Source organism: Lacerta agilis, chromosome 2 (genome assembly GCF_009819535.1).
Source record: "Lacerta agilis isolate rLacAgi1 chromosome 2, rLacAgi1.pri, whole genome shotgun sequence".
In the NCBI taxonomy this organism is placed as follows: Eukaryota; Metazoa; Chordata; class Lepidosauria; order Squamata; family Lacertidae; genus Lacerta; species Lacerta agilis.
The window spans coordinates 13524418-13668596 of record NC_046313.1 but is presented as its reverse complement, the minus strand read 5'-3'; the positions used below and the strand labels follow the sequence as shown (position 1 = coordinate 13668596).

Genomic DNA, 144179 nt, shown 5'->3' with positions numbered 1-144179 from the left:
GAAATGCCAACTTCTCCCTGCTCAAATAGAGCAGCTCCAGCTGTTCTAAAATGAATCAGCTCAGAACCTGTTGTGCACAAATCTGCTGGTGGCTGCTGTCCAACCCTTAGCAGCTGGCCAGAGTTACATGTCTCAAATTTTCTCCTTCCCCACCAGCAATATTCAGTGGTGGGCTGTATTTTCGTGCAGACAGCAGGCACAAAGGTAGTGAGAAGTATGGTGGTTGTAGTCAGCACCAGCAAGATGCTCTCTGTGATAGATGGGTGGGTGTCCCCCTCCCCTATTGATAGATTCCCTTTAGTATAAGAAATATGATAGGCTGTCACCAGACAAGAAGAACCTGCTAACACGCCTTAGGCTGTCCAGCTGTGTCGGAAGTTTCTGGGTGCTACTGCCAAGGACCCTCCCTTCAGTCCAGCTGCAGGAAGATAAACAGGTGAAACTCGAAAAATTAGAATATTGTGGAAAGGTTCATTTCTTTCAGTAATTCAACTTAAAAGGTGAAACTAATGTATGAGATACACTCATGACATGCAAAGTGAGCTATGTCAAGCCTTTATTTGTTATAATTGTGATGATTATGGCGTACAGCTGGTGAGAACCCCAAATTAACAATTTCAACTTTGGGGTTTTCATCAGCTGCGCGCCAGAATCATCACAATTATAACAAACAAAGGCTTGACATATCTCACTTTGCATGTCATGAGTCTATCTCATATATTAAACTCCAGTAGCTAATGAAAACAATTGCTTACACAAATGGACTTTTCCACGATATTCTAATTTTTCGAGTTTCACCTGTAAGGCGCAGAGCTGTGGGTTTGCTTTCTCAAAGCTGAGAAGATGCAGGACCTCCTGAAATATCCTTAGAAGATGCTCTGAGTGGTAGCTTAACAATCGTGCATCCTTAGCACATAAGGAAGATTTTACCAATGAAACTGAGTATCCAAGCAGACAAAGTCCTCTTCAGTCCAGACCCTGACATCCTGGGACTTGTAGCTCACTCCTCACAAAGCTACAGTTCCCAGCACTCTAAGCAACCTACCCACCCCAGGATTCTTTGGGGGGACGGACGATGACTTTGCCAGCCATTCCAGAACCTGGCAAATGTCTCGTGACAGTATCAAAACCCAACTGCTGTTTGCTGAGCTGCCTTTTTGCAATTTAACTCGACTCTGCTTATTGGATATTGGATGTGAACTTCATAGGTTTTCAGTCCCAGCTGTACCCCATATCTGGGCCAGACCCTTTCCTTATAAAGACTGCTGCCTAAAAATGTATCAGTGGTGGACTTCCTGAGAACTGTCTTTTTCAAGATGCTCCATGTGGCACCATTGATCGGTATCAGGATATATGGCTCATCACAACCCCACTAAGTCTTTGAACAAGCTGATATCTGGCTTTTCATCTGCCACCTCAAAAAATTGCTCCATATTGAAAATATTATGGGATTTGCAGGGCAACCCTGTGCAGGTTGACTGTTTAGTAAGTCCTATTGGAATTTCATGGAGCTTACTCCTACGAAAGTGTGCAGAGGACTGCAGCCTTTATGGTACTTTAACAACCACCGAAACGTTATATTAGCTTTGAAGCTCAATCTGCAAGAAAGATCGTTGAATGCAACTGTCTGACTCCGGGGCATGCATCCTGATTTATTTATTTTGGGGCACAAAGTTTGCGGGGAGGTTAGATGACACCAGCTACTGATTGAGCATTCATTCCGATTAGTTTGTGGAGACGTTCTACCACCTTTCCCATCCTTTTCTGATTAATCCCTTCTTGCGAAAAGTCCAATTTAGGGAGGGAATGACGCAGCTGAGAAAGACCCTTGCTAACACCAAGCTGGTGGTGTCGCCACTGCAATCACACCTTCTGCGCTGCAAGGTTGCGAGGCGTGCCCACCCCGGCTGATAAAAAAACACCAAACCTCACCTAAAGTGATTTGACCTGCAAAGGATAAGATTTAAAACACCCCAGCAGGGGCGTAGCAAACCTCTTCGCCACCCAGGGCGGCGTGCGCGGAGGCACCCCCCTGGGGGGCGGGGCGCCGTGACGTCACGACGCACACATCACGGCGGGCTGGGCAGAGCTGCAGTGCAGAGGCGAGGGGTGGGCCAGAGAGGGAGGGGTGTCAATCCTCCTCGCTGGCCCGCCCCTCACCTGAAAAAAGCGCTTAAAAAACAATCGTGCTTTTTTAAAGGGCTTTTTTCAGCACTCTGCTCCTCACCTCCCCGCCGCCGAGCCAGCAGGAAAGCAGGTGCCAGCGGCAGGCCAAGGGAGGAGTGGATCGTGGGGGCGGGGCCCCCATCCCAAGTGTCATCCCCCAGGGTGGTACCCACGGCGGCCCATCCCCCTCGATCCGCCCCTGCACCCCAGTGAAGTAGAATCAGCCAAACCTTTCATTCTAATAGAGTTCTCCTGTTTCCTAGGAAAGGGGTGAACATTTCGATCTCCTGCAATTATCTGTTTCTTCTCCTTATTTGGGCTCCTTGGTTAAGCTAGAAGGTGGAATCATCCATGCGGTCGTTGTTTTAATCCGGTTTGAAGTCGTTTTTGGAAGGGAACCCCAGCCTACCTTCCTCTCCGTGCCCACGTTGTTACATTCCCCTCTTTTTACTCTTCCTTTCTCCCTCGCATCCTTTGAAATCCCAGCACAATTACGCAAGCCACTTTGGTGCTCCAGTCTGCTGTCTTTTGATTTCCCTGTCTTCACTCAATTCCCACGGGGAAATCGCAGCAGGTCAATGTGTAACCACCACTGTTAGAAACTGAGGTATGAAAGCTAGGAGCTAAATGGCACCTTAGACCTAGGTTCTGCGTGCAACAACAGAATGTCTCGGCGCGCTTTTTTAATAACAAGAATACAAAGCTGAAAATGAATGAACTGCATCTAAAATACTATGCTCATTTTTCACATGGTCTGGTCCTTTCTCTTCCCAACCTCCTAATATTCTTAAGAGGGTCTCTTCTCCAGTCTTCAGAGAGTTGCTGTTAGTGGGGAGGCAGAAAAAGGCCCTCATTTCCTTCCACTCTGCAGTTTTAAGCTGAAATCTTAGGCACGGTACTGGGCCCAGAGCTCAGAAACTGCCTGCGATAATGAAATTTCCTGTTGCAAAATGCGCCTGGGATGATGGCTGTTTCAAACACTGGTAACCACATGTTTGCATTGACACAGTAAATGTCTCTAGCAAGCATTGGAACGATACAGCTTTACTCTGGTCTAAACCTGTCTTCTTATTGAAGAATTGTTCTTTTGAATTTCTGACATGTGGACAGAGCACACTGTTCATCTGCAAGAGCAGAAGCACTGTATTCCTGCAATCACAGCATCTTAAGGCCTGTAAATGGGATGCAGGTGGTGCTGTGGGTTAAACCACAGAGCCTAGGGCTTGCTGATCAGAAGGTCAGCGGTTCGAATCCCCGCGATGGGGTGAGCTCCCATTGCTCGGTCCCAGCTCTTGCCCAGGGGCGGAGCAAGGGGGTGTAGGGGCGGGCCGCCCAGGCACTGCCCTGGGGGGGTCACACTTGGGGTGGGCCCCACCCCCGCAATCGGCGCAGCAACTTTGTGCTGCTGTTCGCGCACTGCAGCCTTAAAACTTGCCACACGGAAGGGGTGCCGGTTGCTTGTGCCCGCCATCTTGGGTGGACGGCGCATGTCCGCACATGCGCCGTCCACCCGGGATGCTGCGCGTGCGTCGTGACGTCACTCCCCGCCCCCAGGGGAGTGCCGCCGCGTTTGCTGCCCCTGTCGGCAAAGCAGCTCCCTACGCCACTGCTCCTGCCCACCTAGCAGTTCGAAAGCACGTCAAAGTGCAAGTAGATAAATAGGTACCACTCCGGCGGGAAGGTAAACGATGTCTCCGTGTGCTGGTCTGGTTTGCCAGAAGCGGCTTAGTCATGCTGGCCACTTGACCCGGAGGCTGTACGCCGGCTCCCTTGGCCATTAGCGTGAGATGAGCGCCGCAACCCCAGAGTCGGACACGACTGGACCTAATGGTCAGGGGTCCCTTTACCTTTAAGGCCTGTAAATAACTTGGGAGATCAGCTAGCTCAGTTGTTACTACCACCCACCCCCAAAGCAGGTTGTTGCAGTCACCGAATGACCTCACCGGGGATCTTCTTTCATCTTAATGCGCCTTTAAGTACATGTGCCCTTATTTGCAGACCAACGAAGAAAGATACAAAGATGCATGAAGCAAGGATGCCCAGAGCTGCAAAGTGAAACACAGACACGGCCAAATAATACACACAAAGTATGTGTGCGCACGCACCCATGCAGACTTGTTTAAACAATCCTTTAGCTAGATAATAACCCCTTGACTCGGAACTGCTTTTACACATTTAGACGGAGTCATATCTGAGCTGAAAGCAACTCACTAACCCCTGACCCAACCAGGAGTTCTTGAGTCTCCTCTCCATCATCCTGGGATAATGAGCACCAAAAATAAAAACAATGGCCGTGTTGCTATCACAGGGCAGAGCTTCCAGTCTAACAAAGCAACATATAAAGACTTGTAAAAGACCAGGAACATGACACATAGGATCCATGAAAAACAACAACATGTGGTTGGCCTCACCCATGTAATTGCTTAATCTGCACATGCTTCCGGTAGCATTGCACTATGGAGGAACAGTTTCCAGGCTGCTGAGTGCTGTAGTAGTAGTAGTAGTAATAATAATAATAATAATAATAATAATAATAATAATAATAATAATAATAATAATAATTTATTGTTTATTATTTATACCCCACCCATCTGGCTGGGTTTCCCCAGCCACTCTGGGCGGCTCCCAACAGAATATTAAAAACACGATAAAACATCAAACATTAAAAACTTCCCTAAACAGGGCTGCCTTCCGATCTCTTCTTAAAGTGAGATAGTTGTTTATTTCCTTGACATCTGATGGGAGGGTGTTCCACAGGGCGGGCGCCACTATCAAGAAGACCCTCTACCTGGTTCCCTGTAACCTCACTTCTTGCAGGGAGGGAACTGCCAGAAGGCCTTCGGAGGTGGACCTCAGTGTCCAGGCTGGATGATGGGGGTGCAGACGCTCCTTCAGGGCTTTAAAGGTCAGCACCAACACTTTGAATCGTGCTCAGAAACATATTGGGAGCCGATGTAGGTCTTTCAGGACTGGTGTTATATGGTCTCGGTGGCCACTTCCAGTCACCGGTCTAGCTGCCGCATTCTGGATTAGTTGTAGTTTCCAGGTCACCTTCAAAGGTAGACCTACGTAGAACGCATTGCAGTAGTCCAAGCAGGAGATAACTAGAGCATGCACCACTTTGGTGAGACAGTCTGTGGGCAGGTAGGGTCTCAGCCTGCGTACCAGATGGAGCTGGTAGACAGCTGTCCTGGACACAGAACTGACCTGCACCTCCCTAGACAGCTGTGAGTCCAAAATGAGTCCCAGGCTGCACACCTGGTCCTTCCGGGGCACAGTTACCCCATTCAGGACCAGGGAGTCCTCCACACCTGCCCGCCCCCTGTCCCTCAAAAACAGTACTTCTGTCTTGTCAGGAATCAACTCAATCTGTTAGCCACCATCCATCCTCCAACAGCTTCCACGCACTCACACAGGACATTCACTGCTGCAACCAGAGGCCAGATGCGACTAAGTTGTTGCACTAGCAGAAGCCAGTGCAATGAATACCCACTAGTGCAGGGGGCCTTCCCCTATCTCTCCTCCCCCATGCCCTCCCCATATCTGCTCAAGAGGGGTGGCAGGGCCCCCGGTACAGTGCATGAGAGGAGGGAATCTTGTTCCATTTGGCAAGCAGAAACGCTTGTGACCACCACTGAAAGGTAAAATAAGAAACTACCTTGGCAGGCCACCATATGGAGAATAATAGAATCATAGAGTTGGAAGAGACCACAAGGGCCATCCAGTCCAACCCCCTGCCAAGCAGGAAACACCATCAAAGCATTCCTGACAGATGGCTGTCAAGCCTCTGCTTAAAGACCTCCAAAGAAGGAGACTCCACCACACTCCTTGGCAGCAAATTCCACTGCGGAACAGCTCTCACTGTCAGGAAGTTCTTCCTAATGTTTAGGTGGAATCTTCTTTCTTGTAGTTTGAATCCATTGCCCCGTGTCCACTTCTCTGGAGCAGCAGAAAACAACCTTTCTCCCTCCTCTATATGACATCCTTTTATATATTTGAACATGGCTATCATATCACCCCTTTACCTTCTCTTCTCCAGGCTAAACATACCCAGCTCCCTCAGCCGTTCCTCATAAGGCATCGTTTCCAGGCCTTTGACCATTTTGGTTGCCCTCCTCTGGACACGTTCCAGCTTGTCAGTATCCTTCTTGAACTTGGAGAGATGGACAGCTGAAGGATGCGGGTGGCGCTGTGGTCTAAACCACTGAGCCTCTTCGGCTTGCCGATCAGAAGGTTGGCGATTCGAATCCCTGCGACGGAGTGAGCTCCTATTGCTCTGTCCCAGCTCCTGCCAACCTAGCAGTTCAAAAGCACACCAACGCAAGTAGATAAATAGGCACGCGCTGCGGCGGGAAGGTAAGCGGCGTTTCCATGCGCTCTGATTTCCATCAGGGTGTCCCGTTGCGCCAGAAGCATTTTAGTCCTGCTAGACACATGACCTGGAAAGCTATCTGTGAACAAACGCCGGCTCCCTCAGCCCAAAAGCATAAAAAGGGTCATATAAACATATGTGGTGGACGTGTCCTCTTATTTGTAAGTATTGGAATGATATATACGAAGAACTTAAAAAATTGACAAAATGTTCATTCAGAAAAAGACCAGAAATGTTCTTATTAAGTATCTTGCCAGAAGAAATAAAGAAAAAAGAAAGAGTATTATGTATGTATGGAGTAACAGCGGCAAGAGTTCTAATAGCTAGAAATTGGAAAAACCAAAATGTACCAACCATGACAGATTGGCAAAACCTAATGTTAGAATATTTACAATTAGCTAAGACAGCTGGAAAAATAAGAGGACAAACGAAACAAACTGTGTGGAAAGAATGGAGTTTATTTAAAGAATACCTAGAGAGTAATGGCATAAGCGGAATCCTAAAGGCAGATATTGACTGAACCTGGATATAGATGAAAAGAAATAAGAGGAAGAAAAATTTGTGAAATAATTGATATACATAACTGTACAATATACAAATGTAATAATATAAAATGCAAAGAGGATAATTGGAAGTTTAAGTATGTGTGAATGTAATAGAAATTAGGTGTATATATTCTAGAAGATGTCAAATGTATGTGAGGTATATGTAAGTGTGTTTATGATTTTAACCAATAAAGAATTATTTATAATAATAAAAAGCAGCGATGAGCGCCGCAACCCCATAGTAGCCTTTGACTGGACTTAACCGCCTAGGGGTCCTTTACCTTTTACCTTACCACTACATTATGGTGACCGCACACAACACAAACCCATGCTTACATTTGCACATGGCGGCAGGCACACTCTTTCCTGCATGCATGCTTTGCCCTGTTCACAACTTGCAGCCATGTTTCTCAGGAGGCCAAGTGGTTTAAGCACAGCCAGGGAGGCGGATTGAGGGTCCAAACTTTGAGCCAGGGAGATGCTGCCTAGTGAATTATGCATGAGGCCAGAAAGCTTTTATCTGTGCGGACAAAGGCCTGTAGCCAGCCAGCTGGGCTTTCTGCCGTACCTGTAGCTTCCTCCCGCTTGCACTTTATCTCCATTCCCAGCTTGTAATTCAGCCCAAATATCAGAGAAGGCCGGGAGATTAATTTTCTCGGTTTGCAAGGCAAAGAGGTAGAGTCGATGTGTGTGTATGCAGGCACCACACTCACTCTGGACTCCCAACCGCTTAATCTGCAGATGAGGCCTGAAGAATGTGTTGGGGAGCATTTAATTTTATATATATATATATATATATATATATATATATATATATATATATATATATATATCTGATTCAATGGGGGGCGGGAATCAAAGACAATTTCTTGGTTCGGGAGGCGGCTATCACGATGTGTGTATATGTGTAACTGCACATGAATAAATGCACGGAGCGTAACTAAACTGACATGTGAATTAGTGCATGTATGCACATGGATATAATGCATATGCATTTTTGGTTATTAATGCATTGCAATGGCTTTCTGCTTACTATTTTTCTCATGCCTGGGTGCCTGCTCATGCCAATTTCATATTAGAACCGCCTAACCTACTGTTAGGATTACCAACTTTTAATTAGTCCCTGCTTCTGTGCATTAGTCCCTGCTTCTGTGCATCTTGTTATGCAGATATTGGCACCTGCTGATTTCTGCAGATTAAACAATTGGGGGACAGGGACCATAGCATGGAGACCGTGGAACGGTTTGCCTCGGGAGGTGGTGGACTCTCCTTCCTTGGAGGTTTTAAAGCGGTGGTTGAATGGGCATCTGTCATAGATGCTTTAGCTGAGATTCCTGCATTGCAGGGGGTTGGACTAGATGAGCCTTGGAGGCCCCTTCCAAATCTACAATTCTATGATTCCATGCTTCTAAGGCACAGGAACAAACCAGGCAGTTTTATTCTCCGCCAGTTGGCAACCTTATTAAAAACCTTTGCCTTTTGCAGTAACCCTCGCCAGTTTGTAGTCATCATATCCACCTTTCCGAGGCCCTGGCAATTCCACACGTACACATCTGCAATAACCACACTCAGCTGCACGTAAATATACATCTGTACTCAGAGATCAGCGGTTGCACTAGCGAGATATGGAAGAGCCTAAGCTAATGTGGTCAGTTGGCAGCGGTTGGCGCTGTGGGTTAAACCACAGAGCCTAGGGCTTGCTGATCGGAAGGTCGGCAGTGCGACGGGGTGAGCTCCCGTTGCTCGATCCCTGCTCCTGCCAACCTAGCAGTTCAAAAGCATGAAGTGCAAGTAGATAAATAGGTACCGCTCTGGTGGGAAGGTAAACAGCGTTTCCGTGCGCTGCTCTGGTTTGCCAGAAGCGGCTTAGTCATGCTGGCCACATGACCCAGAAGCTGTACGCCGGCTCCCTCGGCCAGTAATGCGAGATGAGCAATGCAACCCCAGAGTCGGACACGACTGGACCTAATGGTCAGGGGTCCCCTTTACCTTTACCTATCCATGCTGCATTTTGTGGAGACTTCACACTTGTGTGCGCGCATGCACACACCACAGGCTGTCCTTGTTCATTAGCACTGATATAACTGTGTATCAGGCTCATACCTTTCCCAGCTGAGCCCGATCTGTTTCAGAAACATTTGCAACATCGAAAGCTCCAAGTCATAATTAGTAATTTATGCAGCTTCTAATCAACGTGGAATGTGAATTTCTAATCCTCCTGGCTTTGTGTCAAGGGAAGGCAGGCTTCTTTCGGAGCTGAGCTTCCCAGGAACAGCAGTGCAGGCTTCGGCGACGGGACAGTGCGCATGGCTGCAGGCACTAGGAATCTGTTGGGGGTGTATGAGCAGAGCCAGGCATGTGCCAAGTTGCAGGCTGGCACACAGACACGCAGAAGGGGCATGTGGTTGGGGATTTGAATGCAAGGTGTGCCAGCTGAGGAGATTCATGCCTTCAGGAGACCTACATGCACGAGACCTGGTTCCTGACAGACCTCTAAAGTGCTTTGGGGTTGTTGTTGTATTAAACCCATGGCAAGAAGTTGGAATTGTGTACGGTTGTCCGCATGGCACCATCTCTTGTGAGCGCAATGCAGTATCATGTTGCAGACTCAAATGTATGGTCTCATAGCATCCACTGCCTCCCGGGGCCTATCAAAGAACTTTGGCAACGGAGGCAGAAAAGTCAAATGAGACCTACTGTGCCCACCAAGGTTTGGTGTATATCTGGTTTTCCCTGTATCTTTGTGTCACAGCAAAGCATAACTGTTACAGACACTCAGGTTTTGCACCTCGGTGAACCAAATTATTTACGACAACAACAACACTGCCATGGAAGGCTTAGGGCCAAATGAGAAGTGGCATTTATCACAAAGCTGCGCACACACTGCACATTTCAAGTGCGTCCCGCTCCGCAGAAAATCTGGGAATTGTGGTGGGTTAAGGCCGCTGGGACTTTAAGCTAAACTACAGGTCCTAGGATTCTTGGGTGTGTTGCAGGAGGTTATACAACGTTGTTAAATGTGCTTTGAGTGGGCTTTCAATGTATGGTGTTTATGGAGCCATTGTTTGGTCTTGCGCGGTTCCTTTTTCTCTCCCGAACAGACGTTGCAGGCGGAGCGCGTGTTTAAGCCGGATAGGGACCACAGCATGGAGCTTTAACCCCTTGTTTCACTCCCACCTGCTTTGTGGTCCTGATCCGAGTCCACGCATGCACTTCTGCTCTTCTCAGTGGTAAGAAACCGTGGCCAACAATCAATTCTTCCCACCCGCTTAACTTGTGCAAACCTTGTCATAGGACGTCATAACGACAAGTTCCCTTTTTTTTTGGAAAAGTTTTACTGAAATTTTTCACGACACAATAAAAAGGACAAACTAATCTACAAAGAATAACAACAAGAGGGATACTAGGAGAAAAGAGAGGAGATAGAAAACTTAAAAAATTGTCTCTTGCCGCTATATTTTAATTTTTATCCCATACAGAATAAAGGGAGCTTTCCCAGCTCTCACCTGGGAGAATTCCTCATTTCTCACAGCATCTCACCCTGTGAAATCCCCTCTTCCCCCACCTCTCACACAGGGTCCTATCCTTCACTTTCATCTGCTTGCAGTTCTTACCCAAATTTCTATTCCATACCCTCCAACATTTCTCCGATGATGATAGGGACACCCTATCCAATAATAATAATTTTACTATTTATACTCCTCCCACCCGACTGCGTTGCTCCAACCGCTCTGGGCAGCTTCCAACATATATAAAAACATAATAAAACATCAAACTTAAAAAAAAACCACCTTCCCTATACAGGACTGCCTTCAGATGGTTGGGGGGGTTGGATAACTCCACACCCTCCAACATTTCTCCAATGAAAATAGGGACGTCCTAAGGAAAAGTGGGACATTCCAGGATCAAATCAGAAACTGGGACAGTGTGCTGTAGTGGTTAAGAGTGGTAGACTCGTAATCTGGGGAACCGGGTTCGTGTCTCCGCTCCTCCACATGCAGCTGCTGGGTCACCTTGGGCTAGTCACACTTCTCTGAAGTCTCTCAGCCCCACTCACCTCACAGAGTGTTTGTTGTGGGGGAGGAAGGGAAAGGAGATTGTTAGCCGCTTTGAGACTCCCTAGGGTAGTGATAAAGCGGGATATCAAATCCAAACTCTTCTTCTTCTTCTTCTTCCTTGGAAGGTCTGCTATTGGAAGAAACTATGGCCAACAATAAATTCTGCCCCTGCTTAACCCTCTCGCCCAAACTAAGGCTCTATCACAGGACGTCATAACATGTTGTCCAGGTTGCCAAAAGACACAGAAAAGCTAGCCCTGAATCAGGCCAACACACACAAACTGTTGCGTGAATCTACCCTGTTAAAGAAGGGGTTACTTGGAATGTAGGTCTGGTTTGTAATTTCCCTCTGAGGGTAAGATTGTTTTGTGCAATGAAAAACCCCGCCCCAAGTTTCCTTTTGCCTTCTGATGAGCTCTTCCACCCCCCACCCCCCACTAGGCTCAGACTCGCCATGCCTACATAATGGCAGCAGAATCTAAACACCCTCTCTGTACAGGTATATAAATCAGCTCAGCGAGACAACTGGGAACCAACCCCCAGGGTACCTCTGATAAGCCCAATTGCTAAAACTTCCCACAGATGAGAAGCAGCCTTTGATCTCTCTGAAGTTACCTCATCCCTTACGCAGGCTGTTTGTCAGGAGGCAAAGGAAAAGATAATGGAATGGATGCAAACGGACAAAGAGCGCAGGAGACACAGCCTCACCTGCATAAAGAAACGCTCTGCCATTTTACCTGTGGCCGGACCTGGCTGCTGCTGCTGCTGTGACCTGATTAAACCTAACACAACACAGATGGGCACAGGGTCATATCCCCATTGGGGCAAACGGGATCTTCCCTAGGACAGGGAACGGGACCCTGGGACCCTTCAGATGCTCTTGGATTACAGATCTCATAATGCCTGACCATTGGCCCTGCAGGCTGGGGGTGATGGGAGTTGAGAGCAAAGCAATAGGGTCCCAACGTTTGCTGTACGGGAGCCTCTAGGGGCCAAAACGCAGCCAGGTGCAAATCAACTTCACTGGGGCGATGAAAATGTAAAGGACCCGTGGACAGTTAGTTAAGTCCAGTCAGAGACGACTATGGGTTTGCGGCGCTCATCACTGCTTTCAGGCTGAGGGAGCCGGCGTTTGTACACAGATAGCTTTCCAGGTCATGTGGCCAGCAAGACTAAAATGCTTCTGGTGCAATGGGACACCGTGACAGAAACCGGAGAGCACGGAAATGCCGTTTAGCTTCCCGCTGCAGAGGTACCTATTTATCTACTTGCACTGGCATGCTTTCGAAATGCTAGGTTGGCAGAAGCTGGGATAGAGCAACGGGAGCTCACCCCGTCGCGGGGATTTGAACCGCCGACCCTCTGATCGGCAAACACAAGAGGCTCAGTCATTTAGACCACAGCGCCACCTGCGTCCCACTTGCGAGGCGATACAGTTGGCTCAAAGGGCCAGAGCCCCAAGTTCATATATCCAATTGTGGGGGGGGGGGGGAATTGAGAGGTTACACAGAGAGAAAGTGGCTGGCCCAAGGTCAGTCATGAGCTTCATAGCTGGTGGGATTTTAAACCCCAAACCCTAGATCAGGCACAGGGAACCTTTAGCCCACCTGATGTGGTTGGACTACAACTCCCATCAGCCATGACTATTGACCATGTTGGCCAGGGTTGATTGAAGTAACATCTGGCAGACCAAAGGTTCCTAACCCTGGTTTATTCCAACAACTCACCAAGGTTTTTTTAGTTCTTTCCTGCAACCTGTTTAACTGGAGATGTTGAATGAACTTGGGACTTTAGGATACAAACAATGTGCTCTATCACTAACCTATGGCTCATCTTGCCAGAGGTGAAATTTGGTCAATGGGCCACCCAAGTCTTGCCACTGAAGATCTGGCCCAAATTTGCACCGGTTGGCTCCAGTGAAGCCTATGGCCTTCTCAATGAGTGTAAGAAAGCCAGACCCCGACTATAGTAATTTCCATTTCTAATTTTTTTCTGGCCGCCACTGAATTGCAGTACCACACAATTTACCATGTGGGGGTGGGAGGGTGTCAGAAGAAGCATCTAGGAACAACTAATTAGCAAATATAAATGGGTGATGTAAGGTGGAGCCAATCAAGCATTATGGGGGTGATGGGCTAATGGGTAGGAGGAGGGTTTTCTTTGACAGATATTTAATGCTGTAAAGGAAAACATAATCCTCAGCCACCCAGGTGGTGATTCATTTTTTAAAAAAAACAGAGAGAGAGACTAAAAATAAGTTTGATACAACAGTAGCTCATCTGTTCTCCAGTTGGCTAGAGCACGTGATCAAAAAACAGATAGTGTCAGTGTCTGTTACAATCTGAATTGCACATGGGACACCATTGATTTAGCTCGCATGATTGAGAACCAAGTTCAGTGTGAATAATGTACAAATGATGCAGACAAGTAGTCGGGGGATCGGCATGTTGGATTCTGTGGCTAGAAAACAAGAATCTCCAAAGATGGAAGGTGCCGTTGCCAATCAGGAGAGATCTGCTTCTCTCTTGAACCGCAAGTACATAATGTGCTCAGTTTCTAGTGTTAAGCCAAGGCTTAACTAGCTCGGTGGCAGAACATCCCTGGCATCTCCAGGTAAGGCTGCATCTGAAAACGTTGGGCCTGCCTTTTTAGGAGACCTATCCCCATGCTTGATGGATATTCCCCCTTTCTACTCTGCACAGACAAGTCCACCACCTCTCGTGGGAGTCTGTCCCATGGTTGAACAGCTCTTGCTGTCAGAAAGCTCTTCCTGATGTTTAGTTGGAGTCTCCTTTCTTGTAACTCGAATCCGTTGGTTTGAGGCCTATCCTCCGGAGCACGAGAAAGGAAGTCTGCTCCATCTTCCAGCCCTTTAGATATTTCAAGATAGGTATCATATCTCCTCTTAGGGTGTATCTACACACAAGAAAACCCCCACTATAAATAAGTCAGAAATTAGATCGTTAGAGCAAAAGGGGGGGAAACCCTATGTAAAATCACCCAGAAAAGTTTTCTGCTCTGCAGCGCCATCTGGTGTCACAGTGTTATAACGCATATAAAACGTTTTTTCTTTACTAATGTAGCTGAGTCCCCAGTCTCCTTTTCTCCAGGCTAACATACCCAACTCTCTCAACCTTTCCACATAAGGCATGGTTTCCAGAGGATGTCCTTGTATAACCGGTATGTATAGTATTCTACATTTGGCTCGTTTGCTTTCCAGTGGGCTTCAGAAGCAGGCTTGCCAGCTCTTCCCATTTGGCAGAGAGACACTAGCTGTTAAGGCTAATGACCTTCCCTTCTGCTTTCACTGTTGTTTCCTAAGCAACGTTATTGCCAATTAAGCTAAATTGCCCCCAAGGTTGAGCTAGGCTTACTAGATCAAAGCAAAAAAAGAGAGACAAAAAACACCCAGTCCAGTTTGCTAACAAGCACTTCAGCTAGTTCTCATTTTAAGATTCCTAAAAACTAATTCTATGGGGAAGAGTCATGACTCAGCGATACAGCAAATGCTTTGCATGCAGAAAGTCCTAGGTTTAATCCTGCCATTCACAGTCAGAAGAATCAGGTAACAGGCTATGTTAGGGGTCCCCAAACTAAGGCCCGGGGGCCGGATGCGGCCCAATTGCCTTCTAAATGCGGCCCATGGATGGTCCAGGAATCAGCGTGTTTTTACATGAGTGGAATGTGTCCTTTTATTTAAAATGCATCTCTGGGTTATTTGTGGGACCTGCCTGGTGTTTTTTACAGGAGTAGAATGTGTCCTTTTATTTAAAATGCATCTCTGGGTTATTTGTGGGGCCTGCCTGGTGTTTTTACATGAGTAGAATGTGTGCTTTTATTTAAAATGCATCTCTGGGTTATTTGTGGGGCATAGGAATTCATTCATTCATTCTTTTTTTCCAAAATATAGTCCGGCCCCCCACAAGGTCTGAGGGACAGTGGACCGGCCCCCCTGCTGAAAAAGTTTGCTGACCCCTGGGCAATGTGAATATACTGTACAGGTGCTGGATCATTGCAGCCAGTCAAAATAGTCAATACTAGTCAAATTTCGCCACTATCCTGACCTGGTATGTTTCCACGCCATGGGCGTAGACAAGGAGGGGGGCAGGGAGGGGCAGATCCCCCCCCCAAAAATAAAAAAAATACATAGCTAACTGAGGTTCTAACCCCCCCCCCGACAAAAATCCTGGCTACACCCATTTTCCAGGTGCACCAACTCTAAGAGGAAGAGGGGTCATTAGCCCCCTCAATACTCCTTAGCAGGGGGCTCGGCCCCCCGAATATTGAGGAGACAGAGGAGGCTGAACCACCAAGCCAAGTGCAGCTCAGCATCAATGGCAGTCTCTTCCTGAGTGTGTGAGAGGAGGAGCCCAAGCCATTGATACTGGGCAGTGCTGGGCAAGAGCTCCTCCTTAGACACGCCTCCTCCCAAAGACATGTGTGTGTGATGTCACAGGTGCGCGACACACATTGCACATAGGACGTCACTCAGATGCTGTGCCGCTGGACCTCCACCAATCTTTGGTCCAAGGCAGGGCCTCTGTACATTTCTGTTTCCCTCATTTTTGAGCTCTTAAAGGTAAAGGGACCCCTGACCATCAGGTCCAGTCGTGTCCGACTCTGGGGTTGCGGCGCTCATCTCGCTCTATAGGCCGAGGGAGCCGGCGTTTGTCCGCAGTCAGCTTCCGGGTCATGTGGCCAGCATGACGAAGCCGCTTCTGGCGAACCAGAGCAACGCACAGAAACACCGTTTACCTTCCCTCTGGAGCGGTCCCTATTTATCTACGTGCACTTTGACGTGCTTTCGAACTGCTAGGTTGGCACGAGCTGGGACCGAGCAACGGGAGCTCACCCCGTGGCAGGGATTCAAACCGCCGACCTTCTGATCAGCAAGCCCTAGACTCTGTGGTTTAACCCACAGCGCCACCTGGGTCCCTTTTTGAGCTCTTAGCTGATACTTAAGAGCTCTCGAGCTCCTCAGGTTTAGCAAAGCTTATTTAGAAAGCTGCTTTATACCGAGTCAGCGCACTAGTCCATCTTGATCTGACTGCCATTGGCTCTCCAGGTTTCCAGTCCAATGACATCCCTAGCCTTACCTGGAGATGTTGGGGATTGGAGTAGGAACCTTCTGCATGCAAGGGAGTGGGTGGCGCTGTGGTCTAAACCATGGAGCTTCTTGGGCCTGCCAATCAGAAGGTCGGCGGTTCAAATCCCCGTAACGGAGAGAGCTCCCATTGCTTTGTCCCAGCTCCTGCCAACCTAGCAGTTCGAAAGCACACCAGTGCAAGAAGATAAATAGGTACCACTGTGGCAGGAAGGTAAATGGCGTTTCTGGCTTCCGTCACACAGTGTCCCGTTGCGACAGAAGCGGTTTAGTCCTGCTGGCCACATGACCTAGAAAGCTGTCTGTGGACAAACACCAGCTCCCTCAGCCAGTAAAGCGAGATGAGCGCCGCAACCCCATGGTCGCCTTTGACTGGACTTAACCGTCCAGGGGTCCTTTACCTTTACCTTGCATGCAAGACATCTGCTCTACTGCTAAGCTATGGCCCTTTTTTAATGAGCTGCTCCTATTAAGACTTAATAAAATTGCAAGCGCCAAGAGAACTAGCTCTAGTTCCTACGTTTATTGTTCTAGCCCAAGGCCATGACAAACCTTCAGCAACAGTATCAACAAAACAGTGGTTGTCGGCATCCAGAACAATATAGAACATCCATACAAGCCAACATCCGTGATGTGAAAGAAAATACCAGAGGCACCAACAAGCTTAAATCTAGCTTGATTTCAGATTAAACCTCCAAATTTATAGTGATGTTACTTAACTTCTTTTTCCTGACCTCCTCCCCCAGCCAGTGTATAGAGGGCCACTCCATGCGTTACAAAGCTATCATTGTCATTCAGGAGAAACCGACCCATTTATGCAAGAGTGTGCCTGCTTGCTTGTGTGAACAAGGGTTTCAGAAAGTGATCTCTGGGGTCTTTATCTGATGGGCAGGCTAACAGTTAATGGGTGGTGTCTTCCATCTGGAACTGCTCATATTGCTCCTCTACCTAATCAAAGAACGAACCTAGGAATTACAACGCAGAACAACAACATTTCAGGCCACAGTTAAGTGCTGAAACATGGACCACCTTACCTTCCAATTTTAGGGAAATATGTTCATTTATCTACAAGAATGCATGAAATAAAAGCATGCAAATAAAAAAAAAATTCTGCCCTGATTTTACTGGCTTTGTAGTAATTATGGATGTGGTTGGGAAAGGGTTTGGGAACTCTGCGATTGGAGAGGGGTGCCAAATCTTCCGAAGATTTTCATAGGTTGGCATATCTATAGATTTTGGCCGGTCGTCCCACCGAAAAACCTGCCTGCCCACCAAACTTGCAGTCCTGACGTCCATTTTTTTAAAAAAACATAGGTGTCGTTGCCCAACACCGAGACCAACGTGTCACCCCCAATATCGTATTGACCGGTGATGGCCCGTTGCCATGGCAGTCGCTGTCAAGAACCTGAACTGGCCAGAAGGCTAACCGCTCTGTCTGAAGCATCATTCAGAGGCCCAGTGGATTCAGTTTTTGTGCTAAGTGAGGTGGGCTCTGGGAAAGCATTAGCGAGAGAGGGAGGCGAGAGGCTCCCAGCCCTTTGGGGACGGGAAACAAGCAGGCTCTGCAGCTTTACTCACGCTTTGTTTTTTTGATCTCGCAAGTAACATTTCAGCCTCTCGCTGTTCAGCTCGCTGGAGCCGGCACAGGGCTGTGGGGGCCCCAGGAGGGCCGCGAATCAAATATTCCTTCTCTACTCTGGCAGCGATATTGCCAATGACAGCAAATGCATTGCTCTAATCTTTTCCCATTTTACTCATCTGCTACAGGATCTGACCTCCCTTAACAGCTTTGAAGGCTGCGCCAAGCAGAGGCGGCGGCAGCAGGGCTGGCTGAGAACAGAGGCCCAGGAACAGCTGCCACCGCATGGAGGAGAACAAGGATTCCCTTAGCAACACCCCAGCCTTGTGGCTCTAGGTTTTCTGCTCAATGAGTTAAATTTGTGCTCATTTAAATGGCTGAACTCACATAGCCATTTGGCCACTGGTCAGCTCCATCTGGCCGCAATAGTTTTCTTCTTTTTTATCTAGTCCATAAAAGCCTGGAGTTTTGCGGGATGTCTGACTCCGTGTCGCGGCAGCCATGTCTTCCTTTTATCAGAAGCACCCTTCCCCAAACCTAGTCTCTAGACACTCTGTAAGGTAAAGGTAAAGGGACCCCTGACCATTAGGTCCAGTCGTGTCCGACTCTGGGGTTGCGGCGCTCATCTCGCTTTACTGGCCGAGGGAGCCGGTGTACAGCTTCCGGGTCATGTGGCCAGCATGAATAAGCCGCTTCTGGCGAACCAGAGCAGCGCACGGAAACGCCGTTTACCTTCCCGCCGGAGCGGTACCTATTTATCTACTTGCACTTTGACGTGCTTTTGAACTGCTAGGTTGGCAGGAGCTGGGACCCAGCAACAGGAGCTCACCCCATCACGGGGATTCGAACCGCCGACCTTCTGATCGGCAAGCCCAAGAGGCTCAATGGTTTAGACCACAGCGCCACCCGCACCCCGTGTCTGTATAGTGTAGAGACTATGCAGAGCTAGACGAACCAATGACATTATTCAGTATAAGGCAGCTTCCTAAATTCCCATGTATGATGAACCCTGCTGCCCCAAGTTCCTGCTGCCCCTCATTAGATGCCCCCCAAATGTCATGTTGTGGCAGCTTTAGATCATTATTTCTCAGCCACATATATAACGGGGGGCATCATATAACTGTTATGTGAACCTTCCCTAAGTGGCAGTGGATGTATGTCTCCCCCACAGAACTAGATCACTCAGCCCAGTGGCATGCCCCCCCCCCGATTAAGAGCCCATTGAAAGTGGATCCACGCCATGTACTGAAGAGGAATTGTGATGTTTTCCCCATATGTCTTCTTTGCAACTCAGTCTACACACACACACAGAGAGAGAGAGAGAGAGAGAGAGGAGAACAAGTAGATCTTAGAGCTTATAAGAGCACTGTCAAATGCTAAGTAATTATATATGAAAAATAAGTGAATGACAAAACTGAGGGAGATGTAAAACCGTGTAGCTAAACGTTTGGGCTTCTGCCTTCTTCGTGTTACTGAGAGAGGCAGAAGCCAAAATGTTTCAACTAAGCATTTTTTTTTTTTTTTTAAAAAGAAATGTCTTTGTTTCGTGATTATATCTATATCTATATTCATGCTAGGAAACAGGTCTCTTCAGGGACAGATGGGCAAATGAATGCATATGGAAATATGAGAGGTAGGATACCATATTGAATGGAGCTTTTTTGAAATGGAGAACATATTGGAAGTGGTGGCTGTTACCCGTTGCCACTTTGCATGATGTCATGCATTCAGATTTTCTTCCTTCGCGCTCCTGTTCTAATGGGTGATCTCTCTCGCATAGCCCAGAAAGCGACAGAAAGTCTTATGCGCTGATTTCAGAAAGCCTAGATTAATTCATTGAATACAAGCATGTGGCAGCATTCTGGCTGGGGTTGCCAACTGTTTCCTGGCAGGGCTCCCGAGCCTATAACTGCTGCCTAATAAGCACAGATTCAGCAGATGAAGCATGCTTCCTATCGTTTCATCTCTGTACTGGCTTCACCTGCTAAATTTGTGCCTGGCAGGCACCTCTGATGTACAAACGCTATTGTGATAGAACTTAGGAATTGCATGCAGTAAATATTCAACAAAAGCTTCCCACTGAGGAAGCTCAGGTCTACCTTTCAGACATGCAGGAGGGAGAGAGAGAGAGAGAGAGACCTGGAGGTAAGGTGATATCTGAAGACTGAATGAAGAACTATAGAATTATACAAATCATACCACTTCCAGCTTAGGTAGGGACGCTTGGAGGGCCTGTGTCTCCTTTGATAAGCCATAGTAGACCAAATCGTAAGTGGATTTTGCTCCAGAATTCTTCAGCATCTTTGTCAAAAGAAAGGAGGACGTTGTCTATTCTTTTCTCAGTCCGAAGCAGGCCCGGTCAGGGTCCTGGAGAGTCCCCAGCCACATCCAGCTTTCGAGGCTCCATATCAGTGGGGGCTGATGCCCCCTGGAGCCATAGGGATTTCTAGGATGTCATGGGGCCATTGCCAATGAGATCACAGGGATGTGGCTAAGTTCTGGTTTTCTCCCCGTCCTCCTCCCTTGCAAAGATACATAAGCACTGCAAAATAAAAATAAAAAATCCTTCCAGTAGCACCTTGGAGACCAACTAAGTTTGTTATTGGTATGAGTTTCCATGTGCATGCACACTTCTTCAGATACCAGATGTTATCTGAAGAAGTGTGCATGCACACAAAAGCTCATACTAATAACAAACTTAAAGGTAAAGGTAAAGGGACCCCTAACCATTAGGTCCAGTGGTGTCCGACTCTAGGGTTGCGGCGCTCATCTCACGTTAATGGCCGAGGGAGCCGGCGTACAGCTTCCGGGTCATGTGGCCAGCATGACTAAGCCGCTTCTGGTGAACCAGAGCAGCACACGGAAACGCCGTTCACCTTCCCGCCAGAGCGGTCCCTATTTATCTACTTGCACTTTGACTTGCTTTCGAACTGCTAGGTGGGCAGGAGCTGGGACCAAGCCACGGGAGCTCTGGTCAGCAAGCCCTAGGCTCTGTGGTTTAACGCACAGTGCCACCCGCATCCCTTAATAACAAACTTAGCTCGTCTCTAAGGTGCTACTGGAAGGATTTTTTTTTTAAATTTCGTTTCGGCTACGGCAGACCAACACGGCTACCTACCTGTAACTAGAACTAAACACTGCAGTTTTACAAATACTTTGGATCTACTTTGAACCCTACATGCTCTGCCCAATGAGGATTTAAGCCCCATTGGCTTGGAAGAGGTGTGGAAAAAATGAGTGGCACACTTGTCATCTTACCATCCTTTGCTACATTGCACCTGCTGTTTACCAAGCACCGTGCCATAAAGCAAGGATGCGGAACCTGTTGCCCTCCAGACGTTGTCAAGCTCCCATCAACTCCAGTCAGCATTGCCAATCTGGAGACTATGCAGAGTGGCCATGTTTGGTCCAAGTCTGCTTTCAGTACAAATAAACCGAAGAAGGGAGAGCAGGACACCTGGCCACAGTCTTCCCCACAGCGAGAGATGTATTGAATTTCTATTTAAATCACAGCAGTCATTTCTAAATGTGCCTCTTTACATATCCATTTGCACATGCTAATTTTGTGAAAATTGGTGCGGTCTCTTAACTCCTTTCCGGTGATGGTCTCCCGGGTTGTTGTTTTTTTGCCACTCCAGGGGGCTCCGTCACCCCTAAATAAAATATTTGAGGGATTTGGGGGCCCCCAAAGTGGACGGCCATTGCCATTGCTTTTTTCCCCTTAAAAATGTTTAGGGGTACTCTAATTTTCACTCAAGAAAACCACCATTTTATAGTTCAAATCAGGGAAAAATAAATACAGTAAATGGACAAAACTACAAAGATTCACAAAATGTTTAGGGGTATGTGTATCCCTGTGTCCCCCCTGAAAAAAAGCACTGGGCATTGCCATTCAAATGGTGTGTGTGTGTGCACCGTGTCATGTGATCAATTATGCAGTACAAGGCTTACTTGGGCCTTCCAATATTTTATTCAAGTTGGCACCCCTGGCAGAGAACCTGTTACAACTCTAGAGTCATATTGCTTCATGGGTGACCGTAAGGGGAGTTGGGGGGCACATGTTATGGGTGGGCGTGGCCAGAGGCAAAAGTGGGTGGAGCAACGGACTCTTCGTTTTACAATGGTACCTTGGGTTAAGAACTTAATTGGTTCTGGAGCAGTGCTGTCAAGTATCCCGTTTCCCCTGGGATTCTCCCTTATTTTAAGCAGTTTCCCGCTGCTCTGCCTTATTTTTTATTTCCCTTAAATTTCCCGTTTTTAATGGAAGCAGCTCCTCCCCTGCTGGCCAGGGACTAGGTGGGAAGACCTCGCCTACTTGGAGAGAAAAGCCTCAGCCCTCAAAGCAAGTGGGAGCCGTTTCCCGTGCTTACAGGGGGGTGTATTCCTCCCCCTGCATCAGCCCCTATCCGTTGCCGCCGAGCCCCTCAGCCGGCCAATAGGGTTAGCTGGTGGACGGAGCCTGGCTGCCTTTGAGCAGCTGCTGCTTCCTGTCCTGTTTTGATGGGATCAGACAAGAAGATGATGGGGTTCCATCGCGCGGAGCACATGGCTGCCCTCCTCTTTGCTGGCTGCCCTCCTCTTTGCTCCGCTCCGAGCCCGAGCCCGCTTGGAGTTTACATTGTTGCTCCGCCCACTTTTGCTTCTGGCTCCGCCCACCACTGACATGTGACTGTCCCCGGGATAGGTGAGACTGCTGATCCCTTATTTTCAAATCCGAAACTTGACAGCTATGTTCTGGAGGTCCGTTCTTAACCTGAAACTGTTCTTAACCTGAAGCACCACTTTAGCTAATGGGGCCTCCCACTGCCACTGCGCCGCCAGAGCACGATTTCTGTTCTTATCCTGAAGCAAAGTTCTTAACCTGAAGCATTATTTCTGGGTTAGCGGAGTTCTTAACCTGAAGCGTCTGTAACCCGAGGTACCACTGTAGTTCAACAGTGGCAGGCACCATCCTGGCTTGGCCCTCCTGACTGTGGAAGAAAGGCTTGGGATGATTTTTAAAAATGAAATCTTCATCGAGGAATTCAGTTAATAAGGTGCCATTATGCCACATTTCAATAAATTATGGATACCGTTTGTATGTGGCTTAAGAGCTATGTTAATCAGCTAGATAATGATCTCCCATTTATACAGCTCCTTTCCGTGAATAAGGAACCCAAAGTGCTTAAGACAGGATATAGATAGGCATCTCTTCACCTGACTCTGAAATCCAAGTCCCTGTGGGGCGAGAGGAAGCAGCTATTCTCCAGAGGAAGAATGAAAGCATCGCCTTGCATTGGCAGAAGGGACTCCCAGGCCTGCCCAAAACACATTTCCTAGACTGGAACGGGGCCAGGACGTGGCCGCCGGCACCCTTGCTCTTTTGCAGAGAGACTGGGTGGCCGTGAGTGGTTTAGTGACCCTGCGAAATGGGTGTCCTGGCTTGACATTTTTCGCAGTCAAAAAGGCATCGCCTCTGGCGTTGCCAATTCCTCCCCGCTCCTCGCAGGATGCTGGGGCACTGGAGTGACTTCTGACACGGAATCATCATCCCTTCCAAAGCTGGTAAAACAGTGGTCCCTTAGCACTGCTTTAGGACACAGTGAGCCAGCAACGAGTGAACTGGAAGAGAGCTTCCTCATTCCTCCCAGAGGCAGCTTTTTAAAGGCACAGGTTCACACGCAAATGTCTACGGTTGTGTTCAGCGGAGGCTGATCCACCCAGGCAGATTGGGCACTGTTCCACCAGCCTTCTGCCAGCCCATGTTTGTCTGGCCTTCCCATTCATTCATTCATTCATTCCACACCTTCTCCTTCAAGGAGCTCAAAGTGGCATACATTTAATCCCCACAACAACCATGTGAGGAAGGCTAGGCTGAGAGACAGTGACTGGCGTCAGGTCACCCAGCGAGCTTCATATATATATAATAATAATTTTGCTAGCCCAAAAATGGAAAACATCGGAACTACCAACAATCGAAGAGTGGAGAGTAAAGCTATTAGAATATATAGAATTAGCCAAAATGACAGGAAGGATGAGAGACCAAAGTGACCAAAAGGTTATAGGAGATGGGAGTAAATTTAAACCATTGTAAAAATATGATAACACCAACAGGATTTGATAAAATACTTGCAGTGTGATAATATAGCTATTCCTAAAATTAAAACAAAGTATGTAAAATATTGGAAATGGGAGAAAAACAAAGCGTAAGAATGAAGAGAAGCAAAAAAACCAAAGTCGGAGGGGAGGGAAGTCACAATACTCGGCGGAGTATAAGTATAGATAGGGACAAAAATAACGACAAAGAAATGTATTATGTTCATAATCTTTTATTTCTGTTTATCTCTTTTTTTTGGAAAATTCTGTATGATTGTAATGTTGAAAAAGCATAATAAAAATACTTGAAAATAATAATAATAATAATTTCCCTTTTCTTTTTTATAATTTTCTTTATCCTTCCTGATGCTCTAACAATTACACCACAGTGGCTTCCTCATATCCAGCCCTCCTTAGCTGCAGTGTTTATGAAAAAAAATATTTATAGGCCTCCCCCCACCTCTGTATTGATACCAGCACTTCCATGCGGTCCCTGGAAGGTTCACCCTCGAAGGGTTTCTACAACAGCAAGGAGATGCGGGTGGCGCTGTGGTCTAAGCCGCTGAGCCTCTTGGGCTTGCCGATCGTAAGGTCGGCAGTTTGAATCCCTGCGACGGGGTGAGCTCCCGTCGCTCTGTCCTGCTAACCTAGCCATTCAAAAGCATACTAGTGTGAGTGGATAAACAGGTGCTGCTGCAGTGGGAAGGTAAACGCACTGGCGGAGGAAGAGGGGGGCGGGGGAAGCGCACCACCCCTGGCAACGTAATCCTGGTGGGGTTCCATCACGGCCGACCCCCCCACCCGCCCTGGGTGCCCCGCCCCCACAGGCGGTGCACCACGCCCCCAGGACACGCGCCATGCCCCCAGGACGGGCACCAGCCCTGCCACGCCTGCTCTCCACGCCTGCTCTTCAGATGTCAAGAAGATGAACAACTATGCAACACTTTGGAAGACATCTGAAAGCATCCATGTATGGGGAAGCTTTTAAATGTGCAATGTTTCATTAATGTTTTTATACATGTTGGAAGCTGCCCAGAGTGGCTGGGGCAACCCGGTCAAATGGGTGGGGTACAAATAAATTGTTGCTGTGTGATAGGGAGGTTTCAGATGTGGTTTTAAAAAATGGTAAAGGACCTCTGGGCGGTTAAGTCCAGTCAAAGGTGACTATGGGGTTGCGGCGCTCATCTCTCGTTCTCCAGAAAAATAGCACTGGTGAGATTTTCTCAACGGCAACCCTAAAAGCAGGGAGGAGAACTGCAGTGCTGAAGCAAACAGGCTTATCTTTCCAAATAAATGGCTTTCTAAGTACACCTAGCTGTAGTGCCCATGCTATTTTCTTCAAAGGCAGATAGTGGAAGATCTTTATGAGCTTTATGTTGCTCTATCTTGTGTATCAGTACCGGCTGAGAAATAAATAATAAAAGAATCACTGCTGATTTGCCCCACAATTGTCAGGCTTGGGGAGTCTGTGCTGATGGCTCTCCAGCTGTTGCCACTGGCTGCAGGCTGCCTGTGATGTCACAAAAGGACGTGGTGGCTGAAGAGGAAAAAGGCCCTCCCCTTGTGATGTCACTGAAATCTCCAGATCCTTAAATCTGCAGATCTGGGATGCTCCTGACCCAGCATCCCTAACTTTCGTTAGTGTCAATGTGGGACTGAAACGTCCCTCTTACGAGGCAAGAGAAGGAAGCTGCCTCAGGTAGCAGATACAGGGTGGCGTTAAGGGCAGCAGACTGGGCAATGGGCAGATGTGGCCCAGGAGCACATCCCTGTGGGGCTATTTCCTGTGCACGCCCACCTGAAATTAATGAGAAAGCAGCCCTTCCATTCCTATTTGTTGGTAAAGGTAAAGGGAAACCTGACCATTAGGTCCAGTCACAGATGACTCTGGGGTTGTGGCACTCATCTCGCTTTACTGGCCAAGGGTACAGCTTCCGGGTCTTGTAGCCAGCATGACTAAGCCGCTTCTGGCGAAACCAACGCAGCTCATGGAAACGCCGTTTACCTTCCCACTGGAGCAGTACCTATTTATCTACTTGCACTTTGACGTGCTTTCGAACTGATAGGTTGGCAGGAGCAGGGACTGAGCAACGGGAGCTCACCCCGTCATGGGGATTCGAACCGCCGACCTTCTGATCAGCAAGCCACAGTGCCACCCGCGTTGGTACTGGCAGAGAATTTCCCAGGGATTTGCACTCCATGCTAATTCATGGAACGTGTGTGCATGAATGCATGTGTGTGTGTGTGTGTGTGTGTGTGTGCATGTGCACACCCCATTGTATTCTCCAGTCATTCCCACACAATACAAATTAAAGTTACTTGCGTACACACAATACCTCTAAGGCACATTTAGGTGAAGGACCCCTGGATGGTTAAGTCCAGTCAAGGGCGGCTATGGGGTTGCGGCGCTCATCTCGCTTTCAGGCCGAGGGAGCCGACATTTGTCCATAGACAGCTTTCCAGGTGATGTGGCCAGCATGACTAAACCACTTCTGGCGCAACTGATCACCGTGACGGAAGCCAGAGCGCACGGAAATGCCGTTTACCTTCCCGCCACAGCAGTGCCTACTTATCTACTTGCACTGGTGTGCTTTCGAACGGCTAGGTTGGCAGGAGCTGGGACAGAGCAACGGGAGCTCGCCCCGTCGCGGGGATCCAACCGCCGACCTTCCAATCGGCAAGCCCAAGGGGCTCAGTGGTTTAGACCACAGCGCCACCCGCGTCCTGCACATTTAAAGCACCCACCCACAGCCAAGAATCATGGGAACTATATTTCTTGGAGGCTCCAGAGGCTGTCAGGCAGGAGGCCGTAAAGAAGATGACAGACTTGCACGGGAGTCTGTATATTGCTTCTACAGGGCCAAATACTTGCCCTGCTGCACCCAAAAAGAAAAAAGGGCTGGCAAAAAAAAATTTGATTTAGAGGAAGAAGGGGAAGGACCCAGCAGTGGTAGATGATGAATCGAAAGCAGAAGAAGAGCTAAAGGAGTATATGGCTATGCCAAGAGTGGACATTGATGGATGCTCTCTGACGTGGTGGAAGGCACACGAGGCTTCCTTTCTGATGTTGAAGGTGCTGTTCCAGGACTGTTAGCTATGCGAGGGGAGAGCTACAGTTTCCAGGATTCCTGGTGGAGGGGAAGCTTTTGAAGATATGATGTCAATGCAACATTCATACCATAGCTGTCAAGTTTCGGATTTGAAAATAAGGGATCAGCAGTCTCACCTATCCCGGGGACAGTCACATGTCAGTGGTGGGCGGAGCCGCAATGTAAACTCCAAGCGGGCTCGGAGCGGAGCAAAGAGGAAGGCAGCCATGTGCTCTGTGCGATGGAGCCCCATCGTCTTCTTGTCTGATCCCATCAAAACAGGACAGGAAGCAGCAGCTGCTCAAAGGCAGCCAGGCTCCACCCACCAGCTAACCCTATTGGCCGGCTGACGGGCTCGGCAGCAACAGATAGGGGGTGATGCAGGGGGTGGAATACACCCCCCTGTAAGCACGGGAAACGGCTCCCACTTGCTTTGAGGGCTGAGGCTTTTCTCTCCAAGTAGGCGAGGTCTTCCCACCCAGTCCCTGGCCAGCAGGGGAGGAGCTGCTTCCATTAAAAACGGGAAATTTAAGGGAAATAAAAAATAAGGGAGAGCAGAAGGGAAACTGCTTGAAATAAGGGAGAATCCCGGGGAAAACGGGATACTTGACAGCACTGATTCATACCGCTTAAACAGTCATGGCCTCCCCCCAGATAATTCTAGTATGTTAAGGGTTTTGGGAATTGTAAATCTGCGGAGGGTCTCTCGGCACAAATTTCAATTCCTAGGATTCTTGGGTGGGTGAGTGGGGGAGCCCTCATGGCTGTTCAAAGTGGCGTAAGAGTGCTTTGCGTATATGGTGCGGATGCGACCCGAGTCTTAAGCACTGACACAGCCTATTGCAGCAGCAAGGAAGCAACTTGCTCCCATTGCTGCATAAAAATAATTATCTGCACAGTCTGAGTCACTGGCAATTTTCTCTGGAGCACCATCACTGCCCTGGGCTTTAGGATTTTCAATATCTTGTATGGAAGAACGGCTCCCCGATGCATTCTCTTGCATCGTGGCAGCACTTCTTCTTTCGCTGAATGTCTCCCTCTCCCAAATGCAGGCTTTGCCCGACTTACATAAGCTTAGATCCTCGGTGGCTGTAAAACTCCAAAATAGCTGGCACAGGGACTGGAAAGGGATGGGGTGAAGACAAGGGACTCACTATTAAACAGATTATTTCCCCAATAGTAATAGTTTGGTTTTAAATGCAGAGAGACCCATGGACTCGGTTTGATTTTAAAGCCACACATTTAAATTTCAAGAAGCCCCGCTATTGCTTCGTTTGCCACATTCAGAAATAAAAAGCGCAGAACTGCCTGTCAAAAGGCTTGTTTTGAGATCAATGCGGGGGGGGGACCCCATTGTCTTCCTTGCAGAAAGCTTCCCTTCTCTCCTGGCTCAGAATCTCTCCTCTCCACTGTTGATAAATCCTTTTGCTCTTTGAAATGAGACACCAAATTTCACATTCCATGCTCCCCGCCACCCCCGGTTTCCCTCGCAGAGAGTGCGCACGCCAGCTTAGCGCCACAGGAACGATTCCAGATTCTGAGCTCGGAATAAGGCCGTGAGTTCTTTAAACAGCAAAATTCCCTCCTTGGGCAGGATTGTTTAATGCTAGGCTGGTCAAGACCCTAACAAAACACGCTGCAGGGTACAGTCCTGGCAGAGAGATGATGCCGGCACGATCTCTACTCCAGAAACGCTCCACGGTTCATCCCAAAGGCTTACAGCGCCACCCGATGGAGTACAGGGGAATGAGCGAATACTTGCAAGAAAAGGACCAGGAAAACTCTAAAGCTCATATGGACTGAATGCAGGATATTTCTTCATAGCTGATGAGGCTCTCTTGAACCACTATGCACAGCTTTCTTTTAAAATACTGCATTGAGAAAGAGTTGCAGGCCCTCAATCTTGTTTCTTCATGATTAAACTCAGGCATGTATAGCTACTTCCTAAAATTTATGATAACTGAACAGATTGCATGTTCATAGAATCATAGAATTGTAGTGTTGGAGGGGACAACAAAGGTCATCTAGTCCAACCCCTGAAATGCGGGAATCTTTTGCCCAACATGGGGCTTGAACCAATGACCCTGAGGTTAAGAGTCTCATGCTCTACCCACTGAGCTAAAGGTATCTACTTGAGCTGCCAACTTCTTACTTTGCCCCCTAGTTCACTTCCGGTGTGAAGAGGCAACCCATCTATATTTGGCTTCAATGACAGATGGTACACCTCTGCTCAGTCCCCACCTTCCCCCTTAAACAACTCGCCACTGCCAGATAAAGGGAAGGATTTCCCCTTACAAAGCTCCTCCTTTATAAATAACCTTCCTGGGATGTCTGGAAGCTCCCCAAGGCAGTGCAAGCTTTCAGGCATGAGGGTGGTAAAATAAGAGAAACGGTACCAAGTTTTTGAAACAAGTTCTGGAGAGTGGAATTTGACATAGTGCTAAGCAGGGTATGGGACGCGGGTGGCGCTGTGGTCTAAACCACAGAGCCTAGGGCTTGCCGACCGGAAGGTCGGAGGTTCAAATCCCCGCGATGGGGTGAGCTCCTGTTGCTCGGTCCCTGCTCCTGCTAACCTAACAGTTCAAAGCACATCAAAGTACAAGTAGATAAATAGGTACCACTCCGGCGGGAAGGTAAACGGCGTTTCCCTGTGCTGCTGTGGTTCGCCAGAAGTGGCTTAGTCATGCGGGCCACATGACCCGGAAGCTGTACGCCGGCTCCCTTGGCCAATAAAGCAAGATGAGCACCGCAACCCCAGAGTCATCCGTAACTGGACCTAACAGTCAGGGGTCCCTTTACCTTTAAGCAGGGTATGAATGCATGGAATCAGGGTCCACTCTTGTAGTGAGGCGTTCCCCTCCCCCTGTGCCCCCTAAACCTGTTTGGGGGCTCCACCCACCATCCAGAGCAGATTTAGGGGTGATGTATGATTGAAGAGGGTATGTCTGGATCTCAGATTTCTACCTGACACCACACCTTTTCTATGACATACCTGCAATGTCTTGATGCTGCTGTGTGAAATGTATTGTGGGAAGTCACGGGAACTTTTAAAAATACATGTAAGCTTTGTTCTGAGCTTCTTCTTTGTTTTTCTTGGAGGTGGTTGCAACAAGGATAAACGATCAGGCTTCCTAGCTGCTGTTTTGCTTCAGTTTTCTTGGCTGTGGTCTTTTGCTTGTACCTAACTGACCCTTGAACCCAAAGGGCTAGAGTCGCTGGCAATGCTTTCAGTAGTGTACCCCAAGATTTTGTCCTTAACAGGGGAGACATGAGGGGTGTGTGGGATGTAAACAGAGAGCAGTCAAACCCAACACTGCTAGAGTGGACATGAAGGTAACTCAGTCCTCCAGGCTTAACTTCCTGTTTACCTGGACTGAGTTACAGGAACCAGAAGTAGGTGTGGTCTTACCTGGGAACAATATCCCAGGTTCATTCACCATTTTGTCTCCATCTGTTCAAGAAGTAACAAGGATGTTGTCCTTGGCTCCCAACCAGGAGAACAAAGGAAGCTACTTTTCCCTATGGAAGTAGCAACCACATGTAAATACTTTTTACTAAGCAAGCCTGCCATTCTTAGAAACGTTGTGTAACTCAGGAAGTAATGTGAATAAACTCTTTTTATTCATCTAAGATACATTGTGTCGTGTGCAGTCTTTTAAGAGGGATAAAGGGAAAATATACTGTATACCAGGAACATATATATTATAGAGGCTTTAGCAAGCCTGTGCAAGCGCGTCTGCTGTGTGTGTTTTAAAAGGGCATGAAACTCTGCTAAGTTTGGAGCTTGTTAACTCAAGCTGGGATGAGATATATAAAATAATATATCATCATCCACACTCCTAAGCATTCCCACAGGGAGGAGATAGGAGAAAGTCCGGTAGCGCGAGCAGACCTCATTCCATGTGCGCAACCAACTTAGTTGACTCTCACTTTCAGTTTACTAAAAAGAGAAAGAACAGCGTTTGAGAGCAATATGTGCAAAAACAACAACAACACCCCTTATGTTCCACGTGGAATAAAAGTGAGGAAACAAAATAAATTAAAATGCATCCACTCTTCCCGTACTACCTCTTGATATAAATTCTCTTTGTCATTCATACGATTCTCCCGTCAGGTTACAGGTTCAAGGCGGTTCGGAGCATTTAATTTTCCCACCCTGAGAGGATGGATTTGCCCTACAGCACATACCTATGAAATCTTTACTATTCGAGCCTCAGGTTACAGCTAGTTAACCCTACAATCCCCAATGAACGAACTGGTCAAAATATGCACCCCAAATAATACAAGCAGTTCATTTAAAGAAAGCCTGGAAAGATATGTATTACCATAAAATACACGAGCCGACCAGGGCAGTCCAGTCGAATTCCTTCACAAAGTTCCTTTCCGAGTCTTTACTCTTCCTTCTTCTTCCCAGCACATCTTGCCCAAGGCTCTCTTTTCCTGTCACCTCACACCCAGGTACGCTGCCAACCTTCCAACCCCCCCCCCCCAAATCTCTGTTCACACCTCAGGGCAAGGGGGAAGGCCAGTTCTCTTGCACTGCCAATGGCTCTCAACGGCCCTGTATTATTTCTTAATGGCCCAAGCCTGGCCAGGTCCTTTTGCATAATACCGTTTATTAATTTCTAGGGTTTATGAAGGTTCCCCCCAAATCTATAACACCATGGTTTTAAAGAAAGGGGGATGGTGTGACAACTGGTGTCAGGTTGACGCCAGGCCTGTTTGCTTACATGCTGGCCTCCTTCATCATCATCTGCTCTTTGGCAGTCCTTGGAGTCTCCTCTCAGGATACAGGTTACAGATCAAGCCCCAAGGTCCAGCTCTATGTGTGCCACTGGCCAGGGGCATACCCATAGAGGCTAGTGGTGTGGGGCGCCGGGGCGGCAAGTTCTGGAGGGCACCAGGGAAGAGGCGGAGGCTGGATGTGGCACCTCCTGGCATCAGCTTGTCGCCCTCGCCCACCTCCGCCATGCCACACCGAAGCAGCGCCGTGCCCGGAGCCTCCCTCTGCCGTGGCCACCACGGCACGAAGCGGCCAGCTGAGCCAGGAGGCACCGCGGCCAGCCTCTGCCTCTTCCCCGCCAGAGGAGCCGCCCTCCAGCTGCTGCCCGCCTCCTCCAGCCCGGCCAGCAGCACTATCCTCCCTAAAAAATAGATCTGGGAAATGGAGGGGAGGGTTGCCGGAGGGAGCTTTGCACCACGGCGCTGGATATGCTTAAGACGGCCCTGCCACCGGCCATTGTATTCCTGCAACTTACTCTGCCTTTAGTGTTCAGGCCTTCCTGGGTAAAAGGGAGAACTTTTGGAGGGGGAAAGGTCGTAGCTCAGGGGCAAAGCATCTGCTTTGCATGCGGAATGTCCCAGGTTCTGTCCCCAGCATCTTCCGGTGGGGTTGGGAGAGAACCCTGTCAATGCACACAGCACTGAGCAAGACAGGCTGATGGGTCTGACTTATTGTTTCCTTGAATGCTTATGAAGCAAGGCATTGGAGACTATTCAAAATGGCAGGGGTAGATACTTCCTCGGCACCTTCTGAGAATGGGCACATGGGTGTTGGTTGAAGCCAGCAATTGGCCTTTAATGGGGCTGCGGAGACGCAGTCAAACATTTTACGGCTGGCAAAATATGAGCAAGGCACTCCCTCTGGTAATCGCCGGAATCATCAAATTAGCATAAATTCTATTAACAGTTTCCCAGACGAGACTTTCGGAGGCCTGGTCCCCTTGACGCAAACAAAAGGGAAGATAATTGCTTTACAATAAAAGGAATGGCAAAAGGGCCAGTGATCTGAACTTGCTGTTTAATTCTTTCCTTCTTTGAAACCACATTGTGCATGAAAGGACTTTCTGATTCCCTCTGTTCTTGTCGTGTGAAATCAATTGCGCTGCCGCCGGCCATTAGACGGCAGGCCCCCCTTTTTTATTATTTCAACAAAGCCTTTGTGGAGCAGTGGGAGGAAATGTGTGTTGAGGGAACCAGAGTAATAGGAACAGAAACAGCACAGAGAGAACCCTTGATCCCTGCTTACCGTGCTAGAGGACAGGAAGATGTTCTGGGAGGATATATTTTGCAGGATTTCTCCCTTTCCTAGCATGAATCCTAAAAAGACCTAGGTTAAACCGTCATTAGCAAATGAATGCCTATTTCCATCCCTGCATGGTTGCAGAGATACAGTTGAAGATGGGCTCGCAACATTTTCTGGGGCTCTCGGTGCCGAACAAATTCCCCGTTCTTTTTCCAAACTGCGAGCAGCTCGTCATTCATTGCTATCTTTCTGTGAAGTGACCTTTGATTGCTATAGAAAGCTGTTGGTGCCATTTGACAAATGTCTTTTCTCTCTCTCCGTTTGTTCCTTCTTCTTCTTTTTTTAACCTTGTACCCTAACTCTGGTATTTTTGTGGCCCAAGAGGACTTCTTTTAAGTCAAGGTCACAACCCTTTGCATCCCTCAAGTTCTTCCTGAGAGCAGTGGAGGAGAGGGAGGCAGGGATGAAGGACCACTTGTTACAAAGCTGGGGCAAAGATATCATCTTCTGGGGGCATAGCTGTCAACCCTCCCTGCTGTTTCCCAATGCTATAATAAGGGAATTTCCCGCAAAAAAGGGAAAGGTTAACAGCTATGCCTGGGGGTGCTATTGGCCAGTCTCTCCTTGCCACAGAGTTGTTGTTGTTGTTCAGTCGTTCAGTCGTGTCCGACTCTTCGTGACCCCATGGACCAGAGCACGCCAGGCACGCCTATCCTTCACTGCCTCCCGCAGTTTGGCCAAACTCATGTTAGTAGCTTCGAGAACACTGTCCAACCATCTCATCCTCTGTCGTCCCCTTCTCCTTGTGCCCTCCATCTTTCCCAACATCAGGGTCTTTTCCAGGGAGTCTTCTCTTCTCATGAGGTGGCCAAAGTACTGGAGCCTCAACTTCAGGATCTGTCCTTCTAGTGAGCACTCAGGGCCGATTTCCTTGAAAATGGATAGGTTTGATCTTCTTGCAGTCCATGGGACTCTCAAGAGAGAGTCCCATGCCACAGAGAGACCCACCCAAATCGGCTAAACAGAGGAAGAGGTGGATTACCTTAGCATGATTAAGAATGCTAAGGGTTAGAATAATAGAACTGTTAGAATTGGAAGGGACCCTGAGGGTCATCAAGTCCAATCCCCTGCAATCCAGGAATCCCAACACACGGTCTCCCATCCGACCATACTGGACCCTGCTTAGCTTTGCAAATGTGCTAGCAGTTTTATTGCTGCACCGCTAGGAAGGACTCCTTTTACTTTGAACGATTCCAGAAGGATCGGCCCACAATGTCACAAAATTGTGAGCAATCCACCAGGGGAGGAGGGAATGGACCAAAATGTGCATATTGGTCAAAATTCCATCTTTCATGATTATGGGGGGCGTGTCATGAAGAGCGCCTTCACTTCGGAATTTAGCTCCGTACCACTGCTGGATGGTGCAAAGGGATCACTTTAAATGCTTTAACATCTCCGTCCTGCATCTTCAGGCTCCCCTCATACATCTGCCCACCTGCTTCTGTTTTTCCCTGGTTTCCTTCGCCTTGCTGCTGCCTATGCACAACAGCAATTTGGAAGCAGAATCACTTCAGAACCGCGCTGGTAAAATGCTCTGCTTAGGCAGCTGCCTGGATATTGTTCTGGAATGTTATTATGGTAGTAACTCAAAGTGCTTCTCTGGTGGGGGGGGGGGAAGGGAGTGAAAATACCTAAAATGATTGGCATTCATACTTGAAACGAAAATTTCCTTTGAAAGCGAAGGTTCCTGGAGAACCATGTTGCATGGGCTGGCTGGCCATCTTTGTCCCAGGCACCCTTCCGATAGGTTCTTTTGGGAAATGATCAGTACCATCATATAATGCAGAAGTTCCCAAACTTATTTGGCCTACAGTCCCCTTTTCAGAAAAAAGATTAATACTCATCACCCCCCCCTGAAATCTACTTCTTTAAGCAAACAAACAGATAGATGCAGTAACAATTTTGAGTTTTTTATGTATCTATATTTCTTCCTTTGTTCTACAACACAGTAAAGGAAGATGCCGTTGTAAATAGGCAGGCAAGCCGCGATCCACTTCCCAGGCCTGGGTGAAGCCAAAAAGGTTTCACCAAGCCCAGGAAAACCCCTCGCTTCCAGCATGATCACTGGATCCAGGAGAGGCATTGTCGGCGTCCTGCAACAGCGCATGACCCGGCGGCGGTAAGCGTCATTACATGAAACTTGTACCAACAGTTTATCAAAATTGTCTTCTCTTCTTTCATTTTGCTTCCACTGCCCCCTTATTTTATTCAATGCCCCCAAATTGCATCCACGGCTACTACTAGCCCCCTGGAACATTCCAGCGTCCCCCAGGGGATGGTATCGCCCACTTTGGGAAATACTTATATAATGCATCCTAAACTTCTCCCCATCATTCGCTATAGTGGGCTGCAGGTAAATGGTGTTTCTGTGCGCTGTGGCACTCATCACGGTGTTCCGTTGCGCCAGAAGCGGCTTAGTCCTGCTGGCTACATGACCCGGAAAGCTGTCTGTGGACAAACGCCGGCTCCCTCGGCCTGAAAAGCGAGATGAGCGCTGCACCCCATAGTCGCCTTTGACTGGACTTAACCCGTCCAGGGGTACTTTACCTTTACCTAACCATAGTGGGCTGCAATTTCTGAAGGGAAAAGTCCTGTTGCACTCAGATTGTGCTTTGGGGCTTCCTGTAGGCATCTGGTCAACTGCTTTGAGAACAGGATGCTGGACTAGATTGGGCCAATAGCCTGATCCAGCAGCCTCTTAAGTTCAATGTCCTACCATGCTATAAACATTTAGCTTTTCTGAAAAAGTTTATTTAGTTCCGAGGGCTGTGAGCTTCCTCTCTCCAGCACCCTTCTACATGTAAGGTTATATGCACTGGCCGGATAGCTCAGTTGGTTAGAGTATGGTGCTGATAATGCCAAGGTTTCAAGTTCGATCCCTATATGGGACAGCGGCATATTCCTGCATTGCAGAGGGGTTAGACTCAATGATCCTCAGGGTCCCCTCCAACTCTACAATTACCGTATATGATATGATTCCTTTCCACAACAAGAATACTGCCTCCATTCATGATGTAGGAATAGAATATCACATCATCATTGCTTGATCAGGACTAGCATGAGCATCATCAGGCAAAAAATGCTATATGGGTTTTTAAAAATTATTCTGGGAAGGCTTCTAGGCATTCCACCTAACCCATTAAAAATAGTGCCACACTAAATGGTAGGAAAATACAGGGGGAAACTGTCATTTTGATGGGCAAATCCAGCACTTTCCAGTATGGCACAACTAACTATCAAACTAACATCAAACTATGAGGCTGAAGAGATGACCTTGTGATTTAAGATTCATGTGCTTTATTTTCTGTAAAGCAAAATTGCATTGAAGTCCAGTGGACATGTCTTCCTCCTCTTTGTCTACTTCTGCTAAATGCCTCTAATCAAAATTAAATTAACTGGTTCCAAGAGCTGCTGGATAACACAAGAATCCTTTGTTGCTTCTGTACTTTCTCCATCCTGTGACTATGCCATTCAAAAGCCCTTTGCTGTGATCAACAATTGACAAAATACCGTTCTATTTTCTAAGCTGGGGCACTTGAGGGGGGGGGGTGAGATATGAGGAGGCGGGATCTTTGAGAGACAAAGAAAGCTTTATAAAATGGCGAGAAATGTAAGTGGGAGAGATGCTACCAATCCACTTGTAAGGACCTTGAGCCAAATAACTGCACATGTTCTCTATTCTTGTGGACAGCATCCACCTCTCAAACTGCTGCAAAATTTCTCAGCAAGAAATTACTGAAGGTGAAACCAGGAAACTTATCAGGATGCTTCCAGACGTGAGCAATTAGCAACAGCCACTCATTGTTGTAGGCTGGAAGGAGAATAACAACTCTGCTTCCAAACTTCTGGAATTCAAATGCCATTCTACAGCCAAGGAGATGGTCCCCTTTTCTTCAGTCCCATATACTGTTTCAGGATTTACGATCTCCCCCTCTCACACCAAGAGACGGCAGGCTGGCGGTTTTATAACGCTCAGATTTATTGGTATTTACACAGTAGCTCAGTGCGAGCACACAGTTCAGTCTTCTGCACTTGGTGGGTCAGTTGAGCCCTCTGGAGGGCGGTCCCTTTTCCAACAGGAAATACGCCATCGGCTGCTCTTCCTTTTGCGGACTTGATGCCAAGCCTGAACTCTGCCCAACCTCCTAGAATGGGGGGACTCCAGAGCAGATAGTCCAGTTTGCCCTTCCTCCTCTGAGAGCGAGTCTGAAAACTGAGGCCCCTCTGTCTGCCTCACGCTGTCCTGTGAATTTACGACTTGCATTCCAGGACTGGAGAGGCTCGCTTCACTCTTTGCATGTGAAGAAAGCAAACCTCCATCTATTTCTGCCTGCCACTCCCCTTGGGTCCTCGGAGCCCTCGCTGTCACTCTGGGAAGGAACGTTCCTGACGTACTGTTGGAGGCAATTTTCATTGGGACCATGGTATGCAAGGATAGCGTTAAATATACCCCCCCCCCCGGTGCACCATTGCAATCCTGATCATGAGCTTCCCCACTCCCCACAGCAATGTGGGAAAGAGAGAAATTGATTTAAGGCAATGTTATTTGGAAATTATCGTGTTAATTCCTAGAGTGGAGTGAAGGACCATAGAGGAGGAGATGGTGCAAACCCAACAGAACAGTTGTTGGAGATTCATTCCCCGTGCAGTCATGGGTTTATTGTTTATCACGTGACTGGGTATGTGTTTTGATTCCACAGAGTGGGAAGTTACGTAGACAGGATGTTTGTCTTGCTGTGTTCCCTTAAGTGGGACTATTGTCCATTGTTCTTTCTCTTTGCTGTCTGACGCTAGAGAGAGGGAGCCATGTTGAAGTGCTCCGACTGTGTATATATGTAATAAAGTAGGTTAGTCAACATGCTGAGTTGCTGTGGTCTGTTACCAATATGAACAGGGAAAGTGCTATTGAGGTTTTGAAGGGCTGCCGATCATTAAAGACTTTCTGTTAACAGGGACAATCCATGTTATTGCTCGATAAGCACGGGGGGGGGGAGACTTGTAAGAAATTAATTGACCCTTGAATAGAGTCTCTTAGTTGCTCCAATTTCAGTTCCTGTTTCGCAGGAGGAGGCTTTATTTACTGGTTTTACTCTCATTTTTAAAAAAATAAAAATAGTAATATTGCACTATTTTATTATAAAAATGGAAAAAAGTGAGGAAAATCAGTATTTAAAAGACCCTTCACAGTAGGAAGCGATACTGATATCCAGGCCTGTTCAGGGGACAACCAATAGGCTATTATTCAGAAATCACCCAGCCGCATTTCTCAAGAAGCAATAAAGCTGAGTGAACCTGCAAGTAGGAAATTCTCAGCTATCATTGCTGAGAGCCTTCGCCGAACAGGATTTACATGTGAATAAATATTATAAGAGGATCATGATAACGGGAAAAGGCATTGATGGATAGTGCTGTATAAGTGATTGTCTAAAATCTCTATTTTCGTTCTGTTTCCCGCTGGTTGAAGAAAAGCAAGGTCTGTGTTGCGGCAAAGAAACAATTGTGTTGGGGCAACTAAATCCTATGCTCTCTTACCTGTGAGTAGGCTCCATTGACCACAGTGGAAATTGCACATAAACGACTTGACTTAGTCATTCAAGCATTTCTCTCCCCCTTTATGGCTGGCAATGTCTATCCTTCAATTTGCGCTCAGGACTTAATAGATTAAAACACATCCTCATTTTACGGTTATGTGAGCTTTCTTTGAGTACTGTATTTCTTGGAATGTGTTTGTTTTATTAGCATTGTACTCACTGATACTGTTCCATGTCTCTGATGGGAACCACGAGACAGAGGAGGGAGCCCTAGATTTGGGATTTAAGAATGGAATGGATGGGACATTTATGCAAAACTGTGCCCCAAATCAAAGAGGGTGGGGCATGAAAAAGGAAACCCCAGGAGGGATCTTTCTTCTGAAGTGCATCTCTTTAATAAACTGTTTCATTTACATTCTAAAGGGTTCCCAGGGAGCAGTTTTATCGAGTGGATAAAATAACAGTATATAGTGATGGAAAATAATGCATCAGATTATCCAGCTGTTTGCTCATTTTGCTTCTCTCTCTCCCCCCCACCCACTTTCGAAAAGCCCCCCCGAGCACCGAGCTTCTGTGCCTCAGTTGTTGACTTAGTCTGTGTCCCTTTCTAATTAGTTTTCTCCCAATAAAGTTGCTTTTAAGACAAAGACGTAGAATGTGTCTATAAAGAAAAACCCATAAACTAATCAAGCTGTTTCCCTTACAAACTACAAAGAGGTATTTGCATTTTTTTTATTTCTGGTTTAAACTGTTGGCAAGGAGCGCCAATACCGCAGAGGAGGGAAATCATAAACGTTTACCTAAATATCCACCCGCCGTGATGCCTATAAAAGCGTGGAGTTTTGGACTAACCAACAGATTGGCTGACTGACCTTTCGCAAGTGGCTTTATCCATATCTCTCTCCCTGTCGCTCTGACAGCTCCCATCTGCAACATGGCACTAATCCACTCTGTCCTAATCTAAATGTCTGCCAGTCTGTCTGTTCTAATCCTTTTTAACCTGGATTAATCAATCAGTTTTGCTGGGGCTATTTGTTCCACGTGGCATTTTCCTCGTTCTGTCCAAGTAATGATTAGGGACACTTAGGTTCTTCGCACATGTTTCAGACAGTCCTCTAAAGCCGAAGAATATAAAGGTGTGGCCTTTAGCAGCAGTACATATTTTATCTTTTTTTATAAAAAAATTAAATTAAAAATACAGTAAAATGGCTACATACAAATTCAATAAAACAGAACACAAATCACAAAGCAATGTGTAGCGTAAGAACTGCTATCGTACATACAGTGGTACCTTGGTTCTCAAAGCCTTGTTTCCCAAATGCCGAAAACCCGGAAGTGTTCGTGTTTTGGAACGTTTTTCGGAAGCCGAACGTCCGATTCGGCTGTCGGCTATTGTTTCCGGGGTGCCTGCATCAGTCAGAAGCTGCGCCTTGGTTTTCAAACATTTCGGAAGTCAAATGGACTTCCAGAATGAATTAAGTTTGGTGCTTTTGTTTTTGCTATTTATTTTGCATTTTTGTGGCTTTTTTGGTTAATTTGTTTTTGTGACTATCTGAAACCTAGTTCAGCCACTGATTGACTGTGTGACTGCGGAAATGGATAAAAGCCCCCCATCCAAACAATTACTATCATCAGTGCAGGTAAGGATTTTTTTTAAAAAATTTTTTTATCATCTACAATACTGTCTTATTTATTTTATAGTACAGTACATTGATTATTGGGACGTGGGTGGCGCTGTGGGCTAAACCACAGAGCCTAGGGTTTGCTGATCAGAAGGTCGGCGGTTCGAATCCCCACAACAGTGTGAGCTCCCGTTGCTCAGTCCCTGCTCCTGCCAACCTAGCAGTTCGAAAGCACACCAAAAAGTGCAAGTAGATAAACAGGTACCGCTCCGGCAGGAAAGTAAACGGTGTTTCCGTGCGCTGCTCTGGTTTGCCAGAAGCAGCTTAGTCATGCTGGCCACATGACCCGGAAGCTGTCTATGGACGAACGCTGGCTCCCTTGGTCAGTAAAGCGAGATGAGCACCGTGACCCCGGAGTCGTCCGCGACTGGACCTATTGGTCAGGGGTCTCTTTACCTTTTACATTGATTACTGCTTTCATTTTATGGATCAACAGTCTCGTTAGATAGTAAAATTCATGTTAAATTGCTGTTTTGGGGGTTGCTTTTAAAAGTCTGGAACGGATTAATCCGTTTTGCATTGCACGCCTGGGTTTTGGAAAGCTTTGGTTTTGGAACGGACTTCCAGAACGGATTAAGTTTCAGAACCAAGGTTCCACTGTATTTGAAAACCGCACTGCAAAGGCGCTCACGTATTCATTTGAGATAAACTGCAGTACTAAACAAAAGAAGCTTCAAAGATCTTAAAAAAAGACTTTTTTAAAAAAGGTGTGAAGTTTGAAGAAATGCATGCTGTTATATTTTAATGAGTTATTTGCACTAGTAATGTCAAGGCTGGACGCTGCCATTAGGCTGGAGGATGCAGGGTGCCTGAGGCTGCAGCAATAGTGAGGTACCATTCAAGCACAGCCAGCTGTCAATTATTTAGTTTATTATTACACTCTCTATCTTGGGTGGGAGACACCATGTGGCTTTTCCGCCTTAGGCACCAACATTTCTTGGTCTGATTGTGAAGTTGTTGTTGTTGGTTCTTTCTTTTTTAAAAAAAGAAAAGGCGGATACTGACAGCCAGTTATATTTTCCGCCCCGGAGCAGGAGAGAAAAGGGGAAGTCAGGCTGCCTGAGTTGCTAAATACGTACTTACTCCTAAAAGTGGGCTCAACCCATGACTGGGTGTGTGCGCTCTGAACTCTCTCTAAAGCAACAACAACTTCTTTACATCTCTCTTCGCTCTGTGAAACCTCAAGATCAAATCCCTCTGCAAAGCGTAGCTGCTGTTACTAGTGGTTCTGAACCTACTCAGCACAACTACGTCAGCATCCAGGGTTGAAATTTCACGACGAGAAAAACTGTAGATTTCAGGGGCTTTAAAAATACGTATATTACTAACGGGGAAAGGGTGGTGCTGTGGGTTAAACCACAGAGCCTAGGGCTTGCTGATCAGAAGGTCGGCGGTTCAAATCCCTGCGATGGGGTGAACTCCCGTTGCTCGGTCCCAGCTCCTGCCAACCTAGCAGTTCGAAAGCACATCAAAAGTGCAAGTAGTTAAATAGGTACCGCTCCGGCGGGAAGGTAAACGGCGTTTCCGTGCGCTGCTCTGGTTCGCCAGAAGCGGCTTTGTCATGCTGGCCACATGACCCAGAAGCTGTACGCCGGCTCCTTTGCCCAGTATCATGAAATGAATGCCGCAACCCGAGTCGGACACGACTGGACCTAATGGTCAGGGGTCCCTTTACCTTTACCTTTACCTTACTTACACAGCAGTCCAATGATAGAGAAATAGTCGCCCACCTCCTGCCCTAGGCAATTGGAAGGCATATTTGAACTGCATTGGCCATCGTTACTTTGAGTCATAGATGGATGCATTCATTTGTTTAATTAGGTCATTAGATCAGGTGATTAGATCAGCACTGTTCTCCCTAGTTGCTTTCAAAACTGTGCAATCCAGGGCTCTAAGTCATGGGGTAGGGACACAGCCTGTAAGTACAGAGCAGGCTCTTGACATATGGGTGGTTCGGGGGGTGCAGGCCCTTTCAGGATTGTGTCATCAGGCATGCCCTGATCGCTTCCTCCACAGGATAATGGTGGCATGGAGGACAACACTTGCAGGCAGCTAATAAGAAGCAGAGAAACATAGAATTCTATAGTTGGAAGGGGCCCCAAGGATCATCTAGTCCAATCCCCTCAAATGCAGGAATATGCAGTTGTCCCATATAAGGGGATCAAACCTGCAACCTTGGCATTATTAGCATCACACTCAAATCAGCTGAGCTAAAGAAAGGGCTATCCTGGCAGAGGGAACTGAGCAGACCATACTGCTGTTTGCAGAGCACATATTACCCTTCCAGGACAGCGGATGGTGCTGCATCATCCCACACTTCCCAGTGCATTTTCCCTTTCTTGCAAAAAAAAAAAAAAAAAAATAAGCCTGATCATTCGGCAAAGCAGGTTTGCCTTGCAAGACACCCCCCTCCCAAAAAATCAGCTGTTACTATATGATTGAGGGCCTTTTCAGACGGGTGGGCTATTTCTGCAGATGTATCGTGTAACACATCACTGATACACTAATAGTGCACGAGTTTTATACTGGACTATCCAAGCGAGATGTGCGCTGCAACCCCAGAGTCGTCCGCGACTGGACCTAACGGAAAGGGGTCCCTTTACCTTTATCCGGGCATGATTTCACTTTTTCAGTTGTTCTGCAATGCTTCCCCAATGTTTTGGGATCAATGCCACCTGGAGGGGCAGTCTTGTGCCACAGGGCAACAAAAGCAGGAGTGTGTGGGGTGGGAAGCCTGGAATCTTTGTAGTGGGATGAGTTACAGGATTTCAGCAGGAAGCTATGATCAGAAACAAAGCAGCATGACTACCACCGCCACCCAAGTTCTGCTAGCGAAAACAGTGTTTAAAGTGGGATTGCGTATAACTGCCCGGATACCATCACGATACCATAATAACCGGTTGCCTCAGCTTGGCTAAGGAGCACAAAGGGGTGCTGGAGCTGCGATGAAGATGAGGAGGGGTAGCAGAAGCAGATGGGGTGGTGGTGGCAGCAGTGCAGTCTCTTGCGCTGGCTTTGTACATGATCTTTAGCCTCACATCTTGCGCTCACACCTAGACTGTACGTTTCAGACTGCTGCTGATGCGAGGGCTGACTGCTACATCACATTTCATTGCTTGTTCAAATGCATCCTGCTTCATGCTGTGACTTCTCCTCCTCCCAAGCCCTGTATAGCGTGGAAATGAGTGTCTTCCTTCATGCAAACTCCTGGATGCAATCTCCAGGTGGCTTGTACGTGCTACAGCACTTGAACACCCTCCACAAACTGCCTTGGTGTTGTTCTGCCAGCTCATAATTTAAGTGCCGGCATATATTTTAGAATCCCGCTCTCAAAGCTCATTGCTGTTTCTGTTTTCCTGCTATGCTTCTTGTGATATCTGTAAGACACTTGCATATATGAGCTTAGTTAAAAAAGCGGTAAACAGATCTCAAGGCTGTGGGGGTTTTCTCTTGAAAAGGGAGCAAGACACTGTTCTCTGACTACAGTGGTGCAATCCAAATAACACCCTGTTGCAACAGTAAGGTCACATTCATGTGGAAAGCAGAGACTTGGCTATCCAAAACTTGCAACCCAAGGATTATGGAATATGTAGGTAAGGTGGAGCTGGGGAAATCCTTTGTTGAGAAGAATGCCTACTTTATCCGCTCATCACTCCCCAATCTCCCTACAGTGAAAGGATGGTGAAAACTTGTTTTCCGTCATTCAGTCTTCATCCTATCTTTTATCCTGGAAAGCCTGACAAAGAGCGTAGCTGGAATATTTATGGCATGCTATCACAATGCAATTCCCATCCCCTACCCTTTTCTGCAGTGATTGTACTTGGTTAGAAAGATGCAAGAGAGAAAAGTGGCCTTGACACCAATCTCCATCAATTGTCATCTCTGACGTCATGACACAGACCTGGAGATGCTCTACAATGAGGGCTACAGGGCAAAAGCACTAGAAGTGAAACTTTAAAATAGAACTAGGATGTATTCAATACTGGCTTTTTTCTATTTGGGAACAAGATGGCTTTCTGGATTTAATGCAAACCCACAGTGCTCTCTTTTATATTGCTGTTTTGTGACATGCTTATTGGGGTGTTTCTTGTTCTCCTTATAGCATCGTGCAAGAAACCAGAGCAACTGCTGAAATAAGCTTTAACGGTCCAATTTCTAGTAGCAATGATTAGCCTTGAACAGAATGGGCAAAATAAATGGTTCCGATGCCCCACAGCTCCAGGCTCAGTTATTTCTAGGTTCTCATTGGCAAATTTCTCACCAGTTTACCTATTACATGTCCCTGATCATACACATGTGATAGGTAAGGAAATAAAATACATATGCAAAGCATGAGTTGCTACTTTGGGGTGGATCAAGAATGCTTGTGTTCCTTTAATGGTACTGCTGCAGAATTTGAATTTTTCATTGTTTTCTAGTAAGGGTGCGTTCAGATGGTGGTGTTATCTCACAAATTTGTCATCTGGATCTGACTTTTCTGTGTACAGTGGTACCTCGCCTTATGAATTACTCGACATACGAATTTTTCGACTTACGAATGAAAAAAGTGCCTGCACGCCTGCGAATTTTTCGACATCCGAAGGACATCCGTTGGCGGTTTTAGATGGGGTTTACTCGACTTACGAATTTTAGATGTGGTTTACTCGAATTACGATTTTTTCCGAATTTTTCGTTTCCAATGCATTCCTATGGGAAAATCACTTTTTTGACTTATGAATTTTTCGACCTACGAATGTGCATTCGGAACGGATTAAATTCATAAGTCAAGGTACCACAGTATGCAGATTAAATGTAATGTTTTTCATAGCTATACCACTGATTCTCACCCATATCTCAGTCCTTTGTGACATGTTTTGGTGCTGTGTGTTCTAGACCTCCCCCCAGCCTCTAGGAACGTTTATATATAATATAGCAGGGTTAAACATTTCCTTATTTAAGTTTACACAGCAGCAAGTGGATTGCTGACTCGTTTGAGTCTTTTTAAATAATTATGTCTTCTACCTTCCTGCCTTCTTGGTTGTTAATCCCTTTTGTCCCTCTTAAAAGAAAAATACACATGAATCTGAATGATAACAATATAAACTAGTTTACTGTCAGATTCATTGAGTACATACTTAGGTTTCAAAAGATATAAACTATATATTAGATATTAGTGAGTCCTAAAAAGACTCCATCAGAGCATTTACTACTTAACACTTCTATCAGCAGCAGCCTAACCGACCAATGGACCAAACTGACTGTCACATAGAGGCAGTTAGTCCTCTCTTAGAATGTTGGATTTCACTGACATATCCCACAGCCTCTACTACCCAATTAGCTTCTGGGCTCAATTCAAAGTGTTGGTTTTGACCTATAATGCCTTGAAAGGCTCAGGACCGCAATAACTCAAGGACCTTCCCAAACTCTGCATTCATCCTCTGAGGCCCTTCTGTGTGTGTCTCCTCCACATGAGGTCCGGAGGGTGGCAACATGAGAACAGGCCTTTTCTGTAGTGGCTCCGTGGAATAGGCAAGATGGCGGCTTAGGAGGAACAGCCCCACGCTGCTCCCTGATGTTACAGATAAGCTATAGCCTAATACTGCTTGTTTTATTTGGCCTCTATGTCTTTTTATGTCTTTCCCAAACGTCTTTAGCGTTTGAATAGTTTTAGTTGACTCCGATCCCAGTTTAGCCGAGTGATTTATTACCTTTTATCTGAGAGATTTACTACTTTTTACTCACCGGAATTTGACCATTGGAGGCCTCCCTATCGGAACGAAATACTCCACCAAGTGTAACTACAAAGAGGGGAGAGCTCTACCCGGGACTTTTATTAATAATTGCATTGGAGGACGCCTTACGCTGCGGGGGAGAATCAAAGTATAGCCTTTTAGGTAATTTAAGATGGCCACTTAGGCCAGATAGGTTTTCGCTGCTCCCCCCCCCCCAACGTTCTCTTTGCTGTGGTCGAAGCAAGGATTCACCCTCGTTTACTTCCCTCTGTTCTTGGCTGCCAGTCTGTGAACTGTAGGAAATCCTGATAAGCTGTTAGAATACAGCCACTTTTATAAACAAACAAGGAGCTTTGGGAAGTTTATTAGATAAAGAGAAGAGGGATAACCTGCATAGTAGGGCCCGACGGTGCTATTCATATATCTTACGGTGATGGTGCTCACCAGACAGAAATGTAAAGACCTGGGGATTTCCCCAACACAGAGAGTAGTGGCTCCGTTTGTGGAATGCAGGGAGGTTTGCCTTCTTTATGTATTTTTAGGCATCAAGCAAAAATGTTCTTCTTCAACCAGGCCTTGGGCTGATTAAGATTCTACAGTCTTTTAAAGGTGTCTGTGGGAAGGGGGGTATTGTTTTGCTGTTTTGTTTTAATTACAGTGGTACCTCGACTTAGGAGCGGCTCGGCTTCTGCATTTTTCGACTTCCGAATGACCCCTGGAAGCGAAAAAATGGCCACCGCTTCCGAAATTTTCGACTTCCAAAGTGAAAGCAGCAGCACGATACCTCATCTTACGAAGATTTTAATGCGCTTTTTTCGACATACAATTTTTTTCCCCGTTCCGAGATGGCGGCTTCAACTTGCGAAGATTCCGACTTACGAGCGCGCCTTCGGAATGGATTAACTTCGTAAGTCGAGGCACCACTGTATTTACTTGTTTCTATCCTTTATTTTATTCTGTGAAATTCCCTGAGATCTTACGATGGTGGTGTGTTTGTGTGTGTGTGTGTGTGTGTGTGTGTGTATATATATATATATATATATATATATACACACACCTCTTCCTACTCTGAGCAGGTGCATAGGTATTTATAAACATTTAACCTTAAAAAATCCTACATAACTTATAATAATAATATTTAAGGTCAGCAAATGTTAGCTGTCCTTAGTAATGATGTTTCACAACAGGTCCAATGAAGACATGCTTTGGGGGTGGGGGCGGAGGGAGACAACATCCATTTCCATTTGTTTTTTAATACTAATACAGAGTTCTTTTGCAATACTGATTTTTTTTTAAGATACTGAAATTATCATACAGAGAAATTGCGCAAGACCCATATAAAGTTCCAAAGTATGTACTCCGCATGTGCTGAGGCTTTGAATGAATGGCTCCTCTCACCTGAAATTGCACTGTGTGCATACAAATGACACACATGACAAGCTGTTCACCCCCACAAAAATAAAAGTGATAACAAGTTTCCACTGCAGATGCATAAAGGATTACCGGTATTTTCACTTAATGGATTTTCCAGGGTAAGAGAAAATCCGGATTTAATGTAAAAAGTAGAGGCTCGCATTTTGATGACGACAGCCTCCTGCAGATGGTGCAAAAACATGTGTGCAAAAGCAGCACCAATTCCATAATAAACCTCCATCTGGAAGCACCTTAATTCAGCTCAGAGGCTACGGTACAAAACCCCTGCAGGGTGCTGTTTTTCTATCACAAAATCCTTCCTGATTGTCTCCTTCCCCTACCAAAACTGCTTGGCCTATTGTTTTCCTAAGCAACCATTATGTCTGGATATCCACCTACAACTTTGAAAACGTATGTAATATAATATTATTGTATTACATATATAATATTATTGTAATAATTCCTATATGCGACAAAGAATGTTTGCATCCCCTTGTGGTACCTTCGTAAGAAAAGGCCCAAGGGCTGGGTGCAAATTTGAGGCCCCTCTTTTCTTCTCAGTTGGAATGTACTGCTTCTCAGTGGCAATGTAACCCCATCCATGTGTCATGGGGGGGAGGGGCAAAGAAAAGGCCATGTCCATTATAAATCTTGGGTAGATACTCGTTCCATCTGTGCCCCAGTTATGCTACAACAAAGCCTTTTCCCACTCCTATTCCTTATTAAACACCAATTATTGCCGTTAACATCCCCATTATTCATTTTTATGCACCTGGTGTTTTGTGAGCATATCTGCAATGAATGCCAGACATGTTTAACCAGAATATTTTGGGACTATAGTTTGTGTGGGGTGTGTGTGTGTAGTAAGGAGGTACTGTGCACTGCAGTTTCAACTACACAAAATGTTTCAAAATTTCAATGGATTAAGAAATGAATGAAAGCAGATGGATAGAACAAAAGGTGAAATTAAAGCAGGCAGTTTTACAGACACTAACATTACTGAGCTCTAGGACTATGATTAGCTCATTACTGTGAGCAGTAGGGAGTGGTAAAAAGCTGTCATAACCACTCTTCTCTTGATAAGAAACCTACATCTTTCTTTCTTTCTTTTTAAATCATGGAACTGTGGACTAATAAAAATAATATCTCCTCTCAGTCTCCTTTCTTCCAGACTAAACATGCCCAGCTCCTTCAACCGCTTCTCATAAGGCTTGGTTTCCAGACCCTTGATCATCTTGGCTGCCCTCCTCTGCACATGTTCCAGAAGTACAAAAACTCTTGCGGGTGGGTGGGAACTCGAGCACATCCCAATGAGGTGCTGAGTAGCCACAAAATGCAGACTCACTGTTGAGAAGATTGAAACAAAAGGGGTAATGAGAACCACCTCACTGTTTGGACAGGCCATTTTTTAAACTCACACTGAGGAGCTCCTCATTGGTCCTGTTGCTGTGCTGGTGGCTTAAGTGTGTTATCCAAACTTGGGCTTGTGAATTGTCTCTGCCAGACAAACCATGAGCCCTAAACCCAAGAACAAACCTTGGTTACAAACCATGAGCCCAGGTTCGGATGACATGCTAAGCCCAAACCATGTGTGCTTTGTTTATATGTGCTATATTTTGCTTTTTAAAAAGAATTATGGGTTATTTTTGAAAATGAAAACACATATATGGATAATTTATTTTCTTTTAGTTTGCCCTATAATTCCAAATCCCTTTAAATTGCTCAAATTGTTACGCAATTGGGCATATTTTTTATACCCCACATTGATCAATTAAATTATTATTATTTTCTTGTGAACCACCCTGAGATCTTTAGAGCAGGCATGTCCAACTGGTCGATTGTGATCTACCAGTCAATTGTGGGGCGTCCCTAGTTGATCGCATGACCCTCATTGATTGCCCCCCCCCCAGAATAGCAAGAAGCAAAAAAAGGCTCAACAACTTTGGGTCTTCCTCCCCACAACCTTGGTCAATCCAGTGGGCAGACCACTTCCAGTCTTTTTATAGTGGGAGTAGATCAGTCTCTTGGGAGTTGGACATGCCTGCTTTAGATGAAGGGCAGTATATAAATATAAATATAATAATAATAATGGCTTAGCTCACAGCAGTACAGCAGGAGTGCCGTGTCCACAATCAATGTTTGGCTTACCATTACTTGTGAACCAGGTTTATGCGCTTCAACATTTTGCTTAACATCCAGTATGATGAATTCTGGAGCTTGCTCACTATTTGGGGACCTTTTGGCTGGTCCTCTAAAGGTAATGTGGATTTTGAAACACACACACGGTGCTTTCCCCCCCTTAAAAATATTTAGGGGTACTCTCATTTTCCTACTCATATTGAAATACTGCCCCTCAGTGAGGCAGTTAGATTCACAAAATGTTTACGAGTATGCGTCCCCCTGCATCCCCCCCCCCAGAAAAAAGCACTGTGTATATATATATATATATATGTGTGTGTATATATATATATATATATATATGTGTGTGTGTGTGTTAATCCATCACCACCCCCGCAGTTATTACCGTCAATGCGCATGAGTCCAAGCTGGGAAACCCTATTTTAATTTAGGAGTGGGGATAAAATTGCACGTCGTCCCTGCCCTCCTCTAATATAAAAGAGAAAACTCAGCCTCTTCAGCAATGAGGAATTTAAAAAATGTCCACTAGAAGCAAATATAAAAGCAGCGCTATGCAAACCACAACAAAGGGATTCCTTGTCGCTTGCCTTCAATGTTAACCTCCTACCCTTTTCCCGCCTCATGGGCTTGATTTGTCCTGCATGAATGGAATAGGAACTACAGAAGGTGGGAATTGGCCTGAGGTAAGACGGCTATCACAAGAACACCGCCTACCTAATTGGGCCGTGTGGGCGCTTAATAGAAGTGAGCAGGGCGGGGCCGGGAGGAAACAGCCCTTGCCCTTGAGAAAGAAGGCGCCGCGAGCGTCCCGCTCCAGACCGATAGGTCGAACACACGGTGCGTCAGGGAGCGGACGCGGTGTCGTCACGCTCAGCCTCGCGGTGCCAGTACGGCGCAGCCAATCGGGATCGGGAGAGGCGTCAGGCTGGCGCGATTCAAACTGGGAGGCGGTTGCGAACGGCCGCGCGAAGCCGTTGGGTGCCTGGAGAGCGCCTGTCTCTGCGGGCTGAGGGAACAACGCGCGCCGGTTCCGCGAGGGCAGAAGGGCATTTCCTCTCACGCGTACACCGGCAGGTAATGGGGGTGGGTGGATAGGGTTTTCTCTGGTCCCAGGCCGTCGGGGCTCTTAGGGGACTCTTGGCGTGGAGCGAACATCTGACAGAAAAGGAGTGAAGTGGCTGGAAAGAGCGGGGCGTGCGTCCTGTAAATAACTGCAATAGCATTATTAATATTATTAATATTATTGCAATATTATCATCTGCTATTATTATTATTAATAATAAATTGCGTAGTTACGAATATAACTAGCTATTGTGGGGCGAGAATGTGGAAGTTTCCAAATTTCTCCCTTCCAAGTGAACTTGCGTCATATATTTTACTTATTCATTTATTTTATTTATTCCCCCCACCCCCATGAAACCTTCCCGCCGTAGAAAGTATTGCCAAAGGCTGGTTTTTGGAAGAAGAAGAAAAAAATGATTTCCCACCCACTCTTTGTCAGCCCCATTCACTTCTGAGGAATGGTGATGGGAGGCGAGGCTTGATGAAGGTTTCTAGCTTGGTGATTTCTAAAGCACCTGAAAGCTTGTGCATCTTGATCTAAATCCCCAAAATGTATTTTATATAGTTAAGTTTTTACCTTTCTCTTCTGTACATTTTATTTTATTGCTGTGGCTGGTGGCTGATGCAAATAAAGTTTATTCTGATTCTTGCGCATCATTTTGTGACTGTTTCTGGTTTGCTTCGCAAGGGTATTGCCCTAATAGGGATTTTGTAATTCCTCTTAATGGGCTGACACCTCTACCTTTATTTTTTCCTTAATGTCTGTATGAGTTACTAATAGAAATGGTAGAAGTGTCAAATAGTAAGGTTTTTCTTTTATTTATACAGTGCTGTTATGGTGTTTTGTACTCTGCAGTGGGCTTCCCTGCCTTGAGGAACTTGCGGTCTAGAGTTTTACACAAGGAGGCAACAAGAAGTGTCAGGCCTGTTCTCAGTAGGAAATGGGATCTTAAGGACAGTACTGAAAGTCTTGGAGAAGAAAATGATGGATTTCGGGGGAGGAATTTAAAGGAAATGAGGGAATTGGAAACACAAAAACCCCTGTGTTATTCATCTTGAGTTCCATGATGAAACAAAGGAAAGAAATGTACAAAATAAACATTAATAAGATAATATGGGAGGAATCTGCAGGCGTTGGGAACAGGTAGGGAGAAAGGGCAGAATCCTTTTAGGAAACAGAAGACATTCAGTACCTTCAGATTGTGGCAATGGATGAGCAAAGATCATAGGCAGGTATGTTTTAGGACCTGAAGGCTGAAAGATAGGCCACCCATAGGTTTGAAGGTATAGATAAACCAGTGAGTATTTGCTGGATACAAGAGTAAACAGGAGGTCAGTGTAAGGAAAGGCACCACGTGAATCTTGAGTAATGAGGTGGATTTGGTTCCAGAGTGACAGTGGGCATTCAAAGAGGAGATTGTTATAGCCATAGCTGGAAGTGCATGAATTAAAAGTTTTTGCTGACAGTTTAGGGCCAGATTTTTGCAAAATTGTCTTTGGAGAAATGACCTTGATAGACAGAATAGCTGAGGGCAGAGAAGAAAATTTTTGATGGACCCCAATGGAGTAGAGGAAAGCTGAGGAAGATCTTCCCTATGTGAAAAGGTGGAGTGAGCAATAAGGTCAGGGCAGAGTTGCAAGAACCAAGAGCATAAAGGTTATTGAGAAAGATCAACTACCAGTATATAAATTGTAGCAGTGCACTCCAGGACAAAGAGAAGTACTGTAGAGGCGTTTTTATTTGGTAGCAGAATAATCACTGGCCATTTTGATGAGGGCAGAAGTCAGATTGTATGTGTGCGTTAAGATGAGTAGGAAGGTTGAGTCGGCAGGAATAAGTGGTGTGCTTCAGGAGTTCTGAGGAAAGCACAGAAGAGAAACCAGGCACTGGTTGGGGATGGCATAATGGGTCAAGGGATTCTTTGCCACAAGATGTACTAATGGCTGCCAGGTTGGATGACTTTAAAAGACGATTAGATAAATTCATGAAGCATAAGGCTGTCTGTCAGTGGCTACTAGCTACACTGGCAATGTTCTTCCTCCACTAATAGAGACATTATGGCTTGGAATACCAATTTCTGCCCTTGGTGGTTCTTTGGCCTGATCCAGCTGAGCTCTCTTTATATTGTTATGTCTTTCTTTTTTCCAGACCGGTGAAAATAGTGGCATATTTGAATGCAGTACAGAAGGAGCCAGTGGAGAATTATAAGTTGATTAGGTGGTGGAGAGGAGGGATAATGACAAGGCAGTGACAACCAGAAGTTGAAATGGGATAGGATCAAGGCTAGTCAACTTGCCAAATATGGGCTGGAATGCATCTCATTCCTGCATGATAAGAACTCCTTCCCTTCCTCTTTTTGCTAAAGTCGTTGCCCTGAGGACAGCAGTCCTGCTTGCAATTATTCCTTCAATAATCTGATAACACCTGCTTCTTTTCTGTGTCTCAGGGAGATTGATTCTTTAAGGCCTTCTCATGCTACTGTCTGAGCCTCCAGGGTGCAGGAATCCAGGAGCGCAGGTATCATGTTGCCTTCTAATAGGTTCCTCTTGTATGATTGTGAAACTTTATGACAGTGGCCACACTTGGTCTTAAGTATGGTTTATAGCCAGTGTTATTAGTTTGTGCATGAGCTGCCTGTTGGTGAAAGCAGCTTGAGCAATTTCTCCCCAGTCCAGGAGCAGCAAAGGCTTAACGTTGCATCCAAACTAGCGCTTGTGGCTGTTTCTCCCAAACATACCACATTTGGGAATTTAGGTGTGTTCTTTGGTTCTCCAATCATGGTCAATTAAGCTGATTTGCTTATGTTGCATCTGAAATTGGCCGTTGTAATGTTGCTGTCATGTTATATTGTTTATATGCCACCTTTCAGCCAAAAGATACTTACAAAGACAATAATGCAAATACAAACAATAGAATGGTACAAATTCAAAACATTTCAACAGTGTTAAAAAGCAAATACATCCATGTTCCTGCCCAAAAGGTAAATAACATTCCTTACAAACATGTTAAGAGCAGGCAAAAATACTTAAGCAGCATCTTTGCCTTATGAGTGTCCCAGGCAGGGGTGGGGGTGGGGCAAGGCACTCTGTCCCCTGTAGCAATGCCTGCCATGCAACATCTCTGCTATATGGGTATCTATATTACAGTCTGGAATAGATCTTATTGATACTCAACTGACAACATTTGGCTACTGGCTAATGAATTAAAATGATTTATAGGCAGCTTCCTATAAAAGAACGTGTTTTACCAACTAAAATTCCATTATTGTTATTATTAAATTGAACCACTCTTCAGCAGCACATCCTAGGGTGGTTTACAACCTAAAATTCAGAATGCTCTCCTTTGCAATCGGCTGTATTTCCCCTTCCCACCTGTCTCCACCCCTACCCCACCAATGGTCTTTCAGGATTCCATGACCATGGAGCATGCTTAGCTGCCACTGGGCTATTTTAGTGCGCCCCCCCCCCACTGCTTAGGGGGTGTTAAGAGATTCTCTCCCTTATTTCTGCAGAGCTCAGATTGTTGTCTGTTTATGACCAAATTCTAATTTAAACTCATTGGTCTATGTGACCTCACTGAGCTGTAGAATTTCTGAATCTGTGCATTCCTGAAGATGTCTGTGACTTGGAAGAGGTTGAAATGGAGTCAGCCACTCAACATATGGGAATTGCCTACAACTAATCCTGTACAAGACTGAGCAGCTAGCTTTGACCCACAGTAAGAACATCTATGATTTGCTGCTTTTTCTTGTGCCTTATCTGTGACCTTTCTGAAAACATGGCATTTACAAAGCTTTCATGGATTTGCAGAAGAAAGATGTTCTGTTGAGTAACCTTGGATGTGTGGTGCCTGTCAAAAATGCCTTTCCATTCTCATTTCTCTGCAAAATATACAAGTAGACACTAGCAAGTTTTGATTGTTAAAGCAGCTTCCATTTACCCCAAGGCAACAGCTATGGCTCCTTGTCAGCAGGGCTTATTGCAAGAATTTTGTCTACATTCCTGCAATTTCCACACACACCAGCCCTCATCTAAGCTAGTAGCCATCAAATACCACAAATCCTCATTTGAGCAAACCTTGTAGTCATCAGCACCCATTTAAATGAATATCTTTAGCTATTGCCTTTACTCTAGGCTTTCATACAACTAATTTCTCACTTGTCACAATAATCACATTTTTGTTCCTGTTTGCGTGCTGTAATACTGAAAGCTTCAGCCAGTTGTACAAATGCATTTCTCTCATTGGTTCAGATTTATAGCTGGGAGAGAGAAGTTCATATCTGGATTTTCTTAGTCTGGCGTTTTGAGTAGTTCTTCATCAGCATTACATTCACCATAGTCAGACTTACAATGATATAAGGAGCGCAGGGTTACTTCAGCCTGCAGATTTGGAGAGCCATTAATGGTGGTAATTTTGTCTGGAGTGGCAGAAATGGAAGAGGGAAAGGAATAAGGTGATAAAAAGACAACAGGCAATTTCTTCCAGGGGGGAAAATGTGACACAGGCATAGAGATTGCTAGCCTTTTTGGCCCATGATCACATACTCATGCTAGTTGTTTCTTTTTGCCCCTCTCCTAGATCAATCAATCTCTTCTGTCTTGGAAAGACCAAATAAAGGGAGTGAGACAGAAAGCACCCACACATATTCTTTTCCAAGGGTTCTGGGTAAAAGTCAGATTCAGCAGAATTAAAATAAAAATGCTTGAATTTGCATGTGAAGTGTAGTTTGTTAAGGGCGCTCAGAATTGTAGCTCTGAGTGGGGTAAACTACAGTTTCTGGGTTTCTATGGGGGAATTCATGTGCTTTAAGTGTGGTATGGACATGCCAGTGTTAGAAATGGATAGAAAAGCTAGGATACAAGTGGTTTCTGGGACCTGAATTGTGGGTGCCAAAACAGAATTGTGGGTGCCAAAACATATTGTGACACACAGCTTGGAAAGCTCTGCTCTACTCTTTATTATTAATCTCCTTAACATATTGTCCATCCTTAACATATACTTCAAGGCTTCTAAGCACCTACATTCCCATAATCCTTGAGTGTCAACCAGGTGCAAAAAATGGCACCCAGACCTCTTGAGGTGCTTGCAAATGGAGAATCTTTAGGCACAAAATGCGTCTGGAGCCCTGCTAATTTCGAACCCTGGGATGTGCCCTCTCTCCTTTCTGATTCCTGTGACATCCCCCTTTCTTCAATCTACCTGGTCATTCCATGTTCATCCTTCCAGTCTCCCAAATCACACCTCTTTCTCTTCTTCCTTAGTCACTCAGTTTTCTGTTCAGCTACTTAGCTGCTAAACTGAGTCTCAATAGCACAAAAGAGCTGAAACGAAGTGAGAAGGAATGCTGCTTCTCCAACTTGCATCAATTCTATGTACTTTTCAAGGATTGGGGTGTGGGGAAGGTAGCCACCCTTCCACCTCTTGCTGAAAGGTGCAGCAAGCAAGGTTGGAATTACTCTGGTTTTGCCCTCAAGGTGACCCCAGAATTAAGTTTTCTTGAGACACCTTAAAACCCCCATCTAATCCTTGGGAAGATCTTACAATTTATTTCCTAATGGTGAGGTATATAGAAGGGTAATGTATAAACATCAACTGTAAGTCTGAGAGTTTTTCTTATTGCATAGCACTAGCTATGTGGTACCGGTATGTGATTAGAGACTTGGAAGCATTCATCTATAATGGAAAAAAATAAATGTGGCATTTTGTTTGAGTGGGGCAGAGAGGCAACATTCTTTCAAAAACCTGTTCTTCCTGCAGAGATGAAAACAGGGCTGTTTCTACTTTCCCTTTTGTGCTTTCCATAATTTATATTTCAGCTGCTGGCATAAATTGCTAAGATACCAATATTTAGACTCTTGATAAAATAGCTGGCATTCCTGTATGCAGCCTACTAGAGAGGCTAGCCTTTACTGATGGTTCAAGTGGAATCTGTTACATGTGATTGTGAATACCGGTAACAGACTTAAACTTTTCCCCATTGTAACATTTGAAAGGTTCTTGGGCCTGGTTCATATGCGCTAAAATACTCCATGTCAGGTGGCTACAGCTACATTGAGAAATAAGTGATACATGACCCAGTAGTGTTATATTGTTGCACATCACCCCAATCTCCAAGCAGTGCAAGATTCCAGCTGCTAGTGCTAAATATCCCAAGTTTGTAGCTTGAAGTTGTTTTACTTTTATTAGGTTGAAACAGAAGCTCTTCGGTTAGGTGTGGCCTGTGATTCTGAGCATCATGCAGAGAAGTTAACGTAATGTGTTAAGTAGTACAGTAGTTTGAAGTTGGCTTGTTTCAACAAACCCTAGTTAAGATTAAGTACAGTACTTTGGCCAACTCATGAGAAGAGAAGACTCCCTGGAAAAGACCCTGATGTTGGGAAAGATGGAGGGCACAAGGAGAAGGGGACGACAGAGGATGAGATGGTTGGACAGTGTTCTCGAAGCGACTGGCATGAGTTTGGCCAAACTGCGGGAGGCAGTGGAGGATAGGGGTGCCTGGCGTGCTCTGGTCCATGGGGTCACGAAGACTCGGACACGACTGAACAACAACAACAGTTTGTCTAGGTTTGGGTAATGCAGCAAGATGTGGTTAATAAATAATGGAAGCAAAGGCTTTGGCATTTCTTGTGGCTCTGTCAGAGGGAGCATGTAAACCCAGAGGGATTCTAGGCTTGTTTTTTGTAACAATAAACTGTGGTGTGACATTATGTTCGGGGTGGATTTGAGTCAAATCAAATCGATTTAAATCCTTTTTTTACAGAAAGGTTCAACCTTGCTGGCATCCTCTTAATATTGACAACCGGCGGAAGGTTTCATTTTTGGAATAATAATTTTTACAGTTATATCAAAAATTGCTGATTTGGTTATACCATTAGAAATACATAGACAGATAATTATGAAATTATTGTGAGGTTTAATAAGTTAACTGTTTATATTTGGACAATTTTTCTTCTGTACTTTATTGGAAGGAGAAAAATAACCATTTCCTTAATAACAATTTAAACAATTTATTTCACTAAAACAATAACATTATAGCATATGGATCCAAGTTTGTTAACTGATGTGGTTAAACAATTTTTAAAATAATAAAAAAAAAACCTTAGACTGAGTTTTAGCACACATGAAAAACTTAAAACAAATCCTTATTTCCTGATGAATAGCCTTTGGACTAGAATGTAACTTAAATAGAAAATTATCTTTAGAAAGATTTTTCCTCCAAAAGCAATTTATTTTAAAAATCCGATTTATTTATTTTTTAAAATAAAAAAAATCTGATTATTTATTTTTTAATCATTGGTTTTTATCCATCCTGATTATGTCTGAACCTAGTGCAGTGACGGACCCAAGTTCATCTAGTTAGCTTCATAGCTGAGATCTGGATCTCCTCAATTCTAATCTTAACAGCCACTGCACCGGCTTATTTATTGAACTCTGGAGCTGTCAGAAATCACAACTTGTTCTGCAGTCTAACAGTCTATGTTATATACAGTGGTACCTCGGTTTACGAACTTAATCCGTTCAAGAAGTCCATTCTTAAACCGAGATGTGCTTTCCCTTTTGAGGCCTCCCACGGCCGGTGCCCTTCCACCGTTCGGATTCCATTCTTAGACCGAAGTAAAGTTCGCAAACCAGGACACTACTTCCGGTTTTGCGGAGTTCGTAAACCGAATCATTCTTAAACCAGACTGTTCTTAAACCGAGGTACCACTGTACTGTACTGTGAATTCAATGGCTTTCTTTTAAGCAGTGTTAGAAATTAGCCAGGTGCATTTTGCTACTGGCATAGGTCTGATTGTGACTGCATAGAGATTTCTGGGTGCCAGGTTGGCGACCACGGTTTTAAAACCTCTGTCATAGTTCATAGTAAATACCGTTTCCACTGTGCTTGTTTCTTCTTCTTTCATACAGGAACAAGTGAGTTGTAAGAGCAAGCTACAGTCAAGCAATGTAGTTGAGATCACAGAATTGTAGCATTGGATCTGACCCTCAAGGGTCATCTAATCTGACCCCCTGGTGAATAGACATTTTGTTGAGGCGAATGTAACCTAGATTTAAGGTGCCATATGGCACCCAGCTTATATATCTGAGTTTTTAACTCTGCTTTTAAGAGTATTGCTGGAAGCATGTGGGGAGTGAAGATGTGGGGGCAGGGGCATGGCCAGAAGTTTCTATAGAAACCTCATTCCATTCAGCCTTTAGAACATCTGAAATCTTACAAGCTGAACAGCTACTGTAGCATGCTTGCTCAGTCAGGATGCTATTTGTATTTTGCACTTAAAACATTTTTCTGTAGCCTTCTTGCTGTGAAGGTGGTGTTTTGTCTGCAGCAGATGCCAGCAGTATGGCACAATGCATGTGTTGGCCTCTACTTGGTGATAATTTATTAGCCATAGTTCCCATACACATTTTCAGCAGCTACATGGATTGAAGAAGCAATTTCCGCACTGCTGAACTAGCAATTTCTCCTTTAATCACTGCTATGATGTCACAGGCTCTGCTGCTTGAAAAATGAGCTGACCATGTCATGGATTTTAAAAGCACCTTGAAACGGGAACAGTAGCTTGCAAAAATGATTTTTTAATCCCGAGCCTGTCCAGAGATCTCACCAAAATACACCTTTTATATTTGTTAAACATTTCACTAATTTTAGGCTTCACTTGAAACATTTCTAATCCTCCAGTTTGTTTTGACAGAAAAATCCTGATTTGTATTCCAGCCCATTGTGAATTTCAAAGCATCCAGTTTAAATTATTAAGTCAAATTTTCTGTTTTGTAATTCATATATTTTCTGAACAAGCACTCGTGTTAACTAGTTGTTTGGGCAGTTGAAAACATTGCTCTTCAGCTAGGCAGTCATTTAATACTAAAAAGGAATATACCTGGAAAAATATGGATATGCAGCAGAAATGCATTTTGCATATAGACTCAACTGCTTTCACAATTATTCCATTTCTCTTAGCAGTGGATTTCTGTTTGGCTCCCTCTGGACTCATGCCAACCAGCTATTTAAAGATTAAGCCCAGGATCCAAAGACTCATGAAAATTGTGCCATGAGCCTGAGGAGGTTAGGATGTCTTAAAAGTAAGGGGGATTTCTTGGGAGTCCAAAATGGGGGTGGGGGGCAAACCATAGGCACATTGCTCAATGTGTGAGCAAAAGCAAGTCTTTAGATCCTGGTCTTAATGCCTAGAATGTTCCAAAAGCAAGGAATGATCATGAGTGGTAAAGCACATTTTCTATACTGTGTAGATTCGTAAAAGTAATAAATGTTTTTAGCTTTCCATAAGATTAATACACATAATTTGTTGTCATCCTTAAAATGCTTAACTTGCTGTATTTTTCTGTGTATAAGACGCCCCCTATTTTTGGGCACTCATAATTAAAATGGGGGAAGATTGCCCCCGTGTATAAAACTACCTCCCCCTTTAAAACATTTCTTTTAGTGAAAAACAAACCCATGTCTTATGGACGGAAAAATACAGTAATTTCGGATATTATCTCCAATATTAAATTAAAGGCTGTTTTTTATGTGACTCTTAGAGTGTTGTGAGTTCAGTTATAAGATATTAGGTTGGGGTTCCGCTGGTGTAATGGGACTTTCATTTCATCTCTTCACCCTGCAAGCCCCCCCCCCCAATCTGCTCCAGGGGGTACCTCAACCCCCTGGAGCTGATTGTGAAATTCTTTGCATGTGCATGCATGGAAGCCTGTAGTGCCAGCAGAGCTGCAGTGCTGGATATGGTCCGTTGAAAGTTAGACTTCCTTAAATGTTTGTATTTATGTTTCACTTTAAACCAGTGATACTTAATTTTTTAAAACTGCACCCAAACCTGAGTTCTCTTCCTTCAGATCCTTCCTCTAAACTCACATTTTTCTTATGCCTTTGACTTGGTTATTAAACAAAGGGCAGTATTCAGCTCAATTGTTGAGTACATGATGTATGAATGATGCTTCTGGGCCGTGGGGGCTGGACTTGGAGGGGGATTTTTTGGAAATGTGTTTTTAAGGACAGGCAGCCCTTTGTTTGGGGTTCTTCTAACCTACTCACCTGTGTGAGGAAGGGGATCCTGTTGCAACAAAACAATAAAGATCAAGCTTACTAGCTGCTTTGCTTCTAATTACTCTCTGGTTGGCCTTTGTTTTTTACTCCTACCGATGGAGAACCTGCAAAGGACTTTACAAGGGCTCTTGTGTACCCCATAAGGGAATATGGGCAGATTTTTTCTTATAACAATACTATTAATTTCCAACTAACACAAAGTACATAACCTCCAACATTTCTCCAAATAAAATAGACACATTCTAAGGAAAAGCTGGACTTCCTGGGATTAAATCAGAAACTGGGATAGCTTCTGTAAATCTGGTTCTGTCCCTGGAAAATAAGTGTCTCACATTGGGGTTGCAGATGAGAAGGGATGTTGATGTCTTACAGCAAAAGACAGCATCTATAATGTGTTGATTATTAAATTGCAGACTTAATCTTGCTGGTAAGAATTGCTGTGTCTGGCAGAAGAAAGGGAATAACAAACCAATTTCTGAATTATTTCAGTTTCTAGGCACAAAGATGGAGACCCCAATGCTGAATTTACGGAATATCTTTGACCAACTTATACGCCAAGGAGAAATCCTAAATGAAGGCAATGAATTACGTAAGTTGTCATCTTTGTAGATGTGCAAGTGAGAATGCAGAAATCTATAACCTATTTGTAGCCTTTTTTGCCATTATTCAAGGAGTCTCTTGGATGACTTGGTTGGAGTGAGATTTTTAAATTTTCTTAGAGCAGCCAGTTAATATGTTAAATTACACTGGAAGCTTGATTGGGATAATGCCTTGCTTCTGTAGAAGACTGATATGCATACCAGCTAGTGAGTTTTGTAGAATGTGGTTTCTAGGCAACCAGGCAGAATGTGTGGTTAAAACATTACAGTTCCAGTAGTTACCTTATTTTATCTGTTGCCTTAGGGATGTGATGTTACATTGCCATGTACTATTGCAGGTCTCAAAGAGCCCAAGGGAAGTCTAGTGCTGTGTCACAGAGCAATGACATCTGTAAATAATAGTGGTGGAGGGGGCATTGGCTGGAGGCAGGTTTGTCCAATCTTCTATAGAAGATTGTAGCTTTGCAGGATGGAACATTTATATTCCCTTTAGGGCAGTGTTAAGCAGCTAAAGGAAATTGGCTTTTTCCTTTTAAATCAATATTTGTATAATTATCTAGCTGAATAGAGTTTCTGGCCCAGACATCTATAATACCAATCTACATCTACTGAAGCATATTACAGCAGTTACATTTAAATTTTGCTTTTGAACGTCTTTCTGCTGTGCTAATCTGTGACCATAAAATAATCTGTTCCCAAGTTAATTATAGCTGCCGTTCTATCCTTGGGTATGACAACCGTCAGAAAGTTCATATATTTATTTAAGTTGCCTTAGCCACCACATGTGTGGGACGCGGGTGGCGCTGTGGGTTAAACCCACAGAGCCTAGGGCTTGCTGGTCAGAAGGTCAGTGGTTCAAATCCCCGCAACGGGGTGAGCTCCCATTCCTCTGTCCCAGCTCCTGCCCACCTAGCAGTTTGAAAGCACGTCAAAGTGCAAGTAGATAAATAGGGACCGCTCCGGCGGGAAGATAAACGGTGTTTCTGTGCGCTGCTCTGGTTCTCCAGAAGCGTCTTTGTCATGCTGGCCACATGACCCGGAAGCTGTACGCCGGCTCCCTCAGCCAGTAACGCGAGATGAGCGCCGCAACCCCAGAGTCGGACACGACTGGACCTAATGGTCAGGGGTCCCTTTACTTTTACCTAGCCACATGTGTATCTTCAAAGACACTATGTCTTCAGTTGTTCTTAACAAGTTAGCTTACTGAGTAGCCCAATATAAATCTTTTTATCTTGATAAAGGGGGAAACTGGCTTGATTTGTGATTATAGCTCTCTTGTGACACCATATTTTGTATGTTTACTCAAAAGGGAGTCTCAGTGTGTGTAAGTTGGGAGATTCTGTGCCTACAATCTCTCTGTTCCGAATAATACCAGCAGCCCTGTTTTGTAAAATAGAAATGATAAGACTTGAAGGGATATTTGAGGAAATGCAAGAAAATAGTCCTTTATAAATGAATTCCAATGTGTATGTCCTTCATAGAGTTTATACAGCTAGCCAAGAACTTCGAAGAGTTCAGGAGAAAGTGGCAGAAAATGGATCATGAGGTGGCCAGGTACAAAGACCTGCTGATGAAAACAGAAACGGAACGTAGTGCCCTGGATGTGAAGCTGAAACACGCCCGAAATCAAGTGGATGTGGAGATTAAGCGAAGACAGCGAGCTGAAGCCGATTGTGAAAAACTGGTGCGTATAACATTTCCTCACTTAGTCTTAATGAAGTAGAGTGACAGGCTTAGAGTGCAGGCCTATCCAAGTCTACTTAGAAGTAAGTCCTATTGCATTCAGTGGGGCTTCCCCCCAGGTGAGTAAGGTTAGGATTTTAACCATAGAACAAAACATAAAAGCCTTGACTGGGCATCATCTAGCCCAGCATCCTGTTTTCAATAGTGTCTAACTGATTACCTCTGAAAAAACTATCAGCACATATTTTTATATGTCCCAAGCACAGAGTGTTCAGATACATACTTCTACTGAACATGAATTTATTTCCAGGAAAAAAGCATAGGGGTTTTCTAGACACGGTGTATAGTGCAACAAATGCCCAGTTGCTGGTCACCTCTGTGATACCTTGTTCCAAGGAAGTGCTTCTACTTCCAGGATATTGCAGGTTTTTCCCAGCATGCCAACACAGCTTGTGAAAATGCGATTCTTTTCTCTGCTGGTAAGGTCATTCAGTTTGGAGTGATGGGATGGCTTGAGTGCTACAGGTTGCTATTTGTTAGAACTCCAAATATTACAGATGACAAATAATGCAACTCCCCATTGTATATGCCATATTGTATATCCAGTGCTCAGCCTGTAAAAGAGTGGACTACTATGGCAGCTGAAATGTGACTAGTTTCAAGAAAACAGAAGCCACTTACCAGCTTCGCTATGGTCAAGTGGGCCTACATAGGTGGTACTGAAACTTGAGTGTCAGTTGTGCAGGGGCTCCCCATCCATACAGTCTATGGATTGGGGCTTGTAAAACTAGACCGCAACAGCAAACATGATAGGGCAGACAGGCAAGTCATTACAGTGGTAACTCGGTTCACGAACTTAATCCATTCCGGAAGTCCATTATTAAACCGAAACTGTTCTTAAACCAAGGCGCGCTTTCCCTAATGAGGCCTCCCACCACCGGTGCCCTTCAACCATTCGGATTCTGTTCTTAGACCAAGGTAAAGTTCTCAAACACTATTTCCGGTTTTGTGGAGTTTGTAAACCAAATAGTTCATAAACCAGACTGTTCTTAAACCGAGGTACTTGAAGGTAGTCACTTGCACTCCCTGTTGCTCCATGTTTTCAGTCCTCTGTGCACTTGGCTTGTATTAGGCAAAATTTAGCCAAGCCTGCGCATAGCTCAGGCAGGAAGGAAGAAGCCAATTCCCCATGAATTCTAGTGCTACCTAAGTACTTGAGCGTTCTAGGTACTCCAGGGCTCAGAGGGCAAGAGTTCTTGAAGTTTGGGAAGAGGGAAAAAGCCACTGGTTCCTCACTATCTTTCCTGTCTTGTGTGGAGGACATCTACCGAGTGGGAAATGAGAAAGAGAGTTTGCCTCTGCCTCAGCATAGAGTAGCTGGATTTGCCTGCTTGGTTTACTGCTGGAGAATGCATGCACTGTGACAGAGGCATCATCCAATACTACAACTCCGGAAACGGGGAAGATAGGGCCCTGTTCTTGGCTGCCTTATTGTTGTCCTTCATTTACGTAGGGCTGCATTATAAAGGCTACATGCAAATCTCTTTATCAGCCTTCTAACCTGAGTCAGCAGTATTTAACCTTTGGTTAAATCCATCATGGTGCATTTAGGACTGTCTCACAAGAGTGGTGCATACTCTGGTTATCTTCCACTTGGACTACTGCAATGCGCTCTAAGTAGGGCTACCTTTGAAGGTGACCCGGAAACTATAAATCCAGAATGCGGCAGCTAGATTGGTGACTGGGAGTAGCCGCTGAGACCACATAACACCGGTCTTGAAAGACCTACATTGGCTCCCAGCACATTTCCGAGCACAATTCAAAGTGTTGGTGCTGACTGTTAAAGCCCTAAGCAGCCTCAGCCCAATATACCTGAAGGAGCATCTCCACCCCCATCATTCAGCCTGGACACTGAGGTCCAGCGCCTGAGGGCCTTAGGGAAGTTTTTAATGACTGATGTTATAATGTATTTTTAATATTTTGTTGGAAGCTTCCCAGAGTGGCTTGGGAAACCCAGCCAGATGGGTGGGGTATAAATAATAATAATAATAATTATTATTATTATTACAGTGAGAAAGATTCTTTACTCCATCCCTTGGCAGATCAGAATTGTTCATTCTTGGCCTCTTGCAGGTAGTCCCTTCTCCTGCTTGCAAAAAGAAGTTCAATATGGTGAAAACTATTGTTATTTGCAAATAGAATTGGGCAAATTGCTTTATGGCTCAAAGAAATCTATTTGGAGTACCTTATCTTTTTACATTGGGTAGCAATTTGATCTAGCTAAATCTTTGTGCTGCTGCTTTAAACTAAGCTGATTTGAGAGACAGGTGCAGATCTCTTTATAGATATTAATATGTTGGTAGTGTAGCAGCCTTCTTCAGGAGGCTTTGTGTATTATGGACTGTCATGTAAATGCAAAGCAATGCTATTTTTGATGTTTCCTTACTTGCAGGAGCGACAGATCCAGCTGATCAAAGAACTGCTTATGTCTGATTCTTCGGGGAGTATTCAGCTGAGTGAAGAACAGAAATCAGCACTGGCCTTCCTAAACAGGCCTCATACTTCTATTGGAGGGAATAAAAGGTCAGCTGCTGAGATATTACCTTGCTGTAGGGTGGCCCTTTGGTGGGCTGGGTTGTAAAGAAGATAGATGTGACAACCTGATTTTATTTCGCTGGGGCTAGGACATGTTTTCCAGACCCCTGGAAACCTACAGAACAATCTAAACCCTCGACCCCTCATGCTAGAGGGAACTTGGATGGAGTGGAAGTGTTTCTCTGCAAGCCCTACGGAGCTCCACTGTCAGGGTACACCATGGTGTTGCTCTTTAGAGTAAGAGTCCTCTTACGCTAAAGATTACTTTATTGTGCATAACTATTTACAGTGCAGAGCTAGCTAAAAACATGACCGCTCAGTCACTTGCAGAATCCAGAAGTGCCCCTCTCCTGTTTTCCGCCCAGCACCAAAGCCTTAGCACCCTGAAACGACATCTTCTGTGTCCCCTGACCCCCCGATGCTGTGCTGGCATCGGAAGCTGCATCTCCCCCTCTGATCGCCGCTGGCTGGCGTTGCTGGGTCTCTGCCCAGCATCCCTGACCCTCGACTCCTCCTCCTCTTCTGCGGGAGAATGCTCTGGCAATAGGCTTTGAGAGGAGTCAGATGACAGCAGTGGCTGGGGCTCCCTGTACCTGAGCAAGACCTCCTCTCGAGGAGGTTTCCTACCCTGATCCTCCCCACTAGCAGGATCACCTTCCCCGCGAGGAGTACTCCCGCCCGGGCTCTCCTCGCGAGGAGAAGGCAAATCCCTGACATCCACTGTTAGCAGGAAAACCACGCCAGTATAGAGCAACTCAATGTGTGCCCACCCAAACATTGGTTAGAGGCCACTATCTCTTCCAACAGCAGGCAGAGGAAATCCCAGTAGTGGCAGTGGACCCTGCTGCCATCACACGGCAGTAGTGGCCCGTGTCCAAGCCTCCTCATTGTGCTGGCCTGGGAGTAGGCACAGTAAAAAGCCATTCCTTTTGCCGTGGCCTTTGTGGGCACTGGGACTGGGAGTGTGGCTCTGGCTGCAAGCTGGGAGTTAGGATTTGGCCTTAGACTTGTTCACACAGAAGAAAATAATTTTAAGACCTCCCTTGTTTAGTCCTAACACAATTTGTTCAATGCACTCACAAATTGTGTTAGGAGGACTAAACAGATGTTATCTTAAAACGACCATCTTCTGTCTAAACAAGTCTAAAGCCAAATCCTAACTTAATTGCATCTAAAACGTCTGTATAGAAGTCTCTGAAAAGGTAAGAACCACACCTGTTGCTTCTCTCGTCTTGGCCACCACTGGCATGTGGCCCTTAGTAGGTTGCCCACAAAGGAATGTGGCCCTTGGACTTAAAGTGTTTTGCCATCCTTGGCTTAGAAGCTACTTTTCAGAATACCAGGGCTCTGCAAATTGTTCCAGGAAACACTGTTTCTTGGCAGAGAATACTTCTGTGTGCGTGTGCACACGCTTGTGTGTGTGTGCATTTAGTATTGTTTCAGGTTGTAGCTATAGTCCTACTTGTTAAAAGTTTTTTTCTGTGATGTAGCAATGCTAAGCTGAATGTCAATAATTCTGTCTCTACATAATTAACCTAAAGTTCAGCAATACCTCTTTCAGCAACTGACCTAGTTCTAAACAGCAGTCATATTTCTTGTCTGGCAAAGGTTATTTATCTGAATCCAGTAGATATTGAAAGGGCTCTTATTTCTTTTTGGTACTATTAAGCATATATTTATGCTCTGTGCTTCAGTAAATGAAATTTAATACTTCAGAACTGCAAGGAATTGCAGAGGAAGACACTGATTTATAACAGCACTTAAACCAATATTTATATATTAAAGTTGTATGATTTTGCTGAGAATGTTGAGATGCAGCCAATTAGGCCCTCATATCTAAACAGTGGATGGCGCTGTGGGTTAAACCACAGAGCCTAGGGCTTGCCGATCAGAAGGTCGGCGGTTTGAATCCCTGCTCCTGTTGCTCAGTCCCTGCTCCTGCCAACCTAGCAGTTTGGAAGCACGTCAAAGTGCAAGTAGATAAATAGGTACCACTCCAGCGGGAAGGTAAACGGCGTTTCCTTGTGCTGCTCTGGTTCACCAGAAGCTGCTTAGTCATGCTGACCACATGACCTGGAAGCTGTACGCCGGCTCCCTCAGCCAATAAAGCGAGATGAGTGCTGCAAGCCCAGAGTTGTCCGCGACTAGACCTAATGGTCAGGGGTCCCTTTACTTTTATCTAAACAGAAAAGGACTATATAGGAAAAGGTAGAAGACATCAGACATGCTTACCTTAATTATAGAATGATAAAATAATGTAATGTAATTTGAACATTCCTCATTACGCAGATTCAAACGATAGTCCAGGAGATTAGAAAAAATCCTGAATTTCAATACTACTTGTATTAAGCTTCCCTACTTGTCTGTGTTTATAAACTTATGCACTATGTGCATTCTTTGATAGACGCGACCGTTATTCTTCTTTTTCTGCAGCAGCAGATAAAGAGACATTTCTGACCAGAGCAAATGATGCCTTGAAGATACAGGTTTTTAAATAACTTGTTCTTCTGGTGAAGGGTTGGAGTGATAGGGGTCATAAACGAAGCGGAATAGTGGAGAGGGAAAGGCATAAGCATGGAAAAACGGGCAAGGGAATGAGTAATACCAATAATTGGCAGCCATGTAGCACATCAATAAAACCATTCGAAAGCTCTGGTTTAATTTCTGAACTTTCAGTAGAGATCCACAAGTTGCTAAGAGAATTTATCTCTGATTTATAAGGGTGGGAGAATAAGAATCATATTTTCTTTTCCTTTTTTAACTGTAAGCTGGGATTCTCAGAATTGAAAATTATTCACCAGATGCATCAGTTTCATGTATGAGCATGGGTTGTGTACAGCTCTGCATACTAAAAGAATCCAAAGTCTTCAAATAGAATGGATTACACCAATAACCACATTCTTCTTTCTATTGCAATCTCCTTCCAGGAGCCTGTTTTTTTTATTATTCTTTCGCAAAGATTAAGGGACTGGAGGGGAAGAAAGGATATGGCAATTAGAGACCCCTGTGCTGTTAAACACTTCTAAGCCCCACTGATTTGTATAGGAGAGTATTAAGAGACAAGCTTAACTTTCTCCATTGAAACCAATGAGATTTAGATGTGCTTATCTCTAGCTGTTTATATTCTTTGCTGCTTATAAAAATAAAAATGTGCAACTCTTAGTATACTAATTTATTATATGCCAGATATTATACCCTATGTTTGTATATAGGGATGCAGGTGGCATTGTGGTCTAAACCACTGAGTCTCTTGGGCTTGCTGATCAGAAGATCGGCAGTTTGAAACCACGCGACAGGGTGAACTCCCGTTGCTCTGTCCCAGCTCCTGCCAACTTAGCACTTCGAAAGCACGCCAGTGCAAGTAGATAAATAAGTACTGAGGTGGCAGGAAGGTAAATGGCGTTTCTGTGCACTCTGGCTTCCATCACAATGTCCTGTTGCACCAGAAGTGGTTTATTCATGATGGCCACATGACTCGGAAAGCTGTCGGTGGACAAACACCAACTCCCTTGGCCTCAAAAGCGAGATGAGCACTGCAACCCCATAGTCACCTTTGACTGGGCTTAACCGTCCTGGGGGTCCTTTACCCTTTACCTGTGTTTGTGTAGCAAAGTTTCATATGTATTGATTACATATAATTAGGAATGTGCCAAGCTAGACTTCTTTCAGAGTCTGCCTGCTTTCAGATGCCTTGACCAAGGGTGTTATCTGGAAGAAAGTTACTTTCATATGTGTGATTTTTACAAATTTTTCTTCTTGTATTTAGATTATCTACAATAGATGAATCTGGTTCAATTTTATCAGACATCAGTTTTGACAAGACCGATGAATCGCTGGTAATGTTACCATGATCTGCCTTTCCTTGTGCTCTCCTTGAATGATGTAGAAATAGGACTGTGTGTAAAGAGAAGTGTGCTGATCATGTGAACTGTCTTTGTCTGTACTTCTGTATTAACCTTTTGCTCCTAGACTCCTAGATTCCATTCAGTGCTATACCAAATAGTTTTGCGGTCTAGCAGGTCATAAGATTCATAGATTTAGTAACATAAATTGAGGATAAAACCAAACAAACAGCACACATAAATTTACTGCCTTCATAATGCCAATCAGATTCTTCTTGTATCTTCAGGAATGGGATTCCACAGTGGTAAAGACTGTCAAACTGAAGAAAAGAGAGAAAAGGGTATGTACTTTTCCCTTTACTGACTTGTAATGGTCTAATGCAAAGTGGGGTGTGTGTGTGTGTTCACACAGGTTTTAATTCTCCATTGGTATCCATATGCATATTCACTACTTCACTTAGTCTTGGTATCAAATGGCAATAGTTACAAATGGTCAAACTGGCAAATATTTTCTAAACTCCTTGAGTGTGAACTTTTAAAGTGTACATCAATATACATACGCAATAATTTGTCCCTTTTTTAAACACACATGATGGATAGATTTCCTAGTCAAGTGTGTGCTTCTCTTATGTCAGCAATACAAACACCCTTTCCAGGCATAATCTAGAGAGCCACTTAAATTTCAAGATATATTCCGTCTGAGCTGCTTGTTTCAAACCTGGAATTTTCTTTTGAAATGCTTTAATGCCTTGTACAAGGGCTTTGAGATCAAGTAGGACAGATCTGAAGACAGTTTCATGACATCAAAGATAGAAGTTACAATTTCCGTCTCATTTTGTTTGCAGGATAGCACAGCTGAAACTTTGAGTTCTGTTTCATATATACTAACTGGGGGTGGGGGTGGAATCCTAAAGCAGAGTGTGTCTTTTCTTCCTCCCTTCCCATTCAATTCTCTTCACTTTCATCTGGTTACTAGGTGAGATATGCATGAAGTGTATCTTCTCAGCATATCTCAAGCAGGAAAGGGCACTTCAGAAAAGTTTACTTCAAATTCTACGCAGATCAAGAATATCGCATCTCTTGTAAATACAAATATGTGACATCATTTAGTGTCTTGAGTACTCCAATAGAATGCATTTTCTGCTTTCTCAGAATTTTTGTAGTGTTTTGACCCAAACATGGTATTGCATTTTTTTCTTTACAGCGCTCATCCAGACAGTTTATTGAAGGCCCACCAGGTCCTTTAAAGAAAACTCGTTCCATTGGTTCTACCGTGGACCAGGTATGCAACTTTGCATAGTTTATACAACCTTCCTTTTGACAGAAGTGCCTGTGGATTTTGGGATAGGTGGAGTGGTGCTTAGTATTATACATTACTTGAGGACATAACATGTACCACCCAGAGTGCAATTTAAATGATATGATTGCTTCTCCATACCCAAAATGAAAGGTGGAGAAATGCTGTTGACCCTGATCAGGGGGCAAATCTCCAACTCTGTGCTATAGTACAAATTCATTGCACAGTGGGGATGATCAGCACAATTGGCATCTCAACATCTACACAGAGTGTATCAAATATTGTGTGGGTCAACACCTACTTTTTATGAACTCACGGTTCAAGTCTTAATATAGAGCCCTATCTGATGTTGCAGCTATTTGGCTGTATTCATTGTCATTTATTGTATTGTATCCTGTTTTCCCTGCAGAAAAGCTCTGAGTGGCTTATGTGGTGTTCTGAATAGTTTCCCAGACAATAGTCCACACTCGCTTAACATCAGAATAGTGCAGCATTGTGCGCTCCCAGATAGATCATTCAGTGGATCTACCTTTCGATGGCACACTTTGTGAATGACTTATGTATTCTGTTCTTTGAAAACCCTATAAATGATAAAAGATCAGATGCAAGAAGGTTGCTCGTCAAGATGCCAGTCGTATGTAGGAGTCATCCATGCACTACCATGCCTGGGCATATTTTAATTTTATCTGGTTGGAGCAGGATATAGCAGTAATATAAAGTGTCCAACTACAACCTAGCGACCATCTTCTCAATTTCACTGTGGATGCCTTTCTTTTGAAGCCAAGATTTTCGTATGCCGAGTAGGTGCTCAAGGCCGCACCATTAACATGGACAACAGGTTTCATATGCTTGGGAGGAGAGAGATTCTTGTATATGACCCTTAGGTGCATTTTGCACCTGTTAATCTCTTGGCTGTCTCATTTCAGGGAAATGAATCAATAGTTGCAAAAACGACTCTCACAGTGCCTAATGATGGAGGCCCAATTGAAGCAATCGCCACTATTGAAACTGTACCTTGCTATATTCCAAACCGCAGAAAGGCAGGTAAGTGCCTGCTTTCAGATTATTACTTGCATTTCAAATTTAATACTGTGACTTCTCTGTAACCACGGCCATTAATCCATTTTGCAGCCAAAAGGTTGCTGATACAAGAGAGAGTCATTTTCTGTGACTAAGCACTGCAGGGGATACTGTTGGCTGCCGAAGTTCAACAGGAAATGGCAGCACATATTTGAATTATGTTTTAAATCTGTTATGAATAAACTAAGAGCATACTTTCCTCTGTCACTCTTATAGTTTTATTCCATTTGGTATTTTATAATTTAGAGGAGGGAAAAACACTCCTGAAACATTTTATCTGTTCTGCTTAAATCCATCCCACACATCTGTTTCTATTTCTACTGTAAGAAGGATTAAGGAGGTACACTGAAAGCTGACTGCCAAATATCCCTCCCTCTCAAGCCTGAGCTTCTGTGATGGGAAAAGGATCTAAATGTAACCCTTGTGTGTGTTTAAAGTGAAATCGTCATTATTTTAATACGAAAAATAGGAAAGATGAGACAATTGGATGTCTTGAAACTTCTTTCTAGTTGCATTAGCTTGCAACTAGAGTAGTGGTAGCTTTTGTGAGAAATGGTATATTCACCCGCTTCTAAATTGGGGGTCCCTATTCTCCCCCTGAAACCTATTTCAAAGGCAGAATCTGTAAAATGACTTTGACTTGTCTCCTCCCAAGCCATTCTACAACCTTGGAACAGTGATTCAAGCCTGGGAAGCAAGAAGCAGGAAAACAAATCTGAAACAGATGGATCTAGCACTCCTGGGAGCACTGGGATGAGGCTACATGAATTTGTATCAAAAACGGTGAGCAAGCAGGCAATGGTCAGCCTGTGTGAATTCCTCTTTTGTTATTTTGAGCAGGTTTATTAGTGCTGGGCAGGATACCAGTTTGTGGACCCTTTTCAAAGTGTTGTCTTTGTCTTTTTCAAAGCCCTAAATATTTTGAGCCCAGAATACTTGACAAAACACCTCTTTAGATGTAAACCTCTCCCCTTCTCCCTGGGGTTCCTGGGAATCTGAGTGCCAAAATCTTTTGAGTTAAGCAGGACATCAACGTTGGTACCCTTTAGCACAATGCAAACATATTTAATCAATTGTTGCTGTAATCTTTTAAGATACCAAACATACAGTGAAATCATGGCTTAGCTTACTGAGCCCAGCCCAGGGATGCATGTTTAGGGAGACATTAGCAAATTCTGTTTGACATTTCGTAAGCAGAGTGGAGAAACTGTTTTAAATATGGCTTGCTCACGAAGCCTGCAATTGCAATGAGACTATTGTGTTGTGCAAAGTAGCCCCTTTGCTGCTGCATCATAACTGCCAGTGCACCCACTTACCTGCCCAGAGTGGCTCATATGTCAAGCTCACTGAGTCAGAAGTTGCATTCAAAGCCTTCTTGTTCATGAAGGCATTTAACTGACTGACTCATGTTGCTGCTGTGGTTTGCGCTTGCTATTCTTAACCGGGATGATATTAGGTTTTTTTAGATTGACTTTTATGTCTGTTTTGGTGATTAGCAGTTTTGAGAGCCTCTCTAGCTGACTGGTGGGATAAAAAAAATATTCAAATGAATAAACTACTGATTTGGATAAGGTTCTTTATTTGGACTAAATATATTTCAGTGCTTATTTCAGATCAAGCTGTTCCTTACATGTGTAGTCTCTCTCCAGGTTATTAAACCCGAGTCGTGTGTTCCATGTGGCAAGCGGATAAAGTTTGGGAAAGTGTCCTTGAAGTGCAGAGACTGTCGGGTAGTGACACACCCAGAATGTCGAGATCGCTGCCCCTTGCCCTGCATCCCTACCTTGGCAGGAACCCCTGTCAGAATTGGAGAGGTATGCTTCCGTATGTGCAGCATCTTCAATGGCCTACAACTGAAAAGTTTTCTGTTGGATCTAAAGAACAATTTTTTAAAAATATATATATTTATTGTCACTTCTCACACAAAGAGTATCCCAAAGTGACTTGCATTATAAAAGGCATTAAAGCTCTATGTAAAATAACCATAAAACTAAATACTTAAACACCCTTCTCCAAGAACATTTTAAAACTTACTGTTAGTGAACCGTCAGTTCCCAGTGGGGCGGTGCAGGGGCTGTGGAAATACAGAGAGCCCCAGCGCCGCAGGGACAGCAGCAACACCTCCAGTGGGGAAAGCAAGACGTCCTTTAGCAGGGAGGAGATAAAGGAAGCTAGTCAGGCGAGGAGGGGGCTTGAGTATGCTGCAGAGCCCCTGCGCTCACCTAGCTAGGCTCGCAGAGAGGAAAGCACGACGCTTCCGTCACCCCAGTTGTGTAGAGGGGTGAAACGCAAAGAGGGGAGGAGGAGGTTTGGGGTGCCAGAGTTCTTTTGCTAGGGAATCTGGGACTGACTTCCGGAATCTGGGACTGACTAAGCAGGTCATGGATTTTGGAACTCTGCACTGTACATATTTGCACTATTAAACTTGTAAATAGAAGGAACGGAGTCCTGCCTTGTTACTCACGAGAAACCACCACCCGAACCTCACACTTACAAATCTTTCTCAACCTATTGAAAGAATACATAATTCACCATCCACCCCATTAACAGTCAAAAGCCTGGCTAAACAGAAGTACAGTCAAACCTCGGTTGTCGAACGTAATCCATTCCGGAAGACCGTTCGACTGCCAAAATGTTTGACAATGAAAGCGGAAGCCTCGGCATTTACTTCCGGGTTTTTGGCGTCCAGGAGCTGAAACGAACGATGATGGGGGTGTTCGGGAACAGAGGTTTGACTGTATTTTAACTTGGCGCCTAAAGACAAAGATGATCCTCAGGGTCCCTTCCAACTCTACGATTCTATGATGGTGCTAGGCTTACTTTGCTGAGAAAGTCACTGCTGAGAATACTTGTTTTTTATGTTGCCACCCTCTGCAACTCCCTTGGAGGGACACAGAGAAGGGCTCTGATGGCGAATGCAGTGTCCGAGTAGATTCAGATGGGGAGATGTGGACCTCTAGGTGTTGGGCTCCATGACTGCATAATGAATGAGATTTAAGTGAGTGAAACACGGTGTGTAGCACAGCTGTGAAAATACCTTTGCGGTGCATTATGCTGAAAGCAGTTCTAAGAACATTTGCTTTACAAAGGCTGTTTGAAATGACACATCTGCGTACTGAACTTTTCAGTACAGTGGTAACTTGGATCCCAAATGCCCTGGAACTCGAACGTTTTCGCTCCTGAACACCACAAATCTGGAAGTGATTGTTCCGGTTTGCGAATGTTATTTTGGAATCCGAACATCCGATGGGGCTTCTGATTGGCTGCAGGAGCTTCCTGCAGCCAATTGGAAGTCGTGCTTTGGTTTTTGAACATTTTGGAAGTCGAACAGACTTCCAGAACGGATTCCATTTGACTTCCAAGTTACGACTGTAGTTGATATAGAATAGGTATGTTTTCTGGCCAGTGATTTAAAGAAAGTCTTAAGCTGTATGGTTCCTATTAGTATCCTTAGGATTATGTTCAAACATAAGGTTTCCGTGCTGCTTAGGGGTGCTTGTACCTGGCCAGATGTAAAGTGAAAGATGAGCAGAACAAAATTAACTGCTAACAACGTTTACCACCTTTTCCCTAAGGGAACCAGGAGTTAACAACTGCTCAGTTAGATCTTATCATTTTTTTATTCTTGCCTAGGGTTTTTCAGAAAGGTCTTGGGGATGTTATCTTTAGATTATGCAATTTTAAGTAATGTAGAAAAGAGAATGTGATGTCTCTGTGGTAGAATCTTTGTTATACCTGTGTTATTAACAAGCACACATCCTTCACACCAGCCAGAAAATGTATGAAGTTTTTCCAAGCATTTGTAGTGTCTCCACCACTAATGATTTCACAGGTTTATACTCATATCTCTTCATATTTGTACTATGATCTATAACAGAATTCGATAATAGGATTTACACTTGAGATTTTGATTGTGGTACTTGGTTGCAAAAATCAGTTTAAAGCAATTTTGCTCCCTATTTTCCTGGAGTGCAGTTATGAGCTGTTTTTCATCAAGGATTCTGTAGGTAGGTTATGGTCAAATTGTCTGTTGGAAGACCTGAAACCTGTGCCTTTGTCCTCTTAAAATATCTTTCTTTTGTGAGACTTCTAGGGAGTCGGGTATGGATGGAAAATCACTGTGTTCCTCTTTTTCAGGGAGCTCTAATGGATTTTGTATCTCTGACGCCTCCCATGATCCCCTCCATCATAGTTCACTGTGTGAATGAGATTGAGCAGCGAGGGCTGCATGAGGTAAGCACATGAAATGTGTGCATCTTGTTTATGCTATTTGGAATGAAGAGAATTATATACTGTCTGCCCTTAGGGGCCCTATGAGAGTCTGCGGCCATTGAAATAAAAAAAAAAATGCTTGTGCTGTTATTAAGATCATACCCATAAGCACTAGGAGGTGGGGTCCACCAAAGCTAGAAACTTTGAACATAGGTTAACATACTGTTCTTTCAACAGACAGGCCTCTACCGAATTTCTGGTTGTGATCGTACAGTGAAAGATTTGAAGGAAAAGTTCCTTCGAGGGAAGACTGTGCCCCTGCTTAGCAAGGTGGAAGATATCCATGCTGTGTGTGGTCTCCTTAAAGACTTCCTCCGCAACCTGAAAGAGCCTCTCCTCACCTTCCGTCTCAACAGGGCTTTTATGGAGGCAGCAGGTAAGAATTATGGCTGTCCCAAGTGATATGGACATTTCTTCAATGGGCAAGCTTACAAAACACTGGCTCCCTGTCTTTCATCATATGTAGTCATCCCCTATCACAAGGAAGATAACTACCGTATTTTTCGGTCCAAAAGATGCTCCGGACCATGAGACGCACCTCATTTTTAAAGGGGGAAAACCAGAAAAAATGTTTTTTCTGGTTTTCCTCTAAAAGGCTGGGAGGGGGAGCAAAGGAGGCTCACCCCTTCTCCCCGGCTCTCTTTAAAAAAAAGTGGGGATAAGCCGCTCTGAAGGGGCGCCACGCACCCCTTCAGACAACTCATCCCCGCTTGCTTTGAAGGGAGCTGGGGACAAGGGGTGACCGTTCACCCCTTCTCCCCGGCTCCCTTTAAAAAACGGGGATAAGCCAGCTCCCTTCAAAGCAAGCGGGATGAGCACAGCACGTGGGGTGCTGGAGAAAGCAGCAGCATCCCCGCTGCTTTCTCCACCGCCCCGTGCCCAGCCGCCGATCCCAAAAGCCTGCTTTTGAGATCGGCACACAGGGCGAGGGGTGGAGAATGCAGCGGGGATGCTGCTTTCTCTACCCTGTCGCCGATCCCAAAAGCAGCAGCATCCCCGGTACTTTCTCCATCACCCCGCGCCCGGCACCAGTCGGTGGCAGGGAGGTGGTGGAGAAAATAGAGGGGATGCTGCTTTCTCCACCACTCCGCGCCCTGCCGCCGATCCCACCCGCCTGCTTTTGGGATCGGCGGGTGGCGCAGAGGATGTAGCAACATCTCCGCTGCCACCTCCCACCGAACTCGGCGGGGAGGTGGGGGGAGGCAGCGGGGAGCGAAGAGGATGTTGCAGTATCCTCCTGCACCTCTGTTCGCAGAACGGAGGTGCGGGAAGGATCCAGCAACATCTCCGCTGCCCCCTCCCGCCAAACGCGGCGGGGATGGCGGGTGGCAGCGGGAGCTAAGCCTTCGCTCCATAAGGCGCACTAACATTTTCCCTTCCTTTTTAGGAAGGAAAAAGTGTGTCTTATGGAGCGAAAAATACGGTGCTGTATTTGATTCTCTGTTGTTTTACCGGGGACAAACAGAAATATATTTTATAGCTGATATTGATGGTTGGGTAGTGGAACTCTTAGAACTGGCTTTTTGAGAGTGAGTAACAGGCACTTGGGACGTGGGTGGCGCTGTGGATTAAACCACAGAGCCTAGGGCTTGCTGATCAGAAGGTCGGCGGTTCGAATCCCCGCGATGGTGTGAGCTCCTGTTGCTCGGTCCCACCTCCTGCCAACCTAGCAGTTTGAAATCACGTCAAAGTGCAAGTAGATAAATAGGTACCGCTCTGGCGGGAAGATGAACAGCGTTTCCGTGCGTTGCTCTGGTTTGTCATGCTGCCACATGACCCGGAAGCTGTACGCTGGCTCCCTCAGCCAGTAACACGAGATGAGCGCTGCAACCTCAGAGTCGGACACGACTGGACCTAATGGTCAGTGGTCCCTTTACCTTTACCTAACAGGCACAAATGAATTATTTGCCCAAATGTAATGCCGATCTAGACTTATTTGATTACAGTATTTCCCCCAAACAGCAACTGCTGTGACCTGGTACTTTTCACTCCTAGCCTAGCTGACACAAACATCCTCCTACACACCACTTCCCATCTCTTGTTTCTCTTTCCTTCTGTTTTTTGATAACCTCCTACTTGTCTGACTAAAAATCCAGTAGGAAAACCTCCTACTTGTCTGACTGAAAATCTGTTTTAAATAACAGGCCCTTAAGACAATAACAATAAGGACATAATTACACTATTAGAAGCCTCTTTTCTTACCAATGGTGTTATGTCACCCAAAGGGATGATACCCATTTTTCAAAGAAGCTCTTCCCTCTCATTTTAGTGTGCTAATTCTTCTCCATTTGTTTCACTTTTTATTGTGTGTAATGAAAAACCTTAATACAATACTAATAGGAAAGCAATAGACTATGTTGCAGGGAGCACTTTTATATCCGCTCTGTTGCAAGCTACCTTTTTTAAAAAATTCCCCAACAGAAACCCCAGTATTGCAGCAAGTCTTCAAATATAAGTTGATGGGTTCATTTGGCTCCTAGCACAGTTCAGCGCACATAAACTAGGCTGGACCTATGCGTGCTACCCTCATTGGGATAGTGTCATAGAGTAGTTTGACTCCCCTAATAATTTCCCCATGCATCATGTTGAGCACTAGGCGACACATAGCAGATAGGTTTTTCTGTCTCATTTGTCTTTGTTCTGTAGATGTTACAGTAGTCAGGAAAATTCCAGTTGAGTTGTCTATTTCAATAAATCTTCCCTTTCCCAATATTGAGATGGGACATTCTACTGATTTGATAGTGATGGTCACTCCTGTTGCTTTGTAGCTCCATCAGGCGCACCTGACCATAAGACGCACCTAGTTTTTTGAGGGGGAAAGGGGGAAAGCCCCCCTTTTTGAGGATCAGTTCAAAGTTGTGCATCTTCTTTTGGAAGAAGAAAAGCCCCATTTGCAAAAGGAGCAGCTCAAAGTTGTGCTGCTGCTTTTGCAAAGGAGAAAAGACCCATTTGCAAAAGGAGCAGCTCAAAGCCCTTTCTAGAGTTTCCAGACAGATAATCTAATCAGCCAGTTACATGTTGCTGATCAGCTGTAAAGCGGCAGCCTTTCAACACCCCCTTCTCTCTCTGTAAAAGAAAAAGCTCAATCTTCTTTTAGTCCCTGGGCCAGCTCCAGGGACCATGCATTCGCTCCATAAGACGCACAGACATTGCCCCTTACTTTTTAGGAGGGAAAAAGTGTGTCTTATGGAGCGAAAAATACAGTAATAACACATGAGGCACAACACAACTTGTGTCCTGTCTCTTAATGAAACCCTATTGATATGTTGAAAGCAGTCATAGAAATGCTATTTGTTTTGTTTTGTTTAAAGAAATAGCTGATGAAGACAATAGTGTGGCAGCCATGTATCAAACAGTTGGGGAGCTCCCGCAGGCTAACCGAGACACTCTGGCTTTCCTTATGATACACCTCCAGAGGTGAGTCCACTTGGGATACAGATTCTGGAAGAGTTGGTGTGGAAAAAATGGAATAATTCTGTTGGCGTGGGGGAATGAGTTAAAAAATGACCAATGGGCTTATGAACCAAGAAGAATGGCAGGCATGCTTTACACAAATGCTCTGTCTGTTTGTCTAGAGTGGCTCAATCTCCAGATACAAAAATGGATGTCTCCAACTTGTCCAAGGTCTTTGGACCTACAATTGTTGGTCATGCTGTGCCAGATCCCGAACCCATGACACTACTGCAGGATACAAAAAGGCAACCCAAGGTAGGTCAGCAGTGTAAATTGGGGCAGAATGTGAACTTTTGGCTGCCAAAATATATCGATTGCACTGCTGGTATTTGTCTATGCTATTCTGAAAGAGGGGTGAGTCACATTGCCAGTGTGCTTCTGTAGGTGGTGGAGCGGCTGATCTGCTTGCCTGTGGAATATTGGAGTCAGTTCATGATGGTGGAACAGGAAAACATTGAACCAGCACATATCATTGAAAACTCAAATGCCTACTCCACACCCTGCACACCAGATGTTAAAGGTAATCATGCCCTATTTAATGGCTACCCATTGGGAATTAAAAGAAAAGAGGTCCTTTCAACAAACAACCTAGGCTTTCCATTTCTTAGTGCCAGATATTGGTTTTAATAATTATTCAGGCTGTTGTGCTAATATTACCTTTTGACCATTTAACTCCTGCCTTAACAATCCCCTTTCCTTCAGTTCATTCTTGGTCATCCCTGCAGTGCTAAAACTTGAGGATGCCTCATCCTAAATGCATATTCTTGGAGCAAAAAGCTGCAGTGTGTAATTAGATATGCCTCAGAATGTGATGCTCCTGCCAGAAATGGCAACTCCATGTTGAATTCAGTCTCCTCTTGCCTGCAACATACTGTAAGGGGAAATGGCGTTTTGGCGCATTCTGGCTTCTGTCACTGTGTCCCGTTGCACCAGAAGCAGTTTAATCCTGCTGGCCACATGACCCAGAAAGCTGTCTGGTGGACAAACACTGGCTCCCTCAGCCTGAAAAGCGAGATCACTGGACTTAATTGTCCAGGGGTCCTTTACCTTACCTTTTTTTACCTTACCTTTAAGGGAAATGCATAGCAGCATCATATTGTGCTTTTCCCTGTCTGCTGGCAGCCAGTGCTGAGGAGCGGGTCCCAAAACCATCACATTATGCATTTCTGTTGCAGTGCATTGTAGGGGTGGCCAACGTGGGGCTTTCCAGATGTTGTTTGGCTACAACTCTCATCCCTGACAGTTGACCATATGGATGTGAGTTGGAGTCCAATATATGAAAGGCTGGCCGTGCATTAAACAGAGCAGGGTTTGACATAGGGTTGCTGTTTCCAGAGACAACACTCTTCTTTTACATTCTGGGACTGTGTTTGATTAGGAGAACTGGTTACGCTACTTGAATCTCCAGAAACTATGCTTCATTGTTGCAAAAGCTGAAATTCTTGGGGAGAAAATCGCATAGCATTGGTGGGCTGTTGGGGACATACAGTATTTCTTAGTGGCAGCCTGAATAGTAGGGTGGTATACCTTGTGCCTCATTCTTTTCAACTCAGAAGAGGGTGATTTCACCCCCTCATGAACTAGGCAATAGCAACCAGAATGAGAAATGCTACCTCTTAAAATTGTTTATTATTAGTTCCTTCAGACTGTTCACAAATACGTCTCTAAGGCTGAAAATACTTTATCTGAGATAAGATACTGCTGATTAAGAATGCTAATTACGGTGCTATGTTTGTGTCTTCTTGCTTCAAAGTGAGCATGTTGGGACCACTCACCACTCCAGAGCAACAAATGGTAAAGACCCCTTCAAGCAGTTCGCTCTCCCAGAGGGTCAGGTCTACATTCAGCAAAAACACACCCAAGTAAGTTGGGCCGTTGCTTCCTTGGCCTTGCAGACAAAGCATTTTCCTCCCATGTTAGAAAGGGCTCCAAGACTCTAGCAGTGTCATTGTAGCCATCAGTTTAGCTCGGCAATAGACAGAAAGTATTGTTGCTGAGGAGTGCAGTAGCTTGTTTTAAGCAGATGACGGGGTGATCTGGAATCGGGCAAAACAAGCTGGCGATGAGTAAAACAAAGTGAATAGTTGATCCATGTCTAGAGTGTAATGTTCTGAAAGAACCACCACTTGCCTTCAAGCAAAATTGACTGCAGTGCTTGAGGCTGCTCATAAGGGAGCGATGGTATTTGGCTTGGGTATGGGTCTTGAACATAAGGTGGGGTACTACAGCTGCTCTCCTGTGCATCTGCCTCTAGCTAGTTTTGCTGTAGCTAGGAAAAGGCAAAGTAGCCCAGTTGCTAGGGAACTGCAATTCACAATCCCATTTGTTCCAGCTTTATCAAAGTGGCCAGCCTGGAGGTACTGTATTTTTTGCTCCATAAGACGCTTCCTCCTAAAAAGTAAGGGGGAATGTCTGTGCGTCTTATGGAGCGAATGCATGGTCCCTGGAGCCGAATTGCCTAGGGGCCAAAAGCAGATTGTGCTCTTTCTTTTACAAAGAGAGAAGGGGGTGTTGAAAGGAAGCCGCTGAACAGCTGTTCAACAAGTGATCGGGAGAGAGATAAGGCTCCCTTTCCAGCCCCGCCCCCTTGCCCAGGCCTCCATTGTTGAATGCAGAGGGAGGCTGTTTGTTTCCCTAGCACCATGTGACTGGCTGATTCGATTATCTGTCTGGAAACTGTAGAAATGGCTGTAGGACTAGAAGCTGCAGAACTGTGAGTTGAACCCCATAAAAACGGGCTTTTCCTCTTTGAAAAAGAAGCTGCACCACTTTCAGCTGATCCTCAAAAAAGCAGGGCTTTTCCCTTTGCAAAAAAAGCTGCACCACTTTCAGCTGATCCTCAAAAAAGCAGGGCTTTTCCTTTTGCAAAAAAAGCTGCACCACTTTCAGCTGATCCTCAAAAAAACAGGGCTTTCCCCCCTTTCCTCCTCTAAAAACTAGGTGCGTCTTAGGGAACGAAAAATACGGTAATCATGACTCCTGGAGACAGCTGCATACCCCCCAAAATGTTGGCAACATCAATTGGGTGGGGTTGGTGTGAGAAGGCAATATATGTAAAGAAGATTTTTACTTGTACTAATCTTGTCTTGGGCTGTATCTGCTCAAGTACTTTGAAAATCTGTGGAATTTCCATTGGGCATTTTCAGCATTAATGGCATATGAGTTATTAAGTGCTCAAGAAAAGTGAAAATGTGGGTGCAGAAATAGTCATTGTTCACTCAAACATGCTCATCCACCAAAGCAAATGCTAGGACACTGAAAACCATTTCATGCTGAGTCTTTCCCTTTCTTTCCCCCTAGATTTGCAAGCAAAAGCAAATCTGCAACAAGCATTGGACGCCAGGGTAACTTTTTTGCCTCTCCAATGCTGAAATGAAGCATGGTTCTATACTGAATATCATCCTGCGGTCCGATTATGAACAGCTGCAATAAAACCGAAATTGTTCCTTCGCTTGTTCCCAACAACATTGCGTACTAGGATCAACTGTATACCATTTTCAGTTAGAGACTTTTTTATTCTGCAGTGTATAGTATCTATTGCCATATTACATTTATGAGAAATAACTAGCAAACCCCTATATAAATAGGGAAACTGCAAAAAGTTCTTTTTTAAATGTTTTCTGTAGCTCGGACATTTATCTCCACCTGTTCAAAGCACCCCATTATTGTTTCAGTTGTGCATTGTGGTTGGAAATGATATATTTTTTGCACCAGCAGTAATCTTCCTTGTTTCAAAGAACAGCTGTAATCCTTGGGGGAATGAGTGTTGTTCATACGAACTTTCCCGGTTAGTCTCTCTTTATTGAAACCAATGACTTTTAAGTGAGTAAACTCAGAAGTCATGTGAAAAATGGAAAAAACCCAGTGTTCCATAGTGCATACTTGAGGTTCTGCCTTGTGCACCAAAGGAGGGCACAGAGTAAACATCAGGATCTTAATCAAGCATCTTAATCTTCACCTGCAACCTTTCAGAAACCTGGCTTGGATTATTTTAACTGCCTAGATTGCTGGTAAAAGCATGTGTTAAGTGTGGAAACGTTTTGGTCATGTTGTAGCCATAGCAGTCTGGTTTTACCCTTGTATTTATTTTTTGTAAAATCCTGGGCTTTTAGCAGGGTATTTAATGGATAGAAGATGAATGTGTTGTTTGTTTGTGAGATGCAATGGAAGACTCAACCAATTTAGTCCTTCCCACAAAGGTTTGTTTTACCAATACTTGTAAACACATCACTGATTTTGCAAGAGTATCTTATTTTGTGTTGTGGCCCATCAAAAAAAGTTAAATTGTATTTTAACACGACCCATATTGTTTTGCGGTTTATTGAATTGTATTTCCATAAAGTGTGTCAATTTTCAGGTTAATGTTTGCAATGCTCAGTGTCGCCCCCAAATGCAGCAGTGTTGCCAGCCCATCAGATTAATAGTTTTGAACTTTCCTGTTTGCACATAACATTTTAACCATGGTTTAGCACTAGCAAAGCGCCCCAGAAAAACTGGGGGCTCCTGTGCTCCTCCTCCTGGGTGGGCAGGACAAAGACTTTGCTAGCATTTACTTTCATTTTCCAGAATCATGGCTTGTTGCATATGATTGTAGCAGGTAATAAATTCTGTTCTGTTTCTAAACAAATAAACTTCAAGCCATGGGTTTTGAAGCTGGCTTGTTTAACTAACCAGTTTGTTTTAAACCACAATTTCTGGCTTGTATGTAACAAGCCATGATTCTTTAAAAGAGAATGTAAACACCATCAAAGTCCTTCTGGCTTTATGACATAAGCACTAAACTAAACCATGGTTTAGCATTATGTCAACCAACCTATTGATTCTCGATGGCCATTGTCATCGTACCATGTTCAGAGCACTGGAAGATGGGAATAAATGGAAAGAACACCTGCAATTCTTGTATCTCATTGAAAAAGGCTTGATTAGGAAAACCACATTTTTCCAGCCTATGTTTGTTGCTGTTCAGTGCAAACTGTCCTTTATCATTAAAACAACTGTAGACAAGTCACTTGAGTTAATGCAGTTATTTTTTTGTTATGTGGAACCCTCTCAATAACTAGAAATATTAAAACTCCTAGATCATCTTGCTCTGTTTCTGGAATGACATGTTGAACTAAGGTTAACTTATAAGCTACATTCCCCAATCTTTACTTATAGTGTTCTCTGCTTCCTATAACAGATGGATATCTGCTCTGTGTTCTGTTGCTCAGAATGTTAATGGAAGTGGAACGCATTTTTAAGCCCTCAACATTTAAACCAAAGAACAAGGATCAACAGGAAGCTGGCAGAAATAAATGGCCTGTTTTTGCAATAAAAGGGGGGGGGAATAGTCCCCATAGGATATGCTGTTGGACATTTACTAATTTGCTCAAATATTGCCTAGAGTTTGGGTGGGTGAGAGATCCAGGTTTGTAGGTTAACTCCAAATTAGACTAAAGAATCACCAAAATTGATCCCTTGAAACTAGGCACAAGGGCAACAGAAGGAGAGATCACATTCAGTAGAAGTGCAAAGTAATGCGTGTATAGCCAGAAACCTTGAACTTCTCATACAAATGCATTCTCCTTGGTAGTTATAGTTATTTTGAGGTTAACGGTAGAAAACAACTACAGTGGTACCCTGCTAGACGAAAAACTCGCTAGACGAACGGCATTCGCTAGCGGAAGGCTGCCCCGCAAGATGAAAAAGTCAATGGGGCTGCCTCGCAAGACAATTTTTTTTTTTGGCGTGAAAACCTCCACGCAGCATTGCCGCTTCGCTAGACAAAAAATTCGCTCTACGAAGACACTCGTAGAACGAATTATTTTCGTCTAGCGGGGCACCACTGTATGCTGTAGCAGGGGAAAGGTGATAGAAAAAAGTAAAGAAATAGTATGTTGCAACCACAGTTAAAAATAACTAGGAATATTCATCTCCCACACAAACACTGTATCCTGGGCGGTAGAAAAGTGCAACTAAAATGACGGGGTTCAAGGCACTTTTGCAACAAAGCTCAGATTTCTTGAGTACAAACAGGATAGAAGAGACAGCAAAGAGGTATATGTTAAATAAGAACTTCTGGCACTTCAAATGGGCTTGAATTACAGTTTCGGGTCAATCATAGTTTACTTCTTAGATGTAGCTTATGAAATTTATTGCCACAAAATATGGAGATAGACAGTAACATTTTAAAAATAGGTTTATGAAGGGAAGAATTACCAAGTGCTATAAGTTCCTATTGATAAATTCAGTCCTGATCAGAGGAAATAAACTGCCCATGCTTATGTCACTGCTTGAATTTCACAGGCTATGGTTGGAGACTTGATGCTAGACTCAATAGAAATTTGGTCTGGTCTAAATTTTTATTGCTGGCGGTCCTGCTTTCTAGTGCCACCTTGTGTGCAGTAAGAGCAGATAGCATATTTAGGGAAGAATGTTAAACAGAACCAAAACCCAGCAGCAATGAAAACAAATCCAGTTTCTTCCAATCCTTCCTCCGACAATATTTTACCCTCTTCAGTTAATTGCACTAGTTTAGAGCCCTTTGGGGACGTGGGTGGCACTGTGGTCTAAACCACTGAGCCTAGGGCTTGCCGATCAGAAGGTCAGCAGTTCGAATCCCCGCGACGGGGTGAGCTCCTGTTGCTCAGTCCCTGCTCCTGCCCACCTAGCAGTTCAAAAGCACGTCAAAGTGCAAGTAGATAAATAGGTACAACTCTGGCGGGAAGGTAAATGGCATTTCCGTGTGCTGCTCTGGTTCGCCAGAAGCGGCTTAGTCATGCTGGCCACATGACCCAGAAGCTGTCTGCGGACAAACGCCGACTCCCTCGGCCTATAGAGCAAGATGAGTGCGGAACCCCAGAGTTGTCTGCGACTAGACCTAATGGTCAGGGGTACCTTTACCTTTACCTAGAGCCCTTTTAAAATGGGGGGGGGGAGTACTGGGTTGTTGTTTTTATTTCATATATTTTGTGGTTTTATATTTTGATTTTCATTTTGAACTGCCTCGAGACCTCCAGGTATAGGGCAGTATATAAATCATAATAATAATATAGCAAGGACTGTATACTAAAATGTAGCAAGGCTGAGTGAGAAGCAACAAGTCTTTACTCAAAATTTACAGTCTGAAGAGACTGCTGCAAAAGAATTTCTATCTAAAAGCATGCCCTGCCTGTCAGAATACAGATTTCAAGGGGTAGAGGGCAATACCTAATACTCTATAGTTGCTGGAACAAACTCTAATTACCTGCAGTACAGCTTTATCAAAGCCGGAGGTTTTATAAGGGTGGCTTTACATAAAAATACAAAAGGGAATGTTGACTTTTCTACAAAGTTGGGACACGGGCAGAATGGCTCTGCCATAGCTGGTGTGTTATCTGCTGCTAACCCAGCTTTGGCAGGTTATATTCATACTTCCTTCTACAAAAGGTGAACTTACTAGCTATGATCTCTTTTCTCCGTACACTGGATTATTGGGATTAACGCCTCAGGCAGCTAGGCAAGGGGCACCCACTTACCAAGAAGAGAGCAAAGCCTTCCAGCTACTTTATGTAATTGAAGCTAAAAGACCAGCACTGCCTTCTAATCTCAGATTAAGTGTTTCACGCCAGACATTTCTGTTCCGGGGCAACAAGGGAAATGCTACTGATGTAACGATAACTAACCGACTACTCTGCGTGCTGAAACACTGGCACTTGTTCCCTGAGGAAGGGCGCATATGAAGTAACTGCTCCAAGGGGTAGCGTTAACAGTGGCCCCCTTAGCAATTTGAGCCCTCAAATTATTGGATTACAGTTCCCATCATCCCCAACTACAGACCATGCTGGTGGGAACTGGGACTCCAACATCTGGAAGGCCAGATGTTAAGCCACCCAGGTCAGTGGCTGCCTCTGCATGACAAGCGATTTGCGTATACCACCTTACAGCACAAGTTGTGGAGCTTTTACCACATAAAACACAGGCTTTGGTTAAGCCAGTGGTTTTCAACCAGTGTGCCGTGGCATCCTGGGGTGTCTAGAATGATTGTCGGGCACCATGGGCCTCTGTCCCTCTTTCCATCCCTCCCTCCTCTGATGCCCTCTTGCGTCTCTGCCTCCCAAAGGCTTGCGCAGCTGCTTGTTGCAGCGGTCGTGGCTACAAGCTCCCCATGCAAATTGTACCTTTGGGGCTGGTCAGGGGGTGCTGGTTGCCAGGAGCTGAGGTGGCCTCGAAGTAAGCAAGCAAGTGGGTTATGGAGCCCAGCCATACAGATGCCACACTGGTCTTTCTGGGAGCTGAGTGCCCAGCGCCAAAGGGGAGCCTTTCCTCTGTGCAGGCCTGGTAGTGCCCACAGGTGCCTCTCAAGGTGTGTTAAGTTGTCGGCTTCATGTTCACCTTTGGCCAGTCTCTTGGGCTGCTAAGGCTGGGAGCATCCTCTTCCCAGGCCCCTGGGCATGAGGAGGAACATTTCTGGGACGGGGGGCAGCTCAGAGACCAGGAGCGGCTGAGGGAACACTCCAGAAGGGAGTGTGTTTGAAAAGGGGTGAGGGGCTGCCAGCTCTGCAGGCAAGGGGTGACACAACTGGGCTCCTGCAGCTCGGAGCACGTTTCCCCACAGGGGAGCCTTAAAAAGAATCTCGAGGGAGCCGTGGACTCGGAAAGGTTGAAAATACCTGGTTTAAGCCATTGCAAAAGAACAGCCTGGGAGCTAAACACAAGTGCCACGGCTGTGTACAATTTAAAATGGTCTCCGTGCTACAGCTGTTTTGTGTTCAATGTCCCAAAGAGGTGGCTGGCATTTCTCTGATCACTTCAAGCTGATAGGCCACAGCACGGGAGTCTTCTGCAAGTAAGCCTGAAAGGCGGCCTCTTTCCCCCATCTCTTCATGGCTGCTTTTTCGAGGATTGGAACGCCACTGATAAAACTGAGCAAGAACCACACCAGCAGCGGCGAGGTGACGCTGAAGTATTGCCAGCCACATAGTACTGGGGTGGCTGACACAAAGAGTCCTGTCCACAGCAAGATCTCGCCCAGGTAGTTGGGGTGACGACTGTAAGCCCATAGGCCGCTCTGGATAAACTTCCCCTAGGGAGATTTTAAAATAAAAAGTGTATCAGTGTTTGAAAAGGAAAAGGTTCTGATCTTTGCCTGGTCCTCAGACCCATTCGGCACAAAGAGTCCTTGAGAAAGAGTACTTTGCAGAATGCTGCTTTTATTCTTAAAAATAGTCTTCTCTAACCACGACCAACAGCTTTTACACACATCAACACTACCAGCTTTCACTAACCAACTAACCCACACCACACACAATCAATGACCACTCTATATACAGGTGAAACTCGAAAAATTAGAATATTGTGGAAAAGTCCATTTATGTAAGCAATTGATTTCATTAGCTACTGGAGTTTAATATATGAGATAGACTCATGACATGCAAAGCGAGATATGTCAAGCCTTTGCTTGTTATAATTGTGAAGATTATGGCGCACAGCTGATGAAAACCCCAAAGTTGAGATTGTTAATTTGGGGTTCTCATCAGCTGTACGCCATAATCATCACAATTCTAACAAATAAAGGCTTGACATATCTCGCTTTGCATGTCATGAGTATCTCATACATTAGTTTCACCTTTTAAGTTGAATTACTGAAAGAAATGAACCTTTCCACGATATTCTAATTTTTCGAGTATCACCCGTATACAGACATATATAGGTGAAAGGTTGCATGAGTCATGCAGGCTTTGTCGATTCATTGTAGGCCGCTGACTCAGTTCCTTTTGTATTAAAGAAATCGGCTACTTTTTAGCCGTGACAAAGTGTAAGTTTTATTGTGCAGCGTAATTACATAGCTGGTTCCAATTACAAAAGAAATTCACTACAGTGGTACCTCAGGTTACAGACGCTTCAGGTTACAGACTCCGCTAACCCAGAAATAGTACCTCTATTAAGAAGAACTTTGCTTCAGGATGAGAACAGAAATCGCGCGGTGGTGGCAACGGGAGGCCCCATTAACTAAAGTGGTACCTCAGGTTAAGAACGAACCTCCAGAACGAATTAAGATCTTAACCAGAGGTACCACTGTAGTTGAATGTATGTGCAGAATTCAGTTGGCTTATCCAAATCAATACCAGTGAATACCCACATACTAAGCAGGATCTCTTTTCCTGCCCAGCTACCTTCAGCAACTAATATGCACTGCCAGTTCCAAAGCTAGCATCCCTATTAGCAGGATTGCTGTTATCACTAAGCGCCAATCTCCCTATGCTTGATTAAGATTTCCAAAGCAAGATTCTGCCTAATGAAGTGTCCTTTTTTGTGAGAACATAGCTTTTCCTAATTGGACTCTTAGACATCATACATTAAGGAAAAGGTATTTCAGTATAGAGATACAAGTATGTTGTCTCTTAGCCCAAGCTTTAATTGGGTGGCTCTGCAAGCTATTATTACTGTAAGAACAGTAAAGAAGTTGGAACCATGTCTACCTTTAGATTTATTTCCCTCTTGTTTGGTCTATGTCTTTGATTCTTGCTTTACCAGAAAAGCTAGCTTTTGATCAGTTTAAGTGCTTCAAACTAATAAAACCATGTAACATCTAGGTAAACTAGCAAATCATGTTACATCACCAGTTAAGTTTTACATCTAGTCTCTGTTATGCATGTGAGGTCAATTCCTCCATCCACAATCAAGTCTTGGATGGCAGAGGTCTTGCGAATCATTGAGCTGGCATTGCACAACAGCACCTTAAGGTCATGTGGGGCACCGTTGTTGACACCTGTATCCTGGTCAGGACCAGATCCGCAGACAGGGATAGTCTTCAGAGAACGACTAAACATGTCTCCTCAGTAATGATATGGTCTGGTCCTAGTGTACAAACTCCTCCTGCCTGTGAGCAGAGATCCCGTGTAACGTTGCATCTCTCCCTATGGAACCTACCCCAACCATTCTGTTGGATTTTCCACCCATGTCTTACCTACGATCCCTCATGAGTGGGGCTACCACCTTAGGAGAGTAATAGCCATTATGGGTTCCTTCCAGTAGCACCTTAGAGACCAACTAAGTTTGTTCTTGGTATGAGCTTTTGTGTGCATGCACACTTCTTCAGATACATGCACACGAAAGCTCATACCAAGAACAAACTTAGTTGGTCTCTAAGGTGCTACTGGAAGGAATTTTTTATTTTGTTTTGTTTTGACTATGGCAGACCAACACGGCTACCTACCTGTAGCCATTATGGGGTAAGTGTTACAATCCACTCAGCTAAGCAGATTAATGACAATACTCTGCTTCCGGGTCATGTGGCCAGCATGACAAAGCCGCTTCTGGCGAACCAGAGCAGCGCACGGAAACGGCGTTTACCTTCCCGCCAGAGTGGTACCTATTTATCTACTTGCACTTTTGACGTGCTTTCGAACTGCTAGGTGGGCAGGAGCTGGGACCAAGCAATGGGAGCTCACCTCATCGTGGGGATTTGAACCACCGACCTTCTGATCAGCAAGCCCTAGGCTCTGTGGTTTAACCCACAGCGCCACCCGCATCCCCACTGGGGTGGGGTGGCATTTGCTCACAAATACCTTATACAGTGGAACCCCGGGTTACACACGCAACTTGAACGCACATAAAAAACCCTAAAAAACCTGGAAGTCGTGCAATTTGAGCGCTTCTGTGCATGCACGAAGTGCGCAGAAGCATTCTGCACATCCGGTGGTCACGGGTGCTCCGGAAAACACTTCTGGGGTGTGGGAGTGCGTATCTCGAATGTATGCAACACGGAGCGTATGCAACATGAGGTATGACTACCAGCATTGTCTTTTTTATAAAAAAAAGTCAAGGGCTCCCTAAAGCCAAGTATAATGTAGTAGAGAACCTCACAGCCATTACTCACAGCGTTATCAGGGTTGCTTCTGAAATGCCACTTCTGTTGGTCAGCTATGGCCTCTGTAACAAACCCCACGGCCCAAATGCTCCATCCAAAATAGTCCCAGAATCCAAGAGGCTTCTGGTGTTTCTCCAGGTTCAGCAACAGAGTGGGAAGCAATGTTACAAACACCCATATACCTGTCAAAACATGAAGCCAGAATAGATTAGGCTGCATACATTTGCAAAAACAGCAGGACAGGCAAGTTCCATCTTACTCCTGAATAGAATTGTGCTGTAAGCCTGTAACTTAGCAGCTGCGCCCAGAAATATTATTATTTATTGAATTTACATGTAAATACCATCCTATACCCGGAGTTCTCAGGGCAGTTCAAAAAACAAAATCAAAATATAAAACCACAAAATATATACTCAAAATAAAAACAACAACCCAATAACCCCCCCCCCCAAAACCCCCACATTTTAAAAGGGCAAAGGATGTCAATCAAATCAACCAAAGGCCTGGTTAAAAAGGAACGTTTTTGCCTGGCACCTAAAAATGTATAATCTTTTCTTCCTCTTAAAATGTCATCACATTCCACCTTAAAGTCCAAAGTCCCATTAGCAAAGGCCTGGTTTGTGTATGTTCAAGTGCATCCTATGTCTTTTGATATGTTCTGTAAGCTAAATTCTGCGATCTGAATAAATGCGACTGCTTGGGCACAGGTTCCCCACCCCACCCCACCCCTCTCCTGCTAACCAAGTGGAAGGTGCTCCCCAGAATATTAAGGCGCACTAGACCCATTGATTGATGCAAGTCCTGCTCAGTTCTAGCTTCTGATTGTTAAAGACAAGCACCGCTAAGAGAAAGAACTAGGGTGAAGCTAAAAGATGTGAAGCACTGAAAAGCCAGCAGCAGGGGAATGAAAAGACATTGTACATTAAAAGCCCATCAAAGCAATAGTGACTTCCACTGCTTAAGGAAAAGGCACAGAGGGAGACTGATGGATCTTGATGAGAAGAGCATTCCAAACAAAAAAACATCTTGCATTCACCCAGGGGCTATCCTGAGGTGGCCTCGGAATTTGATCTGAATTCCCAGGAAGGTCCATATTACAGCAAGCAGCTCCTAACAAGGGTTACTGGACCTAAGCCATTAATAATAATAATAATAATAATAATAATAATAATAATAATAATAATTTATTGACATGCCATCCATCTGACTGGGTTGCCCTAGCCACTCTGAGTGGCTTCCAATGAATTAAAGATATTAAGCACAGTAAAACGTCAAGCATTAAAAACTTCCCTATACAGTGGTACCTCTGGTTACGTACTTAATTCGTTCCGGAGGTCCGTTCTTAACCTGAAACTGTTCTTAACCTGAAGCACCACTTTAGCTAATGGGGCCTCCTGCTGCCACCGCCGTGCAATTTCTGTTCTCATCCTGAAGCAAAGTTCTTAACCTGAAGTGTTATTTCTGGGTTAGCAGAGTAACCTGAAGCATATGTCCTATATATTCTGGCGTTTAAGACTACTTTTTGATCCAGGAAAATCTTCTCAAAAGTCGGGGGTCGTCTTATACGCCGGGTGGAGAATCTGCGGTCGAGTATATCTCAAACTCTGTATTTTAACTGGAAAAGTTGGGGATCGTCTTATACGCCCAGTCGTCTTATGCGCCGGAAAATACGGTAACCTGAAGCGTATGTAACGCAAGGTATCACTGTACAGGGCTGCCTTCAGATGACTTCTAAAAGTCAGATCGTTGTTTATTTCCTTGACATCTGATGGCAGGGCGTTCCACAGGGCAGGCGCCACTACTGAGAAGGCCCTCTGCCTGGTTCCCTGTAACCTCACTTCTCGCAATGAAGTTAAAAGCCAAAAGGCCTTCAGAGCTAGATCTGTGTCCGGGCTGAAAGATGGAGACGCTCCCTCAGGTATACAGGGCCAGGGCTGTTTAAGGCTTTAAAAGACAGCACCAACTCTTTGAATTGTGCTCAGAAACGTTCTGGGACCCAAAGTAGACCGGTGTTATATGGTCCCGGCAGTCGCTCCCAGTCACCAGTCTAACAGCCGCATTCTGGATTAGTTGTAGTTTCCGACTCACCTTCAAAGGTAGCCCCTCGTAGAGCGCATTGCAGTACTCATTAGGGCTTTCAAGGTTAGTAGAACCAGCTCCTTGAGCCCAGAAAGAAATCACATGGTACACTAAGGATGCGTAAGTTAACTTGTTCAATGCTTCTGGCCAAATTTCACTGGTGCGGGGATACAGCAGTGGTGGCGAACCTATGGCACGCGTGCCAGATTTGGCACGCAGAGCCCTCACTGCTGGCACGCGCACCATCGGCCCATCCGTGCTGTTGTTGTTGTTTTTTCCCCAGGCTTGCGTCCGCTGTTGAAACCTTGAACTTTTTTTTTGCTAGTCGCTGGAGATTGTGTTCAGCGATTGATCTGTTTTTCAATTTGCTGCGTCAGTAGTTGTTTCTGATTGGGCATAACAGCGTTCTTTTTTTAACCCTTATTGTGCTGTGTGTGTGTGTTCTTTTGGCGCTTTGGCAGACGATGATGTCGGCGCTGCATGTTAATTCCAGCGAAGGTATTATTTGTCATTTATTTCTGTTCTCCCCCCCCCCCCAAAAAAGCTCAGCAGCTTTGGAGTGCCCTCCCAAAAAAGCAAAGCAACTTTTGTGCGACCCCCCCCCCCAAAAAAGCTCCAAAACTTTGGTTGGCAGCTCCCCAAAAAAAGCTCAACAAGTTTGGGCACTTTGTGATAAATAAGTGGGTTTTGGTTTACAGTTTGGGCACTCGGTCTCTAAAAGGTTCGCCACCACTGGGATATAGGTTTCAGTTCCAAACTATCTACACCTTCACCTTGCATTGTCCAGTATAGGAGGAAAGTGCCTGAGTTTTCTCTGACGCCGTTGAATCGCCTGTCATGCCCCTCCTTCAGGATCCGTAGGAAGAGGAAGAGCCCCAACCTGAGAACAGCAGAGATAATAGAACATATTGGAAATGGAGTTCATCATTACGCAGAAGCAACCAGAGCCTTCCCAGGCCTCGAATAACAGCTGACCGTGCCTGCAGCTTCGCAACTGCCACATTTTAGGTGACCCTGGTCTTGTGTTTCAACAGCAGCCTTATAAAACACAAATATAGGAGGAAAAAGCCATTCCTGGCATGGAAATAAGTCGTGGGGAAAGCTGTGTGCAATGCATTTAAAAATAAAAAAATCCTGTACCAGAGAATGCGACCTGAACAAACTAAGCAAATCCATCCGATTGTGTGTAATTTATTCAGCGTTTTTACTGTTACAGATAATATGTTGCTTCTGGGAGGGATAAGAACCTTTGAAGAAAACTGGAGCCCTGCCACCGCCACTGAAAATTGTACCAAACAACAACTCTGATTTTAAACAGGCATTGTCCACGCACTGTCAAACGTATCTTGACAACTATAAGGGCTAGAAATTTGTTTCTTCTTTGTGATTTTTTAAAAAAGCAACGTTCTATCATGTGCTATGATGGCTAAGATTCTCATGAAGTCCAACCCCCTACTTGTATTTCTGTGCTTGTGCAAAATCACAGCATAAATGCAGCCCACCACTGTGTGGGATCATAGCAGGAGCTGTAGCCATAGGCTGAAGAGGAAATCAATCGGTAAGAAGTGACTGGATTTTAAAAGCCTTTTTTTTAAAAAAAAATGCAGTGCTTTGATTTTTACATTCAGTTCCATCAACACTGTTAACCCCAGAACAGCATTCATTGGCAATTCCATCAGGCTCTCCTGGCTGCAGGCACACGAGTCGAGGTGATGCATCGTGGAATCGGCTCAAACTCATGGCTGCCTCTGAAACAAACGCACAGCTCATTGGAAACTCACCTGAGGCCCCAAATAGTCACCAGCCCTGTCTGGACCTGCTGCCGAAGATGCTGTGTGTTGCCCCATCTGAGGCTCAGGTGCGCCAACAAGATGAATGTCCCGCTTCCTAGAGAGGCAGAAAGAGCAACATCAGAAGCTAAAACGGGAAAAAGTCATCACAGGGGCTCTTGAATGCTTCCCTGGTGTGATACGGGCCTTGCATTTCAGAGAATCACAGAATTGTAGAGTTGGAAGGGACCATGAGGGCCTGGTTCAACCTGCTGCAATGCAGGGAGATTTCACCTGACATGGGACTCGAACCCACAACCCTGAGATTAACAGTCTCATGCTCTAACAATTCTCCATCCTTGTACTGAGCTATCCTCAAGGCCTGTAGCGGGGAAACATTAATAAACTCCTTTAGTAAGAGCAGGGGTCAGCAAACGTTTTCAGCAGAGGGCCAGTCCACTGTCCCTGAGACCTTATGGGGGGCCGGACTATATTTTTTGGGGGGAGGGGAATTAATTCCTATGCCCCACAAATAACCCAGAGATGCATTTTAAATAAAAGGACACATTCTACTCATGTAAAAACACGCTGATTCCCGGACCAGATTTAGAAGTTGATTGGGCCGGATCCAGCCCCCAGGCCTTAGTTTGCCTACCCACGAGTAAGAGGATGCTATATTCTCTCCACCCAAGTAGCGGTGACTGAATACTACTGTTTCATATTCCACTACATCTAATAGCTATATTACAGATATATATATATTTGCAGCTTCTACTTGATCTCTAGCACACTTGCTTGATGTCTTAGAAACATGGCAGTGCTCTCTCATTTTGGAATCTGAATGCTACCACTTACATTCTGGCCTGCCCCCACCGAACAGCTGATTATGATGAAAATAATAATCAGAAATGAACATAATTTAAGTGTTTGGGTACAGAGGTTCTCGGTATTTCTAAGGAGAGGGCTGCACAGACTTCCCACCACCCTACAATACTATGATCTGGCCTCAGTTACAATAGGCCTCTGACAGAGCTGAACACACTGCGTTTGTGAGCTAAAAGCTTTCCAGTCCTAGGGGGCATCGCCAATTGCTCTACGGGGCGGTTGGGAAGCTAGCTATTTGTGTGCAAGTGGTATACCATACAGATTAGGCAATATTCGCCCCCATACAATGGCTCTAAGTCAGCTAAAATTCCCACCAGCCCTAGCAAGCAGGGCCAGAAGAAGAAGAAGAAGAAGAAGAAGAAGAAGAAGAAGAAGAAGAAGAAGAAGAAGAAGAAGAGTTTGGATTTGATATCCCGCTTTATCACTACCCGAAGGAGTCTCAAAGCGGCTAACATTCTCCTTTCCCTTCCTCCCCCACAACAAACACTCTATGAGGTGAGTGAGGCTGAGAGACTTCAAAGAAATGTGACTAGCCCAAGGTCACCCAGCAGCTGCATGTGGAGGAGCGGAGATGCGAACCTGGTTCACCAGATTACGAGTCTACCACTCTTAACCACTACACCACACTGGCTCTCCAGCAATCAAGCATGATGGGGCTGTAATTCGGCAGCTTGAGGAGGGCAATACGTTTCCGGTGCCGGCTCTAAGGACACCTCCTCATACCTTTTAAAGTCAAAGCTAGAATGGGGAAACTTAGAATCATAGAGTTGGAAGGGGCATCAAGAGTCATCTAGTCCAGCCCCCTTGCAATGCAACTTGTCACTGTACCAACTTCGCCTCTGTGACGTTTACCCCAGTTATTGGAGGTCTCCCTTCAGGGGCGGACATTGGTAATATGAGTGAGGACAAAATTTGGCACTGTAAATATTTATTTGGCGCCCTCTTGCTAGAAGTGCATGCTCTCAACGCACTACGTCACAGTTGTGGCAACTTAACTGCCTGTCTGACCGGGGTCTAACTTTGAGTAGGTATTCGTATAAATACGAGTATTGTTATTATTCACCCCGTCAGCTCTCAAAGTAGCTGTCTTACTACAAAGGAATTTCAAAATTAGACTGGAAAGAGAAGTTGCTGGATTGCAACTAATTACCAAACTTAAAACCATGGAGAGACCTGGTCTGAACAAAGACACTGGATTCTTATCTCATTATAAAGGACAACACTATATTTAGCCATCTCACCCCTTGCCTTTTCCTGCAAGACCAACTGCAGTCGTCAACAGGTTTTCCACACCTATCAGCCGATCACCCATTCCCACCATACTTCTGAGTAATACCCCTCCCCACTCTCTCACTATATATAAGGGTCTGGCGACTTCTGTTTTGGTGTATCTGAAGAAGTGTGCATGCACACGAAAGCTCATACCAAGAACAAACTTACTGTATATTCTGGAGTATAAGACTACCTTTTAATCGAGGAAAATCTTCTCAAAAGTCGGGGGTCGTCTTATACGCCAGGTGGAGAATCTGTGGTTGAGTATATCTCAAACTCTATATTTTAACTGGAAAAGTTGGGGGTCGTCTTATACGCCCAGTCTTATACGCCGGAAAATACGATAGTCGGTCTCTAAGATGCTACTGGAAGGATTTTTTTTATTTTGTTTTCACCCTAAATCTGGCGCTGCTCCCTTCTGCATCAGCTTCTAGCATGCTGCCCTATATATGATACGCTCTAAAAGCCAAAAGGCAGCAGGGACAAAGGGGATTAAATTCCCCCTTGGCTGATGAGACAATATGATCCCTCCCAGCAGCCCTACTTATTTTGATCAGTCAGCGAAGGCTTGGTTCGTGTAGAAACCACTCGGTAGGGTGTGGTGCTTTATAACCTTGGCTAGTGCAATTCATTGACTTAACCAGGCTTGGAGTCCTTTAAATAACAGTGCCAGGAGCGCAGGTTTAATCAATGTGACTCAGTGTGTGCAATTCTCAGCATCCTTCTTTGCTTCTTGGGGGAGCCCTGAGAAATTGGGGGTGCTGATGACAGGGAAGAGTTGAAGGGGCCGTAAAGAAAAAGTAATATTTTTTTGCCCGGAAGAAGAGCTTGCTAACTATTTGGTGTCATTTGGGCTGGCCTGAATAAAGGTGGCTGTGGACTTTATTAACACCCTTTCCCCCTTTTTGCTTTTTTAAACTGTGCCTGTGTTACTTGTCATCCCAAGCGGGCCTGCTTGGTAGTGGCGCCCGCCCCGTGGAACGCCCTCCCATCAGATGTCAAGGAAATAAGCAACTATCTGACTTTTAGAAGACATCTAAAGGCAGCCCTGTTTAGGGAAGTTTTTAATGACTGGTGTTTTGCTGTGTTTTAATTTGTTGGAAGCCGGTCAAGTGGATGGCATATAAATTAATTATAATTATTATTAGCTACACAGCCTTGATTCCGAAAAAGAAAGGGGCGAGGGAATGAGCGGAATCTGGCAGTTCTGTTTTGTTTATTTCATTTATTTTATTAATCGCATCCCGAGGGAGGTTAATGCGCATTTAGATGAACTGGAAAGCAAGGTTTCTTCCCAGAAGAAACCTGCAGATGCGAGAGCGGCGGGGAGAGCAGCGAAAGGGGAGCTGCAACAGGTCGAAAAACACGAGCAGCGCCCAGATCGCTCCCCACGAGGTCCGCCAGCAGATCCCGCGCCGTGATCCATCCCAAGTCGGACCCGGAGCCCCGAAATCCCCGCTCACCCGCCAGGTCGAAGAACTTCTCGGTGCGCAGCGCGGCCGCGGCCACCCACAGGCCCCACTGGAGCGCCAGGTCCACGGACGCCAGCCTGGCGAGAGGGACCAGCGCCATGGCGAGCGGATGTCCCGGAACGCGGCGCCGAGAGAACCCTCCGAAGTATCCTAACTGGACGCAGCCAATCGCCGGAGGGCGGCTCCGCGTCGTAGCCAACCGGCAATCGAGCACCGCCCCCATGGGGCGGAGCACGTGGGCGACTGAGATTGCTTAACCGGAGGATTTTATAAGATTAGCGGCAGCGTTCTCTTCCTCCTCCTCTTTATAATGCAGGCGCATTTGTGGCTAGGGTAACTTTTAATATTTGCAGGAGATCAAGGCAGTGGGTCGATACCAGGGCCGGATTTAGGTTTGATGAGGCCCTAAACTACTGAAGCTAATGGGGCCCTTTATATGTCCAGCTGTCCTTTGTCAACAACAAATTGTCACTGTTTTCTGTGTTGAATATATGCTATATGATATGGTGATTTATCGACCTAATAGGTATCTAAAGCCATTTGCACATGCAGAATGTAGACACCCTATATATAGAAATGAGCAAACCAGTGATATTTTAGGGAGCAGGCTAGCAGGTGGGGCCCATTACTAGCCTACTAGATCCCACACAACACAAAACACTGCTGATGTATGTTGGTTTAATAATAATAATAATAGCAATTATTATTATTATTAATAATAATAATAATAATAATATTTATTATTTGTACCCCGCCCATCTGGCTGGATTTCCCCAGCCACTCTGGGCGGCTTCCAACAGAAATCAAATACAAAAATATCAAACATTAAAAACTTCCCTAAAAAGGGCTGCCTTCAGGTTTTTTCTGAATGTCAGGTAGTTGTTTATTTCCCTGACCTGTGATGGGAGGGCGTTCCACAGGGCGGGCGCCACTACCGAGAAGGCCCTCTGCCTGGTTCCCTGTAGTTTTGCTTCTCGCAGTGAGGGAACCAACAGAAGGCCCTCGGCGCTGGATCTCAGTGTCCGGGCTGAATGATGGGGGTGGAGACGCTCCTTCAGGTATACAGGACCGAGGCCGTTTAGGGCTTTAAAGGTCAGCACCAACACTTTGAATTGTGCTCGGAAACGTACTGGGAGCCAATGCAGATCTCTCAGGACCGGTGTTATGTGGTCCCGGCGGCCACTCCCAGTCACCATTATTATTATTATTATTATTATTATTATTATTATTATTATTATTATTATTAGTACCCTGCCCATCCGGCTGTGTGTCCCCAGCCACTCTGGGCGGCTTCCAACAAAGATTAAAATACATTTTATTTTATTTGTTTTTTATCTTATATTTTGGAAATGTACATCCAGGTTTTTTTTCCCTTTAATTTTTGTGTGCGCCCCCCCCCCCCAAGAGAGTGGTGCACTAAGCAATAGCTTGTTTAACTTATACGAAAATATGGCACTGCTAGGATGCATCTACAGAAATACATTGTCCCCCGATCAAGGGAAGTAATGGTACCAGTCGATCATTTCTTGTATTTAACTAAAAGCTGCCTCAAACCCAGCCATAAAACCAGCGAATCCAACTAAGAAAGACCCTGAAATAAACAACCATTTACTATAAATCAAATTAATGAATCTCCTGCACAGTTTTTTTATGTGACTAGCACAAACACTTTTAGCGGCTTTTGCAAATAAGGCTGTTTTTATACCGTATGTGACAAGCGGGTGACAGTCAGATAATTGTACCACTCTATTAAGCCTTGGTCAAACCATACCTGGAATACCGTGTCCAGTTCTGGGTGCAACAGTTTAAGAAGGAATTAAGTACGTTTCTGAGTACAGTACAAAGTGTTGGTGCTGACTTTTAAAGCCCTAAACGGACTTGGCCCAGTATACCTGAAGGAGTGTCCCCACCCCCCATCATTCAGCCTGGACACTGAGGTCCAGCTCTGAGGCTCTTCTGGTGGTTCCCTCACTGCAAGAAGTGAAGTTACAGGGAATCGGGCAGCTGGTCTTCTTGGCAGTGGCAGCTACCCTGTGGAATGTCCTCCCATCAGATGCCAAGGAAATAAACAACTATCTGACTTTTAGAAGACATCTGAAGGCAACCCTGTTCAGAAAAGTTTTTAATGGTTGGTGTTTTACTATGTTTTTAATATTTTGTGAGGAGCTGCCCGGAGTGGCTGGGAGAACCCAGTCAGATGGGAGGCTAATAATAAAAATAATAATCTGGAATGTGTGCAGAGGAGGTTGACCAAGATGATCAAGGGTCCGGAAAGCAGGCCTCATGAGAAATGGTTGAAAGAGCTGGGTATGTTTATCCTGCAAAAGTGGAGACTGGGGTGATATGATGGCCATCTTAAAATAGCTTAAGATTTGACATGGCTAGGACTCGAACCAATGGCTTCAAGTTCCAAGAAAGCAGATTCCGACTAAACATCATGAAAAACTTTCCGACGATAAGAGCTGTTCGACGGTGCAACAGACTTCCGCAAGAGGTTGTGGACTCTTCTTCCTTGTTTCCTGCTTGGCAGGGGGTTGGACTGGATGGCCCTTGTGGTCTCTTCCAACTCTATGATTCTAAGTTTTAAAGTACATATTGGATGGCCATCTGTCATGGATTCTTTAGCTGAGATTCCTGCATTGCAGGGGGTTGGACTAGAAGACCCTTGGGGGTCTCTTCCAACTCTACAATTCTATGGAAGAAATGGCTCTCTCTGTGTGTGATGCAGTACATATGAACTGAACGATGAGCTGATTATCTGGTGACCTGAAGCCGTCGCCCGACTGACAAATTTGGTTGTGCAGTTTGGGCCTTTTAAAGCTCCTTTAAAGCAGGAGCAAGTTTAACAGTCCTTCATCTGATGCAATGATTGGCTGGGGAGGGGGGCCAGGAAGCAGCTTGGAAGGTAGCCTTGGAAAAATCGGGCCCATCTGTCGATATGAAAAAAGATGCGTCCATTTGAGGCACTGGTAGCTCAGCGGGTGGCGCTGTGGGTTAAACCACAGAGGAACCTAGGGCTTGCCGATCAGAAGGTTGGCGATTCAAATCCCTGCGGCGGGGTGAGCTCCCATTGCTTGGTCCCAGCTCCTGCCAACCTAGCAGTTTGAAAGCACGTCAAAGTGCAAGTAGATAAATAGGTATCGCTCCAGCGGGAAGGTAAACGGCGTTTCCGTGCACTGCTCTGGTTTGCCAAAAGCGGCTTAGTCATGCTGGCCACATGACCTGGCCGGAAGCTGTACGCTGGCTCCCTCGGCCAATAAAACGAGATGAGTGCCGCAACCCCAGAGTTGTCTGCGACTGGACCTAATGGCCAGGGGTCCCTTTACCTTTTACCTCAGCACTTTATAAGTCCATATTTGGTTAAGTGCGGTTATTCAGTGATGGCTGCAACACGCTCTGTACATGGCAAGAGGCTCGCTCCCTGATTATTGCACCGCTTTTTCCAGGACTGAGTCCTGGCGTTGAAAAGACGTTTGGGGATAAAGGCTTTGACTCAAATGGGGTTGTGGAATCCATCAATGACAGGTGCTGTGCTGTCAAGTGGCACAGCTCTTTCTCCTCTCTTTATAATTGCCTCAACAATCTCTGTTTAATCTCCACAGCTCATCCATCAGTGGAATGAGATCTGGGGATAAAGCAAGGATATGCACCACCAAATTCCAGCCATTTGTAATAAACCCTCTGCTTGTACTCCAGCCCGGTGTACATAAATCTCTGGGTTTGTGGTTGTTGTTTTTTAAAAGCCCACAAAGACACACAGAGGCATGCGGGCTTTCTCGCAAATATCAGGCTTTTAATAAAATCTTGCCCATTAGCTCTGAACAGAAGGGATTTTTGCCATCTGTTGAGCCGCAGACACAAAGATTGACAAGGTTATTATTGCTGAGACAGAAATATTCGCTCTTTGTCCTTTATCTTTTCTGTATCTTCCAGCCGGGGTGGGGGAGGGAAATACAAGGGGTCTGTTATTGCTGAAATACATCTTATTTAATGCTGCTCGCCTCAAATCAGCGGCAATCATGAGAAATTGCAAGGTCAGGAAGAGTGGAAAGCGAGATGAAAAGAGGAATTTATGGCAATGGAAGCTTGTGCTGAAGAGGCGAGAGACTAGACTGTTTGGGCGAGATGTTTATTAAGAGCCCAGCACCTCCAGTGCCCTCAGGATACAAAGGGGAACAGATTTCTCCTGCTTAGAAAGAAAGAAGGCAATAAGATTCCAGCAATTGAAGCTGCTATGGGCTATTTAAAAGCCCACCATCAAGATATACAGAAGCAACAACAAAGGGACAAACAGAAATTACCCACAGGATGCAGAGGAGCTTGAAAGGGGGAGCAGAATAGCTGCCATAATTAGAATTAATCAGACATATTAATTTCATACAAATGATATTAGTAAAATACTGGGTGCCTGAAGAGCACAACTAGAATACTGTGCCCAGTTCTGGGTGCCACAATTTAAGAAGGATATTGACAAGCTGGAATGGGTGCAGAGGAGGGCAGCCAAGAGGATCATTCCCAGAATTTGCTGATGAAAACTGCGACAATTTAAAAAATGAAAACAAAACCACAAAAAGGTTTTTAGTGTGGGTATGCCCAGGGGCATAGAAAGCGGGGTGTGGGTAGTGCGGTCCACTTCAGGTGTCATCCCTGAGGGGGTGACAAAATGGCACACCGCAGGGGGCGGCACTTACCGCGGGGCCTGGCCTGCAGCATGCCTGAGATACGCATCTCTTCTGGGAGTGACGCAGTGGCTCGGGGCCCCATGCTGCCCAAAACGGCAGCATGGGGCTTGCATCCACCAGGCAGACTCTGTGGGCAGCTCGCTGATGCTGCCCCCCCGGGCGGATTGCTGCAGCGCCCCTATGGGCGTATCACCCCACCCCCACCGCTCCAGGTGCCAGAGCAGCTAGCTACACCCCTGTGTATGCCCTCCTGAGATCATGATTTTGCTATGTTAGTGTCAGGGACCGTGCTGAGGAGGGCTGCACTGAGGAGGAATGTTCAGAGCCGCCCCCCCCCCCCGATCCTGAATCTTCCCAGGAGCAGAAGGACAGTATAGATTTGGAACAGTGGTTTGCAGAGGGACATAGTTCAGAAGGCAGAAGCTGGGAAATACTGGATGGGGAACAGCTAAGAGAAGATGCACCGGGAGAGAGAATGAACAGATTTGCTGTCTCTGGAAAGCATCCATCCGCTCAGCTCAAGGTGAAGAAGAGCAGGTAAGGTGGCAGCAAAGAAAGCACAGTGGTTACGAGCTCAGGTGACAAGACGGGGTAGTGGCGTGGGTGACTAGGGAGGAAGTGGGTGGCACCCTTAATTGGGAGCACCGCCGTTCCTAGTAAGGGATTCATTGTTCTCTCGCTGTGATCATTAAAGTTTCTAACTGGTAAGAGGACTCATTTTCCTTTGTTCTGCTTATCTACTGCCAAGGGGTGGAGGGGGGGAGCCGATTCCCTGAAGTCTGACAGCTAGAGTCTGCCAGTAAGCAGCATTTTGAAAAGTCACACGGGCAAGGAAGGTGCTTTCTCCCACCCAATCCTCTGTTTGGAGGTGAGACAAAGGCGAGGCACTCCTAGTCCACAGAGCTGGATCCTGAGCATAAGGTTAGCTGCAGTGTCCATCCCAATGTGTAAACAAGAAGGCTGAGCCTGTCCCCGTTAAGAGACCAACCCACAAGCCTTATCATCGCTGTCGATGAGCTTGGGAAGGGTGTGGACAGAGTAGGTCTTCAAGGACAGCTTCTTCTGGCGTTCATGCTCTGCTTCTTTCTCAGGACCACGGTCTCCTCTGAGGATGGCAATTCGGTCTGCCGTGCTCCTGGGTTGTGGGCACAAAAGATAGTCGTATAGCACCATGGCTACGATGGCACCAGCTAGCGGCCCGATCCAGAAAATCTATGCAGACAGAAAGAAAGAAAGGATGCTTCAGTCAAAGCTAAGGCTAGGACTTTGCCAGCTGTGTGGGTCTAGCTGCAAAGGGGCTTCGCTTTGAAAGATGCTTCTCTGGCAAGGTTCATTGTCGGAATACGTTTCACGGATCCGCCATGGATTCATATTTATTTGATTATTTTATAAGTTTTTCGAGGTCTACTTTTGGTATAATTGCGCGCAAAAGTGAAAGTGAAAGCATGAATGAATAGTGTGATTCACTTACAAGATTAATCCGCCTTTATTTTGTAGATCCGGTCATGTTCAAAATTGTTAATGAGCGTTAAACTTGCTTCCCGCCCTTTTGGAGGGCAGCAACAGTGATTTTATTGGTTAAAGTACTATTGATGATGTCACGTTTGTTCCCTAATAAAAGGCAGAGGCACCCCGCTTAGGCAGGAGGAGTAGCACGAGACCGCACGTTCTTCTTATGTTCTTTTCGTTGGGTTTTAGTTGAAGTCAAGTTTAGTTTAAGGGGCTAGGAGCGGGCTGGACGGGTTGGATGGGTTTTTCTTTAGTTAGAGTTAGATCGCGGAAGATCATTCGGTTTAGCCTTAGTTAGGTTTTCTTTAGGTTTAGCCTAGGGCTAGAATTGCGGAAGATATTTCGGTTTTAGTTTATTTAGTTAGCCTCGCGGAAGATTGGGCGCGCAGGGTCTTTAAGCTTAGGGGAACTTAGCTTAGGGGACGAGCCTACGCGGGTTCTGCCGAAGCCACTAAAGATACAACCGGTGTCTGTCTTCCTTTGGGGTTAAAGGGGGGAGTAAAGTAAAATTTTTATTTTCTGTAAATTGGTCCGTCTATTCAGAGTCAGGGTATATATTTTATTTCACGAGGCAACTGTTCATTAAAGAAGGCAATTAGGAATTCACACTTCATCGGAGTCGTCAATTGGCTTACTCATCATCCTTCAGACTGTGAGGCTTGGCCGGCGACCGTGCTCAAAAGCACGCGGAACGCTGGCCACTTTCCCCGCAACTGGTACCTCGTGCATAACCAATCCAAGGCCGTGCACGAGGAGCTCCAGCACCCAAACCCCGACAAGTGGTGCCCTCTCTGAGGCAAAGCGTAGTCAAAAATCGCTTCCACGAAGACTCCGGTTAAAGGCAACATATCGGAAGTGGCTCGGAAACAGACATTGAGAGGTGAGGTATAACGGCCCGGTTTATCCAGGATTTCGCTGCAGTAGCGCGAATCCACCGCTTGCCCAAAGTAGTGTAAATAGAAGTCGCGCGCGTATATTTTGCCCCAAGGGGTCCCCGGGTAGAGCGGCAAGGAGTTTAGTGTAAGCCTACGGGCAGAGTAAGGTCTTCCCTAAAGCCTACGGGTGGGAAGGGTTCTGGCAAAAGCCTACGGGTGCCAGGGTCTGGCAAAAGCCTACGGGTGCCAGGGTTTTCGGTCAAAGCCTACGGGTAGGGCCGGTGTCTCCCGAAAAAGCCTACGGGTGGGAGGGAAAGGTTTTCTGGCTAAAGCCTACGGGTGCCAGGTTTTTCGGTCAAAGCCTACGGGTAGGGCCGGTAGCCCCTAGTAGAAGCCCACGGGTGGGGGCGGAGGTTTTCTGGCTAAAGCCTACGGGTGCCAGGTTTTTCGGTTAAAGCCTACGGGTAGAACCGGTGTCCCCTAGTAGAAGCCTACGGGTGGGGGAGGAAAAGTTTTGGAAAAGTGTTTTAAAAATGGGCTCCTCACTCTCAACTGCTCAAGTAAAATTTTGTGAAGATTTATTGTACCTTTTGAAAAGAAATGGTCACCCTGTCTCTGAATCAGAAGTAGAGCTTTTAGTTAAAACCATTGGGGAAATTTGTCCCTGGGTCCCTAAGGAGGGAACGAAAGATTTAGCTTCATGGGAAAGGATCGGGTTAGAATTTATGGCCAACCCGAAAATCGGAATTCCTGTACAATTAGTATGGAGCAAAGTAAGAAACTGCTTTCAACAAATCGCTCCAAGAAATGTTTTGCTTAATGGAACAGTGAATTTAGGAAATACTGCTTTTAATAGTGCCCCTGTGCTGCCGCTTGCGGTTGTGCCATTTTCGGCCCCCTCGCAGCAGCCAGTTCAGGCCCCGTTGTCGTACACGCACTCGCCCTTGTCCAATTTGTCATTGCCAGATTCATTGCCGCCTGTGCCGGTGCAGCAGACGCCGTCGGCCTTTCAAGCCCCGCCGCGGACTGCCCCACCGCCAGTCGCTCAGCAGTCATCGCAGGCCTTTTACCAGCCAGCGATTTCAAGTCAGCAGCAGCCGCGGACCTCGCTCCAAGCAACGGTCCCGCTTCCTCCATCGCAAGCCGCGCTTTTGCCAGCGATCCAGCAGCAGCAGCAGCAAGCAGCCTTTTTGCCAGCAAACCCTGCTGCCCTGCAGGCCGCGCTCAAGCCAGCAGCTCCAGTTTTGCAGCAAGCTGATTTCCAATCAACAGCAATCCAAGCTTCAATGCAAGCAGCACAACAGCAATTTACTAACCCTTCAGCACCTCCAATGCCAATGCAGATTCCAAGACAAGAGCAAAGCCAAACAATGATGATCCAGATGCCAGGACTTGCAGTACAGAGCCAACAACCTTATGCTCCAACTTCAAGTCAGCCATCTTGTCTTCATCCAACTTCAAGTCAGCCATCTTGTCTTCATCCAACTTCAAGTCAGCCATCTTGTCTTCATAGTCAGCCATCTTCAAGGCATCCAGATGTCAAAGACTCTTTAGCACCATCTAGTGGCTCATCATTTGGAAAGCATCAAGAAGATTTAAACTCACTGATGCCACCTACAGACCCTACAGCAATGCAGCCCATCTGCAGAACCCAAGCTTTGGAAGCAGCTTTGGGACAAATAGACTTTAGTGCTGATCCAATGCACATCTTTCCAGTGATTCGTGCTAATGGAGGACAACCTGCAAGATATCAAGCCATTCCTTTTGAAACACTACGTGAACTGCGAAAAGCCATACGCGAAAATGGACTTCAAGCTCCTTATACTAGAAGTTTACTTGAAGGACTGTCCACTAGTAGACTTCTGCCATCTGATTGGAAGTTGATTCTTCGCACCTTCCTGTCGCCTACAGATGCTCTTCTGTGCCTGCAAGAGTGGAAAGAAGTAGCAGCCAGACGTGCAACGCCACTTGCCACAGAAGATATGCTCACAGGATCAGGACATTACTCCAATCTCAATCAACAGCTAGCCATACCTGATGCTGCACTTGTCACCATAGCAGACATTGTAGTCAAAGCTTGGCGCAGACTACCCAATCGCACAGATGCTAGCTCAGTATCAGGATTCGCTGCAGTTAGGCAAGGTCCAAAAGAACCTTATGGGGACTTCGTGGATCGCCTGATTGTTGCAGTGGAACGCCAGATAGAAGATCGTCATGCCAGAAACATGCTGACAAAACAACTTGCCTTTGAAAATGCCAATGATGACTGCAAGAATGCCCTAACAGCAGTTGCAGCTCGTCCAGATGCCACATTGACTGAGATGCTACGCGTCTGCCAGAATGTCGGTACCCACTCCTACAAAGCACAGCTCTTGGCAGCTGCGGTACAGATGCCACGTCAAGACAGCTCTACGCCAGTCAAGAAGTGCTATGGGTGTGGAGGCGATGGGCATTTCCGGTCGCAGTGCACAACAACGCCAAGGCCTTCTGCCAAGCCGCCAGAGAGATGTCCCATCTGTCAGAAAGGATTTCATTGGGCGAATGATTGTCGCTTGAATCCACAAAACACATCACCTACCTCATCTCCAGTTCAGGGAAACGGTTCTGCGGGCCGCGCCCCGGCCCCGGTAAAACAATAGGGTGCAAGTTCAAGAACATCATGAAGGTCAACCATCCCAGAAAGGTGAACAACGCTACTCCTTATCCAGGTCATCAGGAAAAAAGAGTGATCCAGAGAGATATCTACTCTTCAGATGTCCAGAGAAAAGATGTGACCTCATCAAGCATTCAGGTTCCAGAGGTTTCATCATCTGCCTTACCTATTCAAAGGGTTCCAGTAGAGAACACAGCATTCAGTTCACCTTCTGCTGACCGCCCTTCAGTTCCTGCTGATGTTGATCCTGCTTCACAGCAAGCAATCACAGTCAAGCCTCTGATCGCAGAATTGCCTTCAACGTTGAGAAGACATCCTACTGAGATCAATCTCGCAACTCCTGAGCTTTATTCATCTTCAAATCAAGGTCAATCTGTCATTGAAGGACATTTGCCCTTGATGAAACAGCAGTGTTCAAGTTGCAACCCAGCTGATGATCACTTTCCATGTGGCCAAAGAATGCAAGTGAGTGAGCCAGCTCCCTCTTGTGGAAGCTTAAGCATCACTCCAGTTAACAATGTCCACACCTTTGTGTCACCTCCAGCTTTTAAGCTCAGCCCGCCACAACCAAACAACTATCAGGAACAACAACTTCTACTGCCTCGTGTCAAAGAAGAAGTTCCATCCTGCCAGTTTGATGCACAACTGACTGAATGCCAACAGGTTCAACAGCATCAGCAACTTTTACCAACAGAGGAACCTCAAGTTTGCCAACTCAACGCCAAGCAGCTTCAGAGTTGCCAACTTCAGCAGTGCAAAAAACCCGAAGCCAAAAAGATATCTTCAAACACTGCCAACGAAGAACAAGAAGAATCTTCTGTCCCAGGTATACCACTCTTCTTAACAGAGGACTGTTATTTTTCAAATCCATGGTTTGCTCAGCAATTGCCAACATCCATTCGTGGTCCATTCCCAGACACCTCAATTTGCCTTATCCTGCCTAGGATGGATCGCCTCCCTGCCACAGTCACACTGACTGCAGGCCTAGTTCGAATCACAGATTCATCGCAGTTGCTGATTCCAGGATTTTCAACTGTTCCTTGTGTCCTAACAAAAGGTTTGGAAATTGCCAGACTCTATTTGCTTACTTCTACGCCTACAGCTCCTGTAGACTCTTTGCCTCCTCAGACAGCAATGGCGCTAATCAAGATTACAGAAGAACGCCCTCATCTCGTCTTAGAAATGGGTGGACGAAAGATCAAGGGTCTTCTTGATACAGGCGCAGATGTTACAGTGATCGCCAGAAAAGATTGGCCTGACCAGTGGGCAACGACTGTCACCCAGGAAGTCTTCGGAGTCGGAGGTTTCGAACCCGCCCACCAGAGTGTGCATCCGATTACCTTCCAGTCAGACTCAGGCTCCATGGTGCAGCTCCGTCCGCTTGTTATGGATGTGCTTATCACCCTTTGGGGTAGAGACTTATTGTCTAAAGCAAGAACTGTTGTCCATACACATTTTTGATGTGGGCCTTTGCATCAGCGCCAGTACATGCTCTTCCACTCACATGGAAGGAAGGACCCCCTGTATGGGTCGACCAATGGGCGCTGACGTCAGAAAAGCTCGCTGCAGCAGAGGCCCTAATCAAAGAGCTGCTACACCAGGATCGTGTGCAACCCTCTAATAGCCCTTGGAACACTCCAATTTTCGTCATCAAGAAGAAAAGTGGAAAATGGCGTTTGCTTCAAGACCTGAGAAAAATCAACGAAAGAATTGTTCCAATGGGTCCCCTTCAATGTGGACTTCCTAACCCTAACCTCATTCCTAGAAACCATCAGCTTGCAATCATCGATCTTAAAGATTGTTTCTTTACCATTCCACTGGCACCTGCAGATCAAGAAAGGTTCGCTTTCACTCTACCTGTGTTCAATAACACCAGACCAGCTTCCAGATACTCTTGGAAGGTACTCCCTCAAGGAATGGTGAATTCGCCGACTCTCTGCCAGAACTTTGTAGATAAAGCATTACAGCCTTTCAGAGCACAATATCCAGCCTTAGAAGTTTGTCATTACATGGATGACATCTTGATCCATGGAGAAAAGGTCTCAGAGCATCATATTGAGCATCTTACGCGCATCCTGAACTCTTTTGGGCTTTGTATTGCCCCAGAAAAGGTACAGCGCACTGCTCCATTTCATTACTTGGGTCACAGACTGCTAACATCTGAACTCTCGCCATTGTTTTCTGCTCTTAAGGGACATACATCTCCTTCAGATGTTATTCCATGCACTTCTGAGATGCGTCTTGCTTTACAAGGGGTAAACACAAAACTGCACCAAATAGCTGTAGATCGTGTGCCAACAGCCAACTGCGCTCTTTCATGTGCTATCTTCACTACACCAAGATTGCCGACAGCAGCCTTATACGTTCCGGATACTTCCTCAAAGGTGGCAATCGTGGAGTGGATTCATCTTTCGCACACGCCTCAAAGGAATGTGTACCCCAGTATGGACGCTGTTGCTGATCTCCTTGTTAAGTGCAGAGGCCGTGCAATTCGCCTGAGTGGAAATGATCTGCTTTCCATCTACCTTCCTTTCTCTCAAGAACAAGTACTAACTTTGATTCAGTTTTCAGATAGTTTCCAAATTGCTATTGCAGATTTTGTCGGTTCATTCTTGTATAATCCTCCTAAGGACAAAAGATTCACTTTGTTGCAACAAGTAAACTATCACCTTTCATCCATGTTGGTGCTTCAGCCTATTCCCACTGCAAAAACTCTGTTCACAGATGGCTCCTCTTCCTATGGTGTCCTTGCATGGAAGGAGGATGGACAATGGAAAACTGTGTTTACAGAGAAACAACTTTCAGCACAAAGATCGGAACTGGCAGCAGTGATTCTCGCTTTTAAAACTTTCACTACAGAAGCATTCAACCTCGTTGTAGATTCTCAGTATGTATATAGACTGTTATCATCGCTTCCAGTTGCTTATCTGTCTCCGTCCATGGACGAAAATCTCTTTAATCTGTTCGCGCAGCTTCAAGAACTACTACAGAGACGTTCATTTCCCTTTTTTGCTGCACACTTGCGCTCTCATTCTAACCTTCCAGGATTCCTGGTGGAAGGAAATGCAGTAGCAGACGCTGCCCTCAGGACTCTAGCTTTCTCCTTGTTCGACAATCCTGTGACAAGCCATGAAACTTTCCACCAATCAGCAAAGGTTCTACACAAGACCTTCAACATTCCAATGTCACAAGCAAGGGACATTATTTCATGCTGCCCTTCGTGCTCCAAGTCTCCTATCTGCTTGCCATTTGACGCTGTAAATCCTCGAGGCACGGAGGCGAATCAGCTGTGGCAGATGGATGTGACACATGTCCCAGCCCTTGTTCCAATGTCTAAGTTGCATGTCACAGTGGACACCTTTTCAGGTTTCATTTGGGCTACAGCACTGAAGGGAGAAACTACGAGGCACGTCATACAGCACTGCATGAGAACCTTTTCAGTTATGGGAAAACCTCAAGCCATTAAAACAGATAATGGCCCGGCCTATGCTTCTCAGGCCTTTAATGACTTTTGTGTGCAATGGAATATTTCCCTATCCCACGGGATTCCGTTTAATTCGACAGGCCAAGCTCTCATTGAAAGGACACACCTCACTTTCAAAACTCTGCTCCACAAACAGACCGCAGGACGTCACCTTCCAGCCTCGGAGATCCCTTTGGCAGTTGCAAAGGTGCTGTTCACCTTAAATTTTCTTCTCTTTCCACATAACAAGCCTCATTCCCCAGTGGATCTCCACTTCAAGAAAGAAGAACAGCTTCCTCGACCTTTGGTCTCTTATCGCCTCTTGCCTGACATTGAATGGCGAGGACCAGTTCCACTCATCACTTGGGGTCGTGGGTATGCTGCCGTTGCCCTTGAAGAAAAGGCTGTTTGGGTGCCTGCCAGATGTGTGCGCCCTTGGAGAGCTAAGGAACCAAGTTGAGAATATCCACCTCGTTGTTTGGCTGCACTAGTTTCCAGTGTCAAACGCAGCAACTCTTCAACTATCCTTAACCTATGCCTTTTGTTTGCCTCTGGGCGGCCTCTGGTTCCTGGCTGCCTGGATTTGTTCCAGTTACTCTCATACCTGCACTCACTAGCAGATCACCTTGATTTGCTTGCTTAACCTCCTTTCTTCTACAGGTATCGTTGTTTCTTCAGAACTCGATGTTTCAGTACTTTCCTGAGCTCCATGAACTTTTCCTGAGTTCCAGGACTATTTCTTCTACATGGTCATGTGTAGTCGGAGAAGAAGACGACCGGCAACTCATTCATCGTCTTCATCCTCCTCTCCAACACCATTTTGCAGTTCTAACCTGTCTTGTACTTTATATTGTACTTGTAAAAATTGCATATTTGCCTTTGTATGCTTCTTGAAATATCCGCCTCGCATATTACATGTGTTTTCCATATAGCTTGGTAATTAATGATATGGATGTTTATATATACAAAGCTTTTCTGAAATGGTTTCCATTTAGAGCGTCACAACTTTGATGATATGGAAATGTTTATGTAAGGTTAAAAACATCATCTTTGTGCAGTTCTAGTCATAGACATATTTATACATATATGTTTTATTTCAATAATCCTAAATCTCCACGTTGTGCTTGCAAAAGTTGTAGTTCAAAATGTGGTAACACTTATATGCCTTATTTGAAATGTTTCCTTTGGTCAAAGAATTGGTCATTCTCGGATTTGTTCAAGATATATGTGTCAAGTCTGGTGGCGTCCTACCCTTTTGGTACCCCTATTTTCTTTGAAGAATACCCCTCTATATGCTACCTTTGGCAGTAAACCAGGTTCCCAGCTTTTCCCTTCACTCTGTTTCCTGCTGTTGATGGGAGACCTTTATGTAGTTGGTTTAATTCCCATCTCGTTTCGCTGGAAACCCTTGCGTAGATGGTTTAAATCCTCATCCTGGCTGGGACACCTTTATGTAGGTAGCTTAAATCCCCTCTTGTGGCGAAAACCACTTGTACATAGATGGCTTAAATCCCCTCTCTGGAATCGGACCCTAGTTCCCCGTTACCTGTGGTCGCTGTGGTAAGTCCAGAATCTAAAGTTCCCTCGATTCTGTAGCCTCAGAGCCACAACCCTTTTATGTTTCCTTATCCATTTTCCTTAGTTTCCAAATAAAAAATTTAAAAAAAAATGGGGGAGGGGTCTGGGTAGGCCATGTAGCCCCAGCTCTAGTTATACTTTAATTTTGGGTCCCGGATCGGGACCTCTCTTATGTTTGAGCAGTCGTTATCCGTTATTTTTAATTTTGGACCTGTATCAGGTCCTCTCTTGTGTTTGGGGAGTAATTTGTTGTTTTACGCTGCACGCGAAAATATATATGCTTATGAGGTGATTTGTTGTGTTACACTATGTATTGAAGTATTTATATATGCCTAAAAGGTTTACAGTGTATCGGATCGATCACTTTTTATGTTTGGCTAGTGGTTTGTTATTTTCATGATTTTATTGCTACATTATTGTATAAGTATTTCCTCCTATGAAAGGGATGGATGTTAATGGTTTTGCTGGTGTCGTGGGCGTTTGTCTGACACAGGCATTATCACGGTTTTGATGTAGACTTTGGCGTGGACACTGTCGGCATTGTCGACGTTTGCCTTTTCATGTCAAGGCTTATATCGGGGCAAATGGTTGTGTTTGTGTCGGATAGATGCTTATGATATCTCTAACCTTCTTTTTTTTTATATAACTAAATCAAAATTAATTTAATTTAAAACAAAAAAAGAAAGATGATATGTCGGAATACGTTTCACGGATCCGCCATGGATTCATATTTATTTGATTATTTTATAAGTTTTTCGAGGTCTACTTTTGGTATAATTGCGCGCAAAAGTGAAAGTGAAAGCATGAATGAATAGTGTGATTCACTTACAAGATTAATCCGCCTTTATTTTGTAGATCCGGTCATGTTCAAAATTGTTAATGAGCGTTAAACTTGCTTCCCGCCCTTTTGGAGGGCAGCAACAGTGATTTTATTGGTTAAAGTACTATTGATGATGTCACGTTTGTTCCCTAATAAAAGGCAGAGGCACCCCGCTTAGGCAGGAGGAGTAGCACGAGACCGCACGTTCTTCTTATGTTCTTTTCGTTGGGTTTTAGTTGAAGTCAAGTTTAGTTTAAGGGGCTAGGAGCGGGCTGGACGGGTTGGATGGGTTTTTCTTTAGTTAGAGTTAGATCGCGGAAGATCATTCGGTTTAGCCTTAGTTAGGTTTTCTTTAGGTTTAGCCTAGGGCTAGAATTGCGGAAGATATTTCGGTTTTAGTTTATTTAGTTAGCCTCGCGGAAGATTGGGCGCGCAGGGTCTTTAAGCTTAGGGGAACTTAGCTTAGGGGACGAGCCTACGCGGGTTCTGCCGAAGCCACTAAAGATACAACCGGTGTCTGTCTTCCTTTGGGGTTAAAGGGGGGAGTAAAGTAAAATTTTTATTTTCTGTAAATTGGTCCGTCTATTCAGAGTCAGGGTATATATTTTATTTCACGAGGCAACTGTTCATTAAAGAAGGCAATTAGGAATTCACACTTCATCGGAGTCGTCAATTGGCTTACTCATCATCCTTCAGACTGTGAGGCTTGGCCGGCGACCGTGCTCAAAAGCACGCGGAACGCTGGCCACTTTCCCCGCAACTGGTACCTCGTGCATAACCAATCCAAGGCCGTGCACGAGGAGCTCCAGCACCCAAACCCCGACAGTTCATCCCATCTCTTTCAGAACAGAGTCTTCTCTTACCCAGTGGTTAGCAAAGTTCCCCATGACCAGAGCTGGGCCAAAGGATCTAGCTGGGTTCATAGAGCAGCCAGTGTAGTAGATCTAGGGAAACAAAGAGGCAGCTGAGAGGAGGGAAAGAAAACAAGCACATGCCCTCCAACATTTCTCCAATGAAAATAGGGACATCCTTAATAATAATAATAATAATAATAGTGGCAATTTTATTATTTATACCCTGCCCCTCTGACTGGGCTGCCCCAGCCACTCTGGGTGGCTTCCAACATGTATAAAAACATAATAAAACATTAAACATTAAAAAAAAAAATCCCCACACAGGGCTGCCTTCAGATGTCTTCTAAAGGTTGTACAGTCGTACCTTGGAAGTTGAACGGAATCTGTTCGGGAAGTCCGTTCGACTTCCAAAACGTTCGGAAACCAAAGCGCAGCTTCTGATTGGCTGCAGGAAGCACCTGCAGCCAATCGAACCCGCACCGGAAGTTCGGGTTCCAAAAGAATGTTCAAAAACCGGAAACTCACTTCCGGGTTTCGATCATTCGGGAGCCGATTTGTTCGGGATCCCAGGTACGGCTGTATAGTTATTTATCTCCTTGGCTCGGGGATCGTATAACTCCATACCCTCCAACATTTCTCGGGTGAAAAATGGGATGTCCTAAGGGAAAGCAGGACATTCCGGGATCAAATCATAAACCAGGATGGCTTTTGTAAATCTGGAACTGACCCTGGGAAATAGGGACACTTGGAGGGTCTGCAAGCAGTTTTCATTGCATGTGACTAGCTGCGTTTTGCTTTTGCGATTTTCTGCCCCAGTTGTGCAGAGAATCTGGCACAGCCTAATTTCCTATTGTTCATGACCTCATCAAATATCCTCCAGCATTCAATACCCATTGCAGCCTAACGCGCCCAAAAAAGCAGGCCCAACTGTAATCTTTTCATTTGATTTCATTTCACTTTTAATTTGTACACCGCCTTTCTCTATAAATATACACAAGGCGGTATACAGCAACAAAATACACTACAAAGAAAGCACACCCTATAACCTGATCCAATACAAAAAGTCATAATAAAACATAACTACTAAAGCATAGACTACTGCAATGTGCTCTAGGTGGGGCTACCTTTGAAGGTGGCCCGGAAACTACAACTAATCCAGAATGCAGCAGCTAGACTGGTGACTGGGAGTGGTTGCCGAGACCACGTAACACCGGTCCTGAAAGACCTACATTGGCTCCCAGTACGTTTCTGGGCACAATTCAAAGTGTTGGTGCTGACCTTGAAAGCCCTAAATAGCCTCGGCCCAGTATACCTGAAGGAGCGTCTCCACCCCCATCTTTCTGCCCGGACACTGAGGTCCAGTGCCGAGGGCCTCTGGAAGTTCCCTCACTGCGAGAAGCGAAGTTACAGGGAACCAGGCATAGGGCCTTCTCAGTAGTGGCACTCGCCCTGTGGAACGCCCTCCCATCAGATGTTAAGGAAATAAACAACTGTCTGACTTTTAGAAGCCATCTGTGTAGGGAAGTTTTTACTGTTTGATGTTTTATCATATTTTTAATATTCTATTGGGAGCTGCCCAGAGTGGGCAGGGTATAAATAAATAAATAATTATTATTACTACTACTACTACTACTACTACTACTACTTCAAAAATCCATGTAAAATTACATAGTTGATGTCATATGGTTTCTCTGGTGCCTGCCATAGCTAGGGCTTTCCTATTTACTCAGTTTCCCTAATAAGCATGATTGAAGTCAGTGATTCCCAATTGGTGATCTGCGGACCCCCACATAGCCCACCTGGGGGTTTGTGGCACCATTCACACACACGCACGCACACACATATATATTAACAACTCTGTTCCACGCCAAGGTCGGTGTTGATAAGACCCTGGACTGGAGTTGCCACAAAACAAAGCCTAAAATGTGAGATCAAATTGCAAGTTTACAACTGAGGATCTTGAGGGAAGAGCTAGGCCTTTTGATATACAGGTAAGCGGTTGATTTTTGCAAGAGGGACCCATGCGTCTCTCTCTCCCTGATACCCACCCCTATCAGGTGTCCGGCAGTGACTGACAATCCAATGGACAATGCCGGGAAGCCAACGTTGTCCGTCCTGCGGCTGTCGGTGGACGCAAAGACACAGAGCACCAGCTGGAGAGTGAGGAACATCTCAATGGTCACAGCCTGTCCTGCCGACGTGGTGTTCTGGAGCTGGAAAAGAAGGGCACGTCGGTGAGAAATGTCCCTAATTGTACTTACTTTTGGAGGCTGAATGTCTTCTCGACTGGGTGAGCTTTTGAGTGGGTCGCACCAGCTGCATCGGTTGCAAGGGGCTGACACGGTGTGGACCCCTTCCACAAGGTAGCACCATCTGCAGTGAGGGCATGGGGTACGGCAGAGGTGTCCAGCTTCCAAGAGACTAATCTGCTCCCACTATAAATAAACTGGCCATTGGATTGACCAAAGTTTTTGAGCTTTTTTTTTTGGGGGGGGGGGGAGGATAACCAGAGTTGTTGATGAGCTTTTTTTCTTTTTGGTGGTCGATCACTGAAGATCACACAATCGACCAGGATCGACCAGGGACAGCCCGCAATCAACTGGTTGGACAGGTCTGGGGTAGGGGTACAGGGCCCAAGGTTTCAAGGAAGTGGCCCTCAAAATCACATTTTGCATTTGGGAAATGTGGCCAAACGTTGAATTTGTGTGAAATGTGTTTGAATTGCCAGAGGGAGGGAGAGAGGGAGGGGAGAGAAAGAAGGAAGGAAGGAAGGAAGGAGGGAGGGAGGGAGGGAGGGAGGGAGGGAGGGAAATCTTACTCTTAGAAATAGGTGGTATCTTAGAGATGGAAGGAAGAGACAACCCCGACCAGAGAAGAATGGCAAAACCGAGTTGAAGGACTATGCCAACATGGCAAAATTAACCGGGAAGCTCAGAAATCAAGAAGACAAGAACTTTAAAAAAGAACGGGGAAAGTTTTAAATTTATATATGAGATCATTGTAAGCAGGTTAAAACACTGGCAGGATTTTAACCACACATGTAATGTAACAGAATGTATGGATAATTTAGAAAGACAAAAAAAAAAAAACACTGGAGAAGTATTGATATGCAGTTGAAAATATTATGAAGAGGACCATGGAAGGGATGGGGGGAAGTCAGGAGATTCAGAGTAATCTCGATATTTGGATTCTGAATTGGTTTTGATGTATATTTATATTTTTGAAAATCAAATAATATTTATTTACGAAGAAGAAGAAGAAGAAGAAGAAGAAGAAGAAGAAGAAGAAGAAGAAGAAGAAGAAGAAGAAATAGGTGGTATCTTGACACCACAAATGGGCTAATCTGTGCATTTCAATTTCTCTCAATTTCTCAATTTTCCAGTCTTAAACTCAGCTCTCCACATTTCTGCATTTATTTATCAAGTCAATAAACAAACAACAAAAAGACTTAACTCAAATAGAAATGATCAGAATATTTGAAATTGAAATGCTTGCTGAGGTCACCTGGATGATATTGTGGCTCATCACTTTTCTTGCGGAGAGTGAAGACTTGGCTAAGGTTGATGGTGACAGGGGAGCATCTCAACGCATTGGGGGGAAAGGAGGAATTTGAGAAGAAAGTGCTGAAAAGGTTTTCAGCAAATCCAAGAAAACTTGTTTTAGTTTAGATATAATAATAATAATAATAATAATAATAATAATAATAATAATAATGTACTCCGGCCCAGCTAGCTAATATGGTAGCAGGATTGAACCCTAACTGCTGGCACTGTAAACAAGCCAAGGGATGGTTCTCCCATATGTATTGGGAATGCCCAGAGGTAAGGGAATTTTGGAATAAAGTCCTAAAGGTTATTAATGAAATCTTTAAAGTGAAGCTATCAATAGACTTTAATTTCATGACAATGGGTATACTTGGAAACACGGCTATAGCGAAAGGTGACCAGCTCACCTTCAAGGCTATGATACAGGTGAAACTCGAAAAATTTGAGTATCGTGGAAAGGTTCATTTCTTTCAGTAATTCAACTTAAAAGGTGAAACTAATATATGAGATAGACTCGTGACATGCAAAGCGAGATATGTCAAGCCTTTATTGGTTATAATTGTGATGATTCTGGCGTACAGCTGATGAGAACCCCAAATTAACAATCTCAACTTGGGGTTTTCATCATCTGAATGCCAGAATCATCACAATTATAACAAATAAAGGCTTGACATATCTCGCTTTGCATGTCATGAGTCTATCTCATATATTAAACTCCAGTAGCTAATGAAAACAATTGCTTACATAAATGGACTTTTCCACGATATTCTAATTTTTTGAGTTTCACCTGTACTAGCGGGAAAGGCAACAATAGCTTTAGGTTGGAAAGAGAGAGAAAAATAGACAGTAGATGTCTGGAATAGTTATTTGTTTGAATTTTTTTTAAAAAATTATTGATTTTCCACATTAAACAACAAATCACAATAAATCACACAAATACAATAAAAACACAACAGATACAAAAGAAAAAAACTAAAAAATAAAACATTGAAAAGAAAAGAAACTTATACATACCTAAAACACGAACACTGGAACACTAAATGCTTAATGTTTAAATCTAATTTTGAATCTTAAATGGGGGACTTCGCCCGTTCTCTCAACTGCGTTCAGTTCTAATTTACTTTAGTAACTTTGTAACTAATTTCCCATCAATCATCATTATTCTTATAACAATTTCAAACAACTAACTTACTTCATATAACTTATTACTACATTTAATAACATACATCTTTCATCAACATTACTTCTAATATACTATTTTTACCTAACATCTTATAACTAAAGCCATTTATATTCACTGATTCTGCTTCAAATATCTAATTTTTCACGATTTTTTAAATAGTCTTTAAATTTCTTCCAATCTTCTTGCACCTTCTACTCCCTCTGGTCTTGGAGCTTCGCAGTCAGTTCAGCGAGTTCCATAAAGTCCATTAACTTCATCTGCCATTCTTCTACAGTCGGGAGCTCTTCATCTTTCCAGTTTTTTGCAATCAAAATTCTAGCAGCTGTTGTGGCATACATAAAAAACACTCTACTTGCCTGGGTATCTCATGATTAGTCATACCCAACAGGAAGGCCTCTGGTTCTTAATGAAAGTAACTTTCATCACTTTTTAAGTTCATTATAAATTAACTCCCAGAAAGCCTTTACCTTGGGCATGTCCACCACATATGATAAAAGGTACCTTCCACATTTTTACATTTCCAACAAACATTACTTAATCGATGATACATCTTAGCTAACTTAACTGGTGTCAGATACCATCTGTAGATCATTTTCATAATATTCTCTCTTAAAACATTACATGCTGTAAATTTGATACCTTCTTTCCACAGTTTTTTCCCAGTCATTATTTGTTTGAATTTATCCAGTCGGACATTGTTGCAGTCATGTCACAGGAAACAACATGGAGGGTCAAGTCCACTACGATAAGGAACAGATGGACCCCCTATCTTCAATGGATAAAAACTATTGGAACAAAAGACATTCGGTGGAAGTGAAAGACGTTATGCCCGTGACTGTGGACAATTATTTGAACCCTTCCAACGGATATGGGTTGGGAGTGGGTGGGAAGGGAGGGTTTATTAAAAAATTATTTAAAATAATAATAGTAATAATGATGATGATGATGATGATGATGATGAATAAATGTGTGTTCTTTGTATTTTGCAAAATATACTCATTAACCGCAGGGAAAGTACTCCCTGGTGTTTTATTTAACTTCCTAGTTTTCAAATGACTGAAGATTGTGACAGATTTTTCTGAGCACATGGGGTCAAAAGAAAGCAATTTAAAACCGCTGTTGTCGAGACGTTTCATTCCGAATCTGCTAAACAGAGCCCAGACGGAGATTATGGTGACAGGTGGGTGTCCTGCCCGCCCCTGCCCCCAAATCCTGGCTATGCCCATGGTCGCAGGGTAGTTCTCAGCAAGCGAATCTGAGTTGAAGTGAATGGAAACTGAACAGGAGAGGAAAAATCAGGGAGCCAGTGGAGGCATGGGAGGCACTGGGCTTGCCTTGCATAACTGGGCAAGAGGACAGAGGCGACGTCTGCTCTGCAAAAGCTGGTATTAGCGAGAGCCGAGACAAAAATATACCAAAGATTTCAGGGTCGGAGATCACTGGCGTGAAGTACAGAGGAGAAGCAGCCTTCGGACTGGGCCCTCTGTGACTTCTCTGCAAAACAACAAAGCCGAGGCGAGAGAGTTCTGTTTCATGTTAACTTTGCCCGGCATTTAGAATTGCCTCCTCCAGGCAGATTCTGCCGATGGACTGATAATTCAGTCTCATGACACACTTCCAGAAAAAACAAGCCAGTGGCTGAGGTTAACCGAAGGGAAGAGAGAAAGAGAGAGAGAGAGAGAGAGAGAAGGCCGTAATTTTAAATGTTTAAAAGTTCCGCTGTTTGATCAGATCGGTTCCAAAAGCTTAAATCTGAGGCATAGTTTTATTACTATTATCAATTACTTAAATTTGTATACAGACCTATACCCGTGGATCTCAGGGCAGTTCACGACATAAAATCACCATATAATAGGACATGATATCAAATAACACAGTGTTTTTCAACCACTGTTCCGCGGCACACTAGTGTGCCGTGAGATGTTGCCTGGTGTGCCTTGGGAAAAATTGAAAAATTACTTTATATATAGTCAATATAGGCACAAAGTTAAATTTTTTAACATTTTCTATGTGGTGTGCCTCGTGATTTTTTTCATGAAACAAGTGTGCCTTTGCCCAAAAAAGGTTGAAAAACACTGAAATAACAGCAAGAACAATTTATTTATATCCGGCCTTTTTCTTGACAGGGACTCAAGGTGGCTTACAGGTAAAATAAGAACAGCTAAAAACAGAGCGAAACTATTAAAAAAAACATTAATAGAATTAAAACTATCGATCTATGATCTATTAAGAACATAATTGCAATAAAAACTGTAAAGAACCAGCCCTTTTGTTAAAAGTTGTCAGTTCCCCAAAGCCTTCTGGAATAAGAAAGGCTTTAGCTGCCAGTGAAAGGACAACAAGGTGGGAGATAGTCTAACTTCTCTAGGGTGTTCCAGAGTCTGGGAGCAGCCACCAAGAAGGCCCTGTCCTGCTTCTCTACCAATCATGCCTGTAAGAGTGGTGGGACTGAGAGAAGGGCCTGACCCGAAGATCTCACAACCAGGGCAGCTTCGGATGAGGGAATGTGGTCTATCGGATTTTACCAGGGCTCTCTGCCCCCAACACAAACCTGTATTTAATGCAAGGATGCAGTCCCAGAACACACAAAGCAATGGTAAAAGGAGTGTCTCTGAACATGTGCAAAGCACAACTCTCGTGCCATTCAGCAATGTCACCCCCACTACACTGCACATTTCACAGGGGCAGAGACAGCAGCTTGCAGGAGAGGCTTTCTTTTAGTAGATCTTTTAATTTCCAGATTTGACACCAGACCTTTCAAGAGTCCCTGTTTTCCAGGGGCAGTCCCGGATTTACAGACACCAGTCCCAGTTTCTGATTGGACCCTGGTTTTCCTTAGGGTGTCCCTATTTTCATCGGAGAAATGTTGGAGAGTATGGAGTTATGTGACCCTATTTGGGATTTTTTTTTTAAAAAAAATGTTTAATGTTTCATTATGTTTTTACATATGTGGAAATCACCCTGAGTGATGAGTGACAACCCGTCAAATGGGTGGGGTATAAATAGCATAATAATAATGATAATAATATAATAATATCATCATCATCAATAATAATAATAATATTGGGCAACCCAGTCAGATGGGTGGGGTATAAATAGAATAATAATAATAATAATAATATAATAATATAATAATAATAATAATAGAATACAATTATTTTATGTACTGAGTTGAATAGGATCCAAAATGCAGCAGTCTGATTGGTCCTAGAACAATAGGATTGAGATTGCAGCAGTCTGACTGGTCCCAGAACAATAGGATTGAGATTGCAGCAGTCTGATTGGTCCGCAGCAGCCACCCAATCCAGCTCCAGGTGGAAGTGAATCCGCAACCCGATTGGCATACAGGAGTATCCCGGAATTAAGCCCAATCATGTGGGGCCCATTGTGTAAATAGTGCATATATAAAGCAAACGTTTTGGGGGAACTGTATTCCTCACTACTATGAGCTGAATAAGAGCATGAAATCCACACCTGACTCCGAGTATATTTCAATTATTATAATTATTATTATTATTATATTATTAGTATTATTATTATTATTATTGAATAGGACATCCCTATTTCATTGGAGAGATCTTGAAGGGTATGTGACACTAACCCCGGACTCGGTACACACACATCTCCATCAGCCCCAATCTTAGGAGAATCAAATGTCCAAGAATCTCCTGTCGTTCCTAAGCATATTAATAATGCACACACACACGAGCTCTTCATCACTCCAGATTACTGAAACACACCAACAGAGTCTCAAACTGCTGTGCAGGGAATCAGAGACAGTCAATGAAGGCAGCTTCTTCTGTTGCTACCAAGGGGAAAGGATTCTGGCAAAGCAATAATAGCAAAGAAGAAACACAGCTCCTTTCTCCATGGATATGGCTGCTCAAAGGCACCCAAAGCCCCGCTTGATGCCCATCAAGCGCCTCCAAAATCTGCAGAAGGAAACACGTACTTCGTTTATTTTAAATTCACAGCAGGGTTCAAAGGGCAGGGCGGGTGCAGGAATGCCAGAATTCGGCAAAGTTTTCAATTAGATGGACGAAATTCAGATTAAAGCCCATATGAATAACTGCAAAACATAAAGATGTTGCTGTGGCGGAGTCCCAAAAAAAGACCGGAAAAGGTAAGCTTTGTTTTTTCAAGAAAGATGAAAAAACGATTGGGGGCAGCCAAATAAATCCAGAGGTTGTACAGCGGTACCTCGGTTTTCGAGCGCCTCAGAAGCCAAACGTTTTGGAACCCGGATGCTGAAAACCCAGAAATAATGCTTCCGTTTTCGAAAGCACCTCGGAAGTCAAACGGCTTCCACTAAGTGTTTTTCAGTTTTCTCCACATAACTTTAAACCAGCCCTTTGTGCCTTGGTTTTCGAACGTTTCGAAGTTAAACGTTCTTCCAGAACGGATTACATTCGAGAACCGAGGTACTACTGTATGTTGTCATTCATCCTACAAAGCACATTTCTTTGCACACTGCCTGGCAATCTTCTTTTGCGGCCTATTCAACAACAACAACAACAACAATTACTACTACTACTACTACTACTGGTAGTAGTTACTACTACTAGTAGTAGTTACTACTACTGATTCTATTACTATTATTTTACTATTATACCCCACCCATCTGACCCCACCCCCACTCACCTTTCCCCCTCCACCCTCTTTCCCCTTTCTTCCTAATGTCTCAACAAATGAAACTGATCTGTAAAAAATGTTACTTGAAAAAGAGAGAGAGAGAGAGATTGCACATACTTTTGTAAACCAAGAAAATCTTTAATAAAAATACATATATATATATTTTTAAAAACTTCTTATACAGGGCTGCCTTCAGATTTCTTCTAAAGATTGTATAGTTACTTACCTGCTTGGCTCAGGGGTCCACATAACTCCGTACCCTCCTACTTTTCTCCGATGAAAATAGGGACGTCCCAATTAATAATAATATGTATTATTTATACCCCGCCCATCTGGCTGGGTTGCCTCAACCACACTTCCAACATATATTAAAACATAATAAAATATTGAACATTAAAAACCTTCCCTATACAGGGCTTCAGATATCTTCCAAATGTGTCTAGTTACTTATCTGCTTGGGCTCAGGGGTCAAATAACTCCTCCACATTTCTCCGATGAAAAATAGGGACGTCCGAAGGAAAAGCGGGACATTCCGGGATCAAATCAGACACGGGGACGGTGTCTGTAAATCCGGGACCGTCCCTGGAAAATAGGGGCACTTGGAAGGTCCGACCTCCCCGTCAGTGATCATTGTCGGACTCACCCCATTGACCCCCAGGCTTCCGCGGACCTCACGGGGGGTCAACTCATACAGAAGAGAGCAGCTCCCACCACGGCTCCGAGGAGCTGAGCGAGGACGTAGGAAGCAGCTCTGCAAAGGGAGATGCGAGAGCCCAGCAGGAACGCGGCGGTCACTGCGGGGTTGAGATGGGCGCCACTGACATGGCCCAAGCATTGGGCCATGGTGCCGATAGCCAGGCCGAAGGCGAGAGAGACCTGCAGGACCGAAGGGGAGGCCAGGTGCCAGGGCAGGGCAGAGCCCAGGCCTACGAACACAAAGACCGTTGTGCCAATTAATTCGGCCAGGAAGGGCGCGGTCAAGGCACCTCGAACACAGTTCCCGCTTCATCGTGGGAGATGCGCCGAAGGCTGCAGGAATCCACGCTTGCCTCTGCGGCCGCTCTGAGCCCGCAGGCAGGAGAGAGAGCCCGGGAAGCCTTTATATCTGTCCTTGCCCAGCAGGATGAACCTGGCCCAGCCTCGTAAGACCGGAGCTCCAGGTCGGAATATTTGGGGTGTCACCCCAAACACCGGATAGCATCGGAATGAGTCAAGCGGAGGCCTGTCTAAGCCTGTGGGTGTACCCTCCCATCCACGGGGATTTATAAAACACAGGCTGTCAGCTTCTGAACTGATGTTCCCTTGCCAAGGGAAGCCACTATCCAAAACCCGAGGGAGCTAATTGTGCCGCACCCGAGTCCCATTTGTATTTTTTTTTTTTTTTGCAAATTTATCCCATCCACCCTCCAAGAGTTTGGATTTGATATCCCGCTTTTCACTACCCGAAGGCGTCTCAAAGCGGCTAACATTCTCCTTTCCCTTCCTCCCCCACAACAAACACTCTGTGAGGTGAGTGGGGCTGAGAGACTTCAGAGAAGTGTGACTAGCCCAAGGTCACCCAGCAGCTGCATGTGGAGGAGCGGAGACACGAACCCGGTTCCCCAGATTAGGAGTCTACCGCTCTTAACCACTACACCACACTGGCAACCAGAATGTTACAGAGGGAGTTATCCAATCTCCCTGCTTCGCAACAACCTTGCTGGGCTGAGGAATTCGCAATTTGCCTCTGGTCATCATCAGTGAGATTCGCGGCTGAGATCCCTACGGCTGTGATCCTGTGCTCACTTATGTTATAGGGAAAAAAACTGCTCTTTTCCCTTATGGGGTATCCAAGAGCCCGTATAGAGTCCTTAAGTGGTTTTCAGGGGCGTAGCAAGGTAAATTGGTACCCGGGGGCAAAAAAAAAACAAAAGGTCACCCCCCCCCCCCCCCAGGAATGGGAAGGTCAGGTGGTACCCGTGCGGAAAATTTCTGGTCAACCCCTCCATTGACCCCCCCCCCCGCAATAATGGTTTTACGTTATTTCATATTTTCTTACAAAGGAATAATAACAAGTAAAAATTTTTAAAAAAAAACTTTTATTTATATCCCACCCTCCCCGGCCAAAGTCGGGGCTCAGGGTGGCTAACATCAGATACATAACACTGGTATAAAATCAAACAATAATTAAATTACCTCCTAAAAACATCTCAAAATCAAATTAAAGTCTAATTAGATGGCTTTCTACAGGGTTAGGGTGGGAACAGTAAGTGTTCTCTGAACTGAAATTTCAGCCTTCATGATATAGGAAACAGCCAAGTTGAACAGCTATTTTGGTGGAGGAGGATCAAGATATTAACCGATATGCATGAAATTTCATATATAGCTATATAATCCCTATATATTAAGATATACCTCCGGAGGAGGCATTTTTTTAAAAAAAAAATTGTTCCTTGATAATTTGTCACCCCCTCCATTATGGAACCCAGGGCAGCCCGCCCCCTTGCTGCGCCCCTAAGTGGGTTTCCTATTGGTAGGAGAAAATAACAGAGGCCAACCAGAGTATATTGAGAAGCAAAGCAGCTAGTAAGCCTGATCTTTATTGCAATAGGAAAGTACTGTTGCAATAGGGTCCCCACTCCCCACACACAGGAGGGGAGGAGAACCCTGAACAATGGTGTGTAAGCCCTATATAGACTTTCTGAAATTGCTCACCCTGTAGCCCAAGACCACCCCCAAAAATATCCTACATACATCAGAGAAGGAGGCGGTCTACAGCAGAAATCCTAACTGCCAGGATACCTGACAATGGTCACTGATTGCATTACCTGGCAGTCTGGCCTTTCTTTTGTGATGGTTAATACTTTAGTTCCTGAAATCCAGGTCACAAATACACCCTTAAGACAGGATTTGTAAGCAAGAAGACAATGAGAAGGCTTTTCCCATTTGCCTCCCCTTACTGCAGAGGAATATTTGAGGTCATTGGGAAGAGTTAAATGGCTTCAGGATTGTCCTCCCATACTATTTCAGGCACATGGTTTATATACTTATGTATGTGTTTGCCTTGTACATTATGTACATTTAATTTATATTTGAGACCTTAGGATTCTTATTACGCTTAAAGGAAGTAAGCCTCCTAGAGTAAAATGGGGCTTACTCCACGTAAACATGCCTAGGACTATGCTGCAAGTCTCCCCAGTCCAATCCACTGTGCCACATCATCACACCATCCCAATGACACGCACTCCTCTCTTATCTAGAGTGCTGAAGGGCTAAGCCAGCGGTGATGTGAAATGAATCCTTGCATTTTAAACCGTGCATGCGTTCTTAAAAAGAAGCAGCAGCAAATATCATCCTTGGGATCTGCAGGTGGTGCCTGTGAAGATTATCAGGGTCTGGAGGAGGGATTTAACCCTTTCCTCCCCTCCTGTGATCCTGAAACGAAACACCCTCCCCGGAGCTGCTATTTGCAACAGGAGGAAATCCCCAGCGACTGCCAGTTCTCATCCATGCAGGCATATGGCTCACCATCCAGGACAAAGTGGACTGGGACCTATATATAACCTGCTTTTACCAGGACCCTCCTTAATCACTAGAAAGTATCGACAGACGGTTTGGCGGGGAAACTGAAGCAGAAGAAAGCAATGAAATAACACGACGCTTTTCAGTAGATGGGAGGTCTCAATTAGCTCCGCCCTAGAGTAGGTTGGGATAACGCCTAGGGAGTGAAACGTTTTAAGGACATTCCCTCCCATCCCACCCATAAGGCTATTGGTCCTGTTCCTTTTTAGGTAACCCCAGGATTCTTCACAATGGGAAGAAGTATGGCGCACCTTTGGTAAAATGCACAGCACAGTCCAATGCTCCTCGCTGTATGTGCTGCTGATGGGCTGGGAGAAGATTGATGGCAGGAAGATCTCCCCGTGTGTGTGTGTGTGTGTGTGTGGTGTGTGTGTGTGTGTTTGCAGTGGGGCTGCTGTTGATATTGATCAGAGAAGCAGCACTGGGGAGAGAGAAGGCATTTACCTTCTGATGCCATGTCAAATTGATGCAGAAGATGAGCCCAGTGCTGCTGACCATCTTCGGACCAGGATATTTCCTAACCCTACAGCCCCTTCACTGGAAAACAGGCAAGCGAAGGAAAGTTGCCATGCCCGGTTAAAGGGATAGGATGGAGCACGGGGTTACAGGTTCATTAGGTCCAGGAGGATGCACATTTGGCCTTTGATTAACATCCTGCACAGATGTGCCCTCCTGGGAAAACAATGGGACTGGCTTTCCTCCACATCAGAGCTCTGATCCAGGATGCCTTCCTTGACCTCTCGCAATCCATTCCCTCCTACTCTTGGCCTTTGTTCCCCAGAGCCCATCCCAGGGAGGAACGGTAGTTTCTGGAGTTCAGATCGGTGCAAATCACTGCCTGTCACTCATCCATTCAGCCCATCCTCTGCAAGGAATTTGTTGCCCATGAGGCAGACAGAAGAGTTCGCAGTGGGGGTAGTGGATCGGGCAGGGGTAAAGCTGGCGGGCATCCACACTCTGCATGCCTGGGTACATGTCCAACTTGCAATGCTTGGAAGGAGCCAGTGTGATGTAGTGGTTAAGAACGGTAGACTTGTAATCTGGTGAACCGGGTTCGCGTCTCCACTCCTCCACATGCAGCTGCTGGGTGACCTTGGCTAGTCACACTTCTTTGAAGTCTCTCAGCCCCACTCACCTCACAGAGTGTTTGTTGTGGGGGAGGAAGGGAAAGGAGAATGTTAGCCGCTTTGAGACTCCTTCGGGTAGCGATAAAGCGGGATATCAAATCCAAACTCTTCTTCCTTTCTTCTTAATGCACCAGCCACAGCAAGTGCTCTGTGGTGTTCTGTTCCCTTTCAAATTGTAGATACCCAATGCCCCCATGTGATTGCTGATCAATGTGATCCATTGCTACACCCAGCATGTGCAGGTAAGGTTGCCCCAGAATAATTATTCAGTGCTTGTGTCATGTGTTGTTCCGCTCTGTGATAAATAGTGGAACATGTTCCAAATCAGGGATCAATCTTTGGCCATTCCACATGGTCGCTGAACAATCCTTTTGACAAAAAGTGGAAAGATTTCATTTATTTATTTATTGAGTTTATATACCGTCCTATACCCAGAGGTCTCAGGTCGGTTCACAGAAAAGATCTCAACATATATAATCAGAATATAAACAACAACCCAATAACATACATACACACCCCGAAAAGAATCATAGAATTGGAAGAGACCCACAAGGGGCCATCCAGTCCAACCTCCTGCCAAGCAGGAAACACCATCAAAGCATTCCTGACAGATGGCTGTCAAGCCTCTGCTTAAAGACCTCCAAGAAGGAGACTCCACCACACTCCTTGGCAGCAAATTCCACTGCCGAACAGCTCTTACTGTCAGGAAGTTCTTCCTAATGTTCAGGTGGAATCTTCCTTTCTTGTAATTTTAAAAGGGTATAGGATGGCAAACAGATCAACCAAAGGCCTAGTTTAAAAGGAACAATTTTTTTTTGCATGGCGCCTAAAAGTGTATAACGAAGGCACCAGGCGAACTTCCCTGGGGAGAGCATTCCACAGACGGGGAGCCAACGCAGAGAAAGATGGAACAAGGCATTGAGGTATGAGACAGAGCGGTCCCACAGCTCTTCCCAAGATTGCTTGACCCTCAAAAAGAACAGGATATACTCAAGACACACAACACACTCATTGCTATTGGGCTGAAAGTTTTACCACCTCATACAGATGGCTGCAGCACACTGTAGGTTCTGTCCACATTTCTCTCACAACTTTAGGTTTGTATGATTCAAAGTGCTCTGCCTGTTGTAACGTGGGGATCGTGATTCAGCAAGTGATTTCAGCTCTGACAGAGCAGGCAGGAGACAGCTTCTTCATGTAACACTCTTTATTCAGACAAACAAGACTGGGGAACTGAGGAGAGGGAAGCTACATTTATAGGACAGAAGACTGGCCAGAAAGGATACATTTGGAGGGAACAATCTCAAGCAATCACAAAGCTGCCTTTTGGTGGGAACCAATAAGACTGAGGATCCAAATGCAGCAACTTAAATGAACCAATAGTAGCTGTTCCTTCTGGAACAGGAAGGCAGCTACTTTTCCCTAATGTGAATACAGGCACTAATAATACAGGTATGATAACCCTTGAATCAATACGCAACACTGCCATCCTGGCACAGTGATTCCTATATATATAATATATATATATATATATATATGCCGCCTCCACAATCAGACTTTTTGCAGTTTGGAATTGACAGGGAAATGCATTTTAAGAATGGGGAAGGAACAAATGAATTACTGGAAGCTGTATAAACACCCAGCAAACAGGATGAATGTTCCTTGCCATATAACTGCTACGTAAATGAATCTGAACGAAAGCAAATGACCGGACATAATCTCATAATAATCATAATCCCTGTGTAAATTTTGTGCAAGGTAATCAGAGTGGATGCTGTGCAAACAGGTCGTCCAGAGAGAACTAACCCCGGAAACTCCTGAGACACACCTCTTCCTTTACGCTGGCAATCTCTGTACTTCCTTGTAAATTTAAAGAGAAGAGGGCAGCTGCAGAACTACTTTATCCCTCTTGCTTTCATAAGGCCAGATTAGATATTCATAAAGTGCTTTGGCGATGATCTGCGAGGGGCATTATCATCAACACAGATCCCCCGCCGTGAGCTTTTCTCCGACAGCATCATGCCACATCGATTCTCCAAGGAGGCCATCCTCAGAATACCACGTCCTTAATGCAGGGTCTACTGCTGGCCTTCTTATCTCCCCACAAGCCGGGATGTTATTGCTACTTTCTTTGTCATGAATCCCCGCAATTAACACCGACGGCCTTGTAATGTGCCGTTTAGCCCAGTTTCGCTTTAGTGCTGAACAATGATTTCCACAGTAATTATGCCTTTGAAAGAATGGCAATAATTAAAAAGTATAAATGTAACGAGGCTAGCACGCTGCGATGAGAGGAGAAGGCCGGGAGGGGAGAACGGCGGGAGAAGTTCTTGAAATGAGAACTGCTCTTGTCGCTGCTGTTTAGGCTGAGAGACGGCCCAAAACGCAGGGGTCGTGGCAGGCGCAAGAGAGAAGACGGGTCTATATATTAATTAAAGTCAGTCTGTGAGTGAGCCTTGCAACACAAGCCCCATGCAGGGAACTCACAGGCAGCTCCTAGAGTTGGAAAAGACCCTGAGAGTCATCTAGTCCAACCCCCTGAGATGCAGGAATCTCAACACATGGTCCCCCGTCCAATTTGAAACCGGACTGGACCCTGCCCGCCCACAGAGGAAAATCAGGATGTGCTGCACTCTTACGGGAGGACAGGTGACTCTCGTGAGAGCTGTTACGGAAATTATGGGGGGGGGGGGTCACCTAAGCAAAGTCTCCTCCTGAGTAAACCATTTGGGGGTATGGAGTGATGTGCCCTTAAGGGGACCCATCTCTCTGCCATGATCAGTAGGCGAGAGACCACGTGCACAGGGAAATGCCTCAGCAGGTAATCTCTGGGTGCTTCAGGAAGCCACTGGGCTAATATCCCTCAACCGGAATCCCATTGTTCTTCTCCCAGATAAGTGCTCAAGATATCCTTGCCAATACTTAACACCAATTCACATTGGCCAGGGCTATCTCCCTGATATCTCTCTGTTTTCCCCATATGGTAATCTTGTTTTCCTATATGTCATCATGTATAACCCTTCCCTTTCGTGATGTAGTGATGATGTAGTAAGGATGTTTCCAAACTGTATCTGGGATACGATAGGAGTTTTTAAAAGTTCTTGTAACGCTGCTCTGGGTGTGTGCAGTTTGACTGTAACCTATTGCGCAATAAACCCTGTCTTGTTCTTGCTCCAGGGCTGGACTTCTTTATTTAACTCCGCAGAAACCGGTGGGCCTATCCCCAAGGGCCAGGTGCCTGGGCAGTTCCACACCTGGGATTTTCCGTTACAGAGCACAACCCCCTCCCCAAAATGGGCACCTGTTTGAGCCATGTTTTCGCGTGCAACCACCAGGATCCGATCAGAAGCTTAATGTAGGTGCAATCGCATCCTGGCTGTAGCGGCCCAATGTTTTCTCTTGAAGGCTACCACAATTACCTCTGTACTCAAGTAAATTGTGAGCAAGCATTATATTCAACGCCACACATCTGAATGTAAAAGCAGGTTTCGGAAGGGGGGAAATACAATTGGGGTGGGGGTTAGGGAGTAAAGGATGAGTGAGAAATTGTTTTTTGTCTCCTGTTCACAGCCGCAAAGAGCGATCCTGCTCTCTTCCTCCCTGGCAACGTTGCAATTGAGGTATGATAGAGATTATGCTGGTGTGGAGACCTTTAAGGAGATACTAGTCTTTGTTTAAAAAACTCGGAGGGGAGGCCTGCAATTTGTAAAGACGGCAGAGTAGGAAAGAAAGAGAGGCTTGCAAAGTCTCTTCTGGCATGTGTGATCAATGCCGGCATGGAATTGAAATGCCGATTACCATTTATTAGAGGGAAGGAATTTCGATAATTTTGCTTTCTCATTGTGATTCTGCAGCTCGTTCCGCTCAGCACCAAGCATTGTGGGTTAACAAACAGGACTAATCTCTACTGTGATGATCTAAGAGGACCCCAAAGTAAATTGGGGGGGGTGCAATTTGTACTCACATGGGGCAGACTGAAGGGTGGTGGCTGTCTTGCGAGAGGAGGGGGGTGTATGAGAGGAAGCTGCTGGATTTGCATATGCTAATTAATCCACCCACTTGCACATGGTGGCTTCTTATCGATTAAACGAATGGTTTGGAAACCACTCAGGTGACAACTGTTTTAAAGGCAAAAGTTATATCTCTCTCTTTTTTTCTCAAAGAAACGCTTTAATGAGCTGTTTCTTTGGTTATCGTCTCACCCCACCTTGCATCTTCCCTTCTGTAGCCCACAGAGAGAATTCAAACTATTAAGTATTGACAAATCCATTGCCTCTTAATTAAAGGAAATGTCAGTTATAGATGGCTGGTGTGGTATAATGAAGTAGCTCAGGACGTGAGCGGTGAAATCTCTTGGCTTAAACAATGCTGCCGCCATTGAATCACTCGTGGACCCCTGGCAAGGCAGGATCTAGCAAGGAACTTTTGAAAACTCATTTTCCCGTCCTCCGGAACACCACAGAAACAGGTGCGGGGAACCCTTGGCCCGCCAGTTGTTGCTGGACTACAACTCCCAGCATTCCTGATCATTTGCCGCATCGGCTGGTCCTAATGGGAGTTGTAGTTCAGCAACAACTGGCTGGCCAAAGGGCTGACAAGGCAAACAGGTTGTTCACGGATCAGAGAAAGAGAGCAACACATTTGCCTAACTTACAATTAGGCTGGATCTAGACACATAAAATAAAATGTTTCAGAAAAATGTGTTGTAAACCTCATAGTGGGAAATCACGTTGCTGGAAAACGGAACTCTATATTCTCTGGTGTCTCTATAGCCTCTGGTGTCACAGCTTTATAACGCATTTAAAATGCTTTGTTTTTTTCTTTTTTAAAAAAATGTAGCTGATTCCTCTGTTTCTTTATTAAGGGAGCAGAACAGAGAACACACCAGAGACATCTAAGGGTTGCTCCTGTCTAGCTGAAGCAGTTGTCCGAACTGGCTTGTAACTCGTCCTTCGCTCCCTAGCCCTCTGTGTCAGTCCCTTCCCTCTGTTTACAACAGAGGTTCCCAAACTTATTTGGCCTACTACCCTCTTTTTAGAAATTTATTTTTACTCAGCGTCCCCCTGGAAATCTACTTTCTTCAAGCAAAGGGGCATGGCCAGTTCTGCAGCCCGCCTGCCAATGGCCAAATAGGCAGGCAAGCTACCATCCACTTCCTGGACCTGGGTGAAGATGAAAAAGGTTCACACGAGCCCAGGAAAACCCCTCGCCTCCAGCACAACTGCCGGATCCAGGGGAGGCGTTGTTCCCATCACTCAACAGCGCCCGACCTGGTGGTAACCATCATTATACAACAGAGGAAACATGTACGAATGGTTTTTCAAAAATTTCTTCTCTTCTCTTCTTTCTTTACGCTTTCACCACCCCCTTATTTTTATTCTATGCCCCCCAATTGCACCTGAGGCCACTACTGCAATGCGCTCTACGTGGGGCTACCTTTGAAGGTGACCCGGAAACTACAACTAATCCAGAATGCGGCAGCTAGATTGGTGACTGGGAGCGGCCACCGAGACCATATAACACCAGTCCTGAAAGACCTACATTGGCTCCCAGTACATTTCCGAGCACAATTCAAAGTGTTGGTGCTGACCTTGAAACCCCTAAACTGCCTCGGCCCAGTATACCTGAAGGAGCATCTCCACCCCTATCGTCCAGCCTGGACACTGAAATCCAGCCCCAAGGGCCTTCTGGAGGTTCCCTCACTGCGAGAAGCGAAGTTACAGGGAACCAGGCAGAGAACCTTCTCGGTAGTGGCGCCCGCCCTGTGGAACGCCCTCCCATCAGATGTCAAGGAAATAAACAACTAACTGACATTTAGAAGACATCTGAAGGCAGCCCTGTTTAGAGAAGTTTTTAATGTTTGATCACATTTTATTTTTATTATTATTAAGCTCTGGAGCTAACTGAGAGCTCCAGTGTGGTGTAGTGGTTAAGAGCAGTGGACTCGTAATCTGGGGAACCGGGTTCGCGTCTCCACTCCTCCACATGCAGCTGCTGGGTGACCTTGGGTTAGTCACACTTCTCTGAAGTCTCTCAGCCCCACTCACCTCACAGAGCGTTTGTTGTGGGGAGGAAGGGAAAGGAGAAGGTTAGCCGCTGTGAGACTCCTTCGGGTAGTGAAAAGCGGGATATCAAATCCAAACTCTTCTTCTTCTTATGCTTAAAGAGCGGACCCAACCCTTACTTGGTCCGCTCCCCTGGCTACGCCTCCCCAGTTGTGATTGGTTATTTGAACTGAGGGGTCATTTTTGGCTGCCACACTTCCCTGTGCTGCACATGTTGATATGGACTTAGGCAGAGTTGTTCAGGCTGCTGCTCTGTTCAACGTTTGTATGGTTCGCTCCTGTTTTGAGGAGCTCTGTCTATTCTAGGTAGAAAAGCTTATTACAGATGGAGCTCACTCACTTTCTTTGGTTGTTGTTGCTGCTGCTGCTGCTGCCATCATTTAACAAAAGAAACAAAATCTCCGTGGATAGCAGTAACCTTTTCACCGCTGCGATAAAACAAATTTGAACGATGTGTTCTGTGCAATCTACATTTCCACCAGTCTACTGTCACTGTAATAAAATGCTGCCTGATACAGAAATTTATCTCTCTCTGTGTGTATACACAGGAGTCCGCTTAAGGCATGGGTCGGCAAACTAAGGTCCGCGGGCCAGATCAGGCCCAATTGCCTACTGGATCCAACCGGCGGAAGGTCCAGGAATCGCTGCGTGGATCGCCAGAGCGTGCATTGCCAGCATGCGGATCGCCAGCGCGTGCGTTCTTTTCCTCTCCCTCCCTCTCCCTCCCACGGCGGCGCCGCCTCCTCCCTCCCTCCCTCCTCCTGGCTTCTCCCTGCCCTGCCTAGAGGAGGAAGGGGGCTGGGCTTTGTTGAGCCGCGGTTGGCTGAGCGCCCCTCTCGAGTGGCCACCATTTAAAGCAGCCCCTCTCCGGAGCCAGCCCTTTCGTGCACCGCTTATCGCCCCCCGCCGCCTCCAGCCCCTGCTACTCACAAGACACAGGTAAGCCTGCCTGGTGCTCTTGCATCACCCCCCAAATATAGTCCAGCCCCCACAAGTTCTGAGGGACAGTGGACCGGCCCCCTGCAGAAAACGTTTGCTGACCCCTGGCTTAAGGCAAAATGAGAAGTGCTGCCCTGCCTCGCCACTGCTGCTGCAAGCCACAAACCTGCTGTTGCCACAACCTGAACTACTCAGTCTACCACATCCACAGCCAGAGCCGTCTTTCCTATTGGGCTTACTGGTGCATTTTGCCAGGACGCTGGCCTCTCAGGGGCGCCCCAGCTTCGCTGGCAGCCTCCCCTTTCCCTGCATGCCCGCCAGCGTCAACCATATGGCTGGCGGGCGTGCAGCTTGCCTCCCAAGCCTCCGCGGGAGGAGAGCGATCCGTGCAGAGGCTTGGGAATAGGTTGACAACTCTGGTAAATGGGGGTGGTGGTGCCAGAGGGATCTTTGCACCACGGCGCCTGATATGCTTAAGACGGCCCTGTCCACAGCTGGTGGGAAAGTGCTGCCACCATCACCGCCAATTTCAGGCAAGGTCGGACCGATTTAGGGTGAGATCTCACAGGAAGTAGTGTGAGCTCAGCAAGGTATCACACAGTTTCAGGGAAGATTCGCCCAAAATGGATGCGATCTCATCCGAAATTGTGCCAGTGCTGCCTTTTCTCCCTGGTGGAAGTGTTAAGGCAGACAGGACACCCGCAGGAGTGCCGTCTCAGCAGCTTCTGCTGCCTGAGGCAGCTGGCTCACCCTGCCTAATGGCTGGGCCGGCCCCTACACACACACACACACACACACACAAACAAACACACACACGCGAAAGGCTACTGCTTATTCCTAAGGTCATAATAAGCTACATCCTGGTGGTCTGCAAGAAATTGTTCACCACTGCACTGTAGGATTGCCAGACCTCCAGGGTTGACCTGAAGTCTCCAGGTTTCCCTGGGTGTCTCCAGATGGCAGGGGAGGGCCTGAATCACTAGGTGGGTGAGAGTTTAAGGAAGAATGGAAGATGTTTATTGCATATATACAGAAGCACTGTAACACATTAGCAGGGTTTTAGAAATACTTGTAATTTGATTATGAATGGATAATAGGTTATACAAATGGATTACACATTTAACAATGAACGTGTGGTATGTTGATTAATAATGGAACCACGGAAGGGACTAGGGCGAAGTCAATTCGTTTTGTTAGTTTGGTTTTGGTTGTGTGTGTGTGTGTGTGTTTTGGAAAATTAAAAAAACCCACCCATGAAATTGAAAGCACACTTGCACAGACAAAGGTGCACAAATGCGCTCATGGAAACAGCCACCCGCGTAGACACAAATGCCCTCGTGTGGACACAGCGTTGTGGAGGAATATTTGGCGGTTGTTGAATCCATCTCCCATAGTAGAGATCATTTGAATGACCTGATTCAGGGACGGCATCACTTGGACAACTTGATCCAAGTCCTGGGTGGGCGGAGGTTGCTCTGATAACCTCACCATGTAGTTGTTGTTGTTGATAATGGCGGTGGTGATCATTGAGGTTGGGGGTTTGGCAGTTGGGGGTGGAGGATTAGAGAGAGAAAATGAGAGGTTAGGCTTTGGGGAATGGGAGGAAAGGTCATTACCATTGCTAAAGGGATGCAGGAAATATTATAACAAAGCTGAATTACATGAGAAGAAGATTGGTACCAGTAATAACCTGAGACATCCATGTTTTCAAGTTACCTAATAAAGTTAAATGTGCTTAAACGTTCGCTAAATCTGGCAGTGTATCAGTACCTTAAGAGGTGTGACTAAGAGGAGAGAACAAAGCTTTCCTGGGGAGGAGGAAACTGTTTGCTTATTCTCCTGTCATACAGAGGGCTGGACAGTGAAGCCAAGTGTGCCACTTGTTTGCCTAAAGGGGAGGCAAACTGCAGTAGTTGGGAACCCTGGTAGGGAGATCCCATAGGTGGCAAGAGGTTTTCAACCGTAGAGCCCTGAGGTACCCCAGAGACAACTCCCATATGAACACTGAAGGATTCATCCTAGTTGTCAGTGAAACCTAGGGAGTGTCTCTGTTGGGGAAGTATTGAAGGGGAGGGAATAGGATCTCTCACATTGAGGTTTGAAGCCAAGACGTCGTCTATCTGGTTCTTCACATATATCCTTTGCATGGCCCTCTTGCACTCTTTCTAACCTCGGCACTCTAATGACTACTTTGCTTGCTGCAGGCAACGAGGGGAATAAAAGCCCTAAGGGGAGAGAAAAATATAATTAATCACTGTAATTATTACTTAATCCATTGGCTCCTCTAATGGTTTTCGTGACTGATAATTAGTCAAAGCAGAGCCCCGCGTAATTGCCACGTAACCACTAAACAAATGGCGAAATGGGAGAAGCTGGCTGGCAGCTCCCCAAGAGACACAGGGAACGGCAGGTTGAGGCGCACGGAGAATTATTGCATGACCGTAATTATATGACCCATCTGATTTCGGTGTGTTATTACAACACAATGCAGAAATTTCCAAGGCAATTAATTGTTTCCAGCTCCCTTTCCCCCCCCCCCATTTCTGCCAAGACTGAACAATCCTACCTGATCTCACCTTATTCTTAGAATCATAGAATCATAGAGTTGGAAGAGACCACAAGGGCCATCCAGTCCAACCCCCTGCCAAGCAGGAAACACCATCAAAGCATTCCTGACATGTGGCTGTCAAGCCTCTGCTTAAAGACCTCCAAAGAAGGAGACTCCACCACACTCCTTGGTAGCAAATTCCACTGCCGAACAGCTCTCACTGTCAGGAAGTTCTTCCTAATGCAGGGGCGTCGCTGGGGAGGGGCGGTGGGGGCGGGACGCCCCCAGTGACAGGGTGAGCAGCGGTGGGTGGGGGTGTCAAGCGGCGGCCCCTCCCGCCACTCCCACGCGCCGCCGCTCCCTCCGTCACCCCCGGAGCAGCAGCACATGGATGGGGTGCTTCTGCCGCTTTTTTTTCGGCGGGGGGGGGGCGACCCGCGAGGGGGGTTGTCACCCCCTCCTCGCTGGTCACCCCCCCCCCGCGCCGAAAAAACCGCGGGAGGGCGGGCGGGGAAAGCCTGGAAAGGAAGCAGAGCAGGCGCGTTTAAGCGCCGCTCTGCTTCTTTTTCCGCTTTCCGCCGCTTTTTTTCGGCGGGGGGGGCGACCAGCGAGGTGGGGGTCACCCGTCACCCCCTCCTCGCTGGTCACCACCCCCCCGCCGAAAAAACCGCGGGGGGGGGGCGGGGAAAGCCTGGAAAGGAAGCAGAGCAGGCGCGTTTAAGCGCCGCTCTGCTTCTTTTTCCGCTTTCCGCCGCTTTTTTTCGGCGGGGGGGGCGACCAGCGAGGTGGGGGTCACCCGTCACTCCCTCCTCGCTGGTCACCACCCCCCCGCCGAAAAAACCGCGGGGGGGGGCGGGGAAAGCCTGGAAAGGAAGCAGAGCAGGCGCGTTTAAGCGCCGCTCTGCTTCTTTTTCCGCTTTCCGCCGCTTTTTTTCGGCGGGGGGGGCGACCAGCGAGGTGGGGGTCACCCGTCACCCCCTCCTCGCTGGTCACCACCCCCCCCGGCCGAAAAAAAGCCTCGGAAAGGGGAAATCCCCCCTTTCTGTATACACGTGCGTCGTGACGTCATGATGACGTCACGGCGCGCGCGTCGTGCCCCTCCCCCAGGGGGTGCCTCTGCGCTGCCGCCGCCCCCAGCAGCGCAGAGGCTAGCGACGCCACTGTCCTAATGTTTAGGTGGAATCTTCTTTCTTGTAGTTTGAATTCATTGCCCCGTGTCCGCTTCTCTGGAGCAGCAGAAAACAACCTTTCACCCTCCTCTGTATGACATCCTTTTGTATATTTGAACATGGCTATCATATCACCCCTTAACCTTCTCTTCTCCAGGCTAAACATACCCAGCTCCCTAAGCCGTTCCTCATAAGGCATTGTTTCCAGGCCTTTCACCATTTTGGTTGCCCTCTTCTGGACATGTTCCAGCTTGTCAGTATCCTTCTTGAACTGTGGTGCCCAGAACTGGACACAGTATTCCAGGTGAGGTCTGACCAGAGCAGAATATAGTGGTACTATTGGTATTATTGTTTGTTTAGTTTTTTTTTAAAAGAGATAGAATTGCAAAATAGCAATTCCTTTCCATTATAACTTAGTTCCTTTACAAGATCTTTCCTTGGCTAGCTGCATTTGGACAGGAGCCAAATGCAGTTTGTTCTCCCGTGGTATGTTTATTATCAGGACCTGCATACAACGTGCTACAGAATCTAAGTGATATATGAATGCAATTAAGCTCAGATTGGATGGAGATTTATTTATTTGTCATATTTTTAAACCTCCCTTCTGCTCAGGTTTGCAGGGCGGGCTACAAATCATAATAAAAAACACTGAATGAAACATCCATCATGAAACCATAGGAATGCAATTATCTTAAAACCAGCAACGGCGGAGCATGAAATCCCATAGGAGTGGGAAGTGGGAACCCTCTTATGAACCTCCAAAGTCCTGATGGAACAAATATGTCTTCAGTAAACGACGAAGAGAGGCCAAGAAGTGGGCAACATATCTCCAGTGGGATGGAATCTCCAAGCAGAGAGCCACAACAAGAAGACCCCACCATGATGAGGCTCAGGTGGCCTCAGTGGCCCAGAGTGCCTTCCATCAGCTTTGGTTGGTGGCCCAGCTACGTCCCTATCTGGGCAGGGATAGCCTAACTACTGTTGTCTATGCTCTGGTAACCTCAAGGTTAGATTACTGCAATGCGTTATACGTAGGGCTGCCTCTGAAGACAGTTTGGAAACTTCCGCTAGTGCAGAATTCAGCAGCCAGGTTGCTCACACGAGCAAGACTGTTTGAACATATTGCAACAATCCTGGTCCACCTGCACTGGCTACCAATTAGTTTCCGGGCCTAATTCAAAGTGCTGGTTTTGACCTTTAGAGGCTCAGGACAGCCATACTTCAAGGACCGCCTCTTTCTATATGAACCTACCTGGACCCTGAGATCATCTTCTGAGGCCCTCCTTCGTTTTGCCTCCTGCTTGAGAGGTCCGGAGGGTGGCAACACGAGAACGGGCCTTCTCTGCAGTGGCTCCCCTTCTGTGGAATGCTCCCCCCAGGGAAGTTCGCCTGGCGCCTTCATTATACACCTTTAGGTGCCAGGCAAAAATGTTCTTTTTTTTAACCAGGCCTTTGGTTGTTCTGATTTAGCCTACATCCTATGCCCTTTTAAAATGTAGTTTTTTGTGGGGGGGTGGGGGTTATTGGGTTGTTGTTTTTATTTTGCATTTTGTGGTTTTATATCTTGATTTTTATTCCGTGAACCGCCCTGAGACCCCCGGGTATAGGGCAGTATATAAATTCAATGAAGAAGGAAGAGGAGGAGGAGGAGAAGAAGTCGTCACTGGGGTTCAAGCTGCAGTTTTGGTTGTAACTATCAGCAGATTCTCTCCCCAGTGGATTTCAGATTATGTTCTGGCAGGTACAGAAATAACTGCTCCTTTAAGTATTCAAGTGTTTTATGCACCACGATGAGCACCTTAAATGCCACCCTGGCAAACAGTGCAGCTCTTTCAACAGTGGTGTCACATTATCACACCTAGTTCTGCGGCTCAACCATCTGTCGGCAACATTTTCTTCAAAGGCAACCCACCGTAGCAGTCTAAATGGGAGGTTGCCAGTGCATGTATTATTGTAGCAAGACTACTCTGGTCCAGCAAAGGCGGTGGCTGGTGAACCTTCTCTAACTCCTCATTCCACTCATCTCGAAGATCCTGAACATCCACTTTACGATATTCCAATAAATCTTTATAAACAACAAGTACAGATCTGCCGTTCTTTAAATATCCAATTACTCCCTCTAGCAGTCTAGGAGATACTGAAGCACTCAAAGCTGACCATCCATAAATAGACATCCAAAAGCTGTAAATTTGAAGATATTGCCACTCACCACTTGTGGATTGGCGGTTTCTTAACAGCGATACTGAAAATGACCGGAAAAAATACTCCATCCAATCCTATTAACTGGTCTGATGCATAAATTCCACTTTCAGTTTGATTCTCAAACAGGTCTTCCTCTCTGTCTTCAAATCTGGGTTAGGTAAAGGTAAAGGTACCCTTGACTGTTAGGTCCAGTCGTGGACGACTCTGGGGTTGCGGCGCTCATCTCACTCTATAGGCCGAGGGAGCTGGCGTTTGTCTGCAGACAGCTTCCGGGTTACGTGGCCAGTATGACTAAGCCACTTCTGGCAAGCCAGAGCAGTGCACCGAAACCCCGTTTACTTTCCCGCTGGAGCGGTACCTATTTATCTACTTGCACCTTGACATGCTTTCAAACTGCTAGGTGGGCAGGAGCTGGGACCGAACAACGGGAGCTCACCGTGTCGCAGGGATTTGAACCGCCGACTTTATGATCGGCAAGCCCTAGGCTCTGTGGTTTAGACCACAGCACCACCCACGTCCCCCAAATCTGGGTTACCCCATAGTAATTTAGCATGAACACATAGGTCAAAATATAACTGTTGAGGCAATATAATCAATGCTTTTCCAGCTGCTAAAACTGCAGGGGGAAATACTCCTTTCCTTTTTATATACATAGATTCTAGAGCCATCCATCCATAAAGTGATGTACATCATTTCTGTGATCACCCATGCAGAGGTCTTTGCAGGGGGAAAAACTTACCAATCACTTGCATGAACAAAAATATATTCCTTATGGTATAAGGAATATAACCCTGAAGGCTTTCACTGATGCCACTGGGCAGGTGTCCCAGACTCTGAGCTTTCATCAATAATAAAAAGAAAGTATATAGACCTATCAGAAAGTTTGGGGGCAAAATGTGCAAAATCTAAGTGATTTCTGTGAAATGAGAGTGAGTATGATGTAATCACCTTGTGAATTTTTCCTGATACTGAGCAATGCTCCATGTTGCCTTCAGACAGCAACAACATCAGTGTTTCTCTGTGTGTGTAAAATCAATATTTTTGTGATCTCCGCAGTCTTGACTAGCAGGACATAGCTAGCTTGCCATGGTAAGCATGTTGTTGGGGGTGCCTGTCCCTGTAATTTTGTGTTATGCCCTCTCTCAAAATTCCAAATGTGCCCACTGGTCTAAAAGGTTGGTAACCCTGGTATGAACTAAGATCAGGAAAATTAAATCCTCATTTCAGTATGGAGAGCTGCATTTTTAAATAGTAAAAAATGAGGTGGAGAAGTCCCTCAAACAAACTTCTGAAATACTATGTTAAATTTTTGAAAATATACTTGGGGAATATATAAAAGAATACCACGAGCATATAAATTTTCCATGGCAAGATATTCATATTGTGTAGTAACCATACTCCAAATACTAAGCCTAAATAACGGCCACCTTACTAAACTGAGAAATATCTCTGTCATCAAGGAGTCTTGGTAGACCACAAACTTGACATGAGTCAACAGTGTGATGCAGCAGCTAAAAAAGCCAATGCAATTCTGGGCTGCATCAATAGGAGTATAGCGTCTAGATCAAGGGAGGTAATAGTACCACTATATTCTGCTCTGGTCAGACCTCACCTGGAATACTGTGTCCAGTTCTGGGCACCACAGTTCAAGAAGGATACTGACAAGCTGGAACGTGTCCAGAGGAGGGCAACCAAAATGGTGAAAGGCCTGGAAACGATGCCTTATGAGGAACGGCTTAGGGAGCTGGGTATGTTTAGCCTGGAGAAGAGAAGGTTAAGGGGTGATATGATAGCCATGCTCAAATATATAAAAGGATGTCATATAGAGGAGGGTGAAATGTTGTTTTCTGCTGCTCCAGAGAAGCGGACACGGGGCAATGGATTCAAACTACAAGAAAGAAGATTCCACCTAAACATTAGGAAGAACTTCCTGACAGTGAGAGCTGTTCGGCAGTGGAATTTGCTACCAAGGAG

General features: G+C 45.4%; 3 protein-coding genes across 3 annotated transcripts; 1 reads left to right on the top strand and 2 right to left on the bottom strand.

Annotated features, from left to right (window-relative positions):
• The first annotated feature begins 54188 nt into the window (after positions 1-54188).
• RACGAP1 (Rac GTPase activating protein 1) lies at positions 54189-84501 on the top strand. Its single transcript, XM_033138674.1, has 17 exons — positions 54189-54329; positions 61162-61261; positions 62753-62955; positions 65407-65537; positions 69316-69385; positions 69679-69732; positions 70596-70673; positions 71615-71732; positions 72424-72551; positions 73418-73582; positions 75906-76001; positions 76218-76416; positions 79352-79457; positions 79616-79748; positions 79878-80013; positions 81247-81355; positions 82794-84501. The coding sequence occupies exons 2-17, from the start codon at positions 61177-61179 to the stop codon at positions 82867-82869; spliced, it is 1887 nt and encodes a 628-aa protein (XP_032994565.1). The 5' UTR covers positions 54189-54329; positions 61162-61176; the 3' UTR covers positions 82870-84501.
• Positions 84502-88164: 3663 nt separating this feature from the next.
• LOC117040721 lies at positions 88165-98958 on the bottom strand. Its single transcript, XM_033138675.1, has 5 exons — positions 98792-98958; positions 95184-95289; positions 94176-94282; positions 91333-91505; positions 88165-88536 (listed from the first exon to the last, which is right to left on the bottom strand). The coding sequence occupies exons 1-5, from the start codon at positions 98898-98900 to the stop codon at positions 88258-88260; spliced, it is 774 nt and encodes a 257-aa protein (XP_032994566.1). The 5' UTR covers positions 98901-98958; the 3' UTR covers positions 88165-88257.
• Positions 98959-104271: 5313 nt separating this feature from the next.
• On the bottom strand, positions 104272-125703 carry LOC117040717 (aquaporin-5-like). Its single transcript, XM_033138672.1, is given in 6 exon segments — positions 104272-104694; positions 115244-115324; positions 117283-117447; positions 125238-125294; positions 125297-125560; positions 125562-125703. Coding segments are annotated over 6 exon segments (846 nt in total). The 5' UTR covers positions 125604-125703; the 3' UTR covers positions 104272-104457.
• Positions 125704-144179: the final 18476 nt, after the last annotated feature.

Coding starts and splice junctions, on each gene's coding strand:
- LOC117040721 (XM_033138675.1), bottom strand. CDS start 98,900: ATGGCGCTGGTCCCTCTCGCCAGGCTGGCGTCCGTGGACCTGGCGCTC. Junction 95,290..98,791: donor GAAGTTCTTCGACCTGGCGG/GTGAGCGGGGAT, acceptor CTGCCTCTCTAG/GAAGCGGGACATTCATCTTG. Junction 88,537..91,332: donor GAAGCAACCCTGATAACGCT/GTGAGTAATGGC, acceptor AAATCTCCCTAG/GGGAAGTTTATCCAGAGCGG.
- RACGAP1 (XM_033138674.1), top strand. CDS start 61,177: ATGGAGACCCCAATGCTGAATTTACGGAATATCTTTGACCAACTTATA. Junction 61,262..62,752: donor AAATGAAGGCAATGAATTAC/GTAAGTTGTCAT, acceptor TGTCCTTCATAG/AGTTTATACAGCTAGCCAAG. Junction 73,583..75,905: donor CCCCTGTCAGAATTGGAGAG/GTATGCTTCCGT, acceptor CCTCTTTTTCAG/GGAGCTCTAATGGATTTTGT.